Below are 119,946 nucleotides of genomic sequence, written 5' to 3'. Positions count from 1 at the left end.
CATCACTCGGAGGGGTGAAATTTAATAATATTCATATGGCAACTACTGTTTGTATTCCCTCTAACCGCGATGATGAGACCGCCGTATGTCTTATTACCTACTACCTACTAAATTTATGAACCTCGCGATAAGATGAACTTTATTAGATTTTTTTTTGTAAAAAAACATGTCTTATAATTTTATTCATATTAAAAAAATCAAACGAAGGAGAATATCTACGGTTTACATTTTACATGGATCGAATTCTATTAATACCTAAATATATTTAAATTTAAAAGCAAAATAGGAACCAAATTGCACAAATAAGACGCGAGGTCGTTCCTTTTCTTCTTTTGGTACTGTTTGAATGAAATGAAATGAAATATTTATTTTTCAAGTAGGCATATTACAATGCGCATATGAACGTCAAATAAAGCTACGCCGGCTCTAACCCTACGCCTCAGCCTCGAGAAGATTTCAGTCCCCCCTCAGTTGGGAGGGGGGTATCCACTATGGGACCGGCAAGAAACTCGGCGGGCAACTTCTTTTCAAAACATTACATCTTATAATTAACATGCATTAAATAACAACATACAATTTAACATGCAAAAGTATTCATCAAAGAATATGAACAGACTAGGTACTCTATGGAAATCAATTTCAATAAATTATATTATTGCTTAATAATACGTCGTTCTTCTTCAGAGAAAACATATCAAATTGTCATAGAAGAAAAAGATAATATGAATCTCAATATCATTAAATATGTAATTTACCTACACAACATAAAATATAAAATATTTGATGTGCTTTCTTATCTGAACTGTGTCCTCTATACATAATACAATTATTTTAATTGCTATTCGTTTTTTGTAGTTTCTGGTTCGGGCCATGCATGTTTGTCTGTCAAATAGTCCTCGACTCTGTAATAAGCCTTTAACATCAATGATTTTTTTAAGTAGTTCTTAAGAGCTGGGAGGGGTAATCTCAAAGCAGTGTCAGGTAACTTATTATAAAAATGAATGCATTGCCCAACAAATGACTTCTGTACTTTACGGACACGAAACTTCTTTATGGCAAGCTTATTTTTGTTTCTAGTGTTATAATTATGGATATCAGAATTCTTAGTGAAACAGTCTAAATTCTTAACAACATAAATTATACTATCATAAATGTATTGGGAAGCTACAGTTAAGATATTAATTTCTTTGAAGAGTTCTCTTACTGATTCACGTGTTCCTAAGTTGTAAATAGAACGAATGGCTCTCTTTTGTAATACAAAGATAGTCTGTATGTCAGCTGCTTTGCCCCAAACCAGAATACCGTATGACATTACACTGTGAAAATAACTATGATACACTAGGCGAGCTGTCTCAACATTAGTCAGTTGCCTGATTCTCCTAACGGCGTATGCGGCTGAACTTAATTTGCTTGCTAGTTTCTTTATATGAGGACTCCATTGTAGATTTTTGTCCAATGTTAAACCAAGAAACAGTGTTGTATCTACCATCTCTAAGCATTCATCATTCAAAAGTATTTTTGTATCGATTGGTTTAACATTCGGCAGAGAAAATCGAATACATTTGGTTTTCTTAGAATTAAGAAGTAAATTGTTGACAGTAAACCACTGCAGTACATCAGCTAACGTGCTGATGTTTGTGTAAGTATACGCCTGTATATTCCCTGTTTTCACTAAGGTCAACCGCTAATCAGTTTTTGGATTTTTTTTTCAAATATTTAATATAAGTTACAGTAATAAATAGATAAACAATATTTTTGCGTGATTTAATAGAAAGTCACTATTCTTAATATTTTATTAGATTAGGTATTGATTTACTATTAATAAATAAATAAATTTTGGGATCACTTTATGTTCTTCATAAAAAAAAAATTAAATAAAGTAAAAGAGCGTTAAATGTAACTCGTAAACATTGTATAAAAAAGACATATTACTTAGACAAAATCATAACGGAAATTCCTAAAGTAAAATAATAAATTATTACACATAAGAATAGAATAAATTTTCGACTCCAGTGGAACCCTGCCGGATAAAAAATTCAATTTATTATTTGCAGAAGTAAGCCGCACTTTAATTTAACCTCGGTAATGGAAAGAACAAACAGGACGATCGTGATATTAAAACTGAGTTTATTTAATAAACTTGCTGTTAATACAAGGTTTTAACTTTTTATTGACATAACCATAATATTTATTCAAAATTGTTCTAATGTTTCCAATCAAATAATTTATTATAACATAATAAAACATTAGGGACATAAAATTATCTTCCAATAAAACTAAACTATTAAATCTAAAATTAAACTTAAAATAAAATAAAATAAAAAATTAAATTAAACTAAATAAATCTAAAATTAAACTGAAGTAAAATGTTTCCAATTAATTGTATATACTTATTGCTATAATTAGCTATAGTTATTAAGTAAAAAATGCATGCACCTAGACCTAAGAAATATTGAATACCCTTACAGGGTGTCATGTACCTACCTCTTTAATGTGTAACACCTAATGTATTATGAACATGACTGCAATACAATAAAGAATAAAGAATATTTAAACATTTATAAATTGCTCTTGCTGCAGTAGGTATTTTTCACGTGGAATGAGTTGAAGTGTCACACATGAAAATTTTCCGAATTATGCATAGCTACTATATTCTGTCAAACAAGTCTGTCAGTAAATAAGAACAAAGAAAACTATAGGTATCCTTTTCTCTAGCACCGTAAAGAAAAGGACGCATATAGTTTTCTTTGTTCTTATTTACTGACAGACTTGTTTGACAGAGTATATATACTCGCACTATATTTTTGTAAAATAATTTGTATTTACACGTAAAATTATGCTAATTTGGACTGCATGAGTGTTTTGCAATCATTTTTTTACTAAATATACCGCATTTACTATTTCATATTCATTTCATACAGCTCAAGTAAAACCTCAAAATAACAAAAAACCCTTTTATATGTAGGTACCTACACCGAATCATCGCGGAACCCCCGAGGCGTAGCCAAACCAAACGCGCCATTACCCACAGCACCTCATTACTTAATGGACAAATCTGAGGGACATTTTAATTTCACTGACAATTACAACACTCACAGGCATGACTTTTTCACAATAGGAAAAGCTTTATTTTATTTCTCAAAGTAACAGTTTTTTGTGAACATGGGATTTGGAAAATTAATTTGGGTAATAATAATTAAATATAACTATTTTTCTGGTGTAGCGACCTATTTAAGGGCGTTCTCACAGTCCAACTCAATTTTAGATGCCTGATACCTATGAGTAGGTAAGTAATCAAACCCCGAGCCGAGATTTATGATTAATATTGCAATCAAATACAGTGAATTAAAATAGGAGTCACATCATGTTATTAAGGAAGTGGTAATAAAACAATAATATGCAATTAATACTCTAATAAGAAATCTATCTACCCTACACAATATGAAAATACCAATACCTGATTGTTTTTTTCGCTAGCTCTGTTATTTGCATGCTTTTATTTACCTTCAAGAATGTTCCGTTACATCAGTTAGGTACATGTAGTACATATACCTCAATCAATCAATGGCCTTAGCGTCTATTTCAGACGATTTATGGTGCAATATCCGAGAGACATCGCTTTTGATGACTAAAGAGACCTATGCGAGAGCGACACATTTTGCCACACATCTGACAAGGGAAGCTTCCAACCTATTGCGACGTTTCGCTATGGTGTCTTCTTTCCCTTTTGTCAGCAAGTGCCGCAAACCAGGTCTCATCGACGAACTTGCGACCATCTCCAACGCACTTTCGCCACTCCGTCCGCTTCTCCGCAAGCTTCTCCCAGTCTGACCGCGCTTCTCAAACAGAGGCGACTGCGTTGGCTGGGGCATGTGCACAGGATGGAACCCTCCCGTTTACCACGCCGTGTTCTTCTAGGCGAAGTAGCGAATGCCAAAAGAGATGTTGGGAGACCATTGCTTCGCTTCAAAGATTGCGCCAAGAGGGACATGGCAGCCTTTAAAATCGACATATACCTAGAGTGCGTAAAATCACAGAAATGGAATCTAAATTTCACTTAGTTCAAGATGGACGACTGAACCGCTTAATTAATTCTAATAAGGAGTCCTTAACATAATTAATTTTATTTTCCCTACGATGTCTTGCTAAAACTATCACAATTTTAAAAAATAAGGACGAAACAATTGTGCCTACTAAATAGTTCCAATAAGAAAGATATTGAAGATTGATGTTATATGTATATTGGTGTCATTAAAGCAGGCCCAAATGTTAATAAGTAAGTACATACATTATATTTTTAGAAAACGATTTTTGAAGAAGAATTTGGGAAGTTATCGGAAACATCGATCGGAAACCTTTTTAAAACGCTAAAAAATATAGGTAGAATAAGAGAAGTCCCTTAAAATCAAGTCTATTATGTAATAATTACTAGTAAGTACCTAATAAAGAAATAGGTACCCGAAACCTTACCTCGTGTCAGTAAATGAATTAAATAGGTATCTAATCAAGTAATCAACGATGAGGTTTTATGTTTATTTTGAGGAAGAAGATACCTTACTACTTATGTACCTATACATTTATTTGCATTTACCAGGTAACTCAAAACAAAACAAAAATCGATTTTCCTCAAGTAGGGTATAAAATCTCACAAAATCCTTCAAAAATCTTAAAGGTAACTTTGAGTGCCTAAAATACAATAATAAGCCTGTGATCCCAATAATAAACGTTCTAATACGTACTCTGCCCTCTAATAGGCGTCTAGTCAAGCTCACTGCCCGATTCAAACTCTAATCAACGTTAAAAATTAGCTCTACATACGATATGAATCGGATACATCAGAATCAAAAGTAGCAGTACCTAGGTAAGTAACATTTAAAAAAAAGTCGTCTCCGACCCAATCCTAATCGTAGGTTTGGGTCGGAGTCTGTTTGCCTTATACTAAAGTAGGAATTTGGCCGTCACTCGAACAGAATCACGATCATTACCTATTAACCAGCCCCTTGTATCTATTACATTAAATATCCATCGCTAGACTGTGCCCTAATCCCTACCTTTCCATAAATCATAAATACACCATTATTTATGACCGGTTCAATTTCACCCACGTAAGTACGACATTCATTGTTTATTTCATCGCATAAAAAAACTGTCACGATGCTGTCGAGAAAAAACATCTCGTGGGCCTCTTTTAAATAAAACAAAGACGTAGACATGTCGGTAAAACAATTGACTCGATATCGATAATGAACAGCACAACACTATTTCATCACTATTCAAAATTAGAACCTCTATTCTACGAGATAAGTTTGAATTTATAGTTGCAAGTTTGCGGAGTAAAGCCGTTTGGAGAGCGGAAAGACGCAACGGTTACATTAGTTACATATTTATAAAATGGAATCGATTTTTAAATAAGCCAATGGTTGGCCTTCGTCGGAGGGGCGGGATGCGTGCATTACCAATTTGTTTCTGAATTGTTAACGCCTTTACGACCTCTGTATAGAGTCTACAACTGTGTGTTTGTAACGTGGATAGGTTGGTAGATCTGTAAGCCCCTCCCCTCTCTCAGATGAGCGTCTGGCGCGTTCTGTTTTCCGTTCACTCTCTCGTCGAATGCCGAGGCGAGCGCATGGCTCACAGCTGTCTATGGCTCATAATTTATAATTATTGTTAGCGAATGGCTACTTGTGATACTTATGAACTGGTTTGTGCATGAATTCTGATTAAATAAGGTGTAGAGTCGGTTAGGTATGAAATTATGTTATTTTAGTTCACTATTTGAAACTGCAAGTGGCTTATTGGAATATAACATTCACTGACGCTCTGTTTGTACCTACGTGTTTTTCTGTATACCGTGGAAAATAAACATTATCTACAATAGGCATACGTAGTTAATATTTTCAGTTGGCAGTTAAAATATCGAGCCATCATTTTCGTACCTAAGTTCATATTGTGTAATTCAATCCATCTAAAATAAACTGTTAATTGTAAAAGAGATAACTCTATTAACCTATAACTTAGGCCTCATAATCATTCAAGAGCCTGAAATTTCATGATTTACGGCATTCTCTATTAGTAAACCATATCAAATTACAAATTCTGGAATATTCGTAATGAAGGTTTCATAGGTATAATTATTAAGCCAATAATTTAGTTTCAAAAATTTTTTTGTTAAAACGTGTTCCTAAACAAAAAATAGTTAGGTACCTACCTGCCTACGAAATGTAAATTGACTTTTCCGATTTCAATAAAACTCAGTGAATAAATTCGATCCAGTTCAGATCATTACACTTAAAATATATGTACTTAGCAACAAACATATCATAGTTATGAACCGGCCATCAATTATAAAACAAGGCCGTAATGCGAACTTTATTTGGTCTCGCGATCTGTCGTAATCTGTCGGCTCGACTCAATCGATACGCTCGCGAGTTTTACAAGAGCGAGGAGTGTCGATATCGATAGGTATTTGAGTGACAGGCACATCCCTACGTTGAGCTTAAGGTTCGATATGTAGGTAACTACTAAGTATGTACTTTCTTCTGCTATGCGACTTTAATTTGGCTTACTTTCTTGAGAGTCGAAAAAGAAGATACCTAATTACCTACCTATTAAATTTACCGTATGAATATAGTATTTTATGCAACTGGTGGTTAAAAGAGGTCAAAAAAGGTGAGTGGCGTGGGTAACAATTTGAGGCGAAGCCGAAAATTGTTAATAAAGACGCCACGAGCATTTTTTGACTCAGTTAAACACCGTTGCATACAATACTTTTTCTACGACCAAGCACTTATTTTGAAAGAAAATTATAAATCAACAAATACCTACTTTCAGTCATCTTAGTTATCTAGTGGACCGCCTACCATTTTGAATATGCAGTTTGAGTGCAAACATGAGAATAAAACTGTCTATGGTATGGTTCTTTGAAGCCTGGCCACTAAGACGAATCGAGTCGAGTTGAATCGAGTTCTCATACATTTGAATGCGATTCGACGCGTCGCCAATGAACGCAGCAGAAACAGAAGGAGTCTCGACTCTGCGAATTGGTTTGTTAAGTTGGTAGCAATGTATTTACTGAACTGTAACAGCTATATCGTGCTACTGCTACTAAATGTTTTCAGAGTATAGACTAGATAGACTTGTCCTGACATCTTTTATGTAGGGTTTTAAAGTTCTATGCACGACCTTGTAACTCACGAATAACAGTACGGGAGTAGAAAAAATAATATAAATACGAGTATTTGTCGATCGATATTTAAGTAGCGAACATATCTCTCAGTACATATCCGTTCAAGGACTGTTTTGTTGTGCCATCTACCTACTGAAAAATATCGGTAGACTTTAACAAGGTTTTTTTAGAATTTTTCTATTGTATACATTTTTCTATTACCAGATTTCTATACATTTTCGGTAACAAAAAAAGAAAGTTTCATACAATCAACCTAGGACATTTTGGGAAACCTAGTGGATCTTGCTCAGCATCATGGACTCTATCAGCCTACCAATTTTTATCCAAATCGGAGACATGATCCAAATGTACAAACTTACCGGGTATTGCTCATATTTTCTATTACTATAGAAACAATATTGACTATTACTTTAAAAAATCGTATGACAGTCATTGAAAAGTGAACTTCACATTCCAATTATATCCTAAGTATATCCTATGTTTTTTTTAATTATATCAAAAATTCCACTTTATCTAATAAGTACGTGAAAAAATATCAACGACACTATTATTAAAGTTACAAAGTTATTTGTAATCAAAGAAATAAATACAATTGTAAATTATAATAACACCTATCGATAACTGTGTCCCATGTCCCATCTCTAGTCATAAAGTCGGTGCTAATTCTAGCTTACCGCGGCGCGGTGGCTAGTTTACAATCTAACGTAAACTATAGTACAATTGGCCAGTTTATCAGTCTATTTCATATTAGTACTAAGAAAAAGACTGAGAAAGCAGGTAATCTTAATGTGTTAATTTTTGCGCGTATATTTATAGAAATGTTACCGGATCGTACCACAAAAATAGGTTATAACAATAAACGTAGCGACTAATAGAAAAATATAAATCAAAATTGAAAGTACCTACTTAACTACATTAACTTAACTTAAGGTTGTCTGGTAGAGATCGCTCTTTAGCGATAAGACCGCCTGTTGTCTGCCTCTATTTATAATCATTTGTTTTGTCTCCGCTGTATCTTTTTTCTGTATCTCTTGCTGAGGTGTGCCAATAAAGAGTATTCTATCTATCTATCTATCTTAACTTCGCCACACGTCCCAAAAATCTAATTATAATTAATAATTTTATGAAAATAATTTTAATGCAAAGCTTACGGAAGCATCACTGTTGAGCACCCGTCATAGCGGAGCCCCGCTGCTGAACTCCAAACTGTTCTAGCATGAGTTACCAACCACATAAAAACTTGGTAGAGACATACAATACAACCATAAGTCTTCGCGCCAAGTGAACAGCCAAATCAGTGCAAAGTTACCGTGGTCAGAGTTTCAGACAAACGACCAAACTCGAAACTAGTCATAACAGGGTGGCTAGCCGAATGGCACAATCGCTCACGAAACGCTCACGAAACGAAGCGCTAGTAGATATCTATCTCTATCGCGCTTGCGTATTGGCGCGACAGAGCCAGCGGCGTATCGCTTTCGTTTGGCGTCGGAGAAATGCCATTCGGCTACGGGGCCAGAGGACGACATCAGTTAGACAACTATATTCCGATTTGGCAAACTACTGTAAATAAATAGATAAATAAATATTATAGGACATTTTTACCGATTGACCGAGTCCCAAGGAAAGCTCAAGATGGCTTGTGTTGTGGGTACTCAGAGAACGATGTATCCATACTAATATTATAAATGGGAAAGTGTGTGTGTCTGTTTGTTTGTCTGTCTTTCACGGCAAAACGGAGCGACAAATTGACGTAATTTTTTTAGGTGGAGATAGTTGAAAGGATGGAGAGTGACATAGGCTACTTTTTGTCTCTTTCTAATGCGAGCGAAGCCGCGGGCAAAAGCTAGTATAATATACAAATTCTTACATTCATAGAAAACATTAATGGCTCAAGAATTGCCTTTACCGGGATTCAAACCCAAGACTGCGGCTTAGCAGGCAGAGTCACTACCCGCTGAAAATGACACGATACACGTGATTAGATTAAACGGTCTCCCTTCTGGAATAAAGTATGCCTAGTTTTTTACCGACTTAAAGAGAGCAAACTGAGGGAGTGTCATTAAGGCGAAGAATTGAACTCTAGGCTATCCTCCTTATACTGATCAACATTTGTTCGGCGACTTTTAAAAATAACTTGTATTTTGATTTTTATCACCCTTGAAAGTTTTTTCTAAGAGGTAATGTATTGCGAATTCTGTTAAGTCTAAAGTGTGACAGACAACGTCAATGACAACAATAATGGCGTACATTGAAGCTAATATTTATTTTGTATGAAAAATTAGAAATTTAAAGACTTCATAATTTTTAAAAGTCACTGAACAAATGTTGATCAGTATAAAGAGAATAGCCTACAGTTCAATTCTTCGCCTTTGTTACAGGCCCCACTCTGTACACTTCATTTATTTATAGTTTTAAATTATTGACAACGTTGCTTCTCTTTGTCAATGAAAATAAGTACTTACTACAAATGCCATGCAGAATTAGCTTGGTCCGACTCTAATCGGGTATATCATAATTTATAATAAACTTACTGTATCCATTCATAAGGTTCAGTTTGGCGTATGAGCACCAGAATTAAATCAGTAAATTTTTTGAGTAAAGGTCAAAAGCTTCCTTTAGGATAAAATTAAAAAATGATCACCTTTAATAATTTAAAAAGTAGTTTCGCAACAAACGTATTCCATACGCCACGATCCCAAGGTCCAACAAAAAAAAACACAATGTCCACCTCAACCGCCTCTGGAATGTCTATGCCGTCGTTCCTTTTTTAAATATTCAAATCGAATCACCCAAATTAAGTAGCCATAAACGGAATCAGCTTCCAAATTTGAATATTTCATTCGTGCTCGTACGCCGTGAGCTTTGATTTGTGTGTGTAGTTTTTATGTTTGTGTGCGTGGAGTAGGGGTGAGGGATTATCGATAAAGATCTTGGTGATCGATAGATAGATGTGCTTATTGTGAATTAAATCGTATTGGCCGTATTTTGCTCTATGTAACCGTGAGATAAGGGAATAAACTTTTTTGAGGTAATTGTTTTGTTATTTTTACTTCTACGTAACCGAAAACGAAGTCCCTTACTACACATTGTTTGCCGTAACATCCATTTTATTATATCATAAAACAGATATTCATACATTGTGTATAGGTATACGTATCTGCTATACAGAAAAATCTACAATCAATACAATACTTATTATTTAAGTTATGAATGTTATGATGATGGCATGATAGTAATTATTACGCATCAATATTATTATGTTGAAACACCGGCAGTAACGTTAATTACACTGTTCCCTTGATAGCAAAACCTTATCTCGTTGTTTTCAAACACTAACGAGTAATCATTGCATGCAAACTGCATAATTAGCAGCTTAGTGCACTCAACAATAAGCAAGCATTGAGTGCATTTGTCTAGAATAATTTAAGACCTAAATTGCAACGATAATTACAATTATAACTCGATAATAATAGAAATTGTGTGAAAGTAAATTTCACATGGTGTTTTTTGGGATTAGCCTTATTTGTGTAGGGAATTAGTTTTCCCGTGTGCGTTAGTGATTCTGTTATTCCGCGGAAATGTTTTGTGATTTTCCGGAAGTAAAGCCTGATATTCAATGGATGTTCGTAATATATACATTATACTTGTTTGCTAAGAAAACAAGAATATTATTATTGTCACACGACGCAAAAGTTTAATCCGCTTCACAGATTATATTTGGTATTTTTTGTCTAGTTAATATCCAAGGGGTAGAATCAAGGTTTTTACGTTAAGTATTATGTTTGATACGTTAAAAACTATTTTTTTGTGATGGTAGGGGTCAGGGTCTAACCTAACTTAAGCTTCCTTTTAAGCACTATTTACCTACAACTTTACTTATACTAACATAATACGTTAATTAAAGTAAAACCGTCGATATGTTCAGTATATCGATAACCTGTTCAGAACCTAATCCCATCCCTACACCTATTGTCACATCGCGCCGCGCGTTGATAAGGAACCATTTTAAATTAGTAGAAAAGAAAAAATATTATAAAATTTATTTTTTATTTATATATTTTATCACGCCACAAAACGGGTAGCGGCTACCAGATATAAATTATATCATTTTTCATACCGACAACTGTGAGAGGTAAAAAATGACGTCCATTCATGTTCGGAGTTTGAAATCGCCGCGCTTTTTATGCGTTTCCGGGCGTTCGGATTCCAATTACAAAAACGGCCGTTTGGTTTGAAAGAGTTTGGTTCCATTGCTGGCCATGGAGAAAGGAATAATAGGTAGTAGTTTTTTTTAAAACCTACCTAGGCCTAGGGCGGAATGCGTGCGTAACTGAGTAGTATCTACTACCTAAAAGTTATGGTGTAAGTATAATAAGTACTTAACACCGTAGCGTCAACCAAAACTTGTTAGATCTACTAGCTAGCTAGGCTACTCTATTACATTGTATCTATATTCTATAGGTACTTATATAAAATGTAACATTTTCATGGAAAATGTCATCGTTAAAATTAAAATCTTGGCCGACTATAGATCCCATCACATCCTCTACATCTAGACCTAGCAGTGGTTTTGATAGGACTCCTATTAAAACAAACTTATGTTGCTAAATAAACGTCATAAACTCCACGTAAAATCATAGAAGTTTAATGTTTTATTTAAACAACCCTTGTTCTTCTTGTACAGGTGAGGTAACAAAATCGTTGCCAATGTCAACGTATAAAAATTATATACCTAGATGCGGATAAAGCGCCAAAAATATGTACCCACAATCTTACCGCATGAGCTATAAAGTCGTGTATTTTTGACACTGTTCTAATCTATATTTTTTAGTTCCTAACTTAACCTATCTAGCCAGCAATGTATACGAAACAAATTTTATTGTTGACTTTATTGACCGCGGTTACGGCGGAGTGTGACTAAACGACCTTTGATGTGGGTCACTGATGTGATGGTCCTTCGTTTGGGCTCACTGATAACTTGTAGTTAGTAACCATTGATACCTGAGGTCAGTGACCTTGGTTTAATTAGGTAATGAAAATCATCACAATACTTGCAGTTTTTTTTACACAAGAGAAAATATAGGTACATATTACTAATAATAACATTTTAATAAATAATTTTGGTTTAATCTATTGTCGTAGAATAAAATAGGATCACATAATCGAATGTTCCTGGGTTTCCATACATCGAAATGATTTCCATTGCACATTGAATGTGTAATCCATACTAATATTATAAATGGGAAAGTGTGTGTGTCTGTTTGTTTGTCCGTCTTTCACGGCAAAACGGAGCGACGAATTGACGTGATTTTTTAAGTGTAGATAGTTGAAGGGATGGAAAGTGATATAGTCTACTTTTTGTCTCTTTCTAACGCGAGCGAAGCCGCGGGCAAAAGCTAGTTAAGTATAAATAAAATTGTATTCAAATAATACGGATATATTCATGTCAGTTTTTTAGGAGCTTTTCATCAGTAATTAGACAAATGAAAGTTACTTACGAATCTTACGATCATTCAGACTGAGGAGACTGAGGTGAGTTGTGACAGATGAGAGTTGTGAGTACTTTTTGTCTCTTTCTAACCCCCCGCTTCCCTTAAATGGGGGTGGAAGTTTGTATGGACCATACCGCAAACTAGTGAATTATAAAATCTCATATCAGCGTCACTTATTTTAGACCTCAGTTTCGCCTCGGCCGTCAACTCTATATTTATGGACACCTGGGTCATGGTCTCTCAGGTGACTGTATCTTTAATATAAGTTCAATATACCTACTTAACTGTTATAGTTATAGCTACTGGATTATTATGAGGAGCGATATAAAATTATGATATTTCTGTACCTAGGACCACCGGTGCACTAACGTTGAGTTATTAAAAAAATGGAGGCGGTAAAAGTGTAGGTCATTTCTGGGGTTCACTAAAAAAGTTTTTAAAGTTTATGGTTTTATATTTTTGACATGGCCATGGCCCCGGCAAGGTCCAGGTTCGAGTCCTGCCGGTGTGAATTTTTCCATTTTTCCTTTAATTTAAAAATATGTAATATCGCTCGCAGACGTTTTTGCATGATAAAAAAACAAATTTATGGTTTTAGTTAAGATTAGAAGTAAGTATTTATTTAATTTTGATTTAATTTATTCACTTTTTCCTTCGTTCAAAATTATAAAAAAAAAAAACATTAAAAAGGTTTTGATATTGCCGTTCGTATCAAAACCTCAATGATATGAATATCAAATAATATTATGTTTTGTCTGTAATAGCTAAAAACGCTATTGTGACGTTATCTGGGTACGTTAGCCAAATGGCACAAACGCTCACGAAACGAAACGCTCGTAATATCTATCTTTATCGCTGGTGCGTATTGGCGCCACTGAGCCAGACTACCTTTCGAGACGTTTCGTTTTCGTTTCGCGTCGCAGAAATGCCATTCGGCTATTCGGCGGTGGGAGTAAATTGATCCACCGAATCTTAAAAAACATGGGACCAAACCCAGCGAATGACTGAGAAACCTTCAAAAAGTCCCCTTTATAAAACGGTACTTCTTCTCCTCTACTCTGAATGGTTAAAACATAGCTAAAACTAACTATATTTGTGCTACTACGTCCCTGATCTACTAATTTGTAAGAGTACTGTCATGTTTAAAAAATTACACCGAAATCAGTCATTAGCCCGGGACACATGGTAAATTTGTCTTTACTCGATGAGTTTAGCTATCATATTATTTTTATACAGAAAATATGATAGGTTAACTAATACCTTATACGTGAATATCTATAACAACTGCGATCAACAACTCCATTTTGAGTTATGATTTTTTGTTTTGCAAATTCTGAGTGCGGGACACGCCCACCGACGGTCATTTTTCGCATTTAATATTTTATTACTCATATCATACAAATAATAAATAAATAATGTTAAGGTGTACCAAATAGAACAGAGGCTAAAGATTATGCCTGATTTAATTCAGATTTTTAGAACAGTCCGTTCTGACGTTTCTTGCCTCGGACACGTAAAAACGCGCCTCCTGAGAAATGCCCAATATATGGAGCAACGTAGGTATTTAAACTCATAGTAACTACACGGGGTTCAAACCCACGACCCATGGGGAAGGCCATTCGCAAACATACAAAATGTATGTATATCAGGCAGGCAATTATGGTCGCGCGATAAATGATAAAACATCTAGCCGTCCCTATCGCACTTACTAATAGGGCGACAGGGACGGCCAGATGTTTTATCGTCTATCGCGCGACCATGCTACCCGTGCAGGCTGTAGAAACGATTAAATAACTTACATACATGTATAAACACTTTATTCGTAGCTCCAGTAAAGGGCGCGCACGGCAGCGGCAAAGATAAACAACCGACAAAAATATAAATTTATGCGCGGCACTGAAAAGTAAAAAATATCGTATTTAACATATATCTCACTTTTGTGGCGAGCCGCGCCGCGCGCTAGCGACGTGTGGATACGACAGCGCTGACTCATCCTTATCAATCTTATTCATAGATTTTCTCGAATGGTGCTGCCTATAACAGTTTATTTTTATATGGTGTAGTCGTCAAATAAAATGTTTTTTAACTCTTGGACAGACTTTGTCTAGAAAGGTTATGTATGTGTATCTAAAATACGAGTGTGTAATGTAGGTATGTAATTGGTATGGAATCAACCAATCAGCGTATGAATATGATTAAGTTAGGAGACCGGAATTGAATATTAACATCTTATGATCTAAAAGGAGTAAGTATTAGGTACATATATGGTAAACTTACGAGTAATAAGAATGATAAGTACGAATAAGATAATAAATAAGTACCTAAAAGATGTATAACAAGTAACTGCTATGGATAAAGATAATATCATTATCTTAAGAATAAGAAGCACAAGCCACTTTGTTAAACTTCAATTAAGGATTTAAACTCCTATCAGGTAACTAGGGATTGCAATTGCTGGATCCAGCATCCAGCAATCCAGCTGGATCCAGCGCATTTTTCGGTCTGCTGGATCCAGCAGCCAGCGCTGGATCCAGCGCTGCGGATCCGCAAATAGAAAAAATTGCAATAAAATTCGTAATTAACTTCAATAACCTTATTCTACGTCATGTCAGGTCATGTTTAAAACGGTTCCGCGTTCCCGCGCGTAGCCAGTGGCCGCTTAGCACTAAATAATTCTATTTCGCTACAATTGTCTGTTGTTTCAAAAACGTAAGTAGTTTGAAACTGTATTATAATTACTGAAGATCTCAAAATGTATTTATAGTATTTAATTATTTACTGTTACCGCAAAATTTCTTTTAAGTTTCAACTTATGTTTAGATCAGAATATTGATTGATGTTTGTCTACATAATAATATACTTACTTAGAGGTTTATTTTTTCATAAATATTAAGGAAGTTAAACTAAGTACTAGTAAGTAAATTAGTAATTTTCAATGTGAACTAGTGAATGCCCAAATGTTGTGCCAAAAAAACAGGCCATGTCTGGTTGATAGCAGTATTTATGTAGGTACCTACTTATTTTAGTACCTTCGCTTCATCGTTGTTACACTTTTCATGACATTTTTTTTATTTATGTAGATTGCTATAAGGATAAAAATGGTTACAAAAAGTAATGCCAACTTTTTACAAATAAATTTTAACTTTTCTTCCCTGTTAGGAGGGAGCAAAGTAGCAGTTTTCTGTTCACGGACTATGTTGGCAGTATAATCATATATGACCCATATAACCATAATCGGTCGCCGTTCCTACGCAAATCCTCCTATTTTGTGTACACACAGGTCTTCGGGTCTCAATGCTTAGTCGCAGTACGGTCGACGTTTAGTCGCGGCGACCCAAATGGGGACGATTGGTAACAGGCACAAATGGTCACAGAAGTGACAGAAGTGTGCACTACGCGTGCACACATTGTTACCGTTTGGCGACTACTTTCCCAAAATCATTCGTTCATTTCATTCTTTTCAAATGGCGACTGTCAGAGACGTCAAAGTAAAAAAGAAATAAAATCATTTGACATTAAAATGTAATGGCGTAAGAATTTGTTAAAGATAAATATTGTTTGCATTTGTAATATAATGTGGGCTAATTACCATGGCCAATTAAATTGCTCGAGTGATTTCATAAAATAAGTCTAAATTTATCAACGCGCCATCAATTTACCTCAGTTTAACCAGTAATAATATTATTGACTACTCGGTGTTTGCGTGTTATGTATATTGATTGGTGAAGTTTTAGTGCTCCGGTGCATATACTATACTGAAATAATAAAAATAATGCCTAGAAAACCAATAAAGTTGTTAAAATATGGATTAAGACGGTAATATTCCATGTAAAAAACAGTCGCCAAACGGTCACCAAACGGTCGACAAACGGTCGCAAAATGGTCGCAGCGTACACGCGTGGCCGAAAGCAGTATGGCTTCTTGTATTAATTTTTTCCAGGTATCCTCAAACTTTATAAACAATTAAATATGCCGTCGTACTCAGTTGCCCTCACTAAAGAAGATTAAAAAAAAATTGTAACGTGCGTACCGAGCTGCTGGGTTGTAAAGGATCGGGGATCATATTATTATGGTCTTCTATAGAGCAACTAGTATTTTGCGGCATTTCACAATTGACACTTGTTGAAGTAGTCTTCATTAATATTACTATCAACATTCATTTCAGCGATCTGTACTTCTTTTGTCAAGATTTTTGTATAGATAAGTGTCTACATATTTGTAATGTTAAAGAGACATAAATAAAACGTAGTAGAGTAAATAATGTGTTTTTTTTTGTAACCCAAACAAAATACTTGTAGATACGAGTGCGGAAAAGAGGAAAATCGATACGAGTAGCGATAAATTAATACACGAACGAAGGGAGTGTTTTAAATCGACACGAGTTGTGAATGTCCTTTTCGCACGTGTATCGTACGACGATTTTCAGTACCTAAATCTAAGCTAAAAGTTTCGACCAGACAAGAAATGAATCATTGCTTGATTTGCTCGCACTACTGCGTTAAAAAAAGCAGCATCTGTACTGAAAAAAAACCGGCCAAGTGCGAGTCGGACTCGCCCACCGAGGGTTCCGTACCTACAAAACTTTTACTTTACTCACATAATTCTAAAGACTGGGCTAGGCTAGAAGTATAGGTTCTCTAATGAGCATAATTGTGTTTAGCGCCACCTCTCGACGAATTCGCGAACTAATTAGCACAGCTTGCGTGAGGTCTTTTATAATGTTAACCAAATTCAACATTTTTATTTTATTTTAAAGTAGGTGTTTTATGTAAAATTTCGTAGCTATAAATTTCAACACCCTTATTCATAAACGTACACTAAAGTATCCAGCCGATAAAGTTCGTTTGTCCCTTTCTATCACACCAATACGTCGGAAAGGGACAAACGAAATTTATCGGCTTGATAACTTTAGTGTACGTTTATGAATAACGGGGTAAGTAAGTATGGTAAACATCAGAAAGGGTGAGTAAAACAATCTGAAAGGTTCTAAGTTTTACTTAAAGGTTTTTTTAATCTAATCCAAATTTGGTTATGGTAGCTGAAAAAGTATACAGAATAGTATAACGCAAGTTTCTAGCGGGAAATTACTAAATAAATATTATTTAGTAAATACATTATCTATTGTTGTATTTAGGATTTACCGAACCAACGTCGGTGTAAGTCCAAAGAGAACAATATTTATTAACATTTCGCTATTACCAATTGGCAGCTGGGATTTTTCAAGAGATTTTGGCGAACTTCGGTCTTTTACAGTAACATAATAAACTTACCCAAAAAATTAATAGTTGATAACTGATGCAACTAGCTACAGTAAAATTATTTTTTATCATGATTAACGGATTATCGATTAACTTTAACTTCCGTTAAATTTGTTGAAATGTATCGCTTTAACGATTAACGAAGTTAACTTTTATAGTAACGAATTAGCGATTATCGAAGTTAACTATTTGATTAACGGTGCCCATCTATGAGTATAATTAATACACTTAATTGTTAAAATGTAATGTATACGGATTAATGAATTTAATATAGATAAGTAATTATTGATATATGGCAAAACGAAGGAAATTGTTTACACCTCCGCAAATAAGTATCTAATGATAATTTTTAATTTACCATGTTACTTCACGTACTAAATAAGTACCTAGTTATTTTAAAAACCCTAAAAATGTCTATTGAGTTTCTGCCACAGACCACCATGTGGTTTCTGCATATATTGCAGAGACATTGCAGAGAGCGCACGCGGACACCGGCGCGGCGCCAGTGGACGCGTCTGTGTGCGTGAGCTAGGTATGCATACAACTACAACTGCTGTAGGCACCGCCCCCCTCAGTAGATCGATGCGATAACATCGATTTAAACTTCCCTAGCCTCGTGGCGCCCACCATACAAAATTTTTGCTAGGGAATTTTGATTCTTATTGTACTTGAGATTGAATTCAATTTCAGTTATTCGAAAAATTTTAGAAACAAAAGAAATTATATTTTATTTGTTTACATGAGAGTTAAAATTCCATTGAAACCATTATGTACTTTAGAAAGTACATTCGGCGCCACGAGGCTAGAGTAGATACACTGTCACCTACAGTCCGATCGCTTAGTTGCAAATGTGTGCGTCTAGTTGACAAACGAAAACTTCGCAATGTAGTAAAAACTACTTTCATTTTTTTACAAAAACAACGTTATTTCTTAGTAATTAAAGTTCAATTTCAAATGCAAGCAATTGGCGTGCACACTTACGCCGTGTCTTACGTGGGCGACGGTCGCGCGACCGTCGCCGTCACGTCTCATCGCATCGTCTACTTCCATATCGATAAGGTTTGATTTCGTATGCGTCGCATCGCCGTCGCGCGACCGTCGCCCACGCAAGCCATCGGCTTATCAGTCGCGGTCGTCAGACGCGTCCCATAATTTGTTTCAAGCTTTATACACAAGTTTTCCTTTCAATAGCAATAGCTAACGTAACGCTTGGCTTGAGTAATAAAAACTGTATAGTTAAATTAATAAAATATGTATAAGTAGGATATTGAAATCTTCTTTCTTCGTTGAGCCATCACAGCTAACTTTAACTTACAAACGGTCTTAAGCACCTGCACTTCTGAAGGCGCTTAAGTCATTTATGCTAATAAAAAAAAACCACAACGTTCTATGAACATTGGTCAAGTGCGAGTCGGTTTTCGACTTTTCCATACAAAGAACTCATGAGCGCCTGAACGACTATAATGGCAAAGTTAACGTTTCGCACTTTCAAGACTTTACGTATATATCTCGGAAACGATAAGAGATAGAGCAAAATGGACTTCAGATTTGGGCTTTCGGTGGCACAAATTCTATGTTTTCGTCAACAGACACCTTTTTTTGGACCGATTTGAATAAAATTTTGCTCAGTCAATTTATAAACGGTCTTAAGCGCCTCCTTTTTAGTAGGAACTTAAGTCATTTTGTACAAATGAAAAAAAATTGAACAAGTTCTAAAAAGAAAAAGACAGAAATGAATTTCTTTATACCTGTCCAACTCGCTTACACAATTTTAAGACGTTTAGTAACTACTTGCAGCGGCAGTGAGTGAAATTCGTAATCTGAGTTTTTTCTCTTAAGTCCGACTTACGCTTGACTGTAGATTTCTAATAGGTTTTCCTGTAATCTACAGGGAGAGGGATATCTCGTGTATTTTTTTGAAAATTTTACGCTAAGTAGTTTCGGAGATAAGGGGGGGGGGAATGGTAATTTTTTGCTTATTTTCTTAAATTACTTCTAAATTACCAAAACAAAAAATATAAAAAAAATATATTTCAGATGCTGATAAAATGCTCTTTCATTTGATATGTAACACAATATAGTTTTAATAACTTTGATTTTTAATTTTCAATTTTACCCCCCAAAAGTGACCCCTGTGATTAAATTTCATTTAATTAAATTACATGTCCGTCTTTGGGCCACAGGTTTACATACGTGTGCCAAATTTCAAGTAAATCGGTGCAGTAGTTTCGGAGAAATCGGCTGTGACAGAGGGACAGACAGACACGCGAGTGATCCTATAAGGGTTCCGTTTTTCCTCTTTGAGGTACGGAACCCTAAAAACTATCATTGCGCAACAGAAATTCTATTAATATTTAATACATTAAGTAACTATAAAGTGCTTATCTATTTGTATTATCATTCTGCACTTTTCTTAACTTTCCCACATTTCTATAAAATGTCGAAGAGTGCTTAAATGGTCGTCGTCGTTTATTATTATTTAATTCGCTCATATTTAAATGATTCAAAGCAACCAGTCCACAACTTCACAAGACAGTTTGAGAAACCTTCGTATTTCAGATTGTCATTTGCGGATACAGTGGTTTAGGAGCAGTTCGGTAATCAGACCTACACATGTGTGTACAAATTCTGTCAATGTCACTGTCAGAAACCGTTCTGACAGTGACAATGACAGCCACAAATTCGTCCACATGTTGTTACCGTTATGTGTGCAAACGTCGACTAATAAAGTGTCGTTAAAAGTCATTCTGACAGTGACATTGACAGACACAAATTCGTACACATTTTGTTACCGTAACGAGTGCACACGACGACTACATTTTGTTATTGTATCAATACGGTCGCATTGTTTGCACGACGTTACCACGCGTTATGTCACATTTGACAGTTAGTTACTGATTTGAAGATTTTGCGACTGAAATGGTTGTATGGGGACAGAGTCCAGTTAGGGGCGACGACGAGCGAAACGAGGAGGAGCGTGTTAGGTTGACCGTGAGCAAACCGGAAAAAATTAAACAATATTCTTGCAAAAAAAGTAAGTAGGTAACTATTTAAAAAAAATATATACGTAAGTAAAATACGTAAGTGCATCAGTGTCAATAAATTTAGAAATTCATAGGAGACTCGGTATTGCATATCTTTCGAAATACGCCATAGATATTGTCGGTGTTCAATAAAACATTTGGTATATACAATAAACAACTAGTTGTAGGTATATTACGTCAAGTAAAAAATTAGATAACATGAAAGTTTGGTTTTTAAAAAAAGACCTTTTGAAAAACCCTAAAAACGGCCAAACTTTAAGTTGGTAGGTAAATGCAAGGTTGGCAAATTAAAAAAAAAAACAATATGATAATTTGGGAAATGAACATTCAGAGGAGTAAAATTCCGCGAAACGTGCGTTGGGAAGTGATATTCGGTCATACAATTATCGGAAATAAATAAGAGAACAGTTTTAAGTTTTTTTTTTTATTACAAAATTGCGCGTTTTCATCCTTCCTTTCACTATTTCAATTAATTTTAGTAATAACAGCCCTATAGTAGATCAAAATGTAATTTTTTTTTGGCATTTTTTCTACCTGCTGGATCCGCGCTGGATCCAGCTGGATTGGCGCCGATCCAGCAAAAATCCAGCTGGATTGAAAACACTGCTGGATTGCAATCCCTACAGGTAACAGAAGGCACCAGATGTTTCTCAGAAAAAGGTAAAAGTGAAATTTATTCTTAATTTTGAGGTTAGAATTTCCATATTACTGATAAAAGCAGTGTAATGATGGATTATCACCAGTTTTCTTGATCCTGCAGAATCAAAACGTAATCATAATTTAAATATATTCGTTCTCAATAGTCCATAATATATGAAACAGAGAATAAAATAAAAAGTATTTTCTTATGTTATTGCGATACTTAGGTACTTAAAACTAAGAAAACCGATCGGATTATATTGTATCGCATGTTATTAATTTACAACATCCCGCCCGACGTTTTGAACACTTTTCGTACGTTCGAACGACGTAATAAGCTAACACGATCAACGTGCTAGGCTGCCAGGCCCGCTGGGCTGAACATAACAACTTTAGTTAATCGCAAAAGCGTATCCTCTTAACATCGTCGTATCATGTCCGAGCCTCCTTCATTAGCCGAACAAAACCAATGACATTTACTATCACCATCCTCATTACCAAACGACACAACTCCAAACAACACCATTACAAAAGCAACTCTATGTCTTATACATTCTGGTTTAGATTACCCTGCACCGTTTACCGAAATTAACACGTTTGGATGGGTGTGAAAGATATGACATTTGAAAATGTACGCAGCGCAGTTGAAATTTGATTTTTAAATATCGAACGTTCGAATTGGGTTCTTTATGGTGAACGTTTTACTGGTGAAGGAAACGGGGTTGTTTTTTGGCAGTTGGAGATTTTTTATGTCGAGATTTGTTCAAATATAATACATCACGCCAAAATACGCACGCCTAACAATAATAGCCGCCATGGCAGATATCCTAATAAACATTCATGGCGTTAATATACACTCTCAAAGTTTTTTGTCGTTGATGTTCTAACTTCATATAAAAAAAAATACACTATAGGTCCACGTAACATAAAGAAAACCATATTTTAATATTTATGGTAATAATAAAATTGCTAATATAAAATTCTAAATATTACTAATTTCTCACAAAGCACTTAAAATCATAAGAGCAAGGTTTTCTTATGGCATGTGATTCTTATAAAGTACTAGCTTTTACCCGCGGCTTCGCCCGCGTAATAAAAGTATTCTTATTGAAACGTTTACAAAAAAATAAGATTTTCATTTGGATCCGTAGGTTTCTTTGTAGGTACATCTGTCCGCGATTATTTCGATTAAGGTAAAGCGGGGCAATTCTCGACTGGGGGGCCATTGTAACTGATCTATTTGCTGTACGGTCAGCCAAGAACCTTACACTGCTTTTTGGCTGACTGTACCTTACACACATTACTATTGTTTTAAAAGAAATTCTTGCAAAGATTGTAGAATTGTTACACAGCGACCACAGCGTAGGTAGTAGGTACGAATATGTATGTATATTAATATTTATACTGGGGAAACTTCATACAACCCACATAGCCAGTATCTCGACGCTATGGTCGGTAGGGTAAAAAGTACTTCCTTGCATTATCGCTTAAAATTTTTTGCATTTTGCTTATACTTATTGCAAACGTAAACATATAAAAGGCAAGCAAACAACGATCTTCTTACAGCACATTGAATATAATTGTTATCACGGATGCAGGATACTCGCCGATGCCTACTTACTAATCCCTTCCCGCTGAGCCACCTGCATTTTACACTGCCTAGATATCGATTGCCGACCGGAATAATTTCCGACCCCAATCCCTATTCTTATCCCCGTCCCTATCTCTATCCTTGTCCCCGTCCCCGTCCCGTCCCTGTCCCCGTCCCTCCCCTATCCCTATCCCCGTCCCCGTCCCCAATTTTTATCCCTATTTCTATCCCTATCCCTATCCCTATTTCCTACGGTCCCGGTCCCCGTCCCCGTCCCGGTTCCGGTCCCGGTCCCTGTCCCTGTCCCTGTCCCTGTCCCTGTCCCTGTCCCTGTCCCTGTCCCTGTCCCTGTCCCTGTCCCTGTCCCTGTCCCTGTCCCTGTCCCTGTCCCTGTCCCTGTCCCTGTCCCTGTCCCTGTCCCTGTCCCTGTCCCTGTCCCTGTCCCTGTCCCTGTCCCTGTCCCTGTCCCTGTCCCTGTCCCTGTCCCTGTCCCTGTCCCTGTCCCTGTCCCTGTCCCTGTCCCTGTCCCTGTCCCTGTCCCTGTCCCTGTCCCTGTCCCTGTCCCTGTCCCTGTCCCTGTCCCTGTCCCTGTCCCTGTCCCTGTCCCTGTCCCTGTCCCTGTCCCTGTCCCTGTCAAATTATCATGCTAGGAGGTGAACTTTGAAAAATCCTTTCTTAGTGCTCCTCTTATGGCTATTTTGGATATTTTAACCCTATTGCACTACAACAGGGGATAAAATTTCTTTTCCACCTCATTAGATTTTAAAATTGTTGTATTTATCGTGATCAGCGACCCGATAAACCATAAAAACGATACCCATATTGTGTTTTTGACTTTACCCCCTTTAGGGGTCAAATTTTCAAAAAACCTGAAACATGTATTAAGTCATATGTCTTTAGGAATCCTCCTGGGAAGTTTAGTATAAAATAGTCAAACTAATCTTGTTTCCCCATACAAACTTTGAACCCCCATTTGAGCCCCTTAGGAGGCGAATTTTGAAAAATCCTTTCTTAGTGCTCCTCTACACTATATAAGGAATCTACGTGCCAAATTTGACATCTCTAGGACCAGCGGTTTCGGCTGCGCGTTGATATGTCAGCCAGTCAGTCAATATCTTCTTTTATATATATTTTTGATATTTAAACCCCATTGCACCACAACAGGGGAGAAGGTATTTCACTTCCGCCTCGTTAGATTTTAAAAACGTTGTATTTATCGTGATCAGCGACCCGATAAACCATAAAAACGATACCCATATTGATTTTTTGACTTTATGACCCCCTTTTCACCCTTTTAGGGGTTAAATTTTCAAAAAACCTGAAACACGTATTCAGTCATATGTTTTAAGGAATCTTCCTGTGAAGTTTCGAATAAAATAGTCAAACTAATCTTCTTTCCCCATACAAACTTTGAACCCCCATTTGACCCCCTTAGGAGGTGAATTTTGGAAAATCCTTTCTTAGTGCTCCTCTACACTACATAAGAAACCTACGTGCCAAATTTGAAATCTCTAGGACCAGCGGTTTCGGATGTGCGTTGATATGTCAGTCAGTCAGTCAATATCTTCTTTTATATATATTTTTGATATTTAAACCCCATTGCACCACAACAGGGGAGAAGGTATTTCACTTCCGCCTCGTTAGATTTTAAAAACGTTGTATTTATCGTGATCAGCGACCCGATAAACCATAAAAACGATACCCATATTGATTTTTTGATTTTATCACCCCCTTTTCACCCTTTTAGGGGTTAAATTTTCAAAAAACCTGAAACACGTATTCAGTCATATATCTTAAGGAATCTTCCTGTGAAGTTTCGAATAAAATAGTCAAACTAATCTTGTTTCCCCATACAAACTTTGAACCCGCATTTGACCCCCTTAGGAGGTGAATTTTGGAAAATCCTTTCTTAGTGCTCCTCTACACTACATAAGGAACCTACGTGCCAAATTTGAAATCTCTAGGACCAGCGGTTTCGGCTGTGCGTTGATATGTCAGTCAGTCAGTCAGTCAGTCAACTTCTTCTTTTATATATTTAGATGTCGGCAGCGGCGGCACAGTAGCGCCCATCTTGCATCGGCAATTCGGCATATTATTTATCCGGATTGCTAGCCTACGGTATTTGGTATTTACGATTCTGAACGCAACATAATTTTATGATCGACTCACTCCAAGAATAGTCCTTGTTCTCTCTTATCTGCCTCTTCTTTCTAAACAACTCCTACGGTTAAGAATATAGGGGACGATCGATTATCTTCAATACCAACGTATGATACCCCTAGATATTGACAATTATGGAAAATATCCAGGGAGTAAAATGGAGACAACGTTTTTATGAAAAACGGATTTTGGAATGGAGTCTCCTTAGTACGTCTTAAAAATGGAAATACCGAAATGCGAGTAGAACTTAAGAACTTACTTAAATTCGCTTCGCTCGTTCTTTTTTTTTATTATTATTATTATATATTATTATTATAAATGGGCTTACTCTTGGCCGCAGACTAGCCAAAGGCAAAGACGTGGCATTTTGCCACGCCTCATGGGAGCCTGGGGTCCGCATTGACAACTAATCCCAAGATTTGGCGTAGGCACTAGTTTTACGAAAGCGACTGCCATCTGACGTTCTCACTATTAAATAACGTATAAATTTAAACTCATGGTAGTACTACTTATAAAATTCTATGACAACTAATCTTTTTAAACAGGTACCAGATTTGGACCACAGTCTTTCCAAAATGCCAACAAACCGGTATCAGAGATTACCGAAGATTTAGATTTTTTAAAATTCGAACACTAAAAAGGATTCGACGCGTTTTTGTTATTTTAAATGGGCATAGACAAAAGAAGGATTAGGGCTACCAACATTGACAATATTATCATTAGGGTAGCGACACACAATTGTTTCATTGCGAACTTTTATTCTTAAAATAATGGGTGATAATCGTTGGTTGACAGCTTTGTGCCTTTTTAGTTAGTTTTGAGTAATTATGATTAAGGGTTAACAATAAATAGATAAGTTACTGTTAACAATTGAAAGTTTCGCACGTAAGCTGCTTAATAGTTAGGTTGCTTGACTTTTTTGGGTTTATGTATCCATTTAGGTGGTCTGGTTAATCAGGTTTACCCAAGAAACAGTTCAGACACAGTTGGAATTCCACCCTCGTAAGATAAATCTTTGGAATTAATATTATTGTAAATTATCAATAGACACAGGTTTATAGTCTGTTAGTCTTATTACCTAGTCATTTTATATCGAGAGCACGTGGAAATATGAACAGTTTTTCATGTGCACTGGGTATTATGTAACTTTAAAAGACTATAGGACAATCTTTTCAATGTAAATATGTAATGCAATTTGAGGAAAATGTGTTATTAAAATTTTATCTTTCATTGATTATATTCATTAAAAAAAACATACATTTGTTTATGTTCTGCGAATTCATCTACGTTTAGATTAGGTAGGTACTTACTACTAGGTAACTTATGAGTTATTAGTATTACGATAGTACTCTTTGTTATACTGTGACTATGTCATACCTATTTGTCGCTTAATAGAACCAATCTCCGAAATTTAAAAACTGGTGAATTTAGTTAGTAACCTCCGGAAATACGAGGAAAAAGAAACATTCTAAAGAGAATAAGAATTACATAATAAGTTCAATTTCAATGCTTTATTGCAAATCATGTGTACACATAATGATCTCATAATTATTATCGTTAGCGATAAATTTGGTGAAAAACTGAAAACTCAATTTAATGAAACAACTATAATTATAACTGTTAAGTATACACAACATTTTGCGTCATATTTTGCGGTTTGCATAAAAAAAAACAGGTAAAAGAAAGTGGCGCCCTCGTTTATTTTCTGCTGGGCAAAAGCCTATATCTAGAATTTTTTGTTTTATATTATTTTTTTATTTTGTATGTGCCTATTTTAATCGTATTTTTTGTTGATGTACCTTCGTAGTTTTATTTAATAAGTCGTATAGTGTTAATTTTGTTGTTGTTAAGGCCTTGTGTAGGTATTTTAGCCAAATAAAAAATATTAAAAATAATAATTGTGTCACATAATTTATGCGTGTTAGAGACAGCGTTCGATAACATTTTGGGGGAAACGTCCGATATTGATTGCGAATGATTAATCGAGTATTGATTAAAGCAAGGTTAAGATAAGGTTAAGGGCATTTTTATAGGTTTTTTGGGTTCCGTACCTAAGTAGGTACCTAAGATCCTTCTTAGGTACCTTTACCTTAATTACTATGGCGTCTATTCGTTTTTTTACGTGTCAAGAGTCAAGGCCCTTTCCAAGATCTCGGGAATGGGTGGAGTTATATAATTCAAGTAAAATAAGCCCTAGGACCTGAATCACAGTCCCTTGTAGTTGTAAAAAAAAACTTGTAGGTTACTTTCGAACTACGAAAAATACAAATTTCATAATACTACAAACAGGAAAAGTTCATTTTTTACGGAGTCCTCGGCGGGACTCCGATTCGCACTCGGCCGGATTCTTCCTTATGCCATTTCATGACAAATAAGCATGCTGCCCAACAAGCCGAAAGTGGATTACCTACCCAAGTGAAATAGCATTTTAATTTAAACGTTGCCTCCACTTTTAATTTATTATAAGTAAATTAGAGCATAGTTCTGTTTATATATCAAGGCATGCACAAATTATACAAAATTTATTTTTATATTCTAAAATCGATAATCCACTTTTCATACTGGACGCCATTCGGCGGAGTGACATACTCGGATGTGTGAGCGAGATGTCTCAGTATCATACGCCAATAGCGTTGTCTCGCTCAAACATCGGACCGAAGTACAGTGCCGTATCGTACAGCCTGACCAGAAATATATGACTAGGTACTGTCAAGAGGGCGCTGTTATTCTCATGTATCTATGCAGTGATACTTCAATATACTTAGTATGAAGAAAATAGTTCTAAAGAAATTCCGCAACATCGCGTCGCTTAAGGGCCTACCACAGAAACGATAATCGTATGTAATTACTTTTTCTGCCTCTATCGTACGAAAATGGAAGAAAACTGATAAGCTAATAACGAAATTTAGTTTTTTTTTCATGATATGCACAAAGAGATAATTTACCAAATTAATGTAGGTACCTACTTGCTGTTTTTTATAAGTACCTATAAAATTTTTCTCTGTCCCGACTGACGGATACAATAGGTATTAAAATATATAAATAAATCCACAGTACGGTTACGGTTTACGTAAATAGTTTTAAATACTTAGATAAATAACAACTTTGATAATAAGCAGACAGTTTTCACTGGTGCAACTGATTGGGCGACTACCAACAACGAATAACTAACATGGCTACTTCATGTTTTTTTTCACTGTTACTAACTGTTTATTGTTCATTTACTGTTACGAAACTTAAAAAAAGGCTTTTAGGTATAAATGCGACATTATTTTCATCAAGTTATTTTAAAACAGATCAAATAGTTTTAGGTAAAAGATCATAACCTCATAACTGCAAAACATCGTTTTTTTTTACTTCATAATTGTGTTTTAGCGTTACTATAAATAGATAGCAAATAAAAATTTTATGATATTGTACGATAGATTCCATTTATAGCTGAATATTAGATTATTTGAAACATATTAATGCATTTTTTATTATTATTTTATTTATTTAATTGAAAAATATATGTTGTTCTAATTAATTGCCTATGAAATACAAGATATGTATATTCCTACTCTTAAACAACCCTTTCAAGCTCTCTATTAACCTATTAAATAAAAAGAAAATTAATTTTCCACCACGTAGGAATCCAACTTTCTAAATGATCGAGCCGAGACAGGCCAACACGTGCCACTCGCGCAATTTAAACAATAAGACATCCTACGCCTCACAAAATTACCTAATTTAAGAAAAAAGTCTACAATAGACAATTGACACTCGTTTACTTTTTTTTACCTGAAAATTGGTATGGAGGGAGGGGAGGGGCGCGGAGGGCGCGGCGCGCGGCAGTCTCGGTTCGGCCGCTTGAGGGGACGCCGTGCCGCTCGCTTTGTCAACAAAAGACCATAAAAATCGAACAAATCCTCATTTTTAACTTAGTTTTAGTAGTTTACAGTTATTTTCAACTAGTTTCAATTCACAAAACGAAGTTTTCAATAGACCTAGATAAAGAAACTACTCCAAGACTGAAAGGACGTATAGATTAAAATTGTGCTTCTTTTTAATTTCGATAAGATTAAGTTTTTACGAACGATAACGTGAGTGTGCGTGCCAGTGTCCGTAATTAACGCTTTTCAGTGCAGCGGTATTACTAGTGTTATAAAAAGATTGGATTTTGGTGCTTTTAAGGTAAGTTTATCAAAGAAACTATTTGACAGCAGTAAAGGAAGATTAACGCGTTTTCCAATTAAAATTTTTTATTTTCTTTAGTAGACAATAGAGCTAAAACCTATGTTCTAAATATTTTTTAAAGAAATTGCATGGTTTATAAATTCTAACAATTCTTACGCGGTACCGCCCTATGTTTTCTTACCCTCATTTTATTAGATTTTAGAGATACGCCTACTGTGTACGCCTCTATTGTACGAATTATATGAGAAAACATTATTACCTAAAATAATTACGCAAAAAACGAAAAATACCCGCTAATAACACAAAAAAATATTTCAAAACAAAATAATATTGTTTTGTTTTACTAAATATTAAACGTTATTTGTGAGCAATAATTCTTTAGTGACTAATTTACCAATCTTTCAAAGATAAGTTTATGTAATTACCTAAAAATATTAACATAGCAACAAATAGATACTTTTATTGATTACTTGATTACAACGCTTCCAATAACTGAACCACAAAAACATCTAAATAAAATTTATTAAAACAACCAAATAAAAGGTTAGGATGTTTTTGAGGTTATTTTTAGTTTCGCAATCAATATTTTAAAATTAGATTGAACAAATAACAATGTTTTTGAGGTTATTTTTAGTTTCTCAATCAATATTTTAAAATTAGATTGAACAAATAACAACTATTAGTCAATCATATCAGTCAATGGTATTGAAAAAGAAGTGAGTAATTTAGATTTTTAGGACAGATAGATAAATAGAGCAAATTGTGAAATAAACTTATCGAGTGATATCTTAAACCCTTGAAAGATAATAATGGTTTAAATTTTAGGAGCTGCTGACTTAACTGTAAATGTAATAATATATTATGCTAATAGTATTGTTATGGTAGGTACTGTAGTAAAAAAAATCTTAAAAAGTAAGTTATGCAGTTTTACCAATCAACCTAGGATTTAGGTAAAATTTTGGATTTAGCAATAGTTCGAAATCTTGATAACATGTTCTTATTATAATGATTAGTCAATAATATCTGTTAAATATCGATCTAATTATTTATTGAGTAAATATCATGGTACTGCCATCAGGAATTTAGTAGCTTTCCGTCGGTCTTGCTTAAGTATGATTTTAATGGTATTTCTAGGTAATATTTTTTTAAACAAGTAGGTACCTACAGAAAAATATGGACTATCTACTTATCTTGGTATTACTTAAAAAGGTTAGATTTGAGAAATATCTGAAAACAGTTTAGTTCAATAAAAAACATTACACGTTATGTAATACATATAAGTATCTAATTAGCTATACTTACGTACGTATTTGACAAGGATAATTAGCCTGATTTATGTAGTACCTACTACTTATATTGGAAAAGGTTTCATCAACCTTTTTGGAGATATTGGGGTAAATATTCCTTGCCCACGGGTTAAAATAATCCAAAAAAAAAACCAACTATACTACACTGACTTCGGATTTTATTTCATTTCTTAATTTTATTGTGTTTTGTGTATTTCTATTTGTAAATGACGATCCTTATTGGGAGAAAATATTCATTTTATTATTTTCAATTTATAATGTAATTTTCGACGATCATGATGAGAAGATAAACATAACTTTGGCATGTAACAAATTTATAGTGTAATTTTTATCATGAAATAAAGAAATCTAAATCTAATCTAATCTACTTTGTATACCTTACTAAGTGTTCGTGATACATGCAAATATAATCACAAAAATTGTTATTTTTCCTAGAGCTACATATTTATGTATGGCGTTAAAGAAATGTTTTTTTCTTTTTAAATACCCACCTACATAATAAAAAAACTAGATACACCCATCTGTCAAATTAGGAACGAGTAGGTACCCACCAACAGCAATTACTCCTAGTCTACCTCTCAGCCCCTCGAAAACCATTAAACTACCCCGCCCAGGGGTGTAACCATCGCTGCGCTGCCAACATTACGTAATAGCGGTTTGATGTCTATTGTTGATTCTTTTTCTTTTATGAATGCGCGGTTTTTGAGAATTGCAACTTGGATGGTTTTGCCGAAGAGGTTTTTTTATAGTGGCGGTTATGAATGATTACTTTGCTGCCGCGTTTTTCTTTAATGGGGAAACATTCATTTTGTTGGTTTTTTTATAGGTAGATTTAAGTTTAATTACAGTTTAATTTATTAGTTCATAGTAAAAAATTGTTTAATTTTAGTTAGCTAGTAAAACTGTTAAAAAAATAGTCGAATATTTCTAAACTCTCATCACTTATTAGAATTTTATATAATACTTACTTATGTATATTAACTGTGTTTACCATTGAATAAATTATTGAATCTGAATCTGAATCTAAACATTTTGTATTTTTTAAGCCAAAAAGTACAAAATTACGTTATTTATAACTTTATAAATTAATCATTATTCATGTGATAAGGTAATTCTTAATATAAAATACAATCACGTAAACTATGGAATAAAAAATAAATTTAATAAGTTTAAATATAAAATAAATTCCTTGGACCACCTTCAACGCAGGTAAAATTATCAGTAACTCAGGATTATAAAGTGTTTATTGTTTGAATTATAGTTTAATTTTAATCTGCACTTAGTACTACGAGGGATAATTTAATGCCACGGTTTAATCTGTCATTAACGCATCGTAAGCCGTTATTTAATGGAGAGCTAGTTTTCGTAGAAATTCAAGCATTTCTTGTAATAAGTAGTAGTGTTCAACATTTTATTTTATTTCTTAATAGGCATCAAGAGAAAGCAAAACCTTTTTTTTTTTTTTTAATATAAATACATTTATGAAAAACAAAACAAAACCAATTCCCAATCATATTAGAAATGAAAAAATATATTTAGACGCTTAGCATGACAATTAAATATTTTTAACTTTTTAGTATTACCTACTAGTATATTTTTGTTTAAAAATACTGTATTTATTTAAATGTAAAGAAGAATATTCATAGATAGATAGATAAGAAAATGTAGAATGCAATTTCGGTGGTCAACAAAACTGAAACATCAATTTCTATATAAATCCAACGCAGACAGTGATATAAACATACTTACACTCCAGCCATCTTCCCGAGGGCGTCGCCAGGCCACGCCCCTTCCGGCGTTTACATGTTTTAAACAAACTTTATGCAACTGTTGAACAATACGAATGCCAATAAATGTTATTAAATTAATATATTAATTAGTTTGGGCATGGTGGAAAATAATTATATCATTTTAAGGATTTTACAGGCACGTTTCATTTGCTGACGAATCAGAAGTATTTGTTGTGAATAATTAATGTAAAATATAGAAGGAAGGTATTTTCCATATTTTAATAGATAGCTATTAAGTGCAGCTTGTGGGGAATGGTATTTATAAATTAATTAAAGACCTAAAAAACTTTTCGTAGGTAGGTACATTGGCTAAGGTTTTTTCTTATTTCGTATAATTTTCTTTTAAACGAAGTTTTTTTTTATTTATGTAGGTATTTTTAAGGCTAGTTTAAAGTTGTAAAATAATTGTGTTGTGATTATAGAAATTGTCAAGGTATACAGTACCTACTTAACGTTAAATATTTAAGTTGTTCCTAAAATATATAATCTTTATAAAAATTATAAATGTAGGTATTTCAATGGAAGAAAATGTATGGTAATGTATTGCATGGAGGCTCCTTACTAGCTACTTGTAAATTTTGAAAATAAAAAGGTACTTTTGCTATAACATACTTAATTTTTTCCATTGCTCTATTCATATAAACTTTTTACAATTATCATTTACAAAAAAAAAAATTTGGCAACAAAAACTGTGTTTTCTAATATACAAACGAAGCTTACTGTACCATGTACCGTGTAAATAGTTTTTAATTCAACCGTTACCAACATAACAAACCAACACCCATACAAGTCATACACGGCCATACAAAAGCCTCAAAACTGCCATTCACGACTTTAATTGGATGGAGAAGTGCCGAGTCAGCGCGCTTTGTTCCTCCCGAGTTACGCACCAAAGATGTATGACCGTTGAAGGAGGCAATAAAATATATATCTACAACTAGTAAATAGGCATAAATGTGAAAACAACATGAATTTACGGGTTTTGTTTTGTTTATAATATAAATTACAAACATAGGCAAAAAAATCTTAAATAGGTACATATCAGTGGCGACGCGTGAAAATTTGTGTTGGTAAAGCCGGAGGGGTTTTTAGGATCTGTTTTGTATGAACTTCTTCAGATACTGCAAATTTTAGGGAACCCGTTGAGAATCGAGTTGTATCGACGCTACGCCACTGATAGGTATAGTCAACCAATTGGAACCCTAGGCCGCTCTACAACCATGTCAAAATGACAAGCAGTAAGATATTTCTTACAATCTGATTTGTAACGTCACTATGACATAGTGCTACAGTGGCCTAGGGTTCTAATTAGTTGACTGTACAGTTTTTATTTTATTTTAATAGACCTATTTATTCAAATTAGTAACGTGACAGGTAGGTATACGGTATAGTTATAGGTAATTAAGAGGTTAGCTATTTTTTTTAATTTAAAATAAAAGAGCGAAAATGTTATTGTAATTTTTAAAATCGAATAATCTACGCTACGCTAACCTATCCTAAAGACTTCTAAAACATATCTGGTCACAATTAAATTCGACAAGTAGAAAACATATTTCCACTCCATTGCGAGCAATCGCATCAAATGACTGTTTTTTGTTTTAAAATAATTGTCAAACATTCAAAAATGGAATCCAATAACATTTTCTTAAAATTATGTTCCAAATTTAAAAATAAGGTGCCAGTGACAGAATTTTAGAACCGACTAAGTAAGTTTTATTTGGTCATTAAGGTTCTCTAGTATCTATATTTTCTTAGTTATAATTATAACAATTATCCTGTATATATCTTACGAAAGTCGACTTTTATCACTAAATGTTGGTAACAAAATAGGATCAATTAAAATTTGCTGACGTGGCTATGTACCTACAAACTGTTTTAGAACTGCTGAAATAATACAATAAGTAAAAACATTAACTTAACTTAACCTTTTAAGGCTCTCTTCCAGCTAAATACGGTGCCGTGACCGAAACGTATTTTATCTAAACGTATAGCAATACCATTCATGGCTGCAGTAGATAAAGAACTGCTGCGTCAGAACACGTTTTGTTCACCCGAGTTACATACCCCAAGGTACCTAGCCAACCTCACAATAGCTTACGGTTCGTAAAATATTAATCTATCTGACATTTTGAATTGCAACTCTGACATCTGACTGGGTATCTGACAGATTCAAAAGTTGCATTCAAAGAGATTCATCAAAATGAATATATGTAGAATAAAAACTTTCAGTTAACCTAAAACTATGAGTTTGGCAAATATTACACGTACAGGAAGAAAAATATTTTAGTAAATTAAAACCATAAAAAAATCACGGAAACCTCGGTGTTGGAGTTCAACTCGCATAGTACGAGTATTTATGTTTTTTAAGTCAGGTCTTCGAGAATGAAACCTTATTTCAATATTATCGCGGAAGACGTAAAAACATGGCCGTTATCTGTGAGAAATAATTACTTGTAAGTGGCAAGTGATTTGTTATTCACAAATGTTTCACCTATCATACAAATTAAAGCTGACATTTGCACAACGATAATTCAAACAGATTTTGTCTTATTTTTTGTAACTTTTCAAGGTTATTTTATTTATTTTGTTTTTTTTTTATGTTATTTTCACTCAAAATCACAAACGCTTATGACTGTGACCCTTATATTTATTTTTATTAGGGGTGTAATGTGTAATCTTAAAATTAAGTAAAAAATAATCGTGCCTATATTCATAAGTATTTGCGTATACTCCGATGCTAAAATTCTAAATTAATGTTAACCCATATATACGTATTGGGTCATTTTCGACCCACTAATGCTGAAAACTCGTTATTACTCTTTAAAATAAGTAGGAAAATGAGATTGTCACCTCAAGGAGTAGGAAAAAAAACCGGCCAAGAGCGTGTCGGGCCACGCTCAGTGTAGGGTTCCGTAGTTTTCCGTATTTTTCTCAAAAACTACTAAACCTATCAAGTTCAAAACAATTTTCCTAGAAAGTCTTTGTAAAGTTCTACTTTTGTGATTTTTTTCATATTTTTTAAACATATGGTTCAAAAGTAAGAGGGGGGGGGACGCACTTTTTTTCCTTTAGGAGCGATTATTTCCGAAAATATTAATATTATCAAAAAATGATCTTAGTAAACCCTTATTCATTTTTAAATACCTATCCAACAATATATCACACGTTGGGGGTGGAATGAAAAAAAAAATCAGCCCCCACTTTACATGTATGGGGGGGGGGGGTATCCTAATAAAACATTTCTTTCAATTTTTTATTTTTGCACTTTGTTGGCGTGATTGATATACATATTGGTACCAAATTTCAGCTTTCTAGTGCTAACGGTTACTGAGATTATCCGCGGACGGACGGACGGACAGACAGACATGGCGAAACTATACCCTAACTATAACCCTAAAAATGGGCACGAATGGGCTAAATCTATTATAATACTAAAAGTTAGATACTGGTCTGTGAACATGTGATAGGAACCATAACCGGACAGATTAAAAAGTGTCATCAGATATCATCATTTAATAACCCAAATGGTTTATCAACGAATAACGAACCAATATATCACAAAGCTCATCCAGCACTATAATAATATATCAGTCATCATCACGATAAAACATCAATTAAGAGTTTCCCATGCGCGAGCGCAGCTAATCACCGTTTCATAGCCGCAGGCGCCATGTTGGTTTTGTAACCGTCTGTCGTTTTATATTTAATTAACAGCTCGAACAGGTTATCACTAAACAAATAAGCACAGTAAGAACCAAATTTAGATAGTAAATGTAATTCATATTTAGAAAACGCGGAAAATAATATTTACTCTAAAATATAAATATTATACATATACATTATACAAGTTATGGAATGAGCTATACCTTATGAGGTGTTCCCCTTGCGCTATAACATGGGGTACTTCAAGAAGAAGGCATTTAGGGTTCTCAAAGGTCGGCAACGCATAAGTGGCTCCCATGATCACAGAATCCCTGATGTTGCTTATGTTCATGGGCAGATGTCTGTTTCCCATCAGGCGGCTTCGTTTGCTGCCTATATCATAAAAATATATATTGTTCGAATTTCGAAGTAGGTATATTATTTTTTTATTTTATTTTTGTAGTCTAATAAAGTCCTCCAGTTTTTCCCTAATCCTTGAACTTACAAAAATAAACGCTTTAATACAAAATGCTGTGTTCAAATAATATTCAGCGGCTTTGATTATATCACATTCATGATTATATCATACCTCAGACCAGTGCAGTGCCAATTATCTGCACATCATTAGTCGTAACGAGATCCGATCCGAAGATAGATCCGTAGATACTCTCTTCATGCGGGGGCGATAGACATCTGTTTGAATTAAAAGGTTTGTCCATCATTAGTTAGTGTTGTTTGATGTTAAAAACAAATAAACCATGAACATTTATAATGTTTTTTTTTATTCAGGGAATAGACTAGTTACATAATTATTTTGCATAAAAAATTAAAAAAGACGGTATATATAAAATCCCATAAAGATTAAAATTTACTTTCTGCTACTTGAAAACTTAATTATCTATTATGTTGTGTTTAAAAAAGATTTTAATGTTTTTAACATTTTATAATTTTTTATCGTTTTTAATGAAAATTTGAACCATTTAAAAATGAAAGTAAAGTATGGAACCTGAAAATGAAAGCATGGAACATAATTATAAATAAAAACAGAACTTTGAAAGGTATATAGTACCATATTATCGTAAGCGTTTGATCATTTGGCTACGAACCCTGTTCATTCATTCATTCATTCAAAAGAATGGCAAGTACCTACATATAATTTACAAACCGAAAAACCATTACATTTCATAACTTGATTAGCAAAACTCATAAATCTGATAAAAATCCACTTCTTGACACTTTCCTATCTTATCTATGGTCAGAGCGTTTACGTCATTACCTACCTTAATCTATAATCAAAATAAAAATTAAAAAAGATACATGTCAGAATCAGTTCATTCAAATTTGATATCTGTGGCATGAAATTAATGATAGAAATTATTATGTTTTGTGTGTTATTTTGCTACTTATTGTATTTTTGTTGCTAATTATGTATTTTTATCGCAATAACTAATCTTTTTTGATAAAACAGTCGTGATTCGGTACGAAACACGCGTAATGCGACTGTATTGGCAGATTATTTGTTAATGCGGAGAATTGAGATGTATTATTAGGCTTAAACTTGATGGTAAATACTTTATTTGGCAGATAAATAAATATACTTGTGTAAAAAGTTTGAATAGCATGAAACATACATAACTATTACTGTAGTGTACTTTTTGATTACGGGTGATGCCACACTAGCGCTATTGTCGATATTTTTTATGACTTCTAAATATTGTTAAATCTCTATAAACCGTTTTTAGGGTTCCATATTTTGTAGTTATCCATATCCACTAAAACTGATACAAGAAAAAGTAGATTTTGTCAATTTATAAGAAACTATCGAAAGTATTGCTAATGTCAAATCACCTGTCATTTTAAATTAGGTAACACGTAACAGTCAGATGATAAATGCTGTACTTTGATAATCGATTAAATTAAAAATCATGCAATGATTACGTCTAGATTATTCTCACTGTAATGGATTTAGGTATCTGATTAATTTAGATATACATTTAGGTATACATACATACATACATACAATCACGCCTGTATCCCATAAAGGGGTAGGCAGAACACATGAAACTACTAAAGCTTCAGTGCCACTCTTGGCAAATAAGGGGTTGAAAGAAAACGAAACTGTGACATTGCAGTGACAGGTTGCCAGCCTCTCGCCTACGCCACAATTTAACCCATATCCCTTAGTCGCCTTCTACGACACCCACGGGATGAAAGGGGGTGGTGAAATTCTTAACCCGTCACCACGCAGACTTTACATTACTGTACATTTAGGTATACGATTACATAACACACTTACTACTTCAATTTTCAATCCAAAGAAACAACAAGAAAATCACCTATTAGAGACCGCTTTTTAGCGATAAGGCCACCTGTTGTTTACCTGTATAAAAAATATTGTTATGTGTGTTCCAATGTACATTTCTGAGGTTGTGCAATAAATTGAATTTGTATTGTATTGTATTACTTAACATAGTCAACGTTTGGTAACATTTTTAGGGTTCCGTAGTCACTAGGAACCCTTATAGTTTCGCCATGTCCGTCTGTCCGTCCGTCCGTCCGCGGATAATCTTAGTAATCGTTAGCACTAGAAAGCTGAAATTTGGTACCAATATGTATATCAATCACGCCGACAAAGTGCAAAAATAAAAAATGGAAAAAAATGTTTTATTAGGGTACCCCCCCTACATGTAAAGTGGGGGCTGACATTTTTTTTCATTCCAACCCCACTGTGTGATGTATTGTTGGATAGGTATTTAAAAATGAATAAGGGTTTACTAAGATCGTTTTTTGATAATATTAATATTTTCGGAAATAATCGCTCCTAAAGGAAAAAAAAGTGCGCCCCCCCCTCTAACTTTTGAACCATATGGTTAAAAAATATGAAAAAAATCACAAAAGTAGAACTTTATAAAGACTTTCTAGGAAAATTGTTTTGAACTTCATAGGTTCAGTAGTTTTTGAGAAAAATACGGAAACTACGGAACCATACACTGAGCGTGGCCCGACTAGAGATGGGCGCTGACGGGTAAATACCGGGAAAATACCCATATCTACCCAATCTACCCGGTATTTACCCGTATCTACCCAAATGAGCGGGTATAAAAAATAATCTATAAAATTAAAGATTATTCTTAATTTACATGACTGAAATATATTTTTCTACTAAAATAAATATATATATTTGACTAACTAATATTAAAATGTTAACAGAGATTCCAAATATTCCATATATCATGTGTAATTTACCACATTCAATTAAAAAGTTGTATTCCCCAGATGTTTTAGGCCCACTAAGTATTCAAATAACTTACTTAACTTAAAACACGGTGGACAGACAAATTCAAATTCATTAGCCAATGAGGTCACAGCTTTGCAAAACGCCAGGTAGGTGCATCCGTATTGAAAGGGTGCAATAAGTCACTTGACCGGTCAGTTACTTTTTTTATTTTTATTTATGGGATACTTATACTTTAGTGTGTACTTAGCTAAACAAGCGCCACGTCCATGTGTGATTTTAATTAACACTTGCTTTGAATTCGGACTGTAATAATGCCTTCTATGTGACTTCGGCTAGATACTGGACTTCGGCTAGATAGTAGGCTATACCAAACAAACAGCAAGTAACATTTTAGTGCTATAATTTTGGTTTTCGACGCTAAAAGCTACTATAGATGTCGTATAAAGGTTTTCGGCGTGACCGCCTGTCGTATAAAAGCATCCAGTAACACCTTTTAGCTCTATAAGCTTGTACCGCTAAAAGGTGTTATTAGGAAGTCATGTAAACGTTTATATCACCATTTTATAGAGCCGCTATAGGCCTGGTCCATAACAGGATCAAATATGACTACAATAGGTCTATATTATTGTATAATAGTGTTAGGAATCACTGCTATGCAATCAATTTGCGCTATTAAGGTTCCCGACAAGCCGCTATAGTTGTTGCGTTATACAGCGAAAAGGTGTTATTAGGAAGTGATGTAAACGTTAATATCACCATTTTATAGAGCCGCTATAGGCCTGGTCTATAACAGGATCAAATATGACTATTATAGAACAATATTACTGTATAATGGTGTTAGAAATCACTGTTATGCAATCAATTTGCGCTATTAAGGTTCCCGACAAGCCGCTATAGTTGTTGTGTTATACAGCTAAAAGGTGTTATTAGGAAGTGATGTAAACGTTTATATCACCATTTTATAGAGCCGCTATAGGCCTGGTCTATAACAGGATCAAATAAGAACAATATTATTGTATAATAGTGTTAGGAATCACTTTTATGCTATCAATTAGCGCTATTAAGATTACCAACAAGCCGCTTATAGTATTTTTAGTAGTTGTGTTTTAACAGATTTAAAAGCTAACTATACCACTATTTTTGGATATAGTGGCTTTGGAAAACACTGCTATAGTATTTAACACTGTATAGTAGTGATATGAATACCATTATAGAGCTATTTTGCTGAATAATGAAGTTTTCAGGATACGTTTATATAGCTTTGAAAAGGTTATAGTCGTTTTCTAATGCCTTTTATATCTCATCGCCGTATACGCCACAATGACTCTTTAAATATCACAGACCTGTTGAATAATGGTTTCGGTATCTCTTTTAAAACACAATAGCGTTATAGCTGAGTTTACTATATGTTTTATAAACCAAATCAGATATATAAGAGTAGAAAACGATTACTTTTAAATGACAATTTTGACCTTAAAGCCTTTTAAGGTTAAAATTGTATAGCCTTGCTTTATGGTGTTTATACATCGTAATTATGAAATCAGGCCAAAGATGCGGTATCTGGTTCCGTACAGTGTTTTTCTAGAAATTAACTTTAAAAATACACATAGCGACCAATTGTAGTTTAGATTTGTCATACTAAAAAGTAAACAACATTTATTAATACTGTTTAAAAGATCTTTCTATAGTAAAACATTGAAAACAAGTATTGTTTTCTATATAAAGAACTTATAAGTTAAACTGGATCATAGTTAAATTCTCATGCAACCCTAATTGAATCCACGATGGCGGGCTTATGGCAGTGAATGCGTATGATAAGTGATATAGTCGAACTATAAAAGCGTATGTTTTACTTCTTGGATCCAATTATGGTGCCAATAATTCTATTGTATTAAATTATATTTATTTATTTTATTCAAAACATGTATAAATCGAGGGCGCATTTAAAATACTCCATTAAACTAATATTCTTTTAACGGTAAAATTTCCATCGCATACCTTTTTGCAGTAATGATGATGATGATGATGATGATGATGATTCTAATGATGGAAGTATACGAAATCAAAATTATGTTAATTGACACTAAACTTCACAAGTTCACACGCCACTTTTCGTTAAGTTCCTCGTTTAGAACAGTTTTTGTTAAATATTACACACATTAAATAATTTTAGAAATTTCGCATTAAAAGGGACGGCAACTGCTATTATAGAACAAACTAACCTGTATAACGGAATCTCAAATGCTACTATAGCAAAGATTGATACTATAATAGCGTTACTGTGTCCTCTATGTCAACAAATTAGCACAATAGTCATCATTACATCACCATTATAGACCTTAAACGTCACGGATGATACTGCTATAGGCCTATTATATCACTAAATGGCTGCATAATTGCGCCAAATCGGCTCTACAGTACCAATATAGACTATTTATAGGACCATTTAGTGTGATTTAATTTGGTGTCCTCGACCACTATAGGACCAGAAATTGTTACTAGAGAGGAACTATAATAAGCACACAAAATTTCATCCCCATCGGTTCAGCCGTTTAGGAAGAGGAGGTAACTAACACACAAGCATGTCAATGATATTTAACAAATTCCTTATTCAATACAAATACTTCGATATATGTTTATAGAACTATATTAATAAAATATAAATATATTATACAATACCAAGAAAACATTTTTTCACGATTAAATTCAATTTATGACCCATTTTATTACAATATTTATTTATACCCACCCATTAGGGTAGAAAAGGTAAATATCGGGTAGATTGGGTAAATACCCGGTAAATACCCGATATCTACCCCGGGTATTTTCCCACCGCCCATCTCTAGGCCCGACACGCTCTTGGCCGGTTTTATTATTGTAAATAGGTAAGTAGTGATAACCTACATTATTCTAATTACTGTTAATTTAACCTTAAACTAATACAAGTGCCTAAAGTATTTAGCGTTAGATTTATTATATTAAATTATTATTAAAAATAGGTATACACTGTAGGGCTTGCATTCCGGAATTCCGGAATGTCGAAATTCCGGAATTTCGGACAATTTTTCCGATATTACAGTTCCGGAATTGAAACACATAATCTCGAAAATTCCGGAATTGAAAAAAGATATATTTTTGGACGAAAACGTGTAATATCAGCCTGGTTATTTTACAAAACTATCACCGCGTCTATAAAAGATATGTAAATTCATTAAGTTAGACACTCCTCGGATTCAGGTAGTGCCTATTTTATGACCAAAGGGTTGCATCCAGGGCTAGTTAGAGCAAGATAGTGTAGTTTTAACCCGCTAATATTATACCATTGTCACTTTCTGGTTTTGCTCTCAATTGTTTTAGCTAATAAGTGAAATATATAATCATTTTAAAGTAAATATTTGTTGTAGAAAGTTTTGTTTTGTGATAATTTAAAATTACTAGCCGGGAGTTGAGTGTTATGCTCGAATACTGAAGGACAATTAAACATAAATAAATAACATTAGGTACATTATTAATTGTATGTCTTTCCCATCACGGAACAATGGTATTCCGGACCTTTGGGAGGCGTGCGCGGGGCCGAAGCCAACACGTAGAGGCCCTTTCGACACTTTAATGAAATGTAAGGGGTACACCGAGCGGATGTTGCCCTTGCCCGTATCATGGGACACACGCAGAGGCAACACCCGCCAGGGTGTAAGGACTATTTGAGAGTTAATGGAATCTAAAATGAACTGGTCTATTTTGATGAAAGTGATGGACTAAATACTGGGCTATGGATAAAAAACCGGACGCCTGCCTAATAAAACGGTATCCAATTTTATTAATATTATTATTTTATTGGCGTTATTTATGCTCAATTTATTAGATCGAACTTTAATTTCAGTAATAATGTAAATTAATCGGTATTAAAGCGGCATAAACTCAAAATTTTACTTCTTTTCTCATATCACTGAATATTTTAGGCATAAAGTCTTAAGTTCAGAAGCAAATCGTAGTATTTGGTATTACATTCATTCACAAGCATAACGTCGTAGTTACTTTATACACTTTTCATAAAGACGTGTGCATATTTTACTAAACTCTATCTAAGTCTATTACCACTTACCACAAAATCAAAAGATTTGAGAAGCAAATGTATGGAAAATGATGTATATAAAAGAATGATTTATATTTTTACAAAAAATGAAGGTGTAGGTCTAGGTACATGTAGGTACCTAGGAATAAATCATAAAATCTGTCTTTTTGGGCTAGCTTGGATATCTTTTGTCCCTACTCGAGTCTGATAAAGGTAATTCAATATTTCTTTTATTACAGTTATGTGAACAAGACGTTATGCAATTCTTGTAAATTATTACTTTTATATTATTTCGATGCTCAATGGATAAAAAAATAACTTTAACGTTGACCACTATTAGAAAACTGGCACTAAAACCTCGTTTGTATCGTTAACTGTAGTTCGAAATACCCTGCAAGACCGATTTTGACGCAAAATGGGCTTTCCTGTAAAATTACTAAAATGAAAATTTCAGTGTTATATGCCTTTCAGGTACGGAGTTATTGTCTTAAACGTCGATTTATAACAAATTTCAGTTTAAAATTGTATTATTTCATCAAAAATCCACCAGAAAACCAAACCAAAAAAAATTGTTCAATTCCGGAACTAGTTCCGGAATTCCGGAATTGAAGTCCAATCTCGAAAACCAGTTCCGGAATTGAAAACCGTCCGATATTGCAAGCCCTAGTTGACTGTATAGTATACAGTATACAGTCAACAGTGTATAGTATACAGTCAACCAATTGGAACCCTAGGACACTCTAAAACCATGTCAAAATGACAAGCAGTAAGAGATTTCTTACAATCTGATTTATAGTCACTGTTCCAATTGGTTGACTGTACCTAATAATTATTTGTTTTATTATAAAAAAAAATACATTTTTTCTAATTCACTGGCCATCACAAAAGTATTTGTATTATACATAGTTTATGTTAGTGTCTATTTTATGACAAACAATAAATAACAAAACCTTCTACTGTACGCAATTTGCAAAACAATACAGTGCCAACTTGAAAAATAAAACGGCCCATAGACAATACCTTTTTTTTCACAAGAGGCAGATGTTCGAACGCATACTGCCAATGATGTTTATGTGTTTGTTGGGAAATAATAATAATTAGTGGTACGCCCTTTCACGGCCCTTGCGGATTAGCCGCCCTTTAAAAAAAGTCACCATTCTGGTAAGGGTCGATGGCAGTGGTTTGGTCGCTTTCTATGAAACTAGGATGTTATTTATAGTTTTATGTGATGTCTCGAATCCATAAAATTTTGTTATTATTATATATCGGAAGTATATACCTACAAATATAATAAGGAGTAGGAAAAAGAAAAGTAATTAACCTGAAACACTTTAAATCGTGTATTTTTAAAACCTAATGGAATTCTGGGTGCCTCATTTTTTCACTACTTATTAACTTAGGTTTGTTGTTTTTTAGACATATACATACATTGTTCTAATGAATTCCTAAAAAAATATACCTAGGTAAAATAATATTTTATGTAGGTAACAGATTTTCACATTTTCTGTTTCTGGATCAATCTGTAGGTACCTAACTAATTTCAAGAAACGAGCATTTTTGTTTTCAATACTATTTCTTCATTAGGTAGTTTATAATTATTCTGATTAACCTAATTAAAAAAACCCCATAAAAGAAATCTAACACGTCAAAAATTTTATTATAACCCTTTTTCATTAGGTTCTTACCTACGTAGGTATCTACATAAATAATGTTTAGGTTAATTTATTTACCGCACAAACATAAAATGCTTATCTGGTTACCTACATACGCTATATCTATTTTTATTCGACATTGTAATTGCGATCAAGCGTCATAAAAACATTCATTTTTTTCTCGTAGGTTGGCATTAAATTTAGGTTGTTAAAGCGGAGAACATCTCGTACAATTAAATATACCGCCCACACACGACGCTATAAATTACCTACAGATGAATAGGTTCTTTATTGTACACAATCGCGCGTTACTATTTGTTGCTATCACGTTCCACTTGCATTCATGCATGCGAAACTCACCCGATAAAATACCTATTGTATTCGCCGCTTTTTAAATAGTCACGTCGAGGCAACATTAAAATCGAATTTGATATTCCGTTTGATATTTTCGGTGACATTTTATTAGCAAGCTGTAATTTATATCAAATAGGCCCATATAATATTTTATTCAACATCACTGACATCCTATAGGTACTTAAGTATTTCACTGCGTTAGCCATAAAATAAGAAAATGTTCGACGTCGTTTTAATATACGTCAAATGTATCTAAAGATCCAAAGCTCTTGCATTATTTAAACTTATCGAGTCTAGATTTCCAGAATCACTCGAAAACCCAATAAAACTCACATTTATACCCATCTTGCTCCCGCTTACGAAACGGCTAACTTAAAAGCAGCTATCTCTTTTTGTTTGCTAGGCGGGTGATTTTAAAGCCACGCCTTGCAACACCCTCTGTAAGTTCTTCTATCCCGTTCTTTCTCGTGTAAAGCGTATGTTGCGTCGCGCTGACGGTTGGTATCGATTTTCGTTTTTTCATGTTGTTTACTTGGTTGAATGCCGCCAGTGTTCGCTTTTCGAATATTTCTTGGTATCGCGTGTTGACTTTACGCGGGAGAGTTGTAATTGCAACTGGATTTATGTGTTGCCAGCCTTTTTTGTTGGGGTATTTTATAGTGCAATTACTATAAATAAAAAAAATCAAGCGCATGTTGATTTGAGGATTAAAGTCCAATCGTCCGTGGATACCGATAAATTTGTGATAAAGAGCTGACATAAAATTTGTTTTAAAATCTATGCTACACGCTTAATATTTACCATTTAATATTAAAACAATGATATTATTAATCTTATATAGAATATATTTATTTGTTAAGCACTAGTACGTCACTTACTACACACTAGTGGCAATTGAACGTATCTAATGAATCATTAGGTCCCGGGTTCCAATCCCGGTAAGGGCAGTAAGGGCATTTATTTGTGTGATGAGCACAGATATTTGTTCCTGATAGTCATGGATGTTTTCTATGTATAATAAAGTATTTGTATATTATATATATCGTCGTCTGAGTACCCGCAACACAAGCCTTCTTGAGCTTACCGTGGGGCTCAGTCAATCTGTGTAAGAATGTCCTATAATCTTTTTTTTTTATGTTTTTGGCTTGAATGATCATAATATATTATGTTTAAAAAATGAAGAATCTAAACTATTATTAAAAAAAAAAAAAAACTCCCACTTTTTTAATTGATAGTGACCCTGTCTGCTATGCCTATGATCCTGGGTTCGAAAACTATAATTTATTACGATTTATCTAGTGTTTCCGATAGTTCCTATTCCAAATACATAGTAGGCACCTATTATTTCTATTTTTTACTCTCGAAGCAGCTACTTCATAACTTTCATAAGATAGGCTACTAGACTCATATCTAATTTGACACAAGAATTTTTAATTAAAAGTGTGAATATTTTTTTATTAAATGTTGGCCACTGAAAACGCTCTCGGCCATCTAGTGGCGTCATAGAAAACGAACCAACTTCATGTCGAATCAATCACTGACATGATGAACTTTATGCCTCGTACTTAAAGTAAGTATAGTTAGGCACGCCACAGACAGTCTGAAAAATTCATAATCTTAAAAAAGATTTGTATGCAAACTGACAGTTCAAATTGACACTGACAAATCTGTCAGTGTCAGTTTGCATACAAATCTTTTTTAAGATTATGAATTTTTCAGACTGTCTATTGCCGGCCTTAAATGTCAGGCCCCGTAGCCGAATGGCATTTCTCCGACGCCAAACGAAAGCGATACGCCGCTGGCTCTGTCGCGCCAATACGCAAGCGCGATAGAGATAGATATCTACTAGCGCTTCGTTTCGTGAGCGTTTCGTGAGCGATTGTGCCATTCGGCTAGCCACCCTGATTACGTAAAAGTATTTATGCTTTAAAATTATTTTTGCGGCTTTTAAGTCATATTAAAATATAGGTACCTACCTACCTACCTAGTGATATTTTTTTCAGTTAATTGGATAGTAATTAATAATATTAAACAAACTTTAAAAAAGGGTCAAGTTGCCTATTATAGTCATACTTGTTATGGAGAATTTTTGGCCAAAAGCTGCACTTTTGGATGGAAGCAAGCCGCTTTGCATGGTGATAGTAGACATCATAGTAAACGATTTTTTTCGAAGATATCGAAATTTCATCCCTTAGGAAGCCGAGCGTAGCGAGGTGTTTTATGAAAATGAAAAAAAATTTATCTTTTTATTTTATCGTCCTATTTTGACAAAACGTATCTCAAATGAAAGGTATTGATTTGTGTAATTTAAAAAAAAAAATACAAAGAAAAAAAATTTGAAAGAAAAGTAAGAAAAAAATTAAAAAAGTAAATTTACGTCTCGCACTGAATAACTTCAAAGAATGACAGACAAAATGTACAATGTCGATATACGAGTATTTTTTAATCGAAGACAGATAAATTTGTAGTTGAAAACTGAAGACCGCATCGAAATCAGATTAGCATTTTTTAAGATACAAGTTGCCAAAGTTGGGAAAGATCGCTTTATATGGCCACTTTGAAATTCCTTTGCCAGAAAGTCAGAAATAATATGTTTTTCTGACACAGAAAAATACATAGTAACAGTACACATCAAAATAAAATTAAAAATTCCGAGGATATTATAATTTCATCCCTTAGAACGACGAGCGTAGCGAGGTCGGTTACGAAAACCGAAAAAATCCTTACAAACATTTTTTATATCCTCGTAAAAAATTGTTTATTATGATGTCTATTACCTATGCATACTTTTAACTGTAAGAAAAATATAATGTTTCTGACTTTCTGCCTAAGGAATTTATAAGCGACCATATAAACAAACTAGCCAACTTTGACAACTTGCATCTTAAAAACTACTGATTCGAATTCGATTCGGTTTTTAGTTTATAATCATACATTTATTTGTCTTTAATTTAAAAAAATCATAATTCGAAATTATACACCGTGTCTACCGTTTTTTGCGGTTATTCAGTGTGATACGAAAATTAAGGTTTTTTTAAAAAAATCTTACATTTTTTTCCAATTTTTTTCAATATTTTTTTTAAGTTACATAAAGCAATACCTTTCAATTGAAACATGTTTTGTCAAAATCGGACGACGTACAAAAAAATGAGATTTTTTTTCGGTTTTCGTAACCGACCTCGCTACGCTCGTCGTTCTAAGGGATGAAATTATAATATCCTCGGAATTTTTAATTTTATTTTGATGTGTACTGTTACTATGTATTTTTCTGTGTCAGAAAAACATATTATTTCTGACTTTCTGGCAAAGGAATTTCAAAGTGGCCATATAAAGCGATCTTTCCCAACTTTGGCAACTTGTATCTTAAAAAATGCTAATCTGATTTCGATGCGGTCTTCAGTTTTCAACTAAAAATTTATCTGTCTTCGATTAAAAAATACTCGTATATCGACATTGTACATTTTGTCTGTCATTCTTTGAAGTTATTCAGTGCGAGACGTAAATTTACTTTTTTAATTTTTTTCTTACTTTTCTTTCAAATTTTTTTTCTTTGTATTTTTTTTTAAATTACACAAATCAATACCTTTCATTTGAAATACGTTTTGTCAAAATAGGACGATAAAATAAAAAGATAGAATTTTTTTCATTTTCATAAAACACCTCGCTACGCTCGGCTTCCTAAGGGATGAAATTTCGATATCTTCGGAAAAAATCGTTTACTATGATGTCTACTATCACCATGCAAAGCGGCTTGCTTCCATCCAAAAATGCAGCTTTTTTTTTCATAACTAGTATGACTATTATTAGTCGGTTAGAGGATAGGTAACCCAACATTTCCATATTTATAAGTTTCACACTTTATTTAAGCACATTCAAGCACCTCTATGGTCTGTATTATTTGTGACGTTATCTGGAAAAAGGGACCTTATTGTCGATAGCGCTTAAGGCGTTAAGACGATACGGTAGGGGTCAATTCTCCATACAAACGCTCTCGACTATTTCCTCCCTGGTTTTTGAAGATAGAGCAATGATTTTTTCAACACAGATTGTTATTATTTTTATCTGTGTCGGACCGTTTTGATTTTTTTGATATTCTGCTTTTTTTAAAGACTAGAGCCAATCAAAAATTTCCAAAAACTGCCTTTTTCGTTGTGGCGCAAAAAAAGGTGTGATACTCAAGATCAAGATTGGTAACAATTAACCAAAAAAGCTAAACGGTCCGACATAGATTATTTCATTGTTATTCAGATTCTCAAATTTCGTTCCGATTGATTTAAGTTTTGAAGGAGGAAAGAGTCGAGAGCGGAACCTTGATTTTAAAGATTTTTTTGAAATATCTTTTGACTGAGTTGTTCTTAATGGACAATTTTTTTTCAATAAATCTAGTTAATAACACTTGTATATTTAACTAAAATTCCCAAGTTGAAAGGGGGGCTCCTTTCCATTTTAGCATTTTCGCTACCGTATCCTCTTAAAGGCGATGGTCGTATACAAATACGACGCCGAGGGACGTAAGCGCCATCGACAATAAGATCCCTTTACCCAGATAACGTCACATTTTAGGTATTTAAATAAATGTAAACAAAATTTACCCTCAAATAGCTCCATGTATGCCACTAGAGGGTAAATGAAACATAACGCGACCAAATAAGAAGATTAAAGACAAATCGCTCATTGACAGATTCGCTTGTTTTTTTGTATTTGGTTGGTTAACCGACAAATTTTGTAACTACCCGACAATGAACAAATTATTTGTTTACGTTCTTTCAAATACCTAAAAGTACAGACTATAGGTAAACGCAGCGATTTGTGGATCTCATAAACATTTAAGCTGTACTGTACAACTTATGCTTTTATCAAACATGAAATAAATATCAAAAAGTAATTAAAGAAACATTAAATATACCTACGTAAGAAATAAAATGTTCCAAAAATACCATTAAAATCATAACAATATGTCTGTCCAACGCCAATCATCGACAAATTTCATGCCCACATGTAGCAATTACAAAAGTAGCAATATCCGACCCTCGCAAACCATAAACAATAACTTATTCCATTTATCTCCGCGCACCATAGACGAGAACCCGAAAACTCTCAATTAGAGCGCGAATGGCCAAGGCGCGTGGCCATTGTGCCAGTACCAACATGGGGGAGCTAATAAATTGAATATGCGAAGTGAATTAGAAGCCTTATGTTGGCTACATTGGATGGCGATTAGTTTTGTATTATATGCGGGGGAAAATGAATGGTTACGGCTGAATAAAGACACCTTGGCCCAGATGTCGCGTCAAAAATCGATTGTCATCGAAATTAAATCAGGCTTCTTTAAAATTTCATTTACACACCAACTTATAAACCTAAACGACGAAGAAATATCCCTTTAGTAGGTATCGGGTTCATCTTCCTATAGTTAAAATATATCGCATAAAAATGATACCTATGTATATCTCAAGAGATATTAGGGGTCACAAAACCGGTTTCACCGAAACCGAAAAAACCGGAAAACCCGGGTTTGGCGGCCGATTTTCAAAACCGGCTTTCAAATTAGGGAAACCGGTTTTTCGAGTTTTTCGGTTTTAGACTTGTACATATATAAATCGTTGAGTTGGTCATCTACATCAATTTATCCTCTCAATCCAATCCTTAGTGCGGCCACAAATTATCTTATTCTGAATTAAGATCGTGGATGTATGAAACTGACAGTTGATAGCTGTCATCTATCGACTGTCAGTTTCATACATTTACGAACGATGAAGAATTGAAGATCTTAATTCAGACTCTGAATAAGATAATATGTGGCCGCACGTAGATTAGATAGCAATTTTTTGAAGACAATATATGTATTAGACAGATCTTTATTGTATTTAATGTATTTATTATCAATATTTTAATATTTATACAAATATAGCATAAAATTATTTCAATATTTTTTTGGGTCCTTATCTCAGGAAAAATCTTAACACCGCGTTGTATGTACGATTTGTTTATGCCCTGTACAGCAACATCTAGCGTGTAATTGGGTAAATCAGGTAAATGTATTAAAATATAATTATTTAATACACTCGCGTTATGATTTAATTAGTTCAAACCGGACGTTTCGAAACCTTTTCAGGCCTACTACCGCGAAGCACTTCGACCGTCTGTTTGTCTGTCCTGTCTGCCTCTCTATCACTCTTAGATAGCGATAAAGAGGCAGATAGACGAACGAACGATCAAATCAAAGTACTTCACGGTAGTAGGCCAGTTTCGGTGTTCACGGGCAACTGACACAGAAACATGCCCATTTTAATCAGTTTACTGAATTTGGACTTAACTTAGTTTAGTATTGTTTTACATCATGTTTTATAATTTTACCATGACTTCAAGCAAGAGACGAGGTTAATGTTGCAATACCTTCATCTTCATCAACTACAGGCACTACAGCCACTACGCTGACATCGTTGAAGACAATGGCGGAGGAACTGCAAGAGGCAATAGATAAGTCTATGTCTAAACCCCAGTCGAGCAGGATATCAGTTTTAGACTCAGAATTTGAAGATGATTTGATTTCTGTTATCAAAGTGGAGATGGCTCTGTATGAGAACGGAGGTGTCAAGGGCAAGTACCTTTTACAAGTGTACAACACTTTGTTAAATGTTCCTCCCACGAGCGTAGAGTGTGAGAGAGTGTTTTCGTCAGCAGGTTTATTATGCCATCATCTGAGAACCTCGCTGAGTGATGATACTTTAGACGTTCTCTCGATGCTACGATCTCAATATACATCTCTCAAGAAAAATTGAGATTTTTAAAATCTTATAACTTTCTTGGGAATATAATAACTTTCTTGATCTCTAATTTAGAAATAATGATTACTGATCTCAATTAATATTCTTTAAAGTTTAACATTACGTTTTGTTTCTATTCTATGGTTACTTTACTGGGTAACAAATCTGCAAATTCTGCAATGCAGTATTATTTCCAGAAGAGGAATGTTTTGTTTTTACAGTGTTTATTTCGTTGCTAGACGTGATAAGTTCTTATTAGATTCATAAGAAATGCCTAGTATGTCGTTAAATGAATCTCTATTAAAGTTTGAACTTATAATTTGCAGTTTTCTTACATTTTATATGTAAAACCGAAAAATCACCGAAAAAACCGGAAAACCGGTTTTGCTGCTATACGAAAACCGTAAACCCGGTTTTCGAAAATACTTACGGTTTTGTGACCCCTAAGAGATATTACATAATTTCGTTTTAACATGCATTTAGTACTTTATCAGACCTGTTTTTCGGATAATCAATTATCACTAGAATAGTAGGTACTTACCTAAACGTTTAGTTAAGAAATGGCGGTAAAATAGCGTATAATTTATTACAAAACCTATGACTCCGTAACCACGGGCTGTTAGAGGCCATTAAAGACCTCTTGGGACTGCAGACCCACGAGACACGCTAAAAGGGAGGGGAGCTCTCAGTTGGTCACGCTTGATCTTTAAACAGATTCTAGTAATAAAAGTATAAGTAGATATTTATTCGAAGAAGTAAACGTTAATACACAGGAGTGACAATGAAATTTTCACTAAGGATAGTGAAAATTTCATTTTGAAGGGTGTTTCTAAACTGTCCCTTTTGGCGCGCTGTTGAAAATCCTATTCAAAATGACGTACGGAACGTTTATATTACACTAGATATATTTTTATAATTTAAAAGTTCAAATAGAATATGTAGTTCAATTTTGACCACACGAATGATGCGACATAGGTACTAGAATGCATGACATGACATGAATGAAAAACATGCTGGTTAAAAAAAACTTTTTTTACTGTTTTCTGGGCAAAGATCCTAGCTGTCTTCCACCACCCATGATATTAACTTAACGACTGACATGTTATTTAAGACGATACGGTAGGGGTCAATTCTCCATACAAATACGCTCTCGACTATTTCCTCCCTGGTTTTTGAAGATAGAGCAATGATTTTTTTTAACACAGATTGTTTATTATTTTTATCTGTGTCGGACCGTTTTGATTTTTTTGATATTCTGCTTTTTAAAGACTCTAGAGCCAATCAAAAATTACCAAAAACGGCCTTTTTCATTGTGGCGCAAAAAAAGGTGTGATACTCAAGATTGGTAACAATTAACCAATAAAGCTAAACGGTCCGACATATGTAGATTATTTCATTGTTATTCAGATTCTCAAATTTCGTTCCGATTGATTAAGTTTTGAAGGAGGAAAGAGTCGAGAGCGGAACCTCGATTTTAAAGATTTTTTTGAAATATCTTTTACTGAGTTGTTCTTAATGGACAATTTTTTTTCGATAAATCTAGTTAATAACACTTGTATATTTAACTGAAATTCCCAAGTTGAAAGGGGGGCTCCTTTCCATTTTATCATTTTCGCTACCGTATCCTCTTAATGACTAAATAATTCTTCTGATGTTACAAGGAATTTATTTTATTTTTGATATAGATATTTCAAAAGTTATTTCGCAAAATAAATTGGTTCTTACATAATACAGAAAAGCAATCTCTGAACTGTTTTCCTTCCCCGCTATTTCTCGCACACTTCCCGCCAAACCCCCCATCAATTCTGCCAACATAATCATTTGTACCATTGCCCCTAATGAGGCATCGGGTTGCCTCTCGGGGGAGTCAACTGATTTACTTTTAGTATTTTGTCTGGTTGAATATTAGATTCCCTCCTACAACTAATTGTTTATTCTTTGAATGAATCTTTTGGGAATTATTTCCATTACGCCACCCCATATAGTTTTGTTTGATTGTAGAATACCTCAATTTGACCGGTGTAGGTAATTATTTATGGACCATAGATAACAAGAAAGATAAAAAATGTTTACTTGTGTTAATGTAATTACAGATTAATAACGTGTACGTAATTTTTAAATGTCATATTGATTAACATGTCATTAATATGTCAGCTTTATTTGATTAGCTGTACATTTGTATCGGGCATATTTCTTACGACGGCAAAAAAAACTAGCAACACAATAAATTTGTCACTTTGAAATTCGAACAGAGATGTTCCAATTTCAAATTTTGAATGGGATTCCGAGGTGTTTAGTGAACTGTCAGGGACAACAATGGTCATGATATGAACGCACCCCAAATTCGTGTCCAATAACATTTCGTTTCTTACAAAAAAAGTGTTTAGTTGCTGTTTAATTTGGATTCTTGATATTTAATACGATGTAGATTCATATTTGTTTTGAGAAGAAGATTTTAATTTTGTGGAGAAACATTTTATCCTTTCATCTTGGCTTTAATAGAAACTTGTTGTTAGATGTGAATGACTGAAGGTAATGTTCGAAACTAAAATGCAGCTGCTTTGCTGTTAAAGCTTCGATCTTCCGTCGATGTGTCTGGCTTCTATGATGCGTTGCGGAGTAAAATTCAGTAGTAGATGTGTGATTAGGTATTTTCTTAATTTTTCTCTTTCTTCCTCTTATTTATTAGTTTTTCATGGCCTATTCCTGGGAAAGTGGGCAAAGACACCTCTCTCTGTCCAACAATAAAGCTAATTTATTCTATTGGAAAAGGCATCTAATCGAAAATGTCAAAGTAATGCAGCCATCCTTCGAAGTCTGCTGTGATGTATAATACGGCTGTGATTAGCAGTTTTTCTCGTCAAATTCGTAGGATATCTTATATATCACGGCAGTTTCTTTTTAGAAATTTATATTTAAATTACTATAATTATATGTATAACCACTTACATGCTTCAATAGCTAGAGCTACGAACTTAAATACCTCTAAATTGCGGTAGCTATGGCTACATAGCGGAGTATTGAAATGTTTGGCTAAGTTTAAGTCAAAGCAATTTAGAGCGCCTTTTATGGAAATCCAAATCACGTGAGTAGATAGATAGATGATATGGGCATTAATTTAATTTCATGAGTTACTTATTTTTCTAAAATTTAACGACCACCATGAAAGATGAGTTCCATTGTTCCAAGTTAAAAAAAAAACAGACGTGTAAAAGCTACCTCAAAACCTCATTCGATTCAAATTTTCCCTCAAACCACATTTCCCGAACCCATTCATTGCGTCGCACAAAAAGTGCCGACAGGGTCCCTTGTGACAAATAGTTATTGGGAAATAAAAAAAAAACTTTACAAATAGTTAATAGTGTCCTCCGAAGCGAGAAATTCTTGACAATGGCGTCCCAGTGGGCAATTATCACGCCCGAAATTAACGTTTTTGTCACAACAGCGACGGTTTTACGCAGTGGTAGTGGTGTGCCATAGATAATGTTTCCATTACTAAATGTCTACTTGAACTTTTTTTTGGGAAAAATACACGGATAAAAAATTTAAGTTTAAAACTTGTTGCGTATAATTAACCCCCGACGAAAAAACGGAGTGGTGTTGTAAGTTTGACGTGTCTGTCTGTCTGTTTGTCTGTCTGTCTGTGTGTGTGTCTGTCTGTGGCATCGTAGCTCCCGAACGGATGAACCGATTTAAATTTAGTTTTGTTTGTCTGAAAGCTGAGTTAGTCGCGAGTGTTCTTGCCACCTTTCATGAAAATCGGTAAACTATGTCGCAGTCGGGGGTTTTTTCAAAATTTTAATTTTGTTTACGTACCTAGTCTTCTCCAAGACCATTGAAAATGAAGTTGACTTCGAAACTTAAAAAAAGTAGTAAACGAGGTTTAATTATTCGCGATTGTCATAAATAGAACTTGAACACCCTGAAAATTAAATCAGTGTTTCCAATATTAGTATCAGTTTTAGAACTTATTTTAACTATGTCACCTGTCTGTTAATAAGTTGCAGACAATTTCACAATGTCATTTCTAGTTACAAGTTCTAGACAAGCATAGTAGACCCAGAGCCCAGGCCCGCCAGACCTTCCTCAAATTCTCAAGGATGAAACTTTGGGACAATGTAGAGTTCATATCGGCGGTTAATGTGTGCATATTTTCTAGTTCGGCCCATCGGCCAATTTTTTGCTATCAAGTGATGAAGGTGAAAAAAAAAGTGCTTACTTTCCTTAAATTTATAGACCCGGAATATTTCAATTCTACTAATGCTCATATCGAAACTTTAAGTCGGTCTGGCGGATGGTTGGGTCCATCCGATTGGTCTGGCTGCTTACAAATGGTCTAGTTACAGGTCCCTGCGTATCGTATACCAAAATCAGGCTTGAGAAAATGAGGTAAGTTAGAGTCGTTTTTTGCCAACTTTGTCGCGTCTGGTAAAAGTTTTATTTATAATAAAATACACATGTACTTACGCAGTGTAAATAAAATTCATAGCTTAAAATTAATCTTGCACCACAAATAAACTTTCATTTTTTTATTTCCTTAGAAGTAAAATTTTTGAAAGTCGCTTATTACGTCAAGTATACAATATACACGTAGCTTTATGTAAAAAAATCAAGTTTTTAGCTTTTATAGACCCGGAATATTTTCAATTCTACTAATGCTCATATCGAAACTTTAAGTCGGTCTGGCATTGATGATAACCAATTTCTAACAACGTGCTCTAACACATATATAAAAATCAGCCTTGAGAATTTAAGGAAAGTAAGCACTTTTTTTTTTCACCTTCATCACTTGATAGCAAAAAATTGGCCGATCGGCCGAACTAGAAAATATGCACACATTAAACGCCGATGTGAACTCTACATTGTCCCAAAGTTTCATCCTTGAGAATTTGAGGAAGGTCTGGCGGGCCTGGGCTCTTGATCTATAGCGAGGCTGTTCTAAATGTTGGTTTGTAATTGATCTGTCACAAATGTGACATAATACCTAACAAGAAATTGAAGGTTTAATAAAACGGAATAAACATTACAAAAATATAAAAGTACACTATTTTAGAGTAAGGCGCCCACTCGTAAGAAAAAATATCTATGAAAATAAGTTTAAGATCTTTACCTACTGCCAGCATCTAAGTGTAAATATTTTTTTGTTGTTTATTTCAAGATTTAGTTTTATTTATTTTAGATTTAGATCTTAATCATTATGCTGAATTGAAGGTACCTGCAGGATACTAAACTACTCCGCCCACTACGTAAAACATAATATTATTTGACATTACTTTGTTATTAGTATGCACTTTTCGTATATTATTTCTATGGCATGTCGATTGCAACCTAATTATTGCTATTTTTATATCACCAAATATAGTTCAGTTAGTCCAAATGTAGCTTACCCACAATATTGTAACAATTTCATGTCTCAAAATGCACCCCCATAAAAGACCTTGCGCAGAGCTACCAACTGCGCAAACAAGACATCAGCGAAGGGCGCGAAATGTTTGTTTTTAAACAATATGGCGAATGTTTGCCCGCGATATTTATGACGCGTTGCGTTTTTGACAAATAGATTTTCGCCATTGACACCTTTTGTGTGGGGGAGAATTGATAGTGTTTTTTCTTTGATAATTGTCAGCGTTCGTTTGTTTTGTTAATAAAGTAAAAATAAAATGGGATCGTAGCGTAGTTTTCAAGTTAGCAATTTATTTTAGTAACAATTCCAAAACTGCTAAACCTATATGGACTATGGTATGGACTATCCCTTAAAGTCTGTGGTAAATTATGTGCCACAGAAATTTGCATATAAAGACATTAAAGTCCATTAATTAGAAATGGCTTCGTCGTTTGAATACTTTACCTATACTTGCTGAAGTCAAAGGTATCAAACGACCCATCACATGAATATCAAATGTCATAAAATGGCAGTATAGGCAGGTTTAACGATTTAAGCTTCAGCCAATTTGCGTATTAACGCTTTGATAGAAACATCGTATGGTATAGATAGAAGATTAAGGTTGCCTATCCTCCTTATTAATAATTGGTTATTAAATTTCATAGCCTTGAATATTATACAGAATGTTAATTGTAAGTCATCTGCAATAATTTACAGGGTGAATAATGAATATATGTCATACTAAGCAATTTTTAGTATGGGATAGCAACTCCGAAATACTTAGCGACCCAAATACAGGCTATTTCACCCATTACGGAGGTCTTGTCTTGACTTTTCTATGTACCTAACCTAGTCAAATTTAGCAGAATATATATACAATCAAAAAGAATATAAATGAGAATAATCTAAATATATATAAAAGAAGAAACTGACTGACTGACTGACATATCACCGCACAGCCGAAGCAGCTGGTCCTAGAGATTTCAAATTTGGCGCGTAGGTTCCTTATAAGGTGAAGAGGAGCACTAAGAAAGGATTTTTCAAAATTCACCTCCTAAGGGGGTGAAGTGGGGGTCCAAAGCTTGTATGGGAGAACAAGATTAGATTGGTACGCGGACGAAGCCGCGGGAAAAGCTAGTTCGTGAATATTTGTTAATTTGTAGAAATGTATCCTGTGGTGTCCCGACTTCCAGAAAATCTGGAATATAGATGTTTTCCATGTCTTTACCTGTAATAACAGGTATACCATCACCTAGCCCTAACACAAGCATTATTGAAGTTTAGGGTTGGGTCGATTTTTGTAAGATTTTCCGATAATATTTATCCGGTAATATTTATTTATTCTAAGCAGTATAATTTATCTTGTAATTAGGATATGACTCATAAGGACTCTAAAAATTACATACAATCTTCTACCCCAGACCAACCAGAAAAAACGTGTATTTACGAATCCTCCGTACCTGTACACCAAACCACTTTCCTCAGAAGTGACTCAGCCTAAAAAAGAAAGTCCACTGACGTGAAAACACTTCAAACTCACCGCCATTCGGGTTTAGCGCTAACAAATGAACGCCTTGGGATCCGCCAAATTTCACCAGAGCAGAAATCCTTCCAACACATCCAAGGGATCCCAACTTAAAAGCTATAAGTTTTAGGAACATATTTGTGTGTTCGGGAATCCTTTGTCTGGGTTTAGGATAATCTTTTGTTGATAATTCAAGGTGGCTTGGTGACAATGTGGTTTCTGAGAACATTTCGGCGACAGTGACGCGGTTGGTGCAAAAAGGAAGCAGAAGGACTAATGAATTGCCATGTTGTGATGTTTTCAAGATGATTGAAATCTACCTTGATTATACAGTATGTAAACTAACGAAAACCATTTACTGTAACCCGTAAATGTCCAGGTGATACTGAGAAACTTTTACTATGGGACCAACACCCAAAACGCGAAATAAAAATTTACTCTCCCATAGGAAATACTTACTATAAAATAAAACTACCTATGAAACTGTCAGAAGATATTTTCGTGATTTCGGGGTTGATCCCATAGTAAAAGTTTCTCAGTATCACGGACATTTACGGGTTACAGTAAATGGTTTTCGTTAGTTTACATACTGTATTACAAGTTTTATAATTTATATAGAAACACACTCATTAAGGAAAGCATTTATGTGAAATCGCTTGAAAGTAGCCAGTGTTTGGAATTTGTCTATTTCTAGAAAGTTACGCAGTCATACCAACTTGAAAGTATAGTGTTTCTTGTAACTGCTAAAGCTTGGCAGGCATTCGATTGCAAAATTAGCATAATTAATTGAAGTATTTCGAGGTATAAAGTTTGGTAACGTTTACCTAGGCATACATCATTTTATAATGTAGGTAGAGTCCAAGTTGGTTGATACTTGACAGTCTTGCAACTTAAGTGCAGGAGCAAGTGTTATTTTAAACGTCAAACTTCTATGAAATAATGACGTTCAGTTGTGTAAAAGTTCTCGTACCTATCTGCAATCAAAATGACTGTCAACTTTATTTTGGTGAGATTCCTAATCGCAACTTCCATAAGGCCCACTTGCACCAATCGCTTAACTCATAGTGGGCTGTCAACTGTCAAATTCCATATAAATTCGTTGGTGCAAGTGCCCCTAAGTAATTTATTTTCTTTAAAGCACACTCTCCCTCTTTCTAAGTTACTTTAGCTAAGCACTAAGGAATTCTGAACATACAGAAGGGACCATTAGAATCATCATGAATAGACCTCGATTAGTGCGAGTATCATGCCCACCTTTCATCGCTTACATCTCGTATGTCAGCACACTTTTTCTAACAATACAACCCCTCACTACCCAAGACCAGGTAACTACAAAAAAGACGTGACAGAATGTCGGCAAACATGTACCTACTCCGAAAAAAAAACTACAGAATTGCAATATTTGAATTTGGAACGGCAAAATCGTGACGAATGGGGCGTTTTTCAATCTTTAACGTCCCACGTGTTTGACTTTTAGACCTTTGTGTTGCAATGCAGAAAAAATTACCTGCAATTGTGGAGTTATGGAAAAAATGCAATTGAAATTGATGTGTTCGATCGAACGTGTAATTTCAATGTAGCGTGTATGAGCCGTGAAAAATTGCTCTTCATTGGAATATAATTACGTTGCCTTGTTAGAAATTAAATATTTGCTTTTGATATCGTTAAGGTTACTTTTAGATGAATAGCTACTTGTACGTAACTGATTAGGTAAGTAGACTGGTACGAATGCAGTCACTGTAAGATAGTTCAGGAAATCAATTTGTGTCAGACGGAAACTACACAGAATTCTAAGAACTGATGTTTCCGCGCCTATTTTGTCTGTGAAAAACATTCCTAATTGCCACCTTTTCATTTGTTTCAATTTTGAACCCAAACTTTAGTAGGTACTTTTATGTTAATGACTATTGCAACAATACCTTAATGAGAGATTTTGTAGAAAAAGAGTTTACTTTTAGTCTTATGAATCCACTTTTCTTTTTCCAGATAAACAATAATGGCAAACCGCCAATAACCGGCCCAAAATGCCACAAACGCGCGCGAGTCGGTGACTACCAAACAACAGATGGCGCTGCTCACCAACTCGACGCAGCCTAGCGCCTCGGCGTCGCAAGCGCACCCGGCCACGCCGCTCCACCACTACTTCCACTACCTGAAGCAGCCGTCGCCGCTGTCGCAGAATCCGTACGCTCACCACACGAGCGCTCACCACATGGGGATGGGACCTGGGCCCCTGGGCGGGCTCGGCCCGTTCGGCTTGACTCATCACGGGCTGGAGGCTGTTGGGTTTCCGCAAGGTGAGTGATTCATTTGTTTGTCAGTGGCATCTCATAATAGCCAGGACGAGTTGTCTATGCCGCAGCGACATAATCTCACCACAATCATGTCACTCTCTAGCATAACTTGCCTTGTCGCGCGCGAGTCCATACGTGAAGTCGCGCTTGATGTATGGACTCGCGCGCGACAAGGCAAGTTGTGCTAAAGGATGACATGATTGTGGTGAAATTATGTCGCTGCGGCATAGGCAATTCGTCCTTATGTCATAAAATATATAATAATTTAGAAATAAGACGTGTGATTTATGTCGCGGCGAGATACTGTCACGCCAATTATTTCCAAGCCCTTCTGGTTGACACCATAATTATGTTTTCAAAGCATAGAAGATAGCTCCTTGGGTATATATCTTCCACCGCCAATTTCAAAATGATAGTCGGATCGATTAATTTCTAATAATCAAAGAACGTGATATTTAAAGCAACGTTGAGTATCAGTAGGAGATCAAACACTTACAAATAGTGCGATAGGGACGGCCTGCTATTTTATCGTCTATCGCGCGACCATGCTTCCCGTGCAACTAACTTTAACTATGTCTCTATTCTACTAGTACATACATATAAGTATGTATATTGTGAATTGTGACAGTGTAACATTAGGTAGGTACAGAATTATCAGGAAACCTACGACCAAACCTCACCTAATGTAACTTAGGTAGCTACATAATTAAGAATAGGATGTCACGTTTAGTTTACCTCGCCTGAGTCGCCTGGCATCAATACACATCAGGATACTTATCGGTACATCTTCATTATACTCCTAAGCACTAATAATGTACTTAAATCGTACATTACATACGAACCTAATTCACAAAAACCACAAGCAACTTGAAAGCGTTTCTATGTTACCAACTTACAGAAAACCACGTTTACAATCCTCCATTTTACAGCCATTTATATGGCAACCTTCCGTCACTATTTATATGGCAACACCTTCCGTTTTAAGGAGCCTTGTAAGTTGTAAATCAAACGTGCTTAGTAGAAATGCTAGGACTTATGAGTGGTACAATAAGATTAGCATTACTTTATTAGTTGGTTGCGTGATTTGATATTTGAGTGATTTCTTGGCTTAAGATTATTTTTGGGTTAACATGTTGATAAGTTTTCATAGTGGACAGTAATTAGAGCTAAGATGGACCGCCATCTAGTATTTGTGAACATACCTGTCACGTTTTAACAAGTATATCAGTGCGTAAATGACACATGACATGACAAGTGACGAAACGTGACCGTAGTGCTTCAGATGGCCAAAAACTCATATGGAATAGAATGCTGATACAATATAGTAGGTATAGTTCAAATGTAAGCAGTATTTATTTAATCGTATGGCAATAAATATTCAAATACAGAGAATTCATAAATCTAACTCCAGAGAATTAATCCACTTTATAGCTTCGTCTTTAAGTTCTATCAGGTCTTCCGGGGGGCCTCCAGTGTATCGAGTAGATGGGCACTCTAGGAGAATGTGTTGTATACTTTGTTCCTCGGCACCACAGTGACAGGCAGGAGAGTCCACCCAGCCACAACGATATCTATATAAGGCGCAGCGACCGTGGCCAGTTCGTATTCTATTCAAATTACACCATGTGCGCCTCGGTAGTTCCATCCCTTCCATTTTATTCTGTGGAGAAATTTCCGAACCAAACTTTCCATCCATCTCAGTAGACCATTGTTGCGTCCACACCCGCATAGCGTTGTAGTCTTCTTGAGTGAGAGATGACGCGATACTATAGGAAGGATTTCTCGACTTCAGGCGAGTTTTTAATGTAAGCAGTACCTAAGCGCTTACTGAACAGAACCATCATATTAATAAAGGTGTTTTTGGTAAAATAAAATATTATATTTATAAATTCGACAGTGTATACATAGTTATGTCAAATATAACGAACTTTGATTCAAATACATATTTCAAGTCTGCCAATTACTAGTTACACGAACCTTAGAAAGATCACAATAAATTATTTCCTTTGTAGTATGATGTCAACAGTGAAAAATGTTATGTATTGTAAATTCACTAGTATTATACATACATACATACAATCACACCTGTATTCCATAAAGGGGTAGGCAGAGCACATGAAACTACTCGTGTTTCAGTGTAACTCTTGGCAAATAAGGGGTTGAAAGAAAATGAAATTGTGCCAGCCTTTCAGTATTATCCATTACTTAATAAACTCTAACCTAAATCGTTAGCCATCTTAGAAACCTCATAAACTAAAAACGCGTACGGGCACATTAGCATTCTCTATGGCAACACCAACATGACAAGCGAAAACAACCGGGAGAGCATTGCATAATTTACGTTTCAAGAAGACATCCTTCGGAATAATCAAAACAGCCCCGCGTAAGCCGCTTATCCCCCCTCCCGAGTGTTGCCAGTCTCCCCGCTCCCCGAAACGCGGGGTAACGGAGTTGCTTGCCCTTAATTAGTTGTTTGTTATTTTTGATATTGTTTTAGTTTGCGTGGGTGTACTATATTTGTATTTTTACGTAATATTGCGATGTTATTTAACTTGTGATTAATTATTCGCGTAAAAGTGATTAGTGAAGGATCAAAGATTATTGGTATTATTCCTTTATTTATTTTACCTCTACTATTAATATTATGTACTAACAAAAGAAGGGTAATTTTTTGGAATTAGGTATTAGATCTACTCTACACGAGTTGTTAAAATTGTAAGACATTTTTTAAGCTTTCGTGATTTCTTGAAGGTCAAACTTAGTCACACTTTTTTTACTATTTTAAAGTTTTAAATAACCTATTGCGGTAACGTTTAAATAAAGTTTGTCTACATTATTAGGATACTTAGTTTTAGTCAAATGAATTAGGTGCTAAATTGTGGCTAAACAATCTAACCACCCTTTTTCAATTAGGTACACATAGATGTGAAAATGTTATTATACTTATTATTGAATGCAGTCTTTTTTTGTAAAATTATAAAATCATTATTTTTAACCATTAGTCATAGCGTAGTCTATGATTTCCACATTTCCCATCTAATCTATATCAAATAATTTCATGCTGATAAATTTGCATGTCATCTAAAAAAAGCGGCATATTTAATAAATGTGTACACGCGCGAAGGTTTTTCGTTCCATAAACAATTATTTCGCTCATTTTTCTTGTACACTTTTTTGACAGACTACTTATAGTGTGCCAGTAGTTATGTACTGCATATAGTTCTTGGTCCATCCCTCTATTCTCTATGCACAAATAATCGACCGCCAGACCCGGTTCCGCGAAGGGCGGTATAGTATGAATTTTTTGAAACGAACGTTTCTAAACAAAGGTATTGTTCCTTTTGTGTTGAGCGGGAGCTTCTGTATTTGCACGCGCTAAGACAACAAGAAGCAACTGTATCTTGATAATTGTAAGGTTCAAATCTGTACAGCAGCAAATTTGAGATAGATTATTTTGGAAATGTGAAGCGATAGACCACACCGCTATAGGTGCGAAAATACAGCGCTTCTAATACTTTGATACTTGATGGTGTAAGTATAGTACATATAGTTATAATAATCATCGGTAATATGTCAGTCTGTATAATAAAAATAACACGTTTAAACAGCGAAACTGCCAGATTAAAAGGTTGATAAGCACCTACTGGCACCTTAAGGTGTCATCGCAAAGTGACAATAAACACTGATAAGGTTTTTCAATCTGACCGCCATTGTTATGTTTTGTTATAAATACGGTTTACGGTTTGTTTAGTTATTTATGTTATTTTATTTATCAAGACTTGTACCTAATATTTATGTAATTACTATTTATATATTGCTATATACAATTGTTGATTGTTAACAAAATCATTAATAAAAAATAACAGTGATAATATACGTGTTTCATTACTTACAGCACCACCACCAAGTATCAAAGTATTAGAAACGCTGTATTTTCGCACCTATAGCGGTGTGGTCTATCGCTTCACATTTCCAAAATAATCTATCTCAAATTTGCTGCTGTACAGATTTGAACCTTACAATTATCAGGATACAGTTGCTTCTTGTTGTCTTAGCGCGTGCAAATACAGAAGCTCCCGCTCAACACAAAAGGAACAATACCTTTGTTTAGAAACGTTCGTTTCAAAAAATTCATACTATAATCCGTTAGGCTCCCCGTATTGAAACGCTTTTAACATTCAAAGCGTTCCCTTTCGTTGGCTTAACAGGTGCAGTGACGACATTATTTGGTTACCATCCTTTTTATCTGTACCTTATTTGTTAGGCCTTCTAAATAATCGAGCAGATCAATTGGTTGCAAGGAAATCTAGTCTGATCGTAAGTTGGCCATGATTACGGTGGGCTTGTACAGTGTGCGATTTGTTTCGCGTCGCAAAAATGCCATTCGGCTAACTGGTCCAGCACGGGTAGCACGGTCGCGCGATAGACGATAAAATATCAGGCCGTCCCTATCGCACTATTAGTAAGTGCGATAGAGACGGCCAGATGTTTTATCATTTATCGCGCGACCATAATTGCCTGCCAGGTCAAACTAAACGTCATTCATCATCATCCTCCTCCTTGCGTTATCCCGGCATTTGCCACGGCTCATGGGAGCCTGGGGTCTGCTTGGCTCAAACTAAACGTTATTATTTCATAGAAATCTTACGTTGAAAATAACATTTGCCACGACGGGGCTGACAACATCGCTGCCAACTTGGCCGACTCTAACCTCTTGCACTAGTAGTATGTGCACTACTGCTTAATCTACTTTGGCTTCAATTTTATTTCTAAAAATTGGTGTACGTGTGTGAAACAAACATGTCATAAGTTATTAATTATAGGCCATGGTTCACAATGGGTAAATGTTTCAGTGCCTTATTGATTAAATTTCGAATATTTGCTTTCCAAACATTAAATACACAATAGATAATCATTTCTAATAATATTATCGTTGAATCAATAGAAACAGTTCATTTGGTTTAAAAATCTGTACTGGCAACATTTCTAGATATTTTTTGAATTACGTATATAACCGTAACCGTTAAAAAAAGTTAACTGAATCGCATGTTTTTAATGCCACAAGGATTGAAACATCAAACAAGTTGTTTATAGTAAGGTATATTGCTAGTATTGTATTATAAAAAAGAATACCGTAGTTATGGTTATTAAATAAATAATGGAGCACAAGTTATGATTATTACTGGTTACAGCTTCTGACCTGCCAGACTGACATAATTATCTTCGTTTTCACCAGTTTTGCAAAATTAGACCCTTCGCAATACGTTACCAAGAATTTATGGTACATGTTTTATTATCTATAGGCACTGTCAGAATCCATAAAAAGTGGGACTTAATCCTAAAAAGGGTTGCTTTATGGAAAACTCTGTGATATTTTTAAATCGACGGGTGCGTTTTTTACGTTAAGTACAATAGTCATTCATTTTTTGACATCTTTTTGTTCGAAATCTTGTTTTTTGAAAGATAGACATTTGTTTCTCAAGAGAAACAATGTTGCCAAGGTACTTAACTAAAACTCCCTATTACTAAGGAAGACGTTTAATTTTCCTCAAAAGTCTAAATTTCAGAGTCCGCTGTAAATCACCGAACTAAATTAACGGCTCGCCATTTTTTCCATTTAAAAACTGAATACACATTTTAATACGGGAATAAAATTAATCCGCGGACTTTTTTTAATCCGTATACCCGTCCTTTTTGCCCCCATTATTTCCCATTGTCGTCTCTTTCGCGCCACGTTCGCAGCTGGGCGTTCTTTTTTCGAAATTTATTTTTTCCTCATTGTATTGGCATCCCTTAGAATTTTATACGGCCAGTTGCTTTTTTAATCTCTTGGGCGGAATGAAATTAATTGATTATACTATAATATACATTTTATAGCGTCGGGGGTGCTTTTTAACTAATTTAAATCAATTTGATATAAAATAGAATGTATTATTTGTTTACTTTTACACAATGCCATAAATAAAAAGTGGCCGCCACTAGTTTTTATTGTGAATTTATGGCGGTTCCGGTCGGATACTTTTTTTTTCAGTAAAAGAATAGAATAGAATAGAATATTTTTTTATTCGTAAGCACTTAACAACGACGAAATATAAACGAAATATAAACATAGACGAAATATATTTACAAATTATCATTTTTATTTCCCTATCCTGTTGATTGCTTGTGTCATGTAATTTCGAGGTTACGTAGAAATTGAGTACCTATACCTATAGATATGACTATGATTGAAGAGTAAAAAGGCTTGACATTCGGAAACAAAATAAATGAAATTTGAGGCAATACTGCTTTTTTGTATCTCTTTCTCTTTAATGTCTCTATAGCTAATCCTAGAATTACCCATATTATTTTTGAATTTTTAAGGCTAAACTTTTGTACATCGAGGTAAATTTTAAGTTTATATGTTGGTATCGGGAAGATTAATAAATGATAACTGATTTTCAAGCAGTGGCTAGAAAACTGTCGAAATGTACCGTTAATTGTCAAAATTCCTCGATAGCCAAGCCCTCCCTAATCGGTTTAGCTAGTATGGCTTCTCTTCGCTTCGCTTCGTTGTTATGTTGTAGGTAGCATACTGCCCTAATTTCGGCCTTGTTCTCACTTGGCCGATAAGGGCTTTTGACACGTGACAACCTGGCGAAAAAAAGTAGAAAATAGGCTAGTTTCCTATACTTAAAATAAAATATTTTATGCAGTTCACGAAATAAAGCACCACAAAATTAGAAGAAATACATGGACAGTAGTTATGTTTAAACATAATTTCTATTTAATAAGTCAAAGAGTAATATAAGTTTCTAATGGGTCGGCAACGCGCACGTGACACCCCTTGAGTTGCGGGCGTCCATAGGTTACGGTGACCGCTTTCCATCAGGCGGGCCGTATACCTGTTTGCCACCGACGTGGTATTAAAAAAATATATATATATAAAGTAAATGAATTGACCGTGACGTCACTCCTCAGTATCTCATAGTAATTTCATATTAGCAAATCGTTTTGACAGTTCTTAAAAAGAAGCTGATTAGACTAGTAGGAAACTAGCCTATACTCGTAATAGGGGGCGCCACCGTCTATGTAAACCGTTTTGCATATGACAACTCTTGAGTCACTTTTGTATAAAACAGCAAGTGTTGCTATGATAAATAAAAAAAAATAGTTCCATTTCTACTCTTTTTGCTAAGCTGTACGTGGACTTCGAGTAAAAACATATGTAACTCCGTACATTACCTATAGACGGATAAAGTCTGAGAAAAAAAACGTACCGGGCTTTGAGCCCTAGAGAAAAAGATACGGTGCCCTAGATGGCGTTACACCTTTGGGTGCCTTTTGGGGAACGCTCGACTATTTGGCGCTAATATTAATATTTGACATTTTAACACATATCATATCAAGCTAACAATATGGGCCAAATTGTCAAAACTGAGGTTCAAAAGTATTAAGCTTGTGTCGAGAGATAGCAGTCTATGCACTGTGATTACACATTTTAGTTTGACAGTAACTCTCTATAATACTCGATCCTCTTTTCGACTTCGACAAATGATCATACACCATACGGATTTTTCTATGTAGCTATTAAGCTATTATAGATTGTCAGCCAAAACCACATGACATGATGCGAAATGAAGAAGCGGCAGGAAGATTTTTAGTACACAAAATATTTTTTTCCCCTCACTAGCTCAAAAACAAGTGTTTTGTCCTTTAATACAAGCGGGTAAAAACACATTTTATCCACTAGTGGGTAAAGTAATTTGACCTTGAATAAAGTCAAATTACCTGCTTTAAAATTGATAAAAGTAGGTGAATCTAAAGATGATACCACCTGTGGAACTACTGGGAGCAGTGATAAACGCATTTTTTGCGTTGTAGTTTCCTCGCTATAGTGAGGGGAAAAGTTTTGTGTTACACTCGGGTGCAAATGTATTTTTCCCCTCACTAGCTCGGAAACACGTGTTTTGTGCTTCAATACCAGCGGGTAAAAACGCATTTTATCCACTAGTGGGTAAAGTAATTTGACCTTGAATAAAGTCAAATTAACTGCTTTAAAATTGATAAAAGTAGGTGAATCTAGTAATAAAGATGATTTACTACCTGTGGAACTACTGGAAGTTGTGATAAATGATGTTTTTTGCGTTTTAGTTTCCTCGCCATAGTGAGGGGAAAAGTTTTGTGTTACACTCGGGTGCAAATGTATTTTACTTCTCGTGTGTTAAAAAACTCGCAAGTTCAGGATTCTATTCTCGAACCACTCGCTTCCCTCGTGGTTCAACTATAGAATCCTTTCACTTGCTCGTTTTTCAATTCCACACTCGGCGTTAAAATACAACTTTGCCCCCTTGTATAACAAATAACTATTACTTCTCGTGTACATGTTAAAAAACTCGCTAGTTCAGGATTCTATTCTCGAACCACTCGCAGAATAGAATCCTGAACTTGCGAGTTATTGTGACTTTATTCAAGGTCAAACTACTTTAGCCACTAGTGGATAAAATGCGTTTTTACCCGCTGGTATTAAAGGACAAAACATGTGTTTCCGAGCTAGTGAGGGGAAAATAACTAATCCCAACTTGCTTGCTTTTAGACTGTACTTTTAGACTTAGAATAAATTTAAGAGTGGAAAATTACTGCATTGCGTGAAACTTGAACTCAGGACCTCTGGATCATACTCCAGCGGCATCGATTGCAGACATTTTTGCTTGTCAAAAAGTTAAATTTAGTTTGCTTTTGGTCAGGAATATTTACATATTTTAAAACGCCAATAAACCGGTTCAAAGTTGTCTTTTTTTTAATACTACGTCGGTGGCAAACAAGCGTATGGTCCGTCTGATGGAAAGCGGTCACCGTAACCTATGGACGCCTGCAACTCAAAGGGTGTGACATGCGCGTTGCCACCCCATTAGAAACTTGTACACTCAATTTTGCTGTGTTAAGTATAAATATACACAGCAAAAAATAGAAAATTTAGCAAGATGTTGAGCAATACTTACTTGTTGAAATGTGTCTGTAACTAAATAGCCTGATAACAAAGTAGGTTTTACGAGTATTATGTGGAGTGATCCTATTCTTTAAAGCTTTTGAAAAAGCTTCAAAATAGTATCTGAATCAGATCAATCTGTGTCACAGTTCGTATTTAACCTTCAACTCTTCAAGAAAATAGTGCACTTCCTAAAAGGCCATACAGCAACGCATTGTCTGATGTTGCCGATGTCTAGGGCCGGTAATTGCTTTGTCGCCTAGGTATATTTTATAAAACATATAGTGGTTTAAATCAACCGAAACATCATCACCGTCATCCTCCTTGCGTTATCCCGGCATTTGCCACGGCTCATGGAAGCCTGGGATCCGCTGTGACAACTAATCCCAAGAGCATACTTAGGCACTAGTTTTACGAAAGCGACTGCCATCTGACCTTCCAACCCAAGAGGTAACAAGGCCTTATTGGAATTAGTCCGGTTTCCTCACGATGTTTTCCTTCACCGAAAAGCGGCTGGAAAATATCAAATGACATTTTGCACATAAGTTCCGAAAAACTCATTGGTTTGAGCCGGGGTTGAAAGTCGCACGCTCTTACAGATACAAATCATCCAACCAAAACAACCAAACCATTAAATCAACCATAATATTAAAAGATTATTCCGTACTACATTTAAGCCTCCGCCACACATAAAGCGTTTTGATAGCGTAGCGTTAGCGGAGCGTCAACGGATGCGCCGAGCGCACTGAGCGCAACGCCAGCGTTCGTCCGGCGCACCGCTATCGTTGCGCTCCGCTACCGCTCCGCTGCCGCTCCGCCTACGCTATCAAAACGCGCATGTGTTGCCGAGCTTTTAGTTACGGTAAGTGACCTCTACACGTGCAAGTGTGAACTGTCCACTCGTCCCCGTAGCCGCACACAAACGGTAACGCACACCGTCGCCGGATTACCCTTGGTGGGATTCCGATCGATACGGACCTACCGGGTTTCTTTGCGAGATACCTGTCTTTTAAACCATGTTCACTTTTGTAGCTTGAATAACTGGTATGTTTACGTTTTACATCGTTTCTAGATTTACAAATTTGTGTTGATAATTACCTGTATTTGTTTCAATTCTATTTTTAGTTACCTATAGGTGTTTGTATAGTGTGAAAGAGGATATACCAGCAACAAAGTTATTAAGTCTTTACATACTAATTATTATATATTTCAGTAGCTTAAATATTATTTTACACTCTATTAAACGATTTATATACTACGAAGTTGTATGCGTTTGCGTCCAGTCAATATGCATCAAGTCCAAATTTAAGAAAAAAAACCGGCCAGGAGCGTGTCGGGCCACGCTCAGTGTAGGGTTCCGTAGTTTTCCGTATTTTTCTCAAAAACTACTGAACCTATCAAGTTCAAAACAATTTTCCTAGATAGTCTGATAAAGTTATACTTTTGTGATTGTTTTCATATTTTTTTCATATTTCGGGGGCACTCACTTTTTTTTCATTTAGGAGCGATTATTTCCGAAAATATGAATATTATCAAAAAACGATCTGAGAAAACCCTTATTCATTTTTAAATACCTATCTAACAATATATCACACGTTGGGGTTGAAATGAAAAGAAATATCAGCACTAGGGTGTGCAAACCGGTTAACCGGTTAACCGAAAAACCGGTTAACCGAGACTTTTTGGCCTCTGTTAAAAACCGGTTTTTATAGTCTCTAACCGGTTAATAACCGAAACTGTATTTATTTCTCAAAATTTGGAAAATTAAGCATAAAAAGGTTCCAAAATACGTAATTATTTAATGTTTTGTAATAATAAAGATTTATACGCAGGGCAGCTTGTGGCGAACAGCGACCCCACGTACCTGAGTGCTCCTGGAGAGTTCTGTTACCCGTAAGGCGGGTGGGTGGGACAGTACTCTCTACCTCTGGCTTGCCTTGGCTGGCCGTCCAGAGTGGAGTCGTTAGGGCTACATGCCCCAGGGGTGGAAGTGAAAATTTGCATAAGACGTGAGTTGGTACAGTGGCTTAACAGCCACTGGGCAGAAAGCGGTGTACACCTCTCGACACCCTTGAGTTCTCACACCGGTGTTGCCCTTGAGCCATCTTGGATGTCGCTTTTTGTGGGGGCCCATCTTGTGGGGACGAGTCACCGTCTGCCGGAAATAAAATTGGATACCGTTTTATTAGGCAAGCGTCCGGTTTTTTATCCATAGCCCAGAATTTAGTCCATCACTTTCATCAAAATAGACCAGTTCATTTTAGATTCCATTAACTCTCAAATAGTCCTTACACCCTGGCGGGTGTTGCCGCTGCGTGTGTCCCATGATACGGGCAAGGGCAACATCTGCTCGGTGTACCCCTTACATTTCATTAAAGTGTCGAAAGGGCCTCTACGTGTTGGCTTCGGCCCCGCGCACGCCTCCCAAAGGTCCGGAATACCATTGTTCCGTGATGGGAAAGACATACAAAAGATTTATTGATTACTTTTCATTGACAAAATTTTTTTTTTTTTTTTTTTTTTTTTTTATTATAAATGGGCTTACTCTTGACCACAGACTAGCCAAAGGCAAAGACGTGGCCTACGATGGAGTGAGCTCGCCCAGAAGATGCCTGCTCACTCTTGATTTGAAGGTTGCCGGGTTATATGAGCTCGGAAATATAGCCGCCGGCAAGGAATTCCACTCCTTGGCAGTGCGCATAAGAAAAGAAGAAGCAAAGCGCTTCGTGCGGATTCGTGGAATATCCACCAAGTAAGGATGGAGACCGGCCGTGCGTCTAAGAGTCCGATGGTAGAATGGGGACGGTGGAATAAGTTCGTGTAGCTCTTGAGCACACTCCCCGAAGTGCAACCTGTAAAACACCGACAGACTAGCGACTTTCCGCCGATGGGCCAAAGACTGTAGCTTGGCCGTTAGCTTCTCTCTAATGTTATTATCTGTAATGATTTTATTTTAAAAATTAGTCCCGAGTCTACTACCGAGTATACATTTTATACAATACAGTAGAGTCCGGTTAGTATATTACGACTCCGCATAGACCTAACGTCCAACCTCTTACAACGACATAAGTACAGGTATTTATTTGGTTTTCGTATGTGATAGTATGAAAGTACATCCGTTTATTACGACTCCGATTTTAACGACCAGCCGCTTTTTACGACACATTTTACACAGAATCCATCCATCAAGTCCGGTTGCAATGACGAGCGACAACGTTTTTAGTTTTACTAGTAAATTGAGGAAACAAAGCTACTTCCACCCAAGCACGGCCCTACAACAAGTAGCAAGATTACATTGTGGCCATGTAAATTTTGGAGTATTGCTTTTAAAATTTTAACAATTTGTTCGCCTCGGGTCTAATCTTATAAGAGTTATAAGCTAAATAGAACACAATTTGTATTTTTCGATTGCGTATAAACTAGCTTTACTTACAAATGATGAGCAAGCACGCATACTTAAAATGACTTTTTCAGTACAGATGGTGTTTTTTTACGCACTAGTACGAGAAGTGGGTCATTATACGTCAGGCCGAAACTTCGGAGGACCATCTGCACTGAAAAACGTCGTACGATACACGTGCGAAAAGGAAGTTCGAAACGAGTGGCGATAAATTAAAACACGACCGAAGGGAGTGTTTTAAATCGACACGAGTTTTTTTTTACGCACTTGTATCGTAATGTACTATTTCACAATAAAATAAGGTATTTAATGCTATGATAATAATACCCTGTAAATAAACCTATTGATTGAAATGTTTTAGTAATAGAGATGTAGATATTACTTTTAATTAAAAGAAATGAAATTCGTTTTGTACGACATCCGGTTAGTACGACGTAATATCAGCGGTCCCTTGAGCGTCTTTGTAACCGGAGTCTACCGTATATTTCAAACTATATTTTTTCAATTGTTTCTGTTAACATGTTTCTGCTGTTGGTTTTCCAATAAATAAATAAATAAAAGAAAGGTAAAATGGAGATCTTGGTTTTCTTACATCAATTGCTTGTATTACTAGGGGCTCTGGGAGCTGTAGACCTTCGCGACATGCCTAGAAAACGCAAAACTGACGAATCACATTCAAACCACACAAGCCTTTTTTAGCAATTTCCGCATTTTACAAAATTTCCAAAAACTGGATAAATATACGATATCATAAACGTCAGAATTTTTAAAGATAATGGTAATTATTGCGTAGTAAGGCCATTTACTAAAAATCCTCAAAACCGGTTAATAACCGGTTAACCGGTTTTGAAAGAAAAGTCTCGGTTATTAACCGGTTTATTAAGTTAACCGGTTTTTGCATACCCTAATCAGCACCCACTTTACATGTAGGGGGGGGGGGGGGGTACCCTAATAAAACATTTTTTTCAATTTTTTATTTTTGCACTTTGTTGGCGTGATTGATATACATATTGGTACCAAATTTCAGCCTTCTAGTGCTAACGGTTACTGAGATTATCCGCGGACGGACGGACGGACGGACGGACAGACAGACATGGCGAAACAATAAGGGTTCCTAGTTGACTACGGAACCCTAAAAAGGTCCATTGGCCAAAAGAAGACGGCAATCGTTGTCAAAACGAACCGCTATGCTATATTTACTTACTTTTGAGTATTCGTTCTTTGCAAGCAATTTTCTTTATGACCTAGCCTTTCCATAAAGTAGCCTACTTCCAATTACTTTAGCTACCTACATTTTCTGATCCCGCTCTCCGTTTTACTTACAGAACTTAGTAGGTACGATTTAGATCTTAATTATTTTTGTCGGTGAACGCTGTTAGATATTGAACATCATTTTTACATTTACATTCATGTTTTTGATGGGATATTCATTAGGTACTTACAAATAAACCACGGTGAGATAACATTTCGTAATTTTTTATTAGGTATTACAAATTAAATCGCTATTTTATTCTACTCTTTGAACTTGTAGTTTGTTTACCAAATAAGATTATCGACCATGGACTGACCATGTATTTAACCAACTATATCTGATCCCTCACACTAAATGATTCCTATGGGCCTTAAGGTCAAGCTATTTTAAATACAAATCAAATCAAAGAACACACAATCTAACCAATATTCGAACTTAAACTTACTTTAATAAAGTTGAAAAAATGACTAGTAAGAGTGTCTTCCGTACAGTAGTTCAAACGTTCGACTACCTTGACTTGTTAAAGAAAACAAAGTTACCTTAACTGTGCCATCGAACTTTAGGATTGACAAATGAATATTATATTATAATAATTGAAAGTAAGTGTCATGCGTGAAATCGCGGCGCGGGCTCGCTCGGACCACATTTTATGCTTGAGACAGTTCAGAGTTGATATTACCGCTAAAACTTATTGTTATTCGGTCTTGTAGGCCAATTTGTACATTCATCTGATGTTTGAATCATGGTTAAGTAGTTATGGTGCGTCTCATTTGACAGTTGGTAGGATAGCTAAATGCCGCTGTTCAAGTTGAGAAAGCTATCATTTTTGCCAGACTTTACTGTGTAGCATGAGGTATATCATAGAAACAATTATTCTTGCCACGTGCTTGCCACTTGTGACTAACTACTAGGTACTAATAATCATCTGTCATACTAATTATACCTAACAGCTATACTGTATTGACGAGTACCTGACTATCTGTATGTTACCAATAAAGTTTATCTTATATTATAGAAACTGTAGCATTTTTAGCGAATAGGTATGTCTACAAAACGCCAATCTATATTTATTATCCAAACGAGATTTGCGGGCACTCTGATTATATACATCATATATTTGAGAAAAAGTACAGTAAGTTGCGAAATTCCGTATTCGCTGTAGGCACTCCGGGTGGTCAGTGCACCCGTCTACTAATCGGGATATTAATACATTTTTTTCCAGGTCATAAAAATTGTCACACCAAAATAAGCCAGTGGCATCGCAACCACTCCGAACCGTATAAAAATATTAAATTTATCATTTACGAATACCGCTACCGGCGGCACCTTTGACGGCCATCTTGGACGCCATATTTGTTTTGTTTTTTTTAAACTTTAATGCAACGGCCCTGTCACCGTCAGCCGTTATCTCCGAACGTCAGTTTTATGAGATATTTGTTGGAAAAAGTTTTCGCTACCGACTTGATAAACATTAATGTGGTCAGTTAAAAAGCCACGTTTTAGTAGCTTAAAAGGATTCTTTTGGGTGAATAAAAAATGTGGTAAGTATTCTAAACTAGAATTTCGTGACATTAGTCATACTTTTTTTGTTCACTATTTCCGACCGACAAGCTTTATTATAACATCCCACAAAGTATGATATGTAGGTACCTCATTTAAAAAAAATTGGTATCACATAAATACTACGTATTTTTTGTGCTATATCGGACACACTCCAATGTGTACATATTACTTAACAGCTTTACTGATTCTGACTGTACAGACAAACAATGTAAAAATTATATTTTTGTATAAACGTCAAAATTTTACGAACAAATGTCAATCTTATAATGTCAGTGTCAAAAGTGACGTTTTTTGTTTTAACTGCATGATGAACACAGTTGAAGATATGAAGAAGTTTTGATGTACATATATTAAAATTATAATCAAGCCTTCTACTTAATACTCTTATTCCTAAACACGTTACCACCATTCCCCACCGCACAAGCTACAGTTACATCCAGACAGACAGACAGACATCGAGAACATGAGCGATTACCGTCCGCCTCGGATTAATGCCTCCTGTTCCAATTAACTTATCTTCCCTTATCTTTTATTCCGTATATTAATTACAATAGTCGATGCAAATATTAATGTCGTTGGTGAAATGAATCGATCAGTTGTTGGTCGGTACTTTAGTAATACGCTGCAATCAAACAAAAATAAAATGGAAATTAATTTATCGTTGAAAAGACGTATGAGTAGAGTCAGACTAAAATAACTCTGCGGCAACTTACAGAGTATGGAAATCACACCATGAACGTCAAGTTTCTACGTACTTAATAACGATATGTACATACTAGATTTCTGCAGACTAAGAATCAGAATCAGAAATGTTTTTATTGCAAGATTATGGTATTTACATTTTAAGCTTAGTTAAATAGACTTTACGGGTTGTAACATGTAGAATGTGAAATGTTGAGAATCGTGTTCTGATTAGGAATAAGTAGAGTAACTTTTTAAGCGTAAAATTGTAATTTTCTATGGGACAGATCGCGTAACTCTGTCAAAATACAAAGCCTCTCTACGATACAAAGTGTCTCGCAACTCGCGACTATAAAAAATGCCCATAAACTACATCTTGTATAAGTACTTATTGGTTTGAATTTAGTTTACTGAATTAGACATCAACGGGCTACCTAAATAAAGGCCTATACTAAATAAAGAGCTACCTAAATTATGCTATAAAACCAAAATCAATTAAACTTAACCATACCCTTACTATCAAAAACTTTATGCAACATTTGCACCACATTTACCTTTTACCTATTGATTAACATGAAAAACACAATTTGAAAACCCTATTTTCACTAACAAGATAAACATAAATAATCAACGTTTTTGTTTCCACCCAAAACACTTCATGTAACAGTAAGACACCGTGGGAACCCTCCCACTGTGCAGGCCCCTTGTCCCCAGCCCGCCTAGCCAGGGTGACAACCGTTAACGCTATGTGGCGATATAGAAACATTAGAAACGCAGTCTGTCGCGCCACTAGGGGACCGATTTTTGAATTTCGAACGCACCAATTCGCCATTCGAAAGTCTTTTAAAACGACGAAATGCTATTTTCGAAAGAGGACGGGACGGCTAGTAATTTTAAATCTAGTGGTAATGGCCACTCGTTTTCGATTCTGTTAATAGAATTAATGAACGAAATTCACGAATAAAATGGTCGACATTCAAAAATCGGCTCCTAGAAGAGCGATAGGGAGAGCTAGCGAAGCGTAAGCGATTGCGACGTTGTTACCCTGCCGAAAGCCAATCGTCGAGTCAGACGCCGATAGAAATGCATCAATATGCAAGAGCGATAGAGACAGATGTTATCGTCAGCGTTTGTGTATTTGGTTACGTGCCCTGTTACCATTGCCCCTGTCGCCATTCGAAGTGACAATGTTTTGTCAGCGCAATTTTCACTTGATTCGTTTTTCGTGTAGCGCTCCGAGTTTGTTTTCAATTGATTAACGATTGTGCATTTTGATTAGAATACACACAGAGGGTGGCATGTGGGTTAGAGGCGTGTAAGTTTGATTTGGAATGTAAAGCTTGACAGAAATGTCAAAATATTAGATAAGTAAGTAGGTACTTATCTATTATCTATATCTGTCAGTATTGAAACATTCCTTTTAGGTACCTAAATTTGAACTGAATTGTAATAAATATAAATATACATAAGTAGTCGAACCGTGGTTTAGCACGACTATAGGTACAGTCAACCAATTGGAACCCTAGGCCACTGTAGAACTATGTCATAGTGACGTTATAAATCAGATTGTAAGAAATCTCTTACTGCTTGTCATTTTGACATGGTTGTAGAGTGGCCTAGGGTTCCAATTGGTTGATTGTACATATGTACAGTGAGCTGCAAAAGCACATGGCGAATTTGTTAATCAATTAATTCCTAAATTCTCCATACAATTTCGCACTTTCCACTTATATTTGTCTACAAATGAACCAAGTCATAGCTGATTGATATATATAATAGTAAGCTATACAGTAGTATAGCTTACTATATATATATATTACGCAGGGCAGTTACCATTTATTAAAATTATTAATCTATCCTGAAAGAAAACTAATTTTATTCAAAAACTACACTGCTAAGTTACGATCTCGTAACCAGATATTTTTTGTCATACATAATTTATACAAAGTCAATTTATTTACTGACTTTATTTATAGTTGCATTCATTGACACTCACACGCAACATGCGCTTATGCGCATGTCAAATTACATTACAAGTCAATCACCTGTCAAGAAGTGAGTGAAAGCAAACTTTGCAAGATTTCACCGTAGAAGAGTGGCACTATGGAAATTCACACACTGCTCGAACTTTTTTTAAGTCTAATTGGATATCGCCAAAAAAAAAATTGTCACTAACCCTGAAAATAACTGTAGATACCTACTTACTTACGGGTATGGCGTTAATCAACTTGAAAAAATCTCTTTACAAAACAAAGTTATGTTTAGACACGGAAGTATAACTAAAGCATGGAAGCCATGCTAAAATAAGAGCATGGTGACATGAATCTTACTCACAACACACTATTACGTTTTGTTTATGAGCGAATGCGACAAAAATCCGGAACTTCTTTCGTTTTCCCGAAGGTGGTCACTAAACGATTGCCAAGTGGTTGCCTTTTGGTTGCCTTTCAGTAGTTACAATACGGCCAAAATAAATATGTGTTTATCTTTCACAGTCGGTGTCCACCTTTGACAACTGTACATAGTCGTATTATATTAAGTCAAATATCTCGGCGGTCATCTGGCCGTTTTTTAATTATATTGTGTTTATTCCTAATAGATAGTTGATTAACCTGCTATGTTACTATTTGTGATGTGTTCAAGTTCCTTATGTGACTGGCCTGTGTGATTAAGGACTGTAATTCATGTACATGGTGAAAAGAAAACTGCCAAGAACATGTAACCTTTCATTAGTGAATTTCGTTCAATTATTGATAATATTATTTGTAGGATCTAAACGAAACATAAAAAACGATATTAATAGTTTATATATAACTAATGCCGTATTAAATTCTGCATAGTTTTATTCATGTTTTTTCGATATTTCTTCAAACTGATTTTAGGTTATGTTTATATGATAGTGATGTGTAAATTGTGTAATTTTTATCGACGTCAGGGATAATAACCCTATCGACATTCATTCAATAAAAAGGACATAAATGTTTATTGGTAGGCACCACGGACCTGGTAATGTAACAGGTCTAGCGAACTCAACCATTAATATTTTTTAGTTTTTCCAGATATTCTCATAGATGATTAAAAGAAACTAAAAATAGTTGAAACTATTGAAATAATAAATTATGTCACCTACACTGCCGTTTATTTTATTTTCCATTTGGTAGAGAAGATATTATTGAGGTAAGTAGATTCCGAGTGGTGGACTTCACATGAGATAGATGCTAAATAAAAGCATTTTACTTAGGTCTTTGCGTAAAGAGAAGAGAAGAATGTATTGATTTCTCATATACTCGTATTTTTTACACATACTATTTAGGCCGATATTGCACTATCATAGAAATCACATGATCACAGACAACATGCCATCTTTTTTCTTCGCGTTAAAGAGGAAGGGAGACATACACATCTATGATGAAATATATATGATAATGTGATATAATGAGCGGTTATGTAGGTATTGAGTACATAAACAAACTATTTATTTGCAATCCGTAGGTATGGTTAGATTGGTTAGCCAAGAATACAGTATGAATATGTGACTTTCATGGGCAAAAAGCCATAATAATCCTAATGAAATATTTATAATAGATATTGTATGTTTTCGTTACTTTTATATGTATCAAGTTTATATTATTTTTAAGGTGAGAACAGGAGTAAGCGTGTATTTTATCGATAATAGAATCGACAAAGTAACATCCCTAGCAAAACAAGAACCTACTGACCACCTACCAAAAAGAGAAATAACTAGCATATATCCATCCCTTTTCAATACATTATCTAATTCATAAAGAAGTCAAGGATGAGTATATGCATTTCACAAATTTTGTTATTAGGGAGGCTTGTGTTTAGAACTGTGTGTCAAACACTCGGTTCTTTAATTTCTTTTTTTTTGCTAATAATGATGTAAGTATAAGACTTTTTTGATATACCTACATGTTCAAAACATCGTGAAAGGGGAACAAAAAGTAGGTTTTACTAATGGTAGTTTACTTCTAAATTAAATGACTATTAAACACAAAATGTACACATGCTTCATCTTCATTGTCCAACTTCATATACAAATTGCAACTCCAAATAAATTCTCACCTCTCAAGCGGGGTCTGTTTATTCTAAGCACCATTGTTTGCCCCATTAGCCCCCGAATGCGATGTTTGTGCGGCACACGCAGGGTTAATGGTAAAAAACGCTGGCAACACTCGAGTGGAGTAAAAATGGCGGTTAACTTTGTAAAAAGGTTGCAACACTTGAGTGGAAAAATAAAATGCAGTTGGTTTTGGAAAAAAGCTAGCCAACACGGAAGCATTTTAGAGAGAGAAGGAATTATGTTTGTTGTATTCAGTTCAGATTTTGTAAAAAAGGGAAGGGCGTTTGCCTAGTTATATTACATATATTGTTACAGTTTGGCAAAAAAGAATAAAAATTAAAAAGTGGCAATATCGGTGTGTCATCTAGTTTACTCACACTAAAGCTAGGAACATATTAGGTACGCGGACGTCCGCCGTCGCGCGACCGCGGACGCGGATCTAGACAATGAATATACACTTAAGTAACCGTGCAAACTATCGGTCGTTGGTCGTGGACGTGGCCTTGAGCGCACGGTCGTCCGATCGAAATCTGGCTCGCTGGATGTTTTGTGCAGCCGAAGCCACGTCCCGAAGACCGTGCACACTGATCGGTCGCGGTCGCGGTCGCGCGACCGCGGACGTCCACGTAGTATGTTCCTAGCTTAATCGGTTTCAAAGGGACGACACTAATGTTGCCACTTTTTCATTTTTACTCTTTTTTGACAGACTGTAAAATATATCTTTAAGTCAATTAACCCATTTGCAAAAAATACACACGTTATTCACTTAACTTCACATGCATCCAGGTCGTATCAAAATGATTAGTTCCAAATTGTTAATTTCGAATCGGGCTCAGAAGGCACGAGAAATGTGTTCGTTTTCCCATTTCCACCGCTGCAGGCTGATTGTAAAGTCAACACGCCATGTTTGTGGAGCGCGAGGGTAGGTGTTAGATGTTAGTGGCTGGCATAGTAGTCAGATAAGGGTGGCCTATTTCACAAGTGACACTACGCCGTTAATTGCCTGTTCAACAAAGAAATATCATTGACGCTGAGTAACTATGTTACTTATCAACCCAGAAATAGGCACAGAATTGTCCGTGTCAATGTCACCGTGGTGAAACAGCCCACAGGTGAAAACAAGTTCACTGAGAGAAAAAACAAACAGTTTTCATGTTCGTTCAACAAGTTTTTTGGTTAAAATAGCGCCTAAGTGCTCTTTGGTTCAAACAACAAGCTACTTGTCATTTGAATCGGCAATATATTTGAATCAACAAGTCGATTTTATAAAAACAACCTGACACATATTGTTTTAAACATACGTTTGGCTGATTCAAACAGATAAACCGCAACAAGTCGAACTTGTTAAATTCACAATGCAAATTTCTCTCAGTGTTGGCAGCGATTGGGATCAACGTTGCACGTGTTAAGTAACGTCATAAATACATACACTCAGGTTTTTGTTTAATTTTGGTAAGAAAAAGAAACTTTTTTTTTACAATTAGGTAGATTACGACCGGTCTGACTCAGTCGGTAGTGACCCTGCCTGCTAAGCCGCGGTCCTGGGTTCGAATCCCGGTAAGGGCATTCATTAGTGTGATGAGCACAGATATTTGTTCCTGAGTCATGGATGTGTTCTATGTATATAAATATGTATTTATCTATTTATGTATATCGTCGCTTAGCACTCATAGTACAAGCTTTGCTTAGTTTGGGGCTAAGTTGATGTGTGTAAGGTGTCCCCAATATTTATTTATTTAGGAGAACTATATACCTATACTTATCCATTTATAAAGAGTGAGAGTAGATGACCTCGAACCACCATAATAAAATCATCACCATTGCCCTCCAGTTATTTTATCATCATCCATAATTGGCCGAAGTGCAATGTGCAAGTGCAATACCTGATAAAGTCCCGCCACGCGTCGGCACGTGCGGCGTGGGGCGTAAAGATAAACATAGATACTTTCACACTACACTTCAAATTCGAGGTTGGTAAGTGTGCTTCAACCCTTAGCTCTTTGAGGTGAACGTATAAATAAGTCATTCCAGACTTTTGTCGTCTATGTAAAAAAAGAAAAGCTAGTTTATTTGCCGCTGACATTGGTCTTGCAAGAAAAATAAGCCGTTGGTAGTATTACTTGTATAAAAATAGACACCAATTTTTTTTTTAATATTGGTTGATATTGGTGACACCTTACACAGATCAACTTTATCCCCAAACTAAGAAAAGCTTGTACTATGGGTGCTAAGCGACGATATACATACTTAAATAGATAAATATATAACTTATATTATATACATAGAAAACATCCATTGACTTCGGAACAAATAACTGTGTTCATCACACAAATAAATGCCCTTACCGGGATTCGAACCCAGGACCGCGGCTTAGCAGGCAGGGTCACTACCGACTGAGCCAGAGCGGTCGTCAAATTACTTTATACCTGTGTAGGGTTCATAACAGAGTTGCAAAACGGCCTTGCTAGATCGTACATGTCAAAGTAAAAAGTGATGTTTATTCAAACAAAAACCTCATTTATAGACTGATATATTCGATCCATATCGTGGTCAAACGTCTACCTATCTATACTAAAAAAAAAAAAAAAAAAAAACCTGGAGCTAATTTGATTTTTTTCCTGCAGTACGTTATGTCCAATTATATAAGTAATTTCCCGTCTCAAAACTCCTCCCTAACCAACTCTCACCGCCCAAACACTTCCATTAACATGTAACCCAGCATAATCTAATGCTTCCACACATTACCCCCTACAACAAATAAGCAATAATTTATTAGATAAATTTCAATTCACCAATTCAGTTAGCGCCCTAACACTGGCAACATTATCATGGTAATAAAACCTAGCATCTGAACGTTCCCACAGCCCTTAAAAACAATCTTTACCTAGCTTGGAACACAGTTGATTTTCGCAGGAGATTTGGTTATTTTCGTTCGGTAATCTGTCACAACTTGTCGGGTCCCCTAGGCGGTGTTGCCAACGCAATTTATGTGTTAACATGATTTATAGGCTGGCAACCCTCAGTGGGTGTTGCTCGGATAAATGGCTATGTATTTTGGGAGTAAGTTTACGCTGGCGTAGCCTAGGAAGCACCTGGGGTTGTTCTCATAGGCTGAAATCTGTTATTGGAACTTTAAGTAAACTGAAAATTACAATACTTAAGCTTCTGTCTAATTCCGCTTATCGTTGTTTATGAATTATTCGAAATTCGAATCTATTTCGAACCTCTTCAAACCATTGTGATATTTTAATATTATCTAAGTATTATTAAACCCTATAGTTAAGCTATGCCAATCGCTTAATGATGTACCTAGCGTACAGCACAGCCGTACATAGCGTAGGTTAACTCTTCCATATTATTCTGACAAACTCCATGGCACGTAAACTATTGACACCTTCTAGACATTCTTTTTTTAGCAATTCGAGATTTCCATATCATCTTTAAAGGGAAATGAATCTGATATACTTAAAATCCTTGTGACTAACAATAACGTACATAAGTAAGACGTAGACGTGAACTCGAAATTATGTAAGTCTCCCAAGGATATTTAACATTTTAGATCCTGAAGTCAACGATTTTGTTTACGTTATATTCCCTATCAATTATAAAATTGATAAAGATTAAGAGCAGATGCATTCAACAGCCAATTATTCGGACCAAAGTGAATTCTAATCTCATGCAAAATCTTAATCAGCTAATTTAAAATATCCTGGCAACTCCCTGGTCTAAAACAACAATCCCGGATTAAAAACAAACCATCACCCTTTCACAAATGTCAAACTGACAGTTGACGTTCCCTCCAAAAAAATGTTATCCATAGAGTTTAAAATGACGGACGTCGGCAATTGCAGCTGTGCGGATCGCAAAGTTTTGAAGCATCTATAAACACTTTTATATTACTAATTTTAAGGTTTAAAATTTTCAAAACAGGTGCGTTTTAAAATTGTTTCTTAACTGCGTTTATTGACGCTCTCTCTACTGTAGTTTTAAGGTGTATTTTTGCTTGATTTGCGAGTAAGAAGGGTGTTTGAGAATATTTTACACATCATTAGCGGATAGGGAGGGTCGGTCAAACGCCGTGAAAAACGGGAGATAATGTGTTTGCCGATGCTAATAGGCGGCGATGGCGCGTGCTGTAGATTTTTAGAGTTAATGGTCGTGACTTGGGATGTTTTTTTAATGGGTAAGATATTGGTACCGGGTCTGGGTTGACATTTTCGGTTCGTTTGTTCAAATTCATCATAAAGTCCAACAATCTAATTTACAGTGTACATGTTATAAACGTGATTACGCAACACCTATCTTTGACTTATGTATTTATTTTTATGTAGGTACCAGAAACAAACTGAATAGAAAATAAAAGAATGAGTAAATGAATGGAGTAAATGTTACGCAAAATAACATTCATTGTATGGAGAAAGTGCAGCAGCGCTTGCAACCACATATTTACAAGATTTACTAATTACTTACATACAAGTTCTGTACCGTTTACGCCATCGAGTAAAACATCAAACACTCTAAACACGTCAAAAACTCTAATAGAGGCTCTAAATTCGTCGCAGGTATTCGTTCACTAATGGGTTACGTAATTCAACTGAAATGTATTCAAAATATCCAAACCACAAACCGCATTTTCCTGAAACAATACCCCTCTGCTCCGTACAAGCGCGCGCATCCAAAAATCGTTACAAGACCGATACCGGATTAAAATCGAATAATACGACCGAGCCTCCATTCAAACGACGTCCAAACAAACATTTCATACGAAACTGTCACATTACCTAGCCATAGACAACTGAAAATAAACTGACATCTGTCCCTTTCCAACTCCGAAACTGACGTGGGTCGGAACAGGACGGATGTATTTCAATTGTCGTAGCTCACAATAGGGGCTAATCCTCGTGACATGACGTAGTTTTTTTTAGATTTTTATCTCTATGCCCGATTTCTGATAGCTACCGCTTGTTTACGGCGGGGTTGTCTATGGTGCTAATGGTATATTCGTGTCTCGTTACGAAAGCGATGGAGCGATAATGTGGTTTCGCTTTGGGTTAAATTTCTCCGTCGTGTTTGGTTATTGGAGATTGGACGATAGGCTAATTTTAAAGCACTGTCATACGCTGGACAAAGAGCTCGAATCGATATCTGATGTTGACGCCTTCACCTAGAGTTTCACTCGCGATCTACAAACAAATATAATTATGTGGCTTTCCTTTACAGAACGGACCTTACACTTCAAGCACAATAAGGTCCTCTCCGTTTAAAATTGTCGTAATTAACTTGACTTACTCCTATACTATACGTAGACATGATTTGGGTATAATCATTATATTTTTACTGAACTTTTTGTCCCCTTTGTCCCAAAAAAACTACTGAAGATCCTGACTGGATTGAAACAGTCGCGGCACTTCTAATGTTTTAAGTGCTGTAAGTTCGGGCAATCGTACCTTAAGCATAAGCCATATGGCATCATAGCCGACTATTTATTTTTGATGAACGTATACATTTTACTTACTTCTTCATATGTGTAATAGGCTACTAGACTCGTATCGAATTTAGCACATCAAGTTATTGTTTTCTGTAGTATTTGACTTAAGAAATCAATATTTATAGCTTGCGGGCATTAAAAGTGCGTGATAACTGCGTATTTTTAATTAAAGATGTGTGTATGTTTTTTTTAATTATGGACTCCGAAAACGGTGTTGGCCAATGAAGTGACGTCACATAATTCAGATCAACTATGGAAATTAGAGGTAGTAATCTGATCTCCATAGAAGCAACCTCTATTGTATTAAAATTCATAGTCGTTGACGGGTGTGACAATATGAAATATTTTTTCTAAATATACTGACGTCATGTCATAGATATTCTATAGATTAATATGGCTGATGTTGTTTTTGCCTGATCACGTAAAAGTAAACTTTAAATAATTTTTTTGCGGGTTTTTAAGTCGTAATAAAATATGGTACTATTTTTATTCGTTTAATTAGACAGTAATTAATAATATAAGACAGACTTTGAAAAAGGGTCAAGTAGCCTATTTATCAATATTCCAAGCTTAAAACTCGATATGATAATCGATGCTTATAGACAGCAAAACCTTTTATCCAGTCACCTTAAATCATTGAGGTATATGTACTACGTACTAGAGGCGACGTTGCTAAGAGAATTTTTACACAACGCACTGCGGTCCACTGGACCGCAACGTTGTCAGTCCTTACCGGGTCCTTGCGGTGCAGTGACGTGCCGTGATGCATTTACTTTCCACGTGAATAATGCCTTCTTGTGTGTTTAAAAATTGTACTAATCACTCGAGGAAATCAAATAAAAGCCAAGGTGTGACATTTCATCGGTAAATTAAACAAAAAACTCGTCTATAATATTTTAAGATTGAATATTCTACAAACTCGCGAGCGGGCGCGACACTGCCGCCATTTTGGTGACGCAATCATAGACTATAAAAAGTTAACCGCGCAGATGTGCCATTTACACTGTTCTTACTACATATGTAATGTGTTTCATCTCTAATAGAGTTGCGAAATATAAATATTTCTATTTGGAAAATTAATAAGCAACTACTTACTATTTCATTAATTATGTTACTAAAATATTTAAAAAAAAATATTTTTTTAATATATATATTTATAGTTAATAGTTTTTGAGTAAAATTGTATTTTTAGCACGTTCACTTTTTGCAGTTTTCTTCGGCCTGGTCATGAAAAAATGGAACAATTTATACGCTTTGTCCAAAAAAATCGTGCTGAGGAAACTTGGTTACCAACTGACCACACATATATAATATGTTCATTGTGTATTTTAAAGAAGAAGATAAATACAGCACATTTATTTTGTATTAATTTGTATTGTTTAAGTTGTAAATAAATAAATAAGTTTGACTAGAATATCCGTATTTAACTATAATGTAAAATTCCCGTTAGGCAGAATATAATAATGTGTCACATCTGGTGGTAGACCTACTCTACGCGTAAATAACCACTCCCCGCACCCCGCGCATTTGTCAGCATGTGCAGTGTTTTTGCTTGGCAACGTCGCCTCTAGTACGTAGTACATATACCTCAATGCCTTAAATAGAACTTATTGAATTACGTAGAAGTGACGTTGTCATTTTTTGTGTAATACATTGTTAAATCATAAATGCAAATAGTAATTAATATATCAATTATCCAAACAACCGGTTTCCGATAAACAAACCCACACGTCGTATGCAAATCTTAATGATTTCACGCTCCGTAGACGGGCGTGTAGGCAGCGTTTAAATGGTAAGCCTGTCGGTTTAAAAATGCAAAAAACTTTGAATTAGAAGTAGCGCCATTTAATGCGATTTAGGAGATAAATGGTCATGTACAGAGAAAAAATAACCATGGCTTTCAGTGTCAGTGTCGGTTTCAGTTCAGTGCTGTTGGTCGGATATATGTAGATAGTCAAGCAAACCTTAGCAGCAGAAATGTAGCACAATTTAAGAAATGTAGGGGCGAAGGGTAAACTATCCCATAGAAAATATGAATTTCGCGCCTTGTTTTAGTGACAAGATTGTCTTGACTCTCTAATATCTCTATAGATGCCTAGACGTCTAGCCTAACGCCATGGTAGCAAAGGTTGTAATTTTCAAAAATATGAACATTTTCTAAAGGCACGTGGGGATCCTGGACATCTCTGAGGTAGATGGGAGGATATATGTAGTTAAATATTCATAAATGATAGCCAGTTTTTTTAACTAAAATATTGTATCTGGGCGAATCAACTTTTTGACCGACATTTTTGGTGTCTCTGGCGTTACTCAAAATGTCTCTGGAGTTACCAAGAAATCGAACTTCTAATGAACAAAGTTTCAGTTTATTAGATTTAACAGTTAGGGTTATGTTTTAATATACAGGGTAAAGTGAAAAATACCAATAAAATTCATTATTTAAGGGTGAAATTTCACAACTATGTTAGGAATGTGCGGACAGATTTGAGTCGGTCAAAAAGTTGATTCGCCCATCTGACACATTGCGAATTATTATTGCGAAATGAAAATATCTATACCGATTTGATAATGACTTTTTTTAAATTTAGAACGTGTCAGAGAAAAAAAAGGAATTTGATTTGACCTTTGTTCTTAAATGTCAGTCAATTTGGACTTGGCCAACTGGACCCCGACTTTACTTTACCTAAATTAAAAAAAACATTACTGCCGTTTACGCCTAGGTACAACCTAGGTCCATACCTATTTGTACGCATCTAATAATATAGATTTATTAGATGCACTTGAGCCTAATAACGAAATTACAAATCAAGGGCAAAGGTCATAAAAATGATGTTATGTGGGGTGAGCGAACGCCTGAACAAATAGATAAATATACTGACTTATGTAATTTGAAATTGAAAAATATTAATTTTCCTAACATTTTTATTAATTGCTGTGATAATATGTGTAATTCTCTAGATCATAGACAACATTTGGATAGTTTGTATAATAATATAATTTCTTCGTTAAGTGAGGCGGCTTTTCTATCTAGAACATTAAGTACTAAGAATCTACGCTATAAACACGTTACGGGGTGGAATAAATATGTGAAAGATGCTCACAGCCAGGCAAGGTTATACTTTCAGCAGTGGATTGCGTTTAATAGGCCTGCCAGTGGGCACATTTATGAACAAATGTATGAGTCAAGAAAGCATTTCAAAAGTAAGCTGAAGTGGTGTCAAGATAATCAACAAAAGATCAAAATGGATATTATTTCGACTCTCCACTCAGCAAAAAATTTTAGTAAATTTTGGAAAGAAACGGGTAAGCTTAATTTGAGACCTAGCCTGCCTGTGAGCGTTGCGGGTGAGTGTGAGCCCACTGATATAGCCAACTTGTTTAAACAACATTTTCAGGTCAAGTCTTCGCTGGGTCGGACTATGCCAGTGCTCGGTACGTGTCCATCAAAAGTGTCGGTGCGTTTCTCGGCAAATGACGTTTCCTCTGTCATTAAAACAATGACGTCTGGGAAATCTCCGGGGCATGATGGGCTTAGTGTTGAGCACTTACGACATGCCGGGACACATCTTCCGCGAGTGCTCGCGTTACTATTTAACTTGTGTGTGAGTCATTCATACTTACCGAGTGCACTAATGAAAACCACTGTTGTGCCTATAATAAAAAATAAAACGGGGGATGTGTCTGACCTCAGCAACTACAGACCGATCTCGTTGGCGACAATCGTGGCTAAGGTGCTGGACAGGCTTCTTGATGGCCAGCTTCGTAGACACTACAAAGCTAGGGACGCTCAGTTTGGTTTTCAGGCGGGAGTGTCTACGGAGTCAGCTATATTTTGTGTGAAAAGTACTGTCCAATACTATGTAAAGCAGGAAAGCCCAGTGTACGCCTGCTTTCTAGACCTATCCAAAGCATTTGATCTGGTCTCGTACGACATCTTGTGGAGCAAGCTGTCGTCCAAGACCAGTCTCCCGGCAGAGTTGATTGCGGTATTTGATTACTGGTACAGCAATCAAATCAACTCTGTGCGATGGGCAGGCGTATATTCGGACGAGTATATTCTTGACTGCGGAGTGAGGCAGGGGGGGTAACCTCTCCAACCTTATTTAATGTGTATATGGATGGACTGATAGAGGAACTCACCGGCGCCAAGGTCGGGTGTCACATTGGCGGTACTTGTCTCAACAATATAAGTTATGCTGACGACATGGTGCTGTTGGCTCCCTCTGTCAGTGCGCTCAGGAGGCTCGTGAGGATATGTGAGCTCTACGCGGAGAGACATGGGCTCAGGTATAACACCACTAAAAGTGAGTTACTAGTCTTCAGGGCAGGCAACATGAAACTAGAGGAAGTACCTCCTGTAGAGTTGAATGGCGCCGTCCTGGACAGGGTACAGCGGTTTAAATACCTGGGTCACTGGCTCACCGAGACTCTCAGTGATGACATAGATGTGGAGCGGGAACGTAGGGCGTTGGCTGTTCGATGCAACATGCTGGTGCGCAGGTTTGCAAAGTGTAGTAATGAAGTCAAGATCACATTATTTAAATCTTATTGTCAATCGTTCTATACTTGCAGCCTGTGGGCCAGTTATACGCAGCGAGCATACAACGCCCTGCGTATTCAATATAATAATGCGTTTAGGATACTGATGGGCCTCCCTCGGTACTGCAGCGCATCTGGGATGTTCGCGGATGCCCATACGGACGACTTTTATGCTATCATGCGTAAAAGAGCGGGTTCCCAGTGGTATCGATTGCAGGGTGGTACCAACGGTCTCCTGAACGCATTAGTCTCCAGGATGGACAGCCCTCTCATGAGACGCTGGAGCAAACTCCATGAGCCCTATAGAAGTTGCTCCAAAATATAATAAAAAAAATAATTTTTAGGAATATTATTTGTTTATTGTTGTAGTGTTTTAATTTAATTTATATTTTAATTTAATTTAATTTATTTTTGTTATTATTGTGACTAATATAGAGTAGGGATAGTTGTTTAAGTTTACTAACAAATTTATGGGATCACGCCTGAAATAAAATTTTTTTCATTTTTCATTTTTTTCATTTCATTTCATAAAGGCCCCACTAAAACAACCAAAATAAGTCAAGTGTGCCGTCAGTCCAAGTTCACACATTAAGTAGCCCATTAGATAACCGACGACGTGCGAAAGTGTTCATAAAATTTAATGATCATAACTTATTTGATCTTTGCCTATTAGGCAACTGAGATGAAATATTACACTGGTTCTCATAAATTAAGGTCGTTCACCTTTCCAGTTTGGGAACCGTGTTAAAACTTTAGTTTTGCTGTTTTAATGTTACTCATAACCGAAATGTCACTTTCATTATGATTTAATTGGTTCCTTTTTGGTATTATATTTTTACATTTGGGCCACTTTTTTTTCAAAGTTGTCCACCCCACTTTTTTTGTAATATGGGTATTTTTTATGCAATTCATGCTCAGAATCGCGAGGTCTTCCGATCCTGATAGGAAAAAAAAATGTCCCAAGATTTCCATACATTTTTCAAACCTTCCATTCCGTTACCGCCCTACAAAATGTATGAAAAAATGGTAACGGAATGGGAAAAAAATCCTTGGGACACTTTTTAGGGTTCCGTAGTCAACTAGGAACCCTTATAGTTTCGCCATGTCTGTCTGTCCGTCCGTCCGTCCGTCCGTCCGTCCGTCCGTCCGTCCGCGGATAATCTCAGTAACCGTCAGCACTAGAAAGCTGAAATTTGGTACCAATATGTATATCAATCACGCCAACAAAGTGCAAAAATAAAAAATGGAAAAAAATGTTTTATTAGGGTACCCCCCCTACATGTAAAGTGGGGGCTGATATTTTTTTTCATTCCAACTCCAACGTGTGATATATTGTTGGATAGGTATTTAAAAATGAATAAGGGTTTACTAAGATCGTTTTTTGATAATATTAATATTTTCGGAAATAATCGCTCCTAAAGGAAAAAAATGTGCGTCCCCCCCTCTAACTTTTAAACCATATGTTTAAAAAATATGAAAAAAATCACAAAAGTAGAACTTTATAAAGACTTTCTAGGAAAATTGTTTTGAACTTGATAGGTTCAGTAGTTTTTGAGAAAAATACGGAAAACTACGGAACCCTACACTGAGCGTGGCCCGACACGCTCTTGGCCGGTTTTTTCTCCTATTAGGGATTGAAAGAGCTCGCGATTCTGAGTGGAAACCGCAAAAAAAAATTAAAATAAAAAAAAGTGGGGGGACAACTTTGAATAAACTCGCCCATTTAAGTTACTGTAAATAGGACCGGCTTATCTTAATTGAACAAATATATCTTGATATTGTCACAAAATTGCTCTAGATTAAATTTTGAATTTTCTACAGCCCGCCTGACTCTTTAAAGTGAAAAGTGAGACATTGCAATGATACATTATTTTTTATGAGAGTTTCAGTTTGCTGACATTTCCAGAATCTGTCACTTGATGACTCACTTCAATGTGTGCAGAATTAGCCTAATCCACTTTAATTATACATAATACAGAGTTCCAATATTACCTGTGAGATATATAATCATCATCATCATCATTCCCTTGCCCTTTTCCCATTATTTGGGGTCGGCGCAGCAGATCATCTTCCTCCATTTCTCTCTATCAGCCGTCATTTCCATACTAATACCTTTCACTCTCATATCGTTGTTCACACATTCCATCCATCTTTTCTTAGGCCTTCCACTACCATTGTATCCATCCACTTTCATATTTATCACTCGTTTTATAACATTGCTTTCATCCCTCCGCATTACATGCCCATACCATGCTAATCTACTTCCTCTCAATTTCTCTGTCACTGGCGCTACTTTCAGGCTTCCTCTTATATACTCATTCCGAATCCTATCCAGTCTTGTCACACCACACATCCATCGCAACATTCTCATTTCATTCACATGCAGTCTTCTCTCATCATTCGTCTTGGTGGCCCAGCACTCACTTCCATACAGGACGACAGGTCGGATAACTGATTTATAAATTTTCCCCTTCAGCCTGAGAGGCATTCGGGGATCACAGGTTGTGCCTGTAACCTGTCGCCATTTCATCCATCCTGCATTAATCCTGTGCTGAACTGCTCTGTCGATCTCGCCATCTCCCTGAATGAGAGAACCCAGGTACTTGAAATCCGAGCAGGTAGGCAATATTTCGCCATCTAGTGTCATGGCAACAGGGGCGGAAAGACCGCCGAAGTCACAGTAAAGATACTCTGTTTTGGATCTACTGATCTTCAAGCCAACATTTTCCAGCCTCTGTTGCCACTTCGCTAACCTGCCTTGTACCTCGAGTCCCTCTTCTCCGACAAGCACGATGTCGTCGGCAAAGAGCATGCACCAGGGTGCCTCTTCCTGCATGTCCTGTGAGATATATAATATTTCTGATAAAACGCAGGCAATCATGGTCGCGCGATAAATACTTGCCTGGCAAGACACATGTAACGCGTCTTGTCTATGATACATTATGTTTTAATAACATTGACATTGGCAAATGACCATAACCTCACAAAAACAGCCATTCACAGTAGTGGTCTATAAAAAAACTAATCATTATTAATGACTGCCAATTGACTACATCTATAACCAGTTTTACCGAATATCATTAATTTCGTCATGTTTACTAAAATATGGATATTATTGCGTATTCGGATTCTCCATTTTATTGTTATAGTTATAATAAAACGGACCGAATTCCTCTACTGTGTTACGAATTACTAATTAATTTTAGAATTTAGTACTTATTTTATTGGCCCACTGTCAGCGATGGGTTTAAAAACCCACACATTTTTACGGATTCATACTATTTTTAACAAAAAATCTTGTCTAATTTTCTATGATATAATTGATATACAGTATGTAAACTAACGAAAACCATTTACTGTAACCCGTAAATGTTCAGGTGATACTGAGAAACTTTTACTATGGGACCAACACCCAAAACGCGAAATAAAAATTTACTCTCCCATAGGAAATACTTACTATAAAATAAAACTACCTATGAAACTGTCAGAAGATATTTTCGTGATTTCGGGGTTGATCCCATAGTAAAAGTTTCTCAGTATCACCTGGACATTTACGGGTTACAGTAAATGGTTTTCGTTAGTTTACATACTGTATAAGTAATTTGACTACACGAATGTTGGAACTCAAACAATTATCTTGTGTGCCCTTGATTAACTTCACGTAGGTATGGAGCAAAACTTTGTTCGATTTTTATATGTTGGTCAATGAGTTTAAACAAGTTACTTGTAGCTTTGTGAACTGTATTAAACGCTGTACATACCATAAAGCTTATAAACAATTTATAATAGACATTCCTTTGGTAGCACTTTCATATTGTAAGTGACAAAGTACTCGCAACGCAATCTACGCTCGCTCGTGCCTTGTAGCCCTACTAACTTGGCATAGCAGCTTACAAAAGTCTAAACCCATAGACAAACGGTCTACTATAGCTTGACGTAAGTGTAAGCTCTATAGGAAAACTCCAACCTACTCGTACAAAAATGTCTTACAATTCAACTTAGGAATTTATCTGTCATCATTCACAAACAAAACAGTCTCGAAAGCGGGTCATATGTTAATACCTGTAATCCTACACAATCAAAAACTATACCATCATATTTCAAACTCAAATTACATCCTAACTTACAAAAAATCGACACATCTACAACTAGGAACAGTTTCAGACGTTAAAAAAGATTAATATTTGTCTATGCGCGTTGAGTGAATGGTCAAAGACAGACTGCTTGTCTCGACTTTTGTGTGCCATAGACTCCATAGAGCATAGACTAATTCTTTTTCATTTTCAGTTAAGGAATGTTATTGTTTGTTGAGATTACACGTTTACAAGTACTCAATAGTTTTGGTAGCTTGTTTGTTTAGCCTGATAAATTGCCTTTACTATAAAAAGAGAAAGCCGGAATATATCGTACGCTCAATGGTTAGCTTAGCCTTAGTACAAAAGATACGACGAGACTTCATAATTTTGCTGTAATCTCAGGATCAGGACAAACAATGCCAAACATGTCTCTCAATTTAAATAAGCATGTCATACGCTGTTTTGCAACTTTTGCAAACGAGCTTCTGTACATTTGTATGATCCCATAGGTACCAAAAAGTCGTTGGTTAACCTCACAGTTCAGAATAAAAAATCCAACAAAAAGAACATTATAACTATATCTATATTTCGATCTATTGCAGCATTTCGTCCTAGACGTAAGAAAAGGTACCTTTTCCTTCTCCAAATTCGCCGAACACTTCTTCTGTCCCTCACTTAGCTCTGTTGTCGCCTTAACTTTAAGTCTATTGGCCCTTCCTCATCAACTCTAAGGGTTTAAGGCATTTTATTTAACAACTAAATAATCAAACATTTCTCTTTTCCCAGGCGTGAATCCCCGAAAGCAACGGCGGGAGCGAACGACGTTCACTCGCGCGCAGCTCGACGTGTTAGAAGCGTTGTTTGGCAAGACGAGGTACCCCGACATCTTCATGAGAGAAGAGGTGGCGCTTAAGATCAACCTACCGGAGTCTAGAGTACAGGTAACTGAAAAGGTTTACTTAAACGGGTATTTTATTGGGATTGTAACTTATGTTGAAACAACATTGCCTTCGGATCCTAAGGGAAGTCGGTGAAGGACATGTTTGAAGAAGCCTTTTAGGAACCGAGAGCATAAAGTTTTCGTTTTGACCTTTAGTTTGCGATGTTAAACACTACATATTGTGTTTAGGGCTTAAGAGATTTGTAAATGTCAAGCCCTTTTCTAAGAAATACAGGATAGTTTTGATCAAAACATCTTAACAAAAGGAAAGACAAGCCATTGGTTTCTTACTAGAAAAATAAATAGTCCCATGACAAAATGGTGTTACCGAGCGGGTGAATGAACAGTAATGTAAACTTTGTTTTTAGTAAGTACTTACAGAAATATCTTTTAATGAATTTAATATTATAACAAAATCCAAAACGCCTGAAAGGGGAAGAAGTTTCGCTATTAAATAACGATTTTTCTCAAAGTTATTTACAATTTCAGAAAGGTAATTTAATTTAAATTATGCTAAATCAAGTTTCTTACGATACATGTTGAAAGCCAAGAACCCTTTATCTACACTATTAAGATTATCTCCTAAATCTCTACCCATCGATAAATCAAGAAGCTTCAAACGGTAGCTTATTTACTCCGATAATTATAGATAATAACGTTAAAATACCGAGAGTGTGGCGAGTCGTTAAATCCCCCCTACTTTAAGTGGGCTAGTTCTAAAACAGCCCTTGCGGCTTTCACTTAAGGCCTGCCTGTGTTCTTTCGATATTCTCAATTAAGTTAAGATAGCCTGTAGATAAAAAGTATAAGCCGATATAATGGGAAACCACCCATAAAGTGAGGTAACCGGATTGGTTCTTACATGCTGAGATAGTCACGGCCTTCTTTGTTAAAGTATCAAACAGCCTCTATAGTATTCAAAAATATCTCAACATATGTACCAATAGAATCTGTTTTAGAAAACGCCATGGTTCGAATGCAAATTTAGATTTTTTGGAAAACTGAGCCTTCTATTTCTACTCTTTAATTGACTGCCATCGGCTGAGTAAAGTTTGCCCCATGACTTTCGTTTCAAACATACACAGAGAGAAAATGAAGAAATGAAATTATTATTTACTGACAAAGAATTGCCTATAGGTGCGACGAATTCAATCAATCAATAAAATCCTGCAAAGTAACGCAAATCGCATGAAATTATCAGTAACGTCTGTGGAGCCCATTAGACAAAAGAAACCAAAGACTAAAATCAAAGCGCGAAGCTTTTCATTTCAGCCAACATAAACAATTCAAAATGGACGCCAACAGCGACTCGTTAGCGAGATAAGATGACGATAGAAGATCTTATCGAGAATATAATTGGACAAACATGAGTTTAATTATTTTTATAACGATCTTGTTAGTCGCTGCCTTTTGTAGTTTGTTGTTGGATTAAAAATGATGAGTTGTGTGATACAATCGGAAAATTACGAGATACCTACAATTTTTATTAACACGCTTTTATTAGGTCGTCGTGTATGTAACTATGTATGTAATGGAATCTGCGGAGGCTAATTTAACCATCTTCCAGGAGTCGTAGCGTAATGAAAATTGGCAGCTATATATAGTTCCGATGACAATACAATAATATGGTACTGTTGAGCTGATCTGATGATGGAGTCGGAAGATATGAACTGGAACTACATGATGGAACATCGTATCATAGCCGTTTTTGGGTTTCTTAGAAAAGTCTTGTAATGAACTTTGACTACAATTAGGTTTCAAGGTCTGATGATGAAGCCGAAAGATATGAACTGGAACTACATGATGGAACATCGTATCATAGCTGTTTTTGGGTTTCTTAGAAAAGTCTTGTAATGAACTTTGACTACGATTAGGTTTCAAGGTCTGATGATGGAGCCGGAAGATATGAACTGGAACTACATCATGGAACATCGTATCATAGCTGTTTTTGGGCTTCTTAGGAAAGTCTTGTAATGAACTTTGACTACAATTAGGTTTCAAGGTCTGATGATGGAGCCGGAAGATATGAGCTGGAACTACATGATGGAACATCGTATCATAGCTGTTTTTGGGCTTCTTAGAAAAGTCTTGTAATGAACTTTGACTACGATTAGGTTTCAAGGTCTGATGATGGAGCCGGAAGATATGAACTGGAACTACATGATAGAACATCGTATCATAGCTGTTTTTGGGCTTCTTAGAAAAGTCTTGTAATGAACTTTGACTACGATTAGAATTCAAGGTCTGATGATGGAGCCGGAAGATATGAACTGGAACTACATGATGGAACATCGTATCATAGCTGTTTTTGGGCTTCTTAGAAAAGTCTTGTAATGAACTATGACTACGATTAGGTTTCAAGGCCTGATGATGGTGCCGGAAGATAAGAACAGAAAAAAAAAGGGGGGGGCTCGAGGGGGAAGCATGAAAGAAAGATCAACGTAGTATTTAAAATAAGTTGGGTTAGCGTTTTCTTGTGACTTTTCAGAGCAAACAAAGGGGGGCTCGGGGGCAAAGCCCCCCATAAAAGAAAGATCAACGTTGTATTTAAAATAAGTTTGGTTAAGGTTTTCTTGTGATCCTTAAGAGTAAAGAAAAGGGGGCTAGGGGGCGAAGCCCCCGCATGAAAGAAAGATCAACGTAGTATTTAAAATAAGTTGGGTTAGCGTTTTCTTGTGACCTTTAAGAGCAAACAAAGGGGGCTCGGGGGCGAAGCCCCCGCATGAAAGAAAGATCAACGTAGTATTTAAGATAAGTTGGGTTAGCGTTTTCTTGTGACATTTAAGAGCAAATAAAGGGGGGCTCGGGGGCGAAGCCCCCGCATGAAAGAAAGATCAACGTTGTATTTAAAATAAGTTGGTTTAGGGTTTTCTTGTGATCCTTAAGAGTAAAGAAAAGGGGGCTCGGGGGCGAAGCCCCCGCATGAAAGAAAGATCAACGTAGTATTTAAGATAAGTTGGGTTAGCGTTTTCTTGTGACCTTTAAGAGTAAACAAAGGGGGCTCGGGGGCGAAGCCCCCGCATAAAAGAAAGATTAACGTAGTATTTAAAATAAGTTGGGTTAGCGTTTTTTTGTGACCTTTCAGAGCAAACAAAGGGGGCTCGGGGGCGAAGCCCCCGCATAAAAGAAAGATCAACGTTGTATTTAAAATAAGTTGGGTTAAGGTTTTCTTGTGATCCTTAAGAGTAAAGAAAAGGCCCCCGCATGAAAGAAAGATCAACGTAGTATTTAGAATAAGTTGGGTTAGCGTTTTCTTGTGACCTTTAAGAGCAAACAAAGGGGGCTCGGGGGCGAAGCCCCCGCATGAAAGAAAGATCAACGTAGTATTTATAATAAGTTGGGTTAGCGTTTTCTTGTGACATTTAAGAGCAAACAAAGGGGGCTCGGGGGCGAAGCCCCCGCATGAAAGAAAGATCAACGTTGTATTTAAAATAAGTTGGTTTAGGGTTTTCTTGTGATCCTTAAGAGCAAACAAAGGGGGGCTCGGGGGGCGAAGCCCCCCGCATGAAAGAAAGATCAACGTAGTAGTTAAGATAAGTTGGGTTAGCGTTTTCTTGTGACCTTTCAGAGCAAACAAAGGGGGGCTCGGGGGGCGAAGCCCCCCGCATAAAAGAAAGATCAACGTTGTATTTAAAATAAGTTGGGTTAAGGTTTTCTTGTGATCCTTAAGAGTAAAGAAAAGGCCCCCGCATGAAAGAAAGATCAACGTAGTATTTAGAATAAGTTGGGTTAGCGTTTTCGTGTGACCTTTAAGAGCAAACAAAGGGGGGCTCGGGGGGCGAAGCCCCCGCATGAAAGAAAGATCAACGTAGTATTTATAATAAGTTGGGTTAGCGTTTTCTTGTGACCTTTAAGAGCAAACAAAGGGGGGCTCGGGGGGCGAAGCCCCCGCATGAAAGAAAGATCAACGTAGTAGTTAAGATAAGTTGGGTTAGCGTTTTCTTGTGACCTTTAAGAGCAAACAAAGGGGGGCTCGGGGGGCGAAGCCCCGCATGAAAGAAAGATCAACGTTGTATTTAAAATAAGTTGGGTTAGCGTTTTCTTGTGACATTTAAGAGCAAACAAAGGGGGGCTCGGGGGCGAAGCCCCCGCATGAAAGAAAGATCAACGTTGTATTTAAAATAAGTTGGTTTAGGGTTTTCTTGTGGTCCTTAAGAGTAAAGAAAAGGGGGCTCGGGGGCGAAGCCCCCGCATGAAAGAAAGATCAACGTAGTATTTAAGATAAGTTGGGTTAGCGTTTTCTTGTGACCTTTAAGAGCAAACAAAGGGGGCTCGGGGGCGAAGCCCCCGCATGAAAGAAAGATCAACGTAGTAGTTAAGATAAGTTGGGTTAGCGTTTTCTTGTGACCTTTAAGAGCAAACAAAGGGGGGCTCGGGGGGCGAAGCCCCCCGCATGAAACAAAGATCAACGTAGTAGTTAAGATAAGTTGGGTTAGCGTTTTCTTGTGACCTTTAAGAGCAAACAAAGGGGGGCTCGGGGGGCGAAGCCCCCCGCATGAAACAAAGATCAACGTAGTAGTTAAGATAAGTTGGGTTAGCGTTTTCTTGTGACCTTTAAGAGCAAACAAAGGGGGCTCGGGGGCGAAGCCCCCGCATGAAAGAAAGATCAACGTTGTATTTAAAATAAGTTGGGTTAGCGTTTTCTTGTGACATTTAAGAGCAAACAAAGGGGGGCTCGGGGGGCGAAGCCCCCCGCATGAAAGAAAGATCAACGTTGTATTTAAAATAAGTTGGTTTAGGGTTTTCTTGTAATCCTTAAGAGTAAAGAAAAGGGGGGCTCGGGGGCGAAGCCCCCGCATGAAAGAAAGATCAACGTAGTATTTAAGATAAGTTGGGTTAGCGTTTTCTTGTGACCTTTAAGAGTAAACAAAGGGGGCTCGGGGGCTTCGCCCCCGCATAAAAGAAAGATTAACGTAGTATTTAAAATAAGTTGTGTTAGCGTTTTCTTGTGACCTTTCAGAGCAAACAAAGGGGGGCTCGGGGGGCTAAGCCCCCCGCATAAAAGAAAGATCAACGTTGTATTTAAAATAAGTTGGGTTAAGGTTTTCTTGTGATCCTTAAGAGTAAAGAAAAGGCCCCCGCATGAAAGAAAGATCAACGTAGTATTTAGAATAAGTTGGGTTAGCGTTTTCTTGTGACCTTTAAGAGCAAACAAAGGGGGGCTCGGGGGGCGAAGCCCCCCGCATGAAAGAAAGATCAACGTAGTATTTAGAATAAGTTGGGTTAGCGTTTTCTTGTGACCTTTAAGAGCAAACAAAGGGGGCTCGGGGGCGAAGCCCCCGCATGAAAGAAAGATCAACGTAGTATTTAAGATAAGTTGGGTAAGCGTTTTCTTGTGACATTTAAGAGCAAACAAAGGGGGGCTCGGGGGGCGAAGCCCTCCGCATGAAAGAAAGATCAACGTTGTATTTAAAATAAGTTGGTTTAGGGTTTTCTTGTGTTCCTTAAGAGTAAAGAAAAGGGGGGCTCGGAGGGCGAAGCCCCCCGCATGAAAGAAAGATCAACGTAGTATTTAAGATAAGTTGGGTTAGCGTTTTCTTGTGACCTTTAAGAGCAAACAAAGGGGGGCTCGGGGGGCGAAGCCCCCGCATCAAAGAAAGATCAACGTTGTATTTAAAATAAGTTGGTTTAGGGTTTTCTTGTGATCCTTAAGAGCAAACAAAGGGGGGCTTGGGGGGCGAAGCCCCCGCATGAAAGAAAGATCAACGTTGTTTTTAAAATAAGTTGGGTTAGCGTTTTCTTGTGACCTTCAAGAGCAAACAAAGGGGGGCTCGGGGGGCGAAGCCCCCCGCATGAAAGAAAGATCAACGTTGTATTTTAAATAAGTTGGGTTAGCGTTTTCTTGTGACCTTTAAGAGCAAACAAAGGGGGGCTCGGGGGGCGAAGCCCCCGCATGAAAGAAATATCATCGTAGTATTTAAAATAAGTTGGGTTAGGGTTTTCTTGTGATCCTTAAGAGTAACGAAAAGGGGGGCTCGGGGGGCGAAGCCCCCAGCATAAAAGAAAGATTAACGTAGTATTTAAAATAAGTTGGGTTAGCGTTTTCTTGTGACCTTTAAGAGCAAACAAAGGGGGGCTCGGGGGGCGAAGCCCCCCGCACGAAAGAAAGATCAACGTTGTATTTTAAATAAGTTGGTTTAGGGTTTTCTTGTGACCCTTAAGAGTAACGAAAAGGGGGGCTCGGGGGGCGAAGCCCCCCGCATAAAAGAAAGGTAAACGTTGTATTTAAAATAAGTTGGGTTAGGGTTTTCTTGTTACCCTTAAGAGTAACGAAAAGGGGGGCTCGGGGGGCGAAGCCCCCGCATAAAAGAAAGATTAACGTAGTATTTAAAATAAGTTGGGTTAGCGTTTTCTTGTGACCTTTCAGAGCAAACAAAGGGGGGCTCGGGGGGCAAAGCCCCCCGCATAAAAGAAAGATCAACGTTGTATTTAAAATAAGTTGGGTAATGGTTTGCCTGTGACCCTTAAGTGCAAATAAAGGGGGGCTCGGACCCTTAAGTGCAAATACTTAAATTTTGTTTGAATTAGTTGAAATGTGACAATATTTTCTAATCGAGTCAAACAAAATCCCACTAGCTGAGAGCTTCAAAACAATGTATGGCGAAAGTATGTCTCTCTAATGTCTTCAAAAAGTCCGCGATGGCACATGTCTATATTGTCTATCTTTTACGGATAACTTACTAGGTATAAACATTTTTATGATAATACCGTAATAAGAAGGTAGCCGCTAGTTATTATTAAGTAGCAATTAGCAATAAGTACACGTTAAGCCACAAATGGCATGTAAAATCCGCCTACTTGAAATAATTTTATGTATAAATGTTAAAAGGTATTTATTTCATTATTAATGACTAAAAAGTATAAAATAAATTAATAGTTTAAAAAACACTATAAAACACGCTTTTATAAATGCACGTAAAAGCCAAAAATAAATTATGGATCGTTCAAGTTGTCTCTATTTGTGAGCTGAAGTTTAAAAACTATGTGCTTTTAATTATAATATTTGATTGTAAAAGCGTGGGGCGCTGGAACAGGAAAGACTTTCTTGTAAACAAATACTAATTCGAACTTCCTGGCGAATGAAGTTGCATAAGAACATAACGTTTACATATGCCGCCTAAGGGTTACCAAAGAGAACCAAAGATATCTCGTCCACGAACAAGAACTCTGCATCCTGTCACTGTAGACACTTTCCCCTTTTGTACTTTGATTACCGGAAAAAAGCGGCGTTCTAAGTGTCGGTGACTGTCGACTCTCCTCGCTACTAGCGCATATTTTGTCTGAGTTCGACAAACTGGTACCTACTTTGAACACTGACTTTTAATTGATTTGACTGTTTAATGTAGAACCTACTAGTCATGCTGCAACTCCAGTTAGCGCGTCAATCTGTGTAACCTCCTTCCCGTAACATAGCATAATTTGATTAATCAGCAAGTTATACTTATATATTCTGTGGTTATACAAAAAGTCTTTCCTGTTCCAGCGCCCCACGCTTTTACAATCAAATATTATAATTAAAAGCACATAGTTTTTAAACTTCAGCTCACAAATAGAGACAACTTGAACGATCCATAATTTATTTTTGGCTTTTACGTGCATTTATAAAAGCGTGTTTTATAGTGTTTTTTAAACTATTAATTTATTCCTTAAATTTCATTTTAAAGTGGTACAGGGGTTTTAACTTATCTATCTAACCGACCCGAAACTTCACTATTGTTATGGACACTTATGGCAGGTCATACATAGGTATCCATAAAAAATGAAATGAAATGATGAAAATGAAATGAAATTTATTCGAAACAACACATTACATCTTTGCAGATACATCCAGTTTATTGTTATAAAGAGGATGGCACTCATCATGTGTCGGAGCACTGAGTGTCACGACGTTGATTTTCAGTGGACCCTTAAACTGCTTAAGCACATAAGCACCAAGAGCATAAACATCAAATTCCGCCTGATTACAAACAATAGGCGTACGTGGTACTTATGGATGTGATTTAAATTAATTTACCATGTTTAGAAGTATATTTTTATCCTTACCCGCCGCTAAATATAGCTTCATCCTCCACTACTTCTTCTATAAGTATAGCTATCAAAACCTAACCTCAAAAATCCCGAATCACGCCAAAGTCATATCCGTGCTTCACGACGGCCCGTACGGATTAGTGCCCCAAACTTGTACCTATTGTGCACATTTGTACCCCATTGTACCCATTGTGCCCCCTGAATGACTAATGAAGTAATTTTTACGAAAAGAGCAAACGATTGAATGTTTTATTTGAATTGGGGCGGAAGGATTACCATTTCACTAATATGGGAGCTTGAAACCCATTGTTATAAAAACTAGGTACGTAGATCTATTACATATCTATATTTAAACAATTCTTTAAAATATTTACTACCACCTATATAAACTATTTTTGCTACAAAATGTTAAATTGTTTTTGAGGGATCTAACCAAAATATTTCTAAAATCTAAGCAAAATTATCAAATTCATGTTCATTAAAAAAAAAGAAAAAAAATTAAAACCAAAACCAAAAGTTTATTTATTCTTCCTAATTCTATACTTTTACTAGTTATACTCACCCCAAGTTACTTAGCTATGATTCTTAATTAGATTATGTCCTATCCCGCTAAAATACCTATATTATATCTTGGCAAAAATCGTGTTAAAGTTCACCACAGAATTACTTTGACGACCGGTTTGACCTAGCGCGTAGTGACCCTGCCTGCTACGTCGCAACCCGGGTTCGAATCTCGGTAAGGGCATTTATTTGTGTGATGAGCATTTATTCCTAAATCATGGATGTTAGACTTATATTGACCGGGATATAGACCGTGATTACCTTTTTGATTTTTGTCGAGCTCCCGATATTTCGTATAACCGTGAATCATTCAAAACTCTTATCATGGATGTTTTCTTTGTATATATTTGTATATTTTATATATCGTTGTCTGAGTACCTGCAACACAAGCCATCTTGAGCTTACAGTGGAATTCAGTCACTATGTGTAAGAATTTCGTATAATATTTATAATGGACGTAAATAATGGTACAGACTTAATATCAGTTGCACTTTTCAGCTAGAGCTGATATGAACTTTCACAGATAATGTCAACTATCAAATATAGGCACATCCCGTTTAAATCCCTCACGTCGCTTTGGCTTCAACTGTATTAGTTAAAGAGTAAACCAATTAGCGCGACCCAAGTGCCCTCAGTAGCACATATCGATTACCCGCCCCTGTTTGCTTTGCGCAGCGATATGCGTTGATTCATGACTTGCCTAATATCTTGAAATCAGTTGAAGTCACCATGCTTTAGTTTGTAAGCATGACTAAGATTGGTTTTGGTTTGTGTAGGTATTTTCATGACCATTTCCCTTTGATTGTTGGCGAATGAAGTGCACAAGTTAGGGCGGTAACTTGGCTTACTGAAAGAGAAAACAGATCTATGCTCACTGCTCGGGTATACTCGTAAAGGGTTAGCCGTTTAAAATGGTGATAATATAAGTATGTAGACGTCAAAGGGCGTCGTAGATTGGGATGACGGTCGTGACGAAAAGTATGACTATCCATGCATTTATTATACTTAAGTTCGATCGGCGATTCTATAAAGTTGGTAATGTTTGTTTCGGCCGTTTATTAAAATTATCATCCAGTCTGTATCCCTTATTCCAAGCAAGAGCTCTTGAACTACGATAAAGAGTAGTCAGCGTGACTTGATTGATATGATAATGATGTCTAATCGTGTAGACAACGTGAGGTCTGGAGTCATCCACCACTGTCAAATCCCGATGAGAGTGTGAATCCAAATATCCATGCATTATTGTTTTAGTTCAATTGGCATTTTATTAATTTGTCATCTTGACTAGGCCCTTTGTTAAATATCTTTTCCGTATCCCTTGACTTTCCACCAATCATGTTCATTGCTCCACAAAGCATAGGTGGGAACGGGTTCAACTAATGGTGGATATCAGACGCATCCATAGCAACGTAGCGTAGCACTTCTCTGGTGGAAAGGCGCCCTTATTCTCTTGCTTCTTGAACTGCAATAAAGAGTAAACCAATTAGTGCCCGAGAGCCAGTAGTATCCATTACCGCCCCTGTTTGCGCAGCGATTTGCGAGATTCATGAGGCGCGAACTGCGGGTAGTTTGTTTAATTTGCGACACATTTGTTTAGTCTGCGACGAAGTCATTTGTGCACATGTTGTTTTGTGTAATTAAAAAAACACAATTTTTTTATTACCGGTAGACGTTTTTCCGACTAAATGGGCTCTTGATCGTTAAAAAAACGCATAAAAATATTTTAACTTGATCTTTCAGTGTCTAAATTTTCGGTGTTGTTTGAATGGACGTCACTTTTAACACTGACATATTAAGCTAATTTGTAACGTATATTAAAATTGTAATTACCTAGTCCAATAACAATCAGATACATGATGTAAAAACCGGCCAAGAGCGTGTCGGGCCACGCTCAGTGTAGGGTTCCGTAGTTTTCCGTATTTTTCTCAAAAACTACTGAACCTATCAAGTTCAAAATAATTTTCCTAGAAAGTTTTTATAAAGATCTACTATTGTGATTTTTTTCATATTTTTTGAACATAGGGTTCAAAAGTTAGAGGGGGGGACGCACTTTTTTTTCCTTTAGAAGCGATTATTTCCCAAAATATTAATATTATCAAAAAATGATCTTAGTAAACCCTTCTTCATTTTTAAATACCTATCCAACAATATATCACACGTTGGGGTTGAAATAAAAAAAATATCCGCCCCCACTTTACATGTAGGGGGGGGTACCCTAATAAAACATTTTTTTCTATTTTTTATTTTTGCACTTTGTTGGCGTGATTGACATACATATTGGTACCAAATTTCAGCTTTCTAGTGCTTACGATTACTGAGATTATCCGCGGACGGACGGACGGACGGACGGACGGACAGACAGACATGGCGAAACTATAAGGGTTCCTAGTTGACTACGGAACCCTAACAATTATTAGTATTGTTACTATAGTTGCTTTAAATACTACCTACACTTAACTACAAATATAGAGGTAGATAGATAGATAGATAGATTTATTTATTTCTTTAAGAAAGAACACGGTATTTCACACAATTATAAAATAAAGACTTTCACTAAAAGATATAGTACAAGTCTTGAAAAATATATTTTCCTAATAAACCATTTTACCAACAGGTCTGGTTCAAGAACCGAAGAGCAAAATGCCGGCAGCAGCTCCAGCAGCAGACCAACACGCAGATCTCCAGCAAGTCCTCCAGCTCCAAGACCTCCATCTCCTCCAGCCTTAAATCCTCCAACACCTCATCTTCCTCCAAAATCACCACCTCCAAATCCTTAACAAGCTCGAGCAACACCACCACAAACACATCCAGTATAGCAACGTCTTCACCCAACTTACCTATTACCCCAACTACTTCAGTGAGTCCACCTATCAATGTTATCTGCAAGAAAGAATCCGCACCGAACTACGATTCCTCCACCAAAAACAATACACTATCATCCATAAGCCACCATTACTCCAACGACGCTTTACGGTTAAGCGGAAAGGAGGACTCCAACGTCCACGGGTACGGAGTGACTCCCAAACAGGAGCTATACTCCAGCCCGAAAAGGCTCGACTACTCCGGAAAGGTGGACTATTCTGAGAAATCTTTCGGTAGTAGCTTGGTAAAGGACCAGTATAGCTCAAGGTTAACCGGGAACCTGACGCCTCTAGGGTCGAACTCCTCTATAATGACCACCCCCTCCCCTCCAATTACCCCCCAGAGCCTGAACGGGCCGGGGAACGTGTACCATCCGGACAGCTACAACAGCTTCCACTGGCCGGGCAGCTCGGATTACATAAGAAGTTACTCGTCGTCGCATCACCATCAGGGGTATGGGCAGGGCGCCTATAACTCCCCCTATTATCCCAGTCAGGTAAGAATTTATTTTGTCGCTTTTAATATCTAAATGGATAACCATGTGTGTACCTTATCATCCATTTTGATTTGAGGAACTGGAGGTTAATTATTGAACAATTAAAGTGTCTTTATTTAAGTCTAGTATATTCCTTTCATCGTTCGATTGAGTAGCTATATTTTTTTTTTGATCTTTTTTGATGCAAGACACGTTAGACAATTTATTAAAACTTTTGTGGATTTTTTTGTAGAAGCATAGGGGCTTTTTTCTTCATCTGAGTAATGCTAAAATAGTACTGCTCTAATCAAAGATAATAAAGGTATAATTTTTGGTGGATTTTAGATACATTTTAAATTGTATTGCTTCCTAATTTGTATTCATAGGAATAGGAATAAAGTTAGCTTGCTTATCTTCGAACGATAAAAAATGTTGATAACTAAAGTAATAAATAAAAGATTGCTTTAATATCCGCTACTGGTTTTTACTAATTTTAAGTTAAAATTCAGTATTCATAAAATAACAGGTTCTTTAATTTATTTTTAATATACTTACATAAACTAAATGATTTACTACGTTTACTACTACGACATACTAAACTAAATGATTTACTACGTGATAGATTTATTCTTAGAGCTGAAATTCAATAAAACGGTAGTAAATTAATTTTACTTTTAGGTGCCCGATTACTTGGAAATTAAATTAAATTTTTAAATTAAAAACATTTTTGCAATCAAAAAATATAGTATAACCAAAAGTCTTAATTTTCACAACGTATCAAATACCTACTTCTAAAAAAATGTCTAGTATGATAAAGTCATATGTAGTGATGTGCTATTCTCAGGAAAATTTCCCAAGTAAAAAGAAAATTTCATTTGATTGCTGAAAAATACTAATGCAAATGCATGCAACTATATCGTAAAAGTTGCAAACTATCTCAATTATGTATAGTTGTTTAACTTTTAGTACAACTTATAAAAGAGCAAAAGTCCTAAAATCCTCCTTAAAATAAGTCCTTTTATCCACAGATGGAATATTTCAACGGCTCCTCCGTCAACCAGTCGCACGGCAGCCACCACGGCCACAACCTGACCACCAACGGCAACCAGCTCTACAACCAGGTGTCCTTCGGCAACCCCTCGCCCCCCTCCGCCTGGCCCTCCCACAACATCCTCGCCTCCGGCCCCGAGTCCCCTGAGAACCAACAGAACTCCCCCCACCTCAGCATGCTGCAAGCTTCGCAGATCACCAACTTCTCCAATACCGGGAACAGCTACTTCGCCCCGGAGAAGTACGGTATCAACATGGTTTAGTGTATCTAGTCTTTCTTAGGTTATTTTGTTCCGCCGCCGCAAAACCGAGCGTGCTTATTATCTCCACGTTATTTCTTGTTCTCGACGCGTATAACCGTCAATCTTTAAAATGCTGTTCGAAATTCGGGTGCGTGTTCTAAATTTGACTTTTTAAACTGAATATCGAACGGCTTTTAAAGAGTTTTGATTATACGTTTATAGGACATATCATTAACAAGAATAACGTTTTCGGTAAGTCGGAGCCGCGCGGTTTTCCGGCGGAGAAATTGAGATGAAGTTTCTTTTGTAAATTAAAGTTTCGAGCGAGGGAGGGATTACGTTTTGCGCTAAAATATTCTCACATTAATCAACTTAAAGCGACAACTTTTGCGTTACTTTTTTTTTAATTAACGAGATACTTTATTCATACGGATACTGTTAATTTTCTTAAAAGTACCGCTAATTTTGGTACTAAATAAACAGCCTTCTGGACAGCGATAATCTCAATTCTCGCTTGAACATTAATTTACTAATAAATTAAAAAGTGCTGAACTAAAAATTACCAAATAACGAGAATCAACGAAAGAATAAACCCTGGTTAACATTAACAAGGCCTAAATGAAATTGTATCGAAATTCGCCATATTGTTTTTTACCCACTAACTTTAATTTAATGTATAGAGATTTCATTTTCATATACTTGCCTCCTTCCTATGTAAAAAGACCTGAGTCATATCACTTATTATATTTAAAGAAAATAGGCTATGTTAGAACAGAACTCGCTAAATAAAATAAATATAGTTTTAATCCTGTAAATAAGTTAAGAGTTTTATTTTTAAAGATAAAAGACAATTTGTAAATGTGTGTGGTCCGGATGTATATGTGACTTATATAGTTTAGATTAAATTTAAGATTTATTTTATGACCAGTGGGCAATTGTGATTGTCTAATACTTAAATACTCCTAATTTATTACTTTTTGCAATTGTGGATCATATGTTTCATATGTTCTTATTATTGTAAATAAAGTAATCGTACTTAATTTATATTGAGTGGACTGTCAACAGTTGATTGAAAGGTTAATTTTTTTAACCTTTTTAATCTTATTGGAAACTCTTCAATACTGAATTTGCAAAAAACAATACCGGATACATTTCGTCACTACTTTTAAAAAATCTCGTATCTCACGGTGTTCCTCAAAGTTAAAACGCAGTAAGTCTATATGCATTCCATACATACTTACTACAATTTTCTTTTCATTGACAGACGAAGATACAAGTTTTTTTTAAAGTAGTGACGATTTATTAAGTTTATCGTTGTATTTTTAAATATTAGGCGGAAAACACACTGTGCTACTTTTTTCAGCGTTGGATAGTCTATTGTTTTATTAAAATCTACCTATACGATGCTTAAAAGCGCAGTACAGTGTATTTCACCTTTAAAAATCACACCAAAAATATCATCACATTCCTTAGTTTATATTGAAAATAAATCACTTTCAGTGTCCAATTCGCATTTAATATGAAATTAATCACAGAGATTATTAGTTGATGAAATAATTGAAATTAATTTCAAATTTGTAGGTATAATGTAATGAATTGTAATTTATAGTGTTGGTATAAGCTTGGACATAGCTAAGTTAGGTGCATACGAGTCAGTGTATTTTTTTTAAGTTAAGTTGTATGAATTAAATAGCTATTGAAATATTGAATCCGAATATATGCATATAAAAATACAATTTTCTTGTTTTATTTTCTAACACTATTAGCAACGGAATGAAGTACAATCGAACTAAGGTAAAAGCAAACATTTTGCAAGAGGTGTGTACAAGCGCGGATCAAGCTTCGTGCCCAGAGGGCGGGGGCGGGGGGGGGGGGGGGGGGGGGGGGGGGGGGTCACGTGGTCTATTTGTATGGCTAACCTAGGCTCCAGGGGGGCTCATGGCCTCCATGCCCCCCCCCCCCCTGGATCCGCGCATGGGTGTGTATGAAAAAAGTATCAATATTGACAACGTAGATGGCGCTCCTATTGCGCAATACACGCGCATCAATTACATGTCTGTGTACAGTACAAATATCTGAACACTCCTCTAATGCGACATGAGATAAGATATAATAGATATTTTTGCGCCGCTCAAATATTTCTGGTGGCGACTGCGCCTACATGACCAGCGAGAGAGATCACGCACGCACACAACGACAACTGTATGCTCATTGCGGCTAACAATTGAGACGCTATCTAGCACAGATTATTCAGAGGATACGGTAGCGAAAATGCTAAAATGGAAAGGCCCCTTTCAACTTGAGAATTTTAGTTAAATATACAAGTGTTATTAACTGAATAATTTTTTTTATTGAAACTTACATCACATAACAATTATATTATAATAAAATAAAAATTAAAATTAAATTAAACTAAATAAATCTAAAATTAAACTAAAGTAAATCTAAACACGGCCCCTGTGGCATAGTACCGAAGACGCTGGCAGCATTTCCTCGCTGGATTGTCAAGCTAATACGCTGAGCGAGGAAGCTGCCAGCTCTTCGGTCGCCGGTGGCGTCTCTTAGTCTCTTCGATAAGTCCTTGAAGAGACTCAAGGGCCCCACGGACCAAGGGTCTCGACGCCGAATGGAATAAAAATATATTCGGCGCCGAGACCGCTGTATTTTCCTACCTTTATTTTCTCGGCCGCCTCTGCTGCTGCCGCTGCCCTCACAGAGGTTCGGTGGAGATGAGACGGGGCCAGTGTGTCAACGCAAGTTGCGTCCCAAACCAGCACCCGTCCCATATTCCACGGAACCAACGACATACCATCCGGTCTCTTACCGTCCGTCCTAGATATGCCGGTCGGCTCTAAAAGCGCCGGCACATTGACTGACGCAAGAGACCGGCGGATCACGTCGTTGAGGGCAGCATGCCTCGAGAAGCGGCCAGCGCTTCGTTGGCAGGAAAGGCCGTGGTGCCCAAGTCGGTCAACCTCATGGCCACAGGGGCAGCGATGGGGGGCGCAGACCGGGACCCCAAGACGAAGAGAAACTGAAATACGGAGAGTATCGGGGGTTAAAAATGTGCCCAAATTTGGAGAAGGGTGTGCATGGAGCCAGAACCCTGCTTCGCTGGTTCCAGCTGCTAGGAGTATGGCTCGTCCCTCAGTGTCGGATTGGGCTAGGAGGGAACTAACGGTCAATTTGCATATAATGTCGTCCCAGCTCCTTTGAGAATTTGGATATTCGGGAAAATTTTGACCGGGGCAAGCAATTGACCAAGCATTTTTGGCGTCAGCCAAGCCCGCAGCCTCACAGTTTGTTCGTAGGATTTTTCCTATGAGACTGGACGAGCTATGAGCTGACGACAAAAAAGCTGGTAATGCCACACTGGAAATTTTGCGGATCCCTAACCCACCGTGCCGGATGGGAAGGGATCCCTGGGTCCAAGACTGCTCGCTGAGTTTTATATTTAGGACGGATTCTAGGTAAATTTTAATTATAATATCTATTTGTGAAAGAAGATTTTGATTTTTCCAAAGAGTGCAGCAGCGAAGCACATAAGTTAATTTCGGGACGAATAGGCAAAACTTTATAACAGTCAAAGCGTAGTGAGGGCTAATTTGGAGCAAACGATGAGAGTGTTCTTCGAATTTGGAAACGCAATTTTGAAAATAACTAGGAAAATAGGGGCCGTGTTTAGATTTACTTTAGTTTAATTTTAGATTTATTTAGTTTAATTTAGTGTTATTAACTAGATTTATTGAAAAAAAATTCTCCATTAAGAACAACTCAGTCAAAAGATATTTCAAAAAAATCTTTAAAATCGAGGTTCTGCTCTCAACTCTTTCCTCCTTTAAAACTTAATCAATCGGAACGAAATTCGAGAATCTGAATAACAATGAAATAATAAATGTCGGACCGTTTAGCTTTTTCGGTTAATTGTTACCAATCTTGAGTATCACACCTTTTTTTTGCGTCACAATGAAAAAGGCCGTTTTTGGAAATTTTTGATTGCCTCTAGAATCTTTAAAAAACAGAATATCAAAAAAATCAAAACGGTCCGACACAGATAAAAATAATAACAATCTGTGTTGAAAAAATCATTGCTCTATCTTCAAATACCAGGGAGGAAATAGTCGCGAGCGTTTGTATGGAGAATTGACCCCTACCATATCGTCTTAACAGATCCTTCACTTGCCCGTAAAACGACAAATACCTACGCTTTATTTAACTGAATACAAATGAGTTCAGAAGAATAGTAGGTACGTGCCAGGCGACTACACAGGCCACTTGTTCATTCGAATGAACGGCTAGCGTTCATGTACTTACAGTATGAGTGACGTAGACCTGTCTAGTATTATATGCTCTGAGATCCCAACTGACCTTAGAGATCCGTCTAAAGTAGGACAATGGTCGATTGTCAGCGTAATGTTTCAACAGGGGAGTGGTAACAATACAAGGCTATGGCTACCCCTTCTACAATAATAGTACCAATATTGTCACCCTTTATTTTATAATCAACTAGCTTTTGCCCGCGGCTTCGCTCGCGTTAAATTCGAGAATTGCGTAATGCTCCATACAAACCCCCATTTTAGGTAAGGGGGGTTAGAAAGAGATAAAAAGTAGCCTATGTCACTCTCCATCCTTTCAACTACCTCCACTTAAAAAATCACGTCAATTCCTCGCTCCGTTTTGCCGTGAAAGACGGACAAACAAACAGACACATACACTTTCTCATTTATAATATTAGTACCTATAGATATGGATTTAGAGCTAGAAGTGGGAGAAATATACTTTCACGGTTTTTACACATACTTAAAATTGGAAACTGACTATTACGTATGTTTTTAAAACTAACCTCCGACGTTTCAATGACGGCATTGTTCCCGTGGTCTAGCAGAACCACAGAGCCTGAGTCGGCTCCTTAAGTCCCGTTTGCAATTTTAAGTAGTAGGTTTTGAGATTTCAGTAAGTTTTATTTCGTCATTAAAATTTGCTGACGTGGCTATGTACAAAGTTGACGGGAACTGCTCGTAAATAAATACATACATACATACATATAATCACGCCTGTATCCCATAAAGGGGTAGGCAGAGCGCATGAAACTACTCAAGTTTCAGTGCCACTCTTGGCAAAAAGGGGTTGAAAGAAATTCAAATTGTGACATTGCAGTGACAGGTTGCCAGCCTCTCGCCTACGCCACAATTTAACCCATATCCCACAGTCGACTTCTACGACACCCACGGGAAAAAGGGGGTGGTGAAATTCTTAACCCTCCCTCCCTCTTTCTTATTCTTAGTAAATAACATACTTAAATAAGAATAAATCAACTGGTCAGGCTTAAAGCCCGCAACTTTAACCTGAGGTCGAAGGTGTAAAATAAATATTCTCACTCAAGTGCTCTTAGCTTTTCCAAAATAAACATTTCCAGCGGTCCTAGCACACTAACATGATAAGACATCACGTGCCCGTGCTGGCCCGTTAATCCTTTAATTTTCTAAAACTGCTGAATGTGTTTATTGGCTCCTCCTAAAAGTTTTCTAACGCCTGACTTAGCAAGTCGATATGATGAAAAATAAGAGCGTTAAACCGATCGAGCGACATTATCCGATCCGATATCGGATGTAGGTAGGATGTCAAAGATGTCGCATTTACTAGTAATACGTAGGTATAGGATATAATTGTATGCCCGTGTGGTGACGGGTTAAGAATTTCACCATCCCCTTTCTTCCCGTGGGTGTCGTAGAAGGCGACTGTGGGATATGGGTTAAATTGTGGCGTAGGCGAGAGGCTGGCAACCTGTCACTGCAATGTCACAGTTTCGTTTTCTTTCAACCCCTTCTTTGCCAAGAGTGGCACTGAAACCTGAGTAGTTTCATGTGCTCTGCCTACCCCTTCATGGGACACAGGCGTGATTGTATGTACATACATACAATCACGCCTGTGTCCCATGACCCCTACACATGTAGGATATCGGCTCTAATACATCCGATATCGGATCGGATAGTGTGAAAACGCACTTAGGGTCGGCAACATGTTTGACGACCGGTTTAGCCTAGTCGGTAGTGACCCTGCCTGCTACGCCGCGGTCCTGGGTTCGAATCCCGGTAAGGGAATTTATTTGTGTGATGAGCACAGATACATATTTGTTCCTGAGTCATGGATGTTTTCTATGTATTTACACTGAGAGAAATTTGCATTGTGAATTTAACAAGTTCGACTTGTTGCGGTTTATCCGTTTGAATCAGCCAAACGTATGTTTAAAACAATATGTGTCAGGTTGTTTTTATAAAATCGACTTGTTGATTCAAATATATTGCCGATTCAAATGACAAGTAGCTTGTTGTTTGAAACTTTGAACCAAAGAGCACGTAGGCGCTATTTTAACCATAAAACTTGTTGAACGAACATGAAAACTGGTTGTATTTTCTCTCAGTATAAGTATTTTTATATTATATATATCGTTGTCTGAGTACCCATAACACAAGCTTTCTTGAACTTACCGTGGGACTCAGTCAATCTGTGTAAGAATGTCCTATAATATTTATTATTTATTTATTTTTATTTATGTAACAGCTCTGGAGTAGCAGACGTCTAAAGTAGGATATAGAGGTACATAGCTTATGTAGACTGCTGACCATCAGTCAGCTCGTATGCTTGTTTACCACCAACGTTAATATATTTTCTACATATTATTAAGCAGCACGCCGTATAGATTAGCCGTAACCAAACACCGGGTCGACGGCAGAAGCCCCTCGAATGTCGGTCGACTGTACTTCACTCGCATTTAACTTGGAGAAATAAATATTTCAACACAGTTTAGTTTATATTGCTTTATTGAAAGAAATTCGTAGAACGTTCGAGTTTACACAATTGCAAGCAATTTCTATGGAATTTGATGAGTTGCTAATAAACTCAAGTGTGTAACTCAAATCTTGAAAAACACAGGCTGCCCGCAAAAAGATTTGGTAAAAAATCTAATAGCCCGATTCAAACTTAGGTTAGATACGATATGGATTGGACATATCACTTTTGACATAGAGAAGTCGTGTCTAGATCTAATATTTCATGTATATCAAAGTCCGAATCAGGCAGTAAGTTTGAGCTAACTGCAAGTTCCTATATTTATCGCGCATTTACAAATATTGTTGACGACAATATTTGACATCGACGCTCTGTGGCGATTGAAAATCGAAACGAGGGCCCATTTAGACGGTACGAGAACTCGCATACGAGTTTTATTACATTGCGGTATTTGATGGCTGTGCAAAATTGTATATGACCTCAACAGCCCGCAATGTAACTGAAATCCCATGAGAGTACTAGTTCGCACGCGACGCCTAAGTCCGTTTTCACATTATCCGATCCGATATCGGAAGTCGGAAGTATTTCAATGGAAAAAAACCATTAAAAACCGTTATCGGTCCGACATCCGATATCGGATCGGATAATGTGAAAACGCATTAACTGCCTCTGACCCTCTAGCAGAACTTGCCTTGTCGCGTGCTAGTCCATACTTAAAGTCGCGCTTGATGTATGGTATGGACTCGCGCGCGACAAGGCAAGTTGTGCTAGTCTGTTGCCCCACTACAGAAGAGTGATATAGCGATTATGACGTTGGCTTGGAGTACCTACCCTGGTAATTGATTACGTAAATCGCAGGTAAGTATTTGTAAAAATCGTTGCGTTCTCGTACTAGATTCCAGGAATTTTTAGTTGGCTCCCAGAAATCAGGATCACGAGTAATATCGGGGTTTAATAGGATAGTACACAACAAAGCGCATTTTCCCCACTATGTACCTAAGTATTCAAATTACGGAAATTGTTTTTCCATGCGCCGATATAGGCAAAAGTAGGGTTAGTATTAGTAAGTTAATTACATACATATTTATCTGATCTATATAAAAAATAATAGTTAAAGCATATCGCAAAAAGCATAAATTAAAAATAATCATATCATTTACTATGCCGTGTTACCGTGTGTGGACAAAAACTACCACAATGATCCTACTAACGTAGTCACGATAAATAAATATCACTAAAATTTGAAATGCCTGTATTCGATCTATTTGAACACTTCTCAGAAGATTTGATATTCGGCTGAATATTGCCGATTATCAGGCCGAATTTGTGCTTTACTGATGAACAGTTTTCGTAATATTTGTACGTAAGTACCTCTTGAAGTACTTACAAAGGATATTTCAGCGAAGAGAGGGGTTGAATATTCGGTATTTAAGCACTATCTCTAATTCAAATATCATACTAGAATACGTTCAGAAACTTCAAATTATTCTGTTACAACTTAATATCTAGCTTACATCTAAAATAAGCCTTTGAGGCATGGAACCAAAGATGCTGGCTACATTTTCTCGCTGTATCATTAAGTTTTATGCTTAGTCTCAGTTTCTGTTATTAACATGTCGTTGATTAATGAGGTAAGGCTAGAAAAATAGAATAGAATAGAATAAACGTTTATTCGTGAACACAGGTAAGACAAAATACACAAAATAATAACAAGACAGAAAGGAATGAAGTGCCACGAAATGGCCTCATCTCAGCAGGTTGCTGGTGACTTCCAGCGCTGATCTTCCGATGATCACCCTATTACGGGTCCAATTTGTTAATATACCTACAACAGTAAATGTGACACATTAAGCTAGTTATAAACACAAGACAATAGAAGTACATATTGATTTTCTAGGTAGGTAGCTGTATACATATACATATAATAATCCTAATAGGTACCTACGTTAGTTAGACAGGTACTTCTTGCTTTTTGTGTACAAAATTTCTTCCAATAATATTTAGGTCTCCAGCCCAGTCTGTAGTCTAAGTACCTACTTACATCAAGCGTATGTGGATAAAATATCGTCTAATCTAAACTTTGTACTCTACTCTACGTAATCAAAAATATCTTGGATGTCCTTGTTGTTGATGTTGGAGTTGATATGAAAATATTATAATAGGTACGTATAAAATAAATCGTACAAAGTTGTCAAGTACTCGTACCTACAATAAATACCATAGAATGAAAGTTTATCACTTTGACTTTCCAAACTGCAAAACGCAAGAAACACAAACAGCCGCCATTTTTAAAAAAGGAATCTTCAAATTTGTCTCCGGCCAGTTCTTTTAAAATTAGCTGTTTAGACGCCACGGTAAATTGTGCTCTACATAGCTATAGCCGACGCAAACTTTACTTGTACCGTAGATATTCCCTGGAAAATGTATTTTTATTTTATTCTGGCAACACTATTCACTTACCCGCCAAAACACGTACAATCTTATTTCAACCTTTACACACTATTCTAAAGTTGAAACTCGAAGCGCGTGCTTAAGACCTTACGCCATTTTGTTACAGTGCTACCAATGTTACGGTACGCAGTAAAGTTAGCAGCTGTATATAGTAAACTGTGTCCGTCTCGCTCGCACTTGCAAGACGCCCGTATGGCTCCGTCCCGGTCTATAAGCCGCTTATCTCCTTCCCGCACTCCGCACGCCCCTCCGGCTGCTGTACCAGAGATCTATTCTGCAACTTTTCGATTGTTGTAATATTTTTGTGTTATAATTTTAACAATGTATAACATTAAATTGACTTCTGTGCTATTTAATCAAAGTAATTTTGCTAAACAAGGTTTTGATAGTCAACATTACTCCGGGAGACAATGAAATGCCCGAAGAAATAATTATTACAAAAATATGTTTGAGCTTATCGTAGCTGGTCTACGGTCTACGACGTAGAGGCTTCTACGAAGCACGTAGCAAGTTGTTAAAAAGTAATTTGATAGAGGACATATAAAAATATGTCCCCTAAGTAAACACGAATTAACTATTGTGGCTTAGTGATCCCAAGTGAATCTTAGCTTCCGAAATGAGGTAGATTAAACTAACTTCGCTTCAATAATCGTACCAAGGCAAGTTTGAGTAAAGTCAGTTTTCTCAGAAAACATGATGAAACAACGGAAACGGATTGAATTTAACTTTTTGTTCAATTTTTGGAGTATAAAAAACCCATTACGGAGTACAAAGAATTCCATGGCGAGTTGAAGCCCCGACCTCCTGTTTGAAAATCAAATCATACCTACCTAAAACAAAATCATAACGATTGGATCCTTACCTTATACCTTACCTATGTATGATATGGATACCTTAAATATTAGCTCTAAATACGACAATGATCGGATA

General features: G+C 36.1%; 1 protein-coding gene across 1 annotated transcript; it reads left to right on the top strand.

Annotated features, from left to right (window-relative positions):
- Window positions 1-29,229: 29,229 nt before the first annotated feature.
- Window positions 29,230-111,512, top strand: LOC125237061 (homeobox protein OTX1 B). The gene is made up of 5 exons (XM_048144004.1): window positions 29,230-29,543; window positions 61,263-61,573; window positions 96,405-96,559; window positions 107,762-108,505; window positions 109,513-111,512. The coding sequence occupies exons 2-5, from the start codon at window positions 61,342-61,344 to the stop codon at window positions 109,795-109,797; spliced, it is 1,416 nt and encodes a 471-aa protein (XP_047999961.1). The 5' UTR covers window positions 29,230-29,543; window positions 61,263-61,341; the 3' UTR covers window positions 109,798-111,512.
- Window positions 111,513-119,946: the final 8,434 nt, after the last annotated feature.

Source organism: Leguminivora glycinivorella, chromosome 20 (assembly GCF_023078275.1).
Source record: "Leguminivora glycinivorella isolate SPB_JAAS2020 chromosome 20, LegGlyc_1.1, whole genome shotgun sequence".
NCBI lineage: Eukaryota > Metazoa > Arthropoda > Insecta > Lepidoptera > Tortricidae > Leguminivora > Leguminivora glycinivorella.
The sequence above is the reverse complement of the archived record's forward strand: the minus strand, read 5'-3'. Positions and strand labels throughout refer to the sequence as shown.

What these genes read in the sequence shown, in the direction of transcription:
- LOC125237061 (XM_048144004.1), top strand. Translation starts at nt 61,342, where the DNA reads ATGGCGCTGCTCACCAACTCGACGCAGCCTAGCGCCTCGGCGTCGCAA. An exon ending in GGCTGTTGGGTTTCCGCAAG is followed by an intron (nt 61,574 to 96,404) that starts GTGAGTGATTCA and finishes CTCTTTTCCCAG; the next exon opens with GCGTGAATCCCCGAAAGCAA. An exon ending in TACCGGAGTCTAGAGTACAG is followed by an intron (nt 96,560 to 107,761) that starts GTAACTGAAAAG and finishes TTTTACCAACAG; the next exon opens with GTCTGGTTCAAGAACCGAAG.